Source organism: Leopardus geoffroyi, chromosome X (genome assembly GCF_018350155.1).
Source record: "Leopardus geoffroyi isolate Oge1 chromosome X, O.geoffroyi_Oge1_pat1.0, whole genome shotgun sequence".
Classification (NCBI taxonomy): domain Eukaryota; kingdom Metazoa; phylum Chordata; class Mammalia; order Carnivora; family Felidae; genus Leopardus; species Leopardus geoffroyi.
This window is the reverse complement of record NC_059343.1, coordinates 1,980,908-2,125,086: the sequence shown is the minus strand read 5'-3', so window position 1 is coordinate 2,125,086 and position 144,179 is coordinate 1,980,908. Positions and strand designations below refer to the sequence as shown.

The 144,179-nt window shown below is 49.5% G+C and overlaps 1 protein-coding gene, 1 long non-coding RNA gene and 1 other non-coding gene across 4 annotated transcripts; 1 reads left to right on the top strand and 2 right to left on the bottom strand.

The window, feature by feature from the left end:
* Nucleotides 1-17,099: 17,099 nt before the first annotated feature.
* On the bottom strand, nucleotides 17,100-18,938 carry LOC123595153. The gene is made up of 2 exons (XR_006711053.1): nucleotides 18,744-18,938; nucleotides 17,100-18,592 (listed from the first exon to the last, which is right to left on the bottom strand). It is a non-coding gene; the product is annotated as an uncharacterized LOC123595153 (long non-coding RNA).
* A 44,522-nt stretch (nucleotides 18,939-63,460) lies between these two features.
* PRKX (protein kinase X-linked) lies at nucleotides 63,461-134,282 on the top strand. Of its 2 annotated transcripts, none has more exons than XM_045472503.1 (9): nucleotides 63,461-63,887; nucleotides 89,624-89,792; nucleotides 103,542-103,805; nucleotides 111,442-111,561; nucleotides 117,537-117,632; nucleotides 120,089-120,146; nucleotides 125,587-125,664; nucleotides 127,944-128,092; nucleotides 129,877-134,282. In XM_045472503.1, the coding sequence occupies exons 1-8, from the start codon at nucleotides 63,710-63,712 to the stop codon at nucleotides 128,067-128,069; spliced, it is 1,089 nt and encodes a 362-aa protein (XP_045328459.1). In that variant the 5' UTR covers nucleotides 63,461-63,709; the 3' UTR covers nucleotides 128,070-128,092; nucleotides 129,877-134,282. The 2 variants fall into 2 exon arrangements, with proteins under 2 accessions (XP_045328459.1, XP_045328458.1); XM_045472502.1 differs by having other exon boundaries at nucleotides 63,462-63,887; nucleotides 129,883-134,282.
* TRNAR-UCG lies at nucleotides 117,163-117,247 on the bottom strand. Its single transcript has one exon. It is a non-coding gene; the product is annotated as a tRNA-Arg (tRNA).
* Nucleotides 134,283-144,179: the final 9,897 nt, after the last annotated feature.

Here is a 144,179-nt window from a genome sequence, read left to right as displayed (position 1 = left end):
TGTTGAGGCAGAACCCACAGTGCCTCTCTTATGTTTCCACTTATACGAAGTTTAAGAACCAGCAAAACGAATCCAAGGCTGTAGTTTATTTTTGAGAGACAGAGAAAGACAGAGCACGAGCATGGGAAGGGGCAGAGAGAGGGGGAGACACAGAATCCGAAGCAGGCTCCAGGCTCCCAGCTGTCAGCACAGAGCCCCACGCGGGGCTCGAACTCACGAACCGTGAGATCATGACCTGAACCGGAGTTGGAGGCTTAACCGACGAGCCATCCAGGCGTCCCATCAATCAATAAGTTTTTTAAATGGAAACAAACAAACAAACAAACAAACAAACAAAAAACAGAAAAAATAGCGTTCCAAATTCTGAAAGAGAGAGGTGAGGGTGAATACTTCTGAGGACTCTGAAACCCATTCTATATTCAGTGGGAGCAAGTAATACCCAGTCATTCTATTCATAATACATATTATTAGTAAATGTGCAAATTACTAATGAATGTAGACACACATTGGCTAATTCTTAAAATCTGTCCCGTACGGTAATGATTAACTTCACGTCTCAATTTGACTAGGTCATGGGGTGCCCAAATAATTGGTCACACATTATTCTGGTTGCTTCTGTGAGAGTGTTTTCGGATGACATTAACATTTAAGTTGGTACACTGAGTCAATTTCTATCCCTACAGTGGGTGGGCCTTGTCTAATCAGTTGCAGGACTGGATAAAACAAGTAAAGGGAAATTCCGCCCCTCTTTGGAAACAGCTGCTCCTTCTGCTTGTGAGTCTTTTGACAAGTTTCACTTGTGAAATTCCAGGAGAATGAGAAACTCCCGGAACAGGATGAGAAACACACCCGGCCCCACACTTGGATGTGTTGACTGCATTTCCAAGACGAGTGTCCCTTTGGAAAGCTGGTTACATGACAACGAGAGATCCACACCACACAAGGCCTGCACGGCCCTTCACTGTGGGGGGAGCCGGGAGAAGCTGGGCGGGATGGTCAGAGCCAGAATGGGAACGTAACTATTTTCCTAACGACACGTTGTTCCGAAACCCTACATGCGTGTGTGGTTCACGGATCCACAGTGACCTCCGAGGGTCGCTTGTGGGTCGTGTAACCCATCTGGGGACAGAGTGTCTTGAAACGGACTTGCTCACGGTCCACGTAAACCCTGAGTGGGCGGGCCACCACCACGAATGGCTTTCCTTTCACAGAGCGCGAGGCTCGACTTCCCTACCGTTCCCGGGAGAACAGAGCAGGAAGGCAGTGTGAATGAGCCACACGGCACCAAATGAATTCTGCAGAATTAACCCCGTCTGGATGAAATTCCCTTCCCTTCCCTCAAGCGGACGGACCCTTCCCTCCTACACACACGCACAAATTTAAAGAAAAAAATCTATTTGCCTCCTTCTGTCGGGAAGCGGTGGCTTTTATGCTCATTATGCGTCACTGGTTGGGATGTTGTCTGCGAGGTGGTCCTGCGTGGGGGGAGCCACGGGCTTTTGTCCCACTGCAAACCCCGGCTGCCGAGACAGAAGCTGGCTAGGCACTGTGTGTGTTTTCTTGCCGTCTGATGACTTACTTCTCCATGAAAACCCTCACTGTTTCCTCGGAGAAGGAGGAAAGTGACCAACGTTTGAGATCTGACGATGAAGCGTTTTTCCGGGCAACCCAGACAACTGGGCAGGTGCCCACCATCCCCGTGACCATCGTCATCACCAACAGCAGCTCAGGATTAATGGTCTCCTGGCGATTTTTCCATGCTACTCACGAAGCAGCACAGAAACCGTCTCGAACAAGTCCGTTCAGCACCACAATCTCCAAGAGCAGTTCCAAGCAGACGATGCCTTGACAAAAACATTCCCTTTCTCCCCCTGAAATGAAGTCCTTTTGTGTTTCAAAGAGAATACTGCTTTTTGGATTTTTTTTTGGTTTGTTTTCTTGGTGTTTTTATTTTTGTGGGGCTCGTGGTGGCTCAGTGCCTTTCTGGGTGGGGGGCGGGTGCGGGTGAAGGATGTACCCAATAAACGGGCTTTTGTGTTTCCCGGCTCATCAGCCTTAATAAAGTAGCTTAGTCTGAAAAATGTAATGTTTCACCTTATTCGGATGAATAGTGTTGGACAAGCCACCTTCCTTTTTTTTTTTTTTTTTAATTTTTTTTTTCAACGTTTATTTTTTTGGGGACAGAGAGAGACAGAGCATGAACGGGGGAGGGGCAGAGAGAGAGGGAGACACAGAATCAGAAACAGGCTCCAGGCTCTGAGCCATCAGCCCAGAGCCCGACGCGGGGCTCGAACTCACGGACCGCGAGATCGTGACCTGGCTGAAGTCAGACGCTTAACCGACTGCGCCACCCAGGCGCCCCATCCACCTTCCTTCTTGAACCACATTCTAGGGCATGATTTACGGATTCTGAAACTATTGGAATAATACCATTGGTTATATCACTATAACTATTATACATATATGTATATTAACCATTATCAATGGTATAATCATAAGCATTGTCAATAACAGAGACTCAACAGATTTTTGCTTCTATGGGCTTTGGGTCTCTCTCCTTCCTTCTGCTGGTCGTACAACACACGCCATCCCTCTTGCTTCGTACGGTCCTCTCCAAGACCAACCTGTGGGTGACCGTGACTCATGGGGTTGGACTCCGGATCCGAGACTCTACTGGAACGAAGGCATCTGGGAAGTTGGTCCCACTTCAGATGCAAACGCCCACCAGCAGCTGAACGCTGTCCTGGAAGAACGATGCTGGTCTCACGGTGGGACCGTGTCCCAGGCCAGGTCGTAGGTGCTGTGGACCATGACGACGTCAGGGATCTCAGAGCAGCGGTGAGATCTTCCAGAAGCTTCTCCACTGCAAACCTCCACCCTCACCACATTCCCAAGCTTTGTGATGAATAGTAATAATAATAATAATCTACAAAGTCCCCTAGAAGAAGAAGAAGGAGAAGGAACTACTCACGAAATCTTCTCTCCCCCTTCCCGCAGGGGTACGGACGGCTAGCGTGTTCTTTCTATTGGGTCACGGGCTTGTAGCCTCAGCCAACCTCCGAAAGCAACTTCAAGGACCCGTGACATGCATGGTCCCAGGTGGCGAGTTTCAAACTTAACTCATTTGAGCGTATTGAAAGGATAAGTTTGCCAACCACGGATGGACACACACACACACACACACACACACACACACGAAGGGTGGAAGAAAACCCAACACCTTGGGCAATGCCCTCGGAGGCTCCTGGGGGAGGAGTCACATTTATGGAGGCAGAAAGTAGAAGGCGGGGCCAAGGGCTGGGATCCACGATCAATACTTAGCATCTCATGGGGACAGACCTGCCACTGGGGAAGATGGAAAGTTCTGGCGATGGACGTCTAACTCTAGCCTAACTCTAGTCTAGCCTCCCGCCCCTGCCCCCCACCTCCCTGGCCCCACTCCCCCATCGCTGTCAGCACAGCTCCCGCCTCTCCCGGGAATCCTTCCAGGATTGCACCTCTAACACGGTGCGGGTTTCTGACTTGTGTCAAGCACCCCTTCTCGTTAACCGTGAAGGAGTGTCCTGGGTGGCTCAGTCAGTTAAGCGTCTGACTCTTGATTTCGGCTCAGGTCATGATCTCCCGGTCCGTGGGTTCGAGCCCCCCGTGGGGCTCTGTGCTCACAGCGTGGAACCTGCTTGGGATTCTGTCTCCCTCTCTCTCTGCCCCTTCTCCACTCTCTCTCTCTCTCTTTCTGTCTCACCAATCAATAAATAAACGTTAAAAAAAAAATAAAAGAATGGATGGAAACATTTAAAAAAAAAAACACCCAAAACACAGCACTCCAACACTTCAAAGGTGACTGGAAAATTTCCCGTGCAGAGATCTTTAAACCGTGATCTACTCCTGTGCCCTGAGAGCCCATCACCCCCGTGATTAAGGGCACACAGGGTCGCCTGGGTGGCTCGGTCCGTTGAGCGCCCGACTCCAGCCCAGGTCATGATCTCACGGTTCCTGAGTTCGAGCCCCGTGTCGGGCTCAGAACCTGGACCCTCCTTCGGGGTTCTGGGTCTCCCTCTCTCTCTCCACCTATCTTCTACTCACATTCTGTGTCTCTCTGTCTCTCTCTAAAATAAATAAAGGGTTTTAAAGCTTTTTTTAAAAGGGCACTCACGATACAGAAGCCGAATTGCAGGGCGATGTGGAATTAGCAGAAAACCCCCAGGTGAACCTCCGTCTTCATCCATGACACCGTGGCACTGGTCTAAGCCCGGAGGAAAGTGCTGGCCGGGGCCACACCCCTCCTGTCCCTGCAGAACCAGTCAAGGGCTCTTGAGGAGGTGGGGATCCCCGGAGAGATGTCTTAGGTGACCCAGGGGAATCGGAAAAAGGAAAAGACCAGAACTTTTTTTAAACTTAGTTGTTTATTTGGGGGGGAAGGGCAAGGAAGCGTAGAGGAGGGGCAGAGGGAGCAGGGAAGAACCAGGAAGAGAGAGACAGAGAATCCCCCGACGTGGGGCTCGAACTCACAAACCATGAGATCCTAACCTGAGCTGAAATCAAGAGTCAGACGCTTAACCTTGGTCACCCAAGAATTTTCTCCGGGGATCGCCGCCTCCCCAAGCCACGTCCCATCCCACTCAACCCTGGGACTCTGACTGCCTTCCTTCAGGCCCCACAGGTGACCTTCCAGGAATTCAGTCCCTGTCCCAGGACAGGTGCACGGCGTTTCCCGTCTGTGAAACAACCCAGTCCGTCCGGCAGCTGGTAACCCGCCATTTTTGCGCCATCCACGCACGTGGGGGAGATCCGTGAGTTCATGTTCCAGGGGGTCTGGGAAAACACAAGACGTGAACAGCACAGCCGGTGTGGGGTCCGGGACCCCGAGAAAGGTGGGGAGCCAGCAGAGTCCCTGGGGAGCTAATGCCCCGGCCGCACTGTCCCCCCCCCCACGCCCACGCATGCATGAAGGGATGACGGTGTGGTCCACGCACGAGGGGAGTCTGAGTCCATCATGAAAAGGCCCAGAGCTCTGACGCCCGCTGCCCCGTGACGCCCAGGGCACAGGCGAGACACCCATAGCCCCCTTACGTGTGACCCCATGGAGGGGAAATGTGCAAAGCAGCTGAACCCCCAGAGAGGGAGCACAGAACCCCCAGAGAGGGGTCACCGGGGGCTGGGGGAGTCATGAGGACTGCGTGTGGGGCTTCTTCATGGCGGGATGGCGATGCCCTAACATCCACAGGAGTGGGGCGCCTGGGGTCTGAGTCGGTGAAGCGTCCGACTTGGGCTCAGGTCGTGATCTCATGGTTTGTGGGTTCAAGCCCTGCGTCGGGCTCTGGGCTGACAGCTCAGACCCTGGAGCTGCTTCCCATTCTGTGACTCCTTCTCTCTCTGCCCCTCCCCTGTTCATGCTCTGTCCCCCCCCCCCCCCCTCTCAAAAATAAGTAAACATCAAAAACCTGGGAGGTGAGGCCGGGTTCAGCCTGTCCTGCAGCCACCGAGAGCGGCGGGGTGGGGAGGGGTCCTGTTCAGCCTGTGGCCCCACCATCCACCGCCTGCCCGTGGGCGGACCGCCTCCCCACATCCAGGCCAAGAGCCAAGAGCAAACAGGAACCGCGCGCCCGCCCGCGGGGTTGAGCCTGTCCGGGCGCGCAGCACCTGCCCCGACTCACCTCCCTGTGCGACCCCGTGAGCCCCAGACCCTGCGCTCAGGCCAGCCACGCGCGTGTCCTCGCGTCACCCGAGACGCCCAGGGAGCGGGGCGAGGACGGCGGCCGGCTGAGCCCAGGGAGACGACGGGAGGAAGGACGCACCGCGCCTCCGGGACCTCACGCTGCGTCCGCGTGCGCCCAGGTGGATGCCCCAGGCCCGTCCCGCGGAGCCCACAAAACCCCCGTGCTGACCCCCAGTCTGTGCCCTGGATGAAACCCAAGACGCCGCCCCAAAAACAAGGCTGCGCAGCCTGGGATCCGCGACCTGCCTCTCAGGGCAGGGGTGCTGTGGGAGGGACCTCGGCCACCCCCGTCACCTGCAGCGTCTGTTTCCTTCCAAGGCTTGGGGGCGGGGGGCCCACCTGTGCGCACAGAACAACGGGCTCTGTGTCTGGGGCGAGGCTTCCGAGGACGGATCCGCAGGCGGCAGGTGTTCAAAGGGGGCTCTTGAAAGAGGGGGGCACGGGGTCTGCCCTTTCCCAAAGCCCCCTGCCCCTCCGGGACCCCCGTGGGAGGGACCGGGGAGATCGGATTCCCCCGCAGGGTGCTCCCGCTTTGTCTGGAAACCTCCCAGGGGAACCCCCGAGGAGCCAGGCCCCTCCTCCTCGTCCCGTCTCACCTTTCGGGCCTGGGGCCGCCGTGACCTCAATTCAGGCCCAGTAACAGGAGCTCCTGAAACGCTGTCCCCCGGGTTTTCCACGGCCCAGCGGGGACGGACACGCACAGCGCCTGCCCAGAAACGAGCGCTCGGGCCGGAGCGTAGGGCCCCCGCGTCCCGGGGCGCCAGGAAAAACCCGGCAAATTAAGCGCTTCTGTTCTCTCTCTCCCCCCAAAATACATAAATAAACATTAAGGGTCAGATGCTTCACCGACTGAGCCACCCAGGAGCCCCTGTTGGGCACTCTTCAAATGACGCCACTGCAAGAAGGCACAGCAGACCAGTGTTGCTCAAGGGCTCAGCAAGGGGAGGGTCTGATTATAAAAGGCAGGGGGAGGGAGTACCTTTTGCCAGACCCTGACTCTGGAGATGCTTGACACAATTCACACAGGTGATCGAATTCCACAGTAGGACACACAGACCTTCACGCAAAAACCCAGTGAAAACAACCTAACCTCATTTAGCCAATACTCCCCTACCAACATCGGTTGCTGGTTTGCACCATCTTTCGCGGCCCAGATGCTACAGTAGCAGGTAAGCTTGAGGGAGGGGCAAGCCGGGAGCCCTGCATTATTTTGCAAAACCCGCGAGTCTCTGATTCTTTCAAAACCACAACCTGAAAGCATTCACTGAGCCCGATTGCTAGTCTGTCCTCACGGGACTGAATCGTATGGAGCAGAAAATACCAGTTCACCGGCCTAGTCCGCATAAGCATCACTGAAAACAACCCCCCGGCGACACATTCTCAGGATGCAGTGGGTCCCCCGATCCCTTCTTTCAGGTCCGGGTGCAAATCGAAAGCTTAGTGGGTGTTGCTGGCGAACTGTTACCGCGGGTTCTCGTTATTCACGGTAGTGACGGTAGTTAGGCTTCATTAAGTCCCCGCGAATGCCGAATTCGCGGAAACCGAGGCGTCCCCCTGAGCCGACGCGCGGGGTTAGGTCCCTGCGGCTTCCGGTCACATTTCGTCAGCTTCGGCGCTCTCGGCGGCCACGGAGAGCAGCGAAATCACCCACGGAACGCACAAAAACGCTAAAAAAAAAAAAAAAAAAAAACAGGGCACCAAGTAGGGATGTGAAACGTGCGTTGTTGCGGGTGAGAGCCCAAACAGGCAGGCAGAGGGTCCCGTTGTGCCCCCTCAGCTGGGAACAGCAACTGACGTGTCGTGCCGCTGGGCGCGTGCCCGCGAACGTGCCTCGAGCAGGTTCGACCCACAAAGGACCTGTATGTAGCAGGTGTCCAGATGCGCAAATACAGAGTCCACTAGTAATGAGGACCTCCTGCGCTTTGGTGACCCCGGATGAAGCCTGGCCTGTGGCATTCCTATCCCTGTCTCTGCCCCTCCCCGGGACCTAGGGTGGCCCCAGGACGCAATCCGTCCGGGTCTGAGCAGGGCTGGGGGCTTCCGTTTTGGGGTCAGCCTCCGTGCCGTGAGATCCAAGCACCTTGAGATGCCCCGGCCGTGAGGAAGCTGCATCAGAAGGAGACCCCCACCCCCTCGATGAGCCACCAGACTCCACGCAGACCCCACTGGCTCTCCCATCGCGCGCCCCGTGGCGGGGACCGAGCTGGGGGCACCTCGCCCCGCACGATCTCCAGCACACGGCCAGGCTGCCCAAAGCAAGGCAACTCAAAGTAGGTCAGAGACGGTAATTCTTCCGGAAGGGACACAAAGACCCAGAATTAGCTCAAAGGGAGGCACAGTTTGCCCGCGTATACGTCGCGAGACATGGTCAGCTCAGAGGACACGTGGGCGTCTCAGGGCCTGGCACTACCAGGACCTTCAACGCACAGGCCCAGGCACGCGAGCCCCAAACCTGTTAAACAAGACCCAAAGCTCCCCGTAATGACACGGGCCCCATCCCCATGAGAAACCACGTCCACACCCTCCCCTGGGCTCCAGTTCCAGAAATATATACTGGGAAACGCAACAGCCACGGGTCCCAATGAAGTCCCGGGCGCGTTACTTAGGCGGCACGTTCCAGAAAAGTCGTGGTGCACATCCTGAGGCTGTCTAGGGACCTTCGGGACAGCTCAGCTTTCCAAATAAGACCAGCAATGACGTCAAAGCCGCGTTGCTAAGGGAAGCCTGTACGTTGCTAAGGGAAGGGATGCTTTTGGAAGTAAGGCGCCAGAATGATGCAGGCTTGCTAAGGAAATGAAGGAAAGACACCCGTGCACATCAGTGTGGACCAAATGCGTTAGGAGTAACGCTTGGTCACTGAAACTCGTAAGCAGGCAAATGTCCCGTGGCCCACACGCACCGACCGCAGAGAGTGTCCAACTTCGGCTCAGGTCATGATCTCGCGGTCCGTGGGTTCGAGCCCTGCGTTGGGCTCCGTGATGACAGCTCAGAACCTGGAGCCTGCGTCAGATTCTATGTCTCCCTCTTCCTCTGACCCTCCCCTGTTCATGCTCTCTCTCTCTCTCTCTCTCTCTCTGTCTCAAAAATAAATAAATGTTAAAAAAAAAAATTTAAAAAAATGGTACATCAGGATTCCTTCCATCCCCTTGCAACTGATCTCGGGGTTCTCTGAAACGTCGCCGGGGAGGAGAAAATCAACATCAGACACATGTGTCTCTCTGAACACGGTGAGAGAGGAAAATTGAATAATTGGAAATCAATAACGGATCAATACTGACTGTGAGAATAGCTTTATTCTCTACCTCCTGGTGTGAGTAGAAGGTGATTCCAATCACCTTTGGGCACTTCCAGGGTCAGAACTACTCACGTAGATCACGGTGAACGATAGTTCAGTGCTCCCGACCGCAAACCAGATTCGGGGAAAGGTCAGGCAACTGCTTAGCGATTTCAAGAAGAAAAGTAGGGGCGCCTGGGTGGCGCAGTCGGTTAAGCGTCCGACTTCAGCCAGGTCACGATCTCGCGGTCCGTGAGTTCGAGCCCCGCGTCGGGCTCTGGGCTGATAGCTCAGAGCCTGGAGCCTGTTTCAGATTCTGTGTCTCCCTCTCTCTCTGCCCCTCCCCCGTTCATGCTCTGTCTCTCTCTGTCCCCAAAATAAATAAACGTTGAAAAAAAAAATTTTTAAAAAAAAAAAAAAAAAGAAGAAAAGTAAACAGTTGGCAGAGCTGGGTTGTGGGAACTTGTAACCCAGGGCGTCCCTTCTGACAGTCTTGTCACCTTCCAATCACCTTGGGGGCACAGGGCACACAGAATGGATGCTGTGTCATTGAGTCGCGTCTTCACAGATACACCCAAAATCCCCACTATACGCGCAGTGCGAGGGCCGTGCAAGAGGAGGTAGGCATTGCACACGCTTGTCCACACAGCCAGCTGGGTTCTCCACGTAGGCATTCTGCTCTGTAATATTCCATTAAGTCAGAGAGAATGTCTCTGTCGCCTCAAATGCCACTTCTCCCATTGTCAACATGCACACAGTCTTGCAAAGGCTTCACCTGATTAGGTCAGGCCCGCCCTCCTTGTTGATCAACAGAAAGTCACCCGATTTGAAAGCTGTCATTCCACACCTTTTGGGATGAGCACTGGGCGTTGTATGGAAACCAATCTGACAATAAATTTCATATATTGAAAAAAAAAAAAGAAAGCTGTCGTTCCACCTGCAAAGTCTTTTCGCCTGGTATATGCACCAAGGGGTGAGAATCTTAGGGACCATCTTAGAATGGGCCCAGCACACCACAGTTGTAACCTAGTCCTTACTGAGCACGTATTAACAAAAGAACGCCCAAGGCCGAGCATTTTCACATACCCCAAAACAAATTAACAAAAGGAGAAAAACTTAAGACATCACCTGAATCACCACATCCACATCTTCTAGAAGTTTTTTTCCTTCCCGTTCCCTCCCTCCCCCCACCCCCGTTAGCTAGGTAAGCCTCTAACTGGGCGGAGGAAGGAGCCCTGAGCCCATCTGGCAGTTTTCTCTCCCTGACCTCACTGCAGGTGCATTGACACCAGCCTTCTTGACTGTAGTTGGCCCGTAAGTTAAAAGCACCCCTCCCCTTGTGGTTCCAAGCTCGTTCTGTGTCCCAAAGAAGCCCTGTTCTCTGTTCTCCAGTTCTTTTTTGAGAATGGAGAGAAACCCAACCTCAGTCAAGTGCCCAGAGTTGAAGCCTCTGCCTTGCTGAAACTTGCTGAAGTTTCTTTTATATTCGGGTGAATCTACTCTTTAAAAAAAAAAATAATTCGTGTTCATTTTTTAGAGAGACAGAGAGAGAGGCAGGGGAGGGGCAGAGAGCGAGAGGGAAACACAGAATCCGAAGCAGGCTCCAGGCTCCGAGCTGTCAGCACAGAACCCGCTGCGGGACTCGAACTCGTCAACTGCGAGATCATGACCTGAGCCAAAGTCAGAAGCTTTACCAACTGAGCCACCCAGGTGCCCCCGTCAGGGGAATCTCCTCTTAACTGACACCCCATCTGAGTTGGAGAAATGGAGATCCCATCCCTGGGTCCCTGTGTTGACCTCTTAAGGGCAGAGAAAGGAGATTTGGAAAACAACGATAATTCATCTCGGTCAGGAACCCACGTACAACAGATCGATGGTTTAAAATTTCATTGAAAATGCGTCTCCACGTTATACTCTCTGGTTCCCACCAACACCACTCTATTTTTCAGCGGAACAAGGAAACCGAAATCATTACTTACTCAGGACGCATAATTGTAAAGACAGCTCTCTGTCAGCAATTACAGAGATGCACTCCGTTGAAGGCCGTTTTGATCTATCACGGCTTCTTCCTGGGAGAAATTTAATTTCCTCTCCATCGAAAAGGAAAGTGCACGTCAAAAGAAATGATTTTTCATCCATTTAGCCGAGTCCAGCCACCCTCAACACCAGGGAGAGATTGTAGAGATAAAGAAGGTCTTCAAAAAGCAAGTGGATAATAGATAAAGTCTCCTTCACAGGAGCACTTTATTGATTTTTATATGTATTGTGCTGTCGGTAAATATTCTCCGAGCTTAATGGAAAAGGAGTTGTGGCAGATACATTTCACGTATGCTCCCTGGGTGAGTCTCAGAGAGGACCCAGTTCTCCCGTCCTTTTTGCACTAAGGACCCCAGCTCTGGAGAATCCACAGGGGCCCTCTTTCCAGACGGGGTGTGTTGGGGCCACAGAAAGCATCCATGTGGACTTCCTGAGGCCCCAGCCATTGATCGTCACGCTCACCGCGGACGTGGAGAAATGAAAACATGCCCTACTGTCCGCCATGGCTCTGTGTTTTCCCCCATTCCTGTTCATCTCTTCAAGACAAGTCATCGATGGTCCCGGCAAACGTTCAGCTTCTCGTTACAGGCATTTCTCCAAAGACCCGTCCAGTCTTTGATGGAAAGGATGCATGGACCATTGGTGCACTAAGATCCTTCGGACTCCTCCCATTAAAACCCTCCCCTTCCTGTTCCCAGCAATCCTAGACCCTCTGACCTCCTTTCCTCGCTATTTAAACCCCCTTGTCTTGACCCCATTTCCCGACTATCACTTTACGGTGCATTCCACTAGCGTTGAGGTTCGCCTCTATGGATTCACCCCACTTTCCACCATTGCTTTCCGCGGGACTTTCGCCAAGCCCTCTGTCTCCTCCAGCTGATCTGTGCATTTCTTCCACGATGTCTCTCACGTACTTCTCTCCATTGATTCTACAAGGTGCAAGCTCCAGCCTCAACCCCTTAAAATGGCCTGTTCTTTGGTTTGCATATTTGGTGTAGTCTAATTGCTTTTTCGTTGAGTTTAGTTATTTATTTTGAGACAGAGAGAGACAGTGCACGCAGAGGAGGGGCGGGAGGGGGGGGAGGGAGAGGGAGAATCTTAAGCTGACTCCATGCTGTCAGCATGGAGCCCAATGTGGGGCTCGAACCCAGGAGCCATGACATCATGACCATAGCTGAAATCAAGGGTGGGACACCTAACTGACTGGCCCAGCCAGGCGCCCCATCGGTCCAATTACTTCTTAAAGAAGGACTCATGTACAAATGAGTACATCTTACTTTTGGGATGCACCATGAGCTCTCTGTTCCATCCATGACACCTGCCATGATTCTATCATTCAGAGCACAGGACTCCCCACCCCTTATCTGTGGAGAATACATTCCAAGATGCCCCAGCAAATGCCTGAAACCAGACGGTACCAAAGCCTCTACAGGCTATGTATTTATACACACGTATATATGATAAACACTAATTTGTAAATTAGGCTCAGTTAAGATACTACCCACAATAACTGATGGTAAAATACAATAATTATGACAATATACTTCAATAAAAGTTACATATGCACATGTGGTTTCTGTCTCTCTTTCGCTCGCTCAAAATATCTTACTGTCCTGTACTCGCCCTTCTCCCTGGGAAGATGTGAGTTGGCAAGATGCCCATGTGATGATGGGACGAAGGGAGGGGAATGACGTAGGCGTTGTGACACAGGCTTAACCAACTACTGACCATCTGATGATCCGTCAGGAGGATTATCTGCTTCCGGACCACGCTTGGCCGTGGGTAACTGAAACCACAGAGCGCAAAACCACAGACAAGGGTGAATTACTGTACATTCAGTAGATTCAGGTCAAATACTTGATATTCTCAGATTTCAACATAACTTCATCTAAAGAAATAGAAAATAGTATCTGTCGTGGATCGAATTTGGCTCCCCCAAAATATAGGTAGAAGGCTTACTCTCTGGCCATTCCAAATGTGACCCCATTTAGAAATAGGGTCTTTGGGCTCCTGGTGGCTCCGTCGGTTGAGCGTCCGACTTCGGCTCAGGTCATGATCTCACGGTTTGTGAGTTCAAGCCCCACGTGAGGCTCTGTGCTGACAGCTCAGATTCTGTATTTCTCTCTCTCTCTCTCTCTCTCTCTCTGCCCTTGCCTTGTTCAAGCTCTGTCTCTTGCTCTAAAATAAATAAACATTTAAAAATTAAAAAAAAAAAAAAAGAAATAGGTTCTTTGCAGATGTAATTGAATTACAATGAGGTTATTCTGGGCCAGATGGACCTGTGGACCCCATGAGTGGTGCCCTCGTAGAAGGGGAAGAGAGATTCACACAGAGCAAAGTCAGTGCGCACAGAGGCAGACGTTGGAGTGATGTCTCCACAATCAAAGAACACCACGCAACGCCAGCAACGCCACAAGTGGGAAGAGGAGAGAAGGACCCTCCCCTAAAGCCTTCTGAAGCCAACGTGGCCCTGTGACAACTTAATTTCAGACTTCTGCTCCCCAGAACTCTGAGAGAATATTTTTTTTTGTTATGGTAGTTTTAAGCCGTCCAAATGTGTGTTAATTTGCTATGACGGTCCTAGGAAACTAGCACAGTACCCAATAAACTTGAAAACCGTACTATATGAAAACGCAAAATACTTTGCCCTGAAGATTGAAAAAAAAAAAAAAAGATGTTTCTCAAGGAGTTTGGAGAATTGGTCACTTGAGACGCACTCAACTTTATAGCATTTTCAATAATTCAGAAGCAAGAGGCAAGAGTGATTACATGGAGTTTTTGAACTTGCAAATAAAACATTAAATCAAATTATAGAACTAAATACTTCATCACACAAAGACAAAACGCCCTCATCTATAAATATATGCTCTCCGGGGTGGGCCCGTGTTTGCAACATCACAACATCGTATTAATAAATATTTCATAGAAACACGCCTTTGGACTTAGGCAGAAGCGTTATTCCCGGTAGTGGCTGAAAATGGTGTGTTTTTTTTCCCCTCCCGTAAAGCACCACCCCGACATCACTCCTAGTGGCTAGAAGTGGGCATGGAAAGCCATTCTCAAAGCAAAGCAAGGCACCGACGTACCGGGAGCAGGAAAGAAAGGAGGCGACCAGGCGATGGGTTTGGGATGAAGAGATGCATTTCAGGTCCCAGTACCGGAAGATTCTATTCCCCAAGCAACTCCGGGACTGTCTCCTCCCCAGGCACAATCGGTCCAGATGCTGAGCTCCTTTCCTTCACACCCACAATTCTGCCCGTGCTGTCCTTGCCCTGCACTTTCACAAGCTGAGTCTCCCAATAACCCGCATTGCACGGAACGCATGGCTGAGTCAGCCCCGGGGAGCCTCCCTTTGCCCCTTCCTGGGAGGTCCCCGCCTTCTCTTCTCCCAAGAACGGTGCCCCACTTTCTTCCGTTTCTTCCTCGCCCGCCTCATTTGACAAGACAACCATTGCCTTCACAGCACCGTCCTCACAACGAGCAGTCTCCCGTTAACCTCACTCCCCTTCACCTGCAACGACACCTTTCTCAAGAAAGCATCCCATTCTTCAGACTTGCGCACCCTCCCTCCAGCCTTGCTTAGTTAGCACCCACCCTCCTGCCTTCTGGATTCCCTCCAGCCCGATGGGGAGGCCCTCCCCCAAATCTGAGAGAATCGCTCCAGATTCCACTCGAGGGCGTTTCTGCATCGTTGACCTTCCTGGAACAGCCCACGGGAAGGCTTCGGTGCGTGCAACCAAGGGCACGCCATGTTTTGTCACGCTCGAGGTCTACACAGCAGCGTGAGATGCAGAGAAACCTTATTTACCCAAGCATCCAAAGGGACGTATTGAATCGCACACGCTCCCACAAGGAGCAAACTTTAATTCCCAAGTCAGGATGCCCTTCGCATGAAGAGGAGGACCATATAGTTTTCATGGCCGAGCTCCTCTGGGAAAAGCCAACGCTCAAACAGTGCTTGGGGATCGGGGCTTTTATTTCCTCTCGTTCCCTGCCTCTGTCCGTTGCTTCCCTTCTAACCTCCAGGAAACAGGTGGCCTTCCGAGCCTCGTATTCCAAACGGGCTCCACTCGCTCAAATCTATCTCCGTTCCTTCAGATAAACACAGGGGAAGCTTCCATTTTGTCCCTCCAAGGACGCTCTTAAGTTGCCAGAGGAAGACGACCCCTCAGGCTCAGACTGGGGACTTATCCTTCTCTCAGTCGGACACGTAACAGGGCGAAACTCTCCTTTGCAGCCCCAGCCGCTCAGATGCGAAATCCTTGAGCACTTGTGGCACTCGACAGGACAACGAAAGACTGCTGTTCGGAAAACCTGTCTACCTCAGTAGAATATGTTTTCGGTTTGGGCTGAGAAAATATACCCACTCGTTAGCTCATTTTATACCACGATCGCAGTGGTTAAAAAAAAGAATCACGAGACCTTCTAAGGCAGTGGTTTTCCAAGGGGGTCGTTGGGCCAGCAGCATCAACGCCCCTGGGAACTTGTTCCAGACACAAACCCTCAGGACAGAAGCCAATCTCTGGACCATAGAATCAAAGCCTGTATTTTCACAAGCCCCCTGGGCGTTTCAGGCACACAGTAAAGCCTGAGAACCACGCTTTAAGGGTGCTTTTCTCCTAAGTAGGCTAATATCCTATTTGGTGTCTGGCTTCTGGAATCACCGTCGTGTTCAAACCAACCACAATGAGCAGCAGCCACTGTCCAGATAATGACTCCGCCGTCCGTGTGTCTGGTGAGATAGACCGAAACAGACCGCCCGGAGGGAACAAATTCTCAGGGAAAGGATACGTGACCTCTTTTAGAATACCGAGGCACATCAAATTGCTTTTCCCGTATGAAGTGTCATCTTGAGCATGATGGATTTGCCTTGGGCTTGTCTGCGAGGACATTTGGGATGACACATCAAGAACGGTCACCAGTACGGCCCCCTGAGCACACTCACTCCCCCGGTGAGCCGACGGAGTCTGCAGACTGGGTTAGTCTCCCTTGGCATGTTTCCCCTAACTTCAGCCCCTCCTTTTAAATGAAGAATGCCGGGTGTATACCCAACAGAAGTGAAATATGGACCTCAGAGGGATATCTGCACCCCTAAGCTCGCTGCCCCATTATTCACCACTGGCCACGATACGAAAGCAACGTGTCTACTGACAGGTGAATGGATCAAGAAATTGTGGTCTAAATACACAGCGGACGATTGCTATTCAGCCTCAGAACAAGAAGGAAGTCCTGCCATTTCCAACAACAGGGATGAACCTAGAAGGTGTTATGTTAAGAGGAATAAGCCACACACAGGTGCCGCTTCCACGTGGAATCTAAAAACGTTGGACACACAGAAGCAGAGGGCAGCATGGCAGTTGTCAGGAGCTGAGGCTACGGGAAACGGGCGACGTTGGTAAAGGATACGATGTTTCGCCCGCGTAGGACGCATAAGGTCCGAAGATTTAATGGACAGCATGGTGCCCATAATTAATTAAACTGCACTGAATATTGGAAATCTGCCAGGGGAATAGATCTGAGGGGCGCTCATCACACACACAAAAATGATAACTACGTGGGTAGATGGGCGTGTGAATTTCTTGACCGTAATCATTTCACGACGTATAGGCCTATGAAAACATGTGGAACGCCTTAAATATATACAATTTTATTTTAACAAGAGGAACAAAAACATTTAAAACCTAAAAAAATATATATATATATAATGACTACAGAGATATCATTTGCATTTGGATTGGACTTAAAACACCACATCAACTTAGTATTTTGCATTTACCCCAAGATGATGGTTCCATTGGAGAACCTTCTCTCACCAACATTGCACGAAGACCCGTCACTTTGGCCCCGGACCACTTTGAAGAAACGATCCCATTGTCACCTCTTCCAAACCCTCATCTTGACTCCACTCTCAAAGGGCATTGAGGAAAGCTAACCTTCCACCAAATGGTGCTTTTCAGAGAGCTAAATTATTCCTTCAGTTCTGATTAAAACACCCTCGAGTAGAAGCCATTAAGAGATATGTATCTTTGGAGACTTTAGCCCACAGAAACAAATGTTCAAATACACATTGGGTGACACATTCATATATTTTGTTTTATTACCTAGAAAACTTTCGCCAAAATGTATGTCGCGGGAGAGACACTTGAAATTTTAAAATTCTAAGAACATTTTCCCTGGAGCTGGAGTCAAGGTTAACATATGACTTAATAAGAAAAGAAAAGAATCCTACCATTCTGTTTCTACAAAAAGTAGCTTATGGTGAGGAATTGGTGAACATTTGTAGACCCGGGCAGAGTCTATGCTTAGTCCTACATTCACTAATTACCGGATACGTACTAACATCCCATGCAACGCTAGACAATGATTTTTGTCCCCGAAATAATCAAGGAGCTGAGATCCTTGCTTACCATCTTTCTGTTTCATTCAGTGTAAAGGGAATACTACTCAGAAACACTACATGGTTAGCACAATGATGGACACTGATGTGTTTACACTCAACACAACAGTGTTTCTCTCTCTTTTTTCTACTCCTGAAATTAACACACAGAGGATCCCAAGTGGACGCTGACATCCTGAGCGGCCTGGCTTCACATGACTTACAGCCCTGAAATATCCACATCTTATCCCCATTCTGCAAGTGGGAAAGACGGTGTTTTCTATGTGACTTCCAAAAGCGTCCACCTTACGTATATCGTTTCCCTCGATAATAAACCGCCTGAGGGGGTTGGGGCTCTCCAAGAGGGAAGTGCAACAGACCGGCTCCCCAAACCGCTAGAGCACACAGCACTTTGTCAGGGGATGGGGTAACATTTTCACGAAATGTACATTCTCAGAGTCCGGCTGTCATAATATTGAAGGATGCCTCCATCTCTAAAGTGTTGTCTCTTTCCACTCAGCTACAAAAAAGTGCATCCTGCCAGCCTTTAAAATGATTCGAGGTACTTCCTCATTGCCATAACTATTGAGATCGGAAATCTCAGTGTGAAATTGCATCATTAAGGGATGTAGTTGTTATTAAAAACATTGGCTGTCTTCCATTGATCTGTGATTGGCTTCAGATAATAGCATCATGAAAGTTCGTCTTTCAAGGGATGGCATGTATTATTCTATGAGAGAAAAAGGAAATCTAGTCTAGGAAATAAATTGATATTTCTTTAAATCGGCAACACGGACAAAATGACCCACCTGTGAATGGCCTCTCACTGGATACCTGTGCATGAGAAGATCCTTCTCCAAATGAAAAAGCCGTCCGTATCCAACACGAGGTGGATTCAAAGACATGTTTTAAGTCGTTCTATACAGAGTGACAGGTAAAACACCAAGTGTGACAAGTGGTGAATCTCTGCAGAATTGAAGAAAAGAATAATAACATCACGTGATATTGTAGTTAACGGGTTTCATCCAAGTTAACCATAGTCATCGAATCCATTGATGCTATTAACCCTTTCCACAATGGTGCATACAATTTGGACTCCTGAGCAGTGTCTGGCTGGCTCCGTCAGTAGAGCGTGTGCCTCTTCATCTGGGGGTCGTGCGTTCGAGCCCCATGCTGAGCACAGAGATTACTTTAAAAAATAATTCAAAAAATAAATCAATAATTGTTTTGACTTCTGAGCACTCGCTCAACGATGAGATTGCTCTGACACACACAAGCGAAAACGAGTGAAGGCACAAACAAATGAAAATCAAACATCTATGTGAAAGAAAAGGTCTAACCATCTTTGCTGGGTGTCTCCCGCGTGCCCTCATGATGCATGGGGACTCAGTTCGTCTGTCTCCACTCTGCTCCAAGCTCCCGGACAGGCCCTTGGACCAAAGTGTTCCCTTAGCTCTTGTTTCCAGTCGGCCAGAAGGCTGGGAGACACCAGCAGAAGGCAGGAGCGAGAAAGAAGGGGGAAATTAGTCCCATCCCTCCCGGTCGAGTGTCCTTTCCCACCCACCCCACCCAAGCCTCAAGATTGTGGTCAGTCTTCTTCCCCCCTGCTCCTTTGTGACTCACTTTCCTGCACTCTTGCCTCGGGGTTCCCTACATCCTTCCCACACCCTTGCAACTGGTTCTTTTTATTTTATTTTTATTTTTTATTTTTTAACGTTTATTTATTTTTGAGACAGAGAGAGACAGAGCATGAACCGGGGAGGGGCAGAGAGAGAGGGAGACACAGAATCTGAAGCAGGCTCCAGGCTCTGAGCCGTCAGCACAGAGCCCGACGCGGGGCTCGAACTCACGGACCGCGAGATGGTGACCTGAGCTGAAGTCGGACGCTTAACCGACTGAGCCACCCAGGCGCCCCGCAACCGGTCCCTTTTAAAACCCATCCTCAAATCACAAAACTGGAGCATGTCATGTGTTCCTGACCAGGACCCAGTCTGAACTCTACGGCTCTTTTGGAAGGAAATGTGGAAGTCGATTCAACTTTGCAGACCCAGGCTCCTACTGTTACTTTCTTTGGTTCTTAAGACCAACAGGTCAAAGGTAGGGATGTGGAACTTTTGACCAGGTGCAAGAACACTTAGGAAGACCATCGCTGTGAGTAGGAGGAAACCTATAGCACTGGACAAATTTGAACAAAGTTAAGGAACACAAGTATTTTCATGCTCTATTGTCAGAGAAGGAGAGTTGCTACTTAAAGAAGCTTATTTAAGAAAATAAGCTTACGCGGTGATGAAATAAATAGTTTCTCATTCCCTCATGCAATGAACACTAGCAGGACCCAGCCTTTAGTTGATGTCACAGCCGCCATCACTCCTCGCGTTGGCCCATGGCATTATGAAGGCATCTCATTGCAGGTGTAAAGACGTGGGTGGAAGCTTTTGGAAAAAAAAGGTGCATTTGAGGAAAAAATTCCTCCTACAATATGAATGTAGCATAAGCAAAATGTGACGTGGTGGTGTGATACGACCAATTTCATGTTATGTAGAAAATGTATCGTTGAGTATTGTCAACATGGCTTGGGAATTTCCCAAATGGCCCAGATGTCGACTTAAAATACACATGAAATAATTGCCCTTCGGGTCCAGGATCACAATTTGAATTGAGGTAGGAAAAAAGAAATGAAAAAGCCTGCTCTACGACGTGTTTCTGAAACTCAGCCTTACGCTTTTCCTGACACGCAGCCGAACATTCTTATCTGAGGTCCTCACTTCTCTTCCAACATCCCAACATCAGCTGATTCAGGGCTGCTAACCTAAAGTCACCAACGGGAAAGGGAGACATAGCGGGGTTCAGAGACAACATTCTTCTGATGCTAGATGAAGCTAAAACTTACAGAAACCATCATGTTATTGGTTATTTTCAGACTCAGACTCGTTGCCTAACCAGGTTACTCAATCACTTCGTGAACCATCGGGATGTAATAAATCCCAATAAGAATTAGTAAAGGACTTTATTACAGTGGATGGACACATACGATCCTCTCCCTCCAGGTCCTCAGCTCTTGGCTTTCAAATTTCTCTTCCACCCCTTGGCGACTAAACCAGAGGGAATGTGGATGACTCGGCACCTGCTGGTGTGGGAGTTCAGGAGTCTCGGGGCATCTCCGCTGCCCACTGAGCTCTGGGAAACCAAGCGTGGGCCAGAGGGTACTAGAAATAAGGTGAGTACAACAACTGCAGGCCAGGGACGCGAAACGCAGTGGGATGTACGTGAATGCCGAATTTCATATAGACGGTGGTAGGAATCCCAGGTCAAAATGCAAACAGCAGAAGGAGCAAAGTGAACGTCAGAATGGGCAGATGGTAGAGAAAAACCTTGACCCAGTAGGCAAGGGTCAGCATCGGAAGCCAGGCACCTGCTGGCAAAGAGGTGAGGAGGCCAGAAGTGCAGGACACACAGACAGACCATGGCCAGGGATCTTTCCAGAAAAATGGAATCTACTGGCTAATCAAAAATGAATTATTATTTTCAAAATATGTGACGATGACACATACAATTCTAGGCGAAGTGTTCAGCCAGGCTTTCTTAGAAAAAAACACCAATTTAGGTGGAGTAAACCTGAAATCAGCCAGAGAAACCAAAACACGTGGGCTCCCCAACATTTAAGTGACCTCTTGTTTTGTTTGTCTTTGTCACTTCAAAAACAATAATGATACATTCCAAGGAAAAATGAACAGTAGGAAGAAAACAAGTTTCAAGCTTTCCACATTAAAAGTGAAATTTTCCCAAGTGATGATTTTAAAGCTCTGAAGCCACGGGCACACGAAGAGTCTGTCGAAAAGGCCGCCAAATTCACCGGATAGAGACAGTTTTGGCAAATGTCTTTTGAAAGGTCCAAAAAGTTCAATGCTTTGGGCTCCGTGAGCCACAGGATCTCGTTTGAAAATACTGAACTCTCGAAAAGAACAGGAAAGACTGAATTCTGTCATTGTAGCAGGAAAACACCATGGACAGTACCAACATGCAAATGAATGCATACGGCTGTGTACCAATAAAAGTTTATTTATAAAAGCAGACCGTGGGCAAGATGTAGCCCTCGGTCCGTGAATGACTGACACCCGAAACAGAGCGATGCAGCCATTTCTAGAAGTCTATGTGGCAGTGCAATCTCATTTGAATCATCCCTTCCCCAAATTCTCGAAGCAGGTGTCTCTGCGTGCATGCCACACCTTCACCATAAATCTACTTAAATTTTTAATGAGGAAGGTTCTGGAGACCCTCCCAGATGAGCTTTGGTGGCCTCCTTTGTTTCTGCATTAGTGACCACAGTTTTTCCAATAGTCTTCTGGGACAACGCCCTGCTCATTACCAGAGATTGAAATGTCAGCTCTAAGTGTTTCCTATTGAGCAATTAAAGTATGCCCCATCAAGGAAAACGCAGGCCTCTGCTTGTGCCCTGCTCATTCTCTGTCTCTGTCTCTCTCAAGTAAATAAATAAACAAACATTGGGGCACCTGGGTGGCTCAGTCGGTTGAGCGTCTGACTTCGGCTCAGGTCATGATCTCACAGTCCGTGAGTTCGAGCCCTGCGTTGGGCTCTGTGCTGACAGCTCGGAGCCTGGAGCCTGCTTCAGATTCTGTGTCTCCCTCTCTCTCTGCCCCTCACCTGCTCGCATTCTCTCTCTCTCTCTCTCTCTCAAACAATAAATAAACATTAAAAAAATTAAGAAAAAAAATTTTTGGATTCCCGACAAGACTTCAATGTCGCCAGAGGACAACCTGTTTTAACCCTGTTAAAAGGACCATCCGTGACAGAAGTCTCCCCGGCTTGTGCTGAAGCCAAGTCTGCCAGGCCAGCCCCCGTTTCCAGCCCTGGCAGCTGGTCCCCACCCTCGGGATGGAAGGACACCACCACGGACGGATGCGTGCTCCTCTCTCTGAGCCTCGCCCATCAGCAAATGGATGGCTCCCATCAGCATGGGTCTCGAGCTCTCGTTACATTTCCTCCTTTCTAGAACCTTGGATCTTAAGCACCCAGGTTATCGGTGCCAAAGACACCACTTGACTGGTCCCCTTTGTATGACTATCGCCCCACATCGATGATCTTCCTCAAAGACTGTGTGACATCCCACAACCACACCACATTCACAGCAACGACAGGGCAGACCAGAGTCGGCAGAAAACCGTCCATAACAGGACCCGTGGATAGTAGTCTACACCACCCCCCACTGCCAAATCCCCTTTAGAGAAATAGTAGACACCCTGCATTTGTTAATTTTCTCATGCCAACAGCAATTATTGGAGTTGGGGCTCAGTGTCTAGGACTGCACCTGAGGCGAGGAAATATAACAGAAACAGCTCGGTACTCCAGGAACAAAGTTCAGATAAAGAACTGACTTTTGTCCACTGCTTTTGTCTCTATCTGTGGTGTTTGTCATCTTCTTCATAAACAAGAAACTGGACACTATTTTCATATGAACTCGAAGGACCAGCTATGCACAAATACATACAAACACACACACATTGAGATATACATGAGATGTGTGTATATGTAACTTTTATTCTTTTTTTTTTTTGAAGGCTTTGCGGACCATTCTTTTTTTTTTTTAACGTTTATTTATTTTTTCAGAGACAGAGAGCCTGAGTGGAGGAGGGGCAGAAAGAGAGGCAGACACAGAAGCCAAAGCAGGCTTCAGGCTCTGAGCTATCAGCACAGAGCCTGACGCGGGGCTGGAACCCACGAACCGCGAGATCATGACCTGAGCTGAAGTTGGATGCTTAACCGACTAAGCCACCCAGGCACAACAATATGTTCTTGTGCGCACATTCTTTTATCTGTATATGTGTGTGATATATATGTGTAACTTGCATCCATGTGAAATACATACATATGGACAAAAAAGCGAGTGTTTGGGGACACCTGTGTGGCTCAGTCACTAGAGCATGTGGCTCTTGATCTCTTGGTTGTGAGTTCAAGTTGAGTGTAGAGCTTATGAAAAAAAACATTGATTCAGATATAGATATAGATATATAGATATGTAGATATATATACACATTCATAATATATATATAGTACATATAAACATATAAAAGAATAGGTTTATATACATGTACATATGCACACATTCTTTTATATATTTATAAATATTATACATACACATAAAGTATTTATAAATGAATATATCAAATAAAAATAACATACATAAAAAGAAAGATGGTAGATACATAGATAGATATGATGGATGGATCGATGGATGGATAGACAGACATGACGTATGGGTAGATGGATGGATGGAAGGATGGATGGAAGAATGGAAAGATGATAGATAGATAGATAGACAGATAGACAGATAGACATGACATGGGTGGATGGATGGATGGATGGATGATGGATAGACAGACATAACGTATGGGTAGATGGATGGATGGAAGGATGACAGATAGATATATAGATAGATAGATATGATAGATGGATAGACAGATATGATGGATGGATGGAGAGATAGATAGATAGATAGATAGATAGATAGATAGATATGATGGATGGATGGATGCATGGATGGATGGATGTATAGGCAGACATGACATATGGGTAGATGGATGGATGGAAGGATGATAGATAGATAGATAGATAGACAGATAGACATGACATATGGGTGGATGGATGGATGGATGGATGGATGGAAAAATAGATAGATAGATAGATAGATAGATAGATAGATAGATATGATGGATGGATGGATGGATGGAAGGATGATGGATAGACAGACATAACGTATGGGTAGATGGATGGATGGAAGGATGACAGATAGATATATAGATAGATAGATATGATAGATGGATAGACAGATATGATGGATGGATGGAGAGATAGATAGATAGATAGGTAGATGGATGGATGGATGGAAAGATAGATAGATAGATAGATAGATAGATAGATAGATATGATGGATGGATGGATGGATGGATGGATGGATGTATAGGCAGACATGACATATGGGTAGATGGATGGATGGAAGGATGATAGATAGATAGATAGATAGATAGATAGACAGATAGACATGACATATGGGTGGATGGATGGATGGATGGATGGATGGATGGATGGAAAAATAGATAGATAGATAGATAGATAGATAGATAGATAGGTAGATAGATAGATATGATGGATGGATGGATGGATGGATGGATGGATGGATGGATAGACAGACATGACATATGGGTAGATGGATGGATGGAAGGATGATAGATAGATACATAGATAGATAGATAGATAGATAGATAGATAGATAGATAGACATGACATATGGGTGGATGGATGGATGGATGGATGGATGGAAAGATAGATAGATAGATAGATAGATAGATAGTCAGCTAGATAGAACCCCTCGTTCTAGGTGAGGCATTCTCAGCCTGAGCTGAGAGCTGGATGACAATGCCACGTGGGGCCTGCTGACCACTGTGGCATGTTTTGCAGCATCCCATGATATCTCCCCACCCCATGCTGGGAACACACATCCAGATTTTGCTCTCAAACCAAGGAGTCTCTGGAACCCGCCCTGGTGTGTTCATGTTCTTCAGTGCCCAGCATCCACCCTGCCATCAGCCATCAGTGCGTTAACAACCACTGTCATCTCTGTGACAGTGACATCAGCACCCCGCTTTGCAGAGACAAGGAAACAGCGGCAGAAGGGGGCTAGGGTGCCTTCCAGGGGAACCTAAACTAGCCAGGATTGCTGTACAAATTCATTTGGTCTCGCTGCTTTGCTATTTTTTTTCCTCCAGGGTGAGATGTCATTCGCTCAGAGCTGCTCAGGCTCCTGTCGAGGCTGGCTCTGCAAAAGGGGAACAAGTGTCCCAAGTGGTGAGCACCCTTGAAAGTGGCCATCGTTCCTCGGCTCCTGAGCAGAAACGCTGAGCTCTGAGCTCACTCTCAGCTCCCATCTGCCCTTGAACCACCAGGCTTCTTCGGCAGACAGGACACAGCTGTCCTGCCCCCGTCCCAGCCTCACTTTGGTCCTTCATGGTGCAGGGGGACGGGGGAGGGGGCAAACTGAAGGAAGAAGGTCGGGCCGGATGAGCCCAGAGCCAGCTCACGGGAGTGGACAGACCACGCCAGGGCAGGGGACAAGATACCACAGCGACTCACCAGCAGGGCCATCTGCCCTCGGCCAGACCAGATCGCTTGCCAGCTGCTGACATCAGCCACGAGAGCAGCGGCTGCCTGCAAGTCCTGGAACACCGACAGGCAGAGCTGAGGTGGCCGCAGACAGCACCCGGCAAGCTGCCCTCCTTGCCCCATTCTAGAAGCCACCAAAGTCCCCTAGCAGAGCCCAGATGTCACTCGGGGACGGCGGGTTCCCTGACGGGATTGTGTCAACGCATAGACTGGACTAAAGTAACCTCATTAGTGAAATTCTAATTCCCTTGTGCATCTAGGATGGGTCACCCAGAGACACACATGTGTGCATGCATATACATGCACACCACACACTGCACACATGTGCGTGCACACACATGCACACCATACAATGTGTGATGATGTGTGGATAAACAGGTACACATATAGATGATAGATAGTAGAGAGAGAGAGAGATGGTAGATAGATACGATGGATAGATGGGTAGATGGATAGATAGAGGTAGATAGAGACAGAGACAGAGACAGAGACAGAGATAGAGATAGAGAGAGATAGAGACAGAGATAGAGATAGAGATAGAAATAGATGGATGCATGGATGGATAGATAGATAGATAATAGATGGATGGATAGATACATACATACATACATAGATACGTTGATAGACATGATGGATGGATGGGTAGATAGATATGATGGATGGATGGATGGATGCAGGGATGGAAAGATGGATGGATGCATGGATGGATGGATGGATGGATGGATAGATGATGGATAGATAAATATAGATACTTACATACATACATAGACACAATGCGTGGATGGATAGATATGATGGATGGATGGATGGGTAGATAGATATGATGGATGGATGGATGGATGGATGGATGGATGGATGGATGCAGGGATGGAAAGATGGATGGATGCATGGACGGATGGATAGATGATAGATAGATAGATAGATAGATACATACATACATACATAGATACGTAGACAGACATGATGGATGGATGGGTAGATAGATATGATGGATGGATGGATGCAGGGATGGAAAGATGGATGGATGCATGGATGAATGGATGGATACATGATAGATAGATAGGTAGATAGATAGATAGATACATAGACACGATGCGTGGATGGATAGATATGATGGATGGATGGATGGATGGATGGATGGGTAGATAGATATGATGGATGGATGGATGGATGGATGGATGGATGGATGCAGGGATGGAAAGATGGATGGATACATGGATGGATGGATGGATGGATGGATAGATGATAGATAGATACATACATACATAGACATGATGCGTGGATGGATAGATATGATGGATGGATGGACAGATTGCATCCACACACTACACGTGTGTGTACATGAACACGCATGCAGGCACACATACATACCACACACTGTACACACATACGTGCACACATGCGCACCACAATGCATCCAGACATCACATGTGCATGCACACGTACACGGTAATCCACGCTGCCCATGTATGCACAAGCACGGCACATATGTTTGCATGCATGTTTGCATGCGAGCTGTGCATGTACCACATGTGTGCATACCAATGCACACACCACAAATGCAGGCAGACGCCACAACACACATGTACCCACCACAGATGCATGCACGCACACACGATCATGACACACCACTTGCACACACACCCCACACAGGCACATGAGCGCATGAAAACACATGTGCCACGCACACGTACAGAAATGCACACACATACACTGGCTCACCGCTTGTCCCTGGGAGGATCACATGATCTCATCTTGCCTACACATCTGAACACTCCTGAGCAAACACAATGACGGGGGATCTGTGAGTAATGCAGCCTGAGTCTTCCTTCCTCATGACACAGAGGATGCTCTTCTGAGACACTTCCCTCCTTGTGAAAATCGATAACCACGCTGCTATGCCTGCAGTTGTGAAGACATGACTATACCAACTAATGTCAAGCAGTCTTGAGTCTCATGTTAGCTTTTCTTTCTTCTATGTAATCCAAACAGAAGATTTCACGGAACGATCCACATTACCCATCAAAAATCATCTTTGTGACTATGCTCAATCCTAGAACCCTCGAAAGCACATCCTAGAACCTTGAAAGCACATCCTAGAACCTTGAAAGCACATCCGAGAACCTCAAAAGCACAGCCTAGAACCCTCAAAAGCACATCCAAGAACCTTGAAAGCACATCCTAGAACACTTGAAAACACAGCCTAGAACCTCGAAAGCACATCTTAGAACCCTTGAAAGCACATCCTACAACCTAGAACCTCGAAAGCACATCCTAGAACCTTGAAAGCATAGCCTAGAACCCTCGAAACCACATCCAAGAACCTTGAAAGCGCATCCTAGAACCTAGAACCTCGAAAGTACATCCTAGAACCTCAAAAGCACATCCTAGAACCTAGAGCCTCAAAAGCACATCCTAGAACCCTCGAAAGCACATCTTAGAACCCTCAAAAGCACATCCTAGAACCTCAAAATCACATCCTAGAACCCTCAAAATCACATCCTAGAACCTTGAAATCACATCCTAGAACCTCAAAGGCACAGCCTAGAACCTCGAAAGCACATCCTAGAACCTCAAAGGCACAGCCTAGAACCTCGAAATCACATCCTAGAACCTCAAAGGCACAGTCTAGAACCTCGAAAGCACATCCTAGAACTTCAAAGGCACAGCCTAGAACCTTGAAAGCACATCCTAGAACCCTTGAAAGCACGCATTCAATACACACACAAGAACCATCATTCACTAATACGTTACCTGTCCTCAAGGCTGTTTCTCCTGCTTGGCAAATAAAACACCTCTAAATGCAAGTTCTATATTTTTCCATACCCACATAACTCATCTCGTGTTGCGGGTGCAACATACAAATACATACAAAACCGTGAGTTACTTATTGTAAGGATGTCACCTGAATTAAAGCACACACACGCACACAACACACACACAGCATTTGAAAGTGCTGTCTCGTCCGGAGCTACAATGACAGCAAGCAGCCAGACACACAAAACCACGCACGTTTCGTTTGGGCATATTTATCCTGCCTGCGTTGGGGACTCAGGCCTGATCTCCATCTGCCACAAGCACCCGGCAGACCCAACAACAGACCCCCGCCCAGCAGGGCTGGTGCAAAGGCTCGCATTTCCATCTGCCGCGTGGGCACCAGTGTCAACAATGGGCAGAGAGCCCAAGGCCCGCCTCAGTGACAAGGCAGCGTCCCATCCCAACCAAGGCAGCGAAAGGCAGGGACACAGGCTGTGGCAGAGTCTGTGTGTTTTGTGTTTTCCCTCCTCGGGCGTTGGGACGACACCCATTTACCGTGATGGATCCAGATCACTCCATTCAACATCCCGATAACACACTTCAACCTCATGGGCGATTTGGTATAGATTTAATTTGTTTAAAACCAAAGACAGTAAAAAATCTGTGCTTGCCAGGGATCCTGGGGACCGAAGGACGAATTAAAAAAAAAAAAATACAGAGCAGGTGTTACCTGGTTGGCTCAGTCTGCGAAGCGTCCGACTCCTGCTTTCCACTCAGGTCATGATCTCGCGGTTCATGAGTTTGAGCCCCACGTCAGGCTCTGCACTAAAGTGTCACTTTCCCCCATCGTGCGCTCTCTGTCAAGAATAAACATTAAAAAATAATTTTAATAAATGGAGCACAGGAGAATTTTAGCACATTGGAACTATTCTGTATGTACAATCATGGCGGACAGATATCAGCATCCATTGTTTGGAGCCCATAGGGTATCGAAGACACAAGCGAGGGACCCTGGTTAATAATAGTGTAGCAATTGTACCACATGCACCACACCGATGCAGATGTTAGAAACAGATAAAATTGGGCGTGTTTAGGAAGAAGCAGGGCATATGTAAACTCTCCATACTTTCTACTCAGTGTTTCTGTAAATCCGAGCTCTGTCAATAAATAATACCTATTATTTTAAAAGTCGAATAAAGCTTAAAGTAAAAATAAGTAAGTCATCCTCTCAATCTCTTTATTTGCCCTCACAAAGCTTTGATGTGGAAAGGAACATATTAGATCAACACAAGAGAGAAGAAATTGGAACTCTGGGTGATGATGGACGTTCTCCAGATTAACCGTGGTGATCCTTTCTCAAAATATACAAATATTGAGGGGCGCCTGGGTGGCGCAGTCGGTTGAGCATCCGACTTCAGCTGAGGTCCTGATCTCACAGTTTGCGGGTTCAAGCCCCGCGTCGGGCTCTGTGCTGACAGCTCAGAGCCTGGAACCTGCTTCGGATTCTGTGTCTCCCTCTGTCTCTGCCCCTCCCCTGCTCACACTCTGTCTCGCTCTGTCTCTCAGAATTGAACAAACGTTAAAAAAATTTTTTTAAATATATAAATATTGAATCATCATGTTATACAAACGTAACTCATACAGTGTTATAGGTCTATTACAGCTTGATAAAGGGGCATCTATTAGTTAGCAAATACATGAATTCTCTGCAAATGCTGCTATTTCTAAATACTATCCACTTATTTGTTACATTCAAGTCTCCATGAACTTTAAAAGAAAATGTGCTCAGCACACTACATCGTTAAATTTCCTAAATGGTGTTCCTCGTACTTAAAAAAAAAAAAAAAAAATCTATTTTTTAAATTATCTTTTTCTATCCAGGAATGACAAAATGCTTAAAAAAGGAAAAACCTAAAGGATAGTGATCCAAAATGATTACGCCCGCCCCCCACCCCCCAACCAGTCTCCTTTATTTCCACACATAAGTAGAATGTGGGTTTCAGGGACATTGAAGGGGCTCAGATATTGGGAAAACAAAGTACAGCTTAATGAGGAATAACGTTTGTAGTTCTGTAACGCAAAGTAATTTACCTACGCAGGTGTTAACGTTTCTTAAGAAACAGGAAGGTTCCAAGCAGCTCACAGTTGATCTGATCATATTTGGTATAATTAAAAAAATTGTTTTTAATGTTTATTTATCTTTGAGAGAGACGGAGTGCAAGCAGGGGAGGGGCAGAGAGAGAAAGGGAGACACAGAATCCGGGGCAGGCTCCAGGCTCCCAGTTGTCAGCACACAGCCCGACGCGGGGCTCGAACTCACGAACCGGGAGATCATGACCTGAGCCGGATGCTTAACCAACTGAGCCCCCCAGGAGCTGCGGATCCTCACTTCTACATAACAAACAAACAAACAAAAACAGACCACATTGCAGGAAGTTAGCAAGGCAAGGCGTAGAAAGAGAGGCAGAGTCATGCCTGCCTAAATGACTGGCCCCAGGGGACTCAGGGTCAGGGTTGCACAGGCTTGTTCCAAAGTTGCTATCGGACGCGGATCTGTCTCTTAGGGCCACACGCCCCACACAGGCTCAGCTACAACCTTCATTGCATTGAAGAAAGCAATGTTTGTGTCCACCAGTGGCACAGGTCACGTCTTCAGGAGAAAGAACCCAGAGGAAACACTGCGGGGGGTCCCCGTGGGCTGGACTCCTATGTTACACGTGACTTATTATCATGCCGCAAGTCCCTTCTGAGCTCACAGGTACATCAGGACTCATCCACCCCAACTCACAAGTACATGAGGTTTTTTAAACACAGCCTCCCGGGACGCTCCAACCTCCTGCTCTATCTGGCTTTGTGCTTTTTAAGATGCCCCACAGCTGTCTTCTTGGAACTTGCAACTTCTAAGTGCCTGGGTCTGGGTCCGGATGCCCCTTGGAAGACCTTGAACACACGACAGTCTCTCCATGACTCGTTTCCTCTGGCTGGAAAATGGGCATCTACTAATACGTTATGGAACGACATTATTTGGCATTGTGTTGTGTGATCTATTATACTCCACGGGTCCGTGCCTTGCATGTGATCCCCTACTTTCCGAGCACCGGGACTCAGTTTTGCCGTCCCGAGAACCCCTCCCCCCACCCCACCCCAGAAGCTTCTCACCGCTCTCGCCGGGCGGCCATCCTGCTCCCTGCATCCCTTGTCTCCCTCATGCGCCCTCTCTCTGTCTTCTCAGACTGCATCTTCCAGTATATTCCAAGCAATGGCGCAGGTGCAGGGGAGGTTCCACCCTGAGGCAGGCATCCTGCACCCGAGAGACCAGCCGCCTCTGTCTCCTGGGGAGCCCCTCCGGTGGCATCACCGGGCTGAGTGTGCCGTCCCGGTGTTTGCCCTGCAAAACGGTCACAGCATTGACTGTGGACTTCAGGTTTCCAGCGCCTCTGTCCCACAGTGCGATCCCCTGTTTCCTTCTGGACTCTTTGCACGAGTCTTTGTCTCTCACTGCCTATCATGCCAGGTTTCCTTCGGGCCCTGAAATGCCCTTCGCGCCTCCTGGCGATGCAGACCCCCGGGGGGTTCTCCTCCATTGCAAGACTTTCCAGACATTCTCCTGGGAATCATCTGCTTCCACTTCCATCACAGGTACAGGCAACCTCGTTGTAGTTTGTCTAATCTTCTGGGCAGCAGGGCCAAGGGTAGGGGCCACAGTTGGACCTCTGCATGCTAATTAGGTCTGACGTTGACGGATGGCGCCCATCCATCTAGGGAACACGTTCTGATGACAGAGGTTGTGAGGCTCCGGGGGGACAGGGCGCGTGGAACCTTGCAGGTGCCCTTGTCCCCCTCTTCGTCTGTGAGAAATTATGGGAAACGCAGGTTTGTAACCAGAAAAATGGGGAGCTGCTGTATTAAATGCGGCTGCTTAATATTTATTCCCTCTCTCTCCGTCTTGCAAAACGTACATACGTTGGCATTAAAGAGGAAACTGAGGACAGACAGAAAGAATGTGTGAGGAGGTAGCAGATAATAGATGATCCCAGGAAAGCTATGGCACGAATTGGACCCAGGGCGGTTGTCAAGGTGCCGACCGAGGCTGGGCTGAGAACAAGGGAACTTGCTTGAACCTCCCCCCACCCACGCTCCTTGCAGCCAGGCGAACACGTCTTTCCAACTTTGGCAAACTACATACGACGTGTTCTTTGGAATCGAGGACAGATAGGCAAGGATATGGACAAGGAAAGAAAGCCCGCCCCTCCTCGGTAGATGCGTCCACAGCACTGAAAACAGGGTCTCAAGCAAGCACGCACATACACGCATGTTCGGAGCAGTGGTACTTGTGAGACGCACAAGGTTGAACCAAGCCAAGTGCCCATCCATGGATGAACGGAAAAACTCAGTGTGGTCCATCCGAGCTGTGGAATATGACTCAGCCATGAAAAAAGGAGAAAAGCCCTCACACCTGCTACCGCACACACAGACGGACCTTGTGGACATGGTGCTCCGTGAGAGACACGGGACACACGAGACAGCACGGTGCATGACTCCATTTATATGAAACATCCAGAAAATTCGCACAGTGAGAAAGATTAATGGGTGGGCAGTGTCTGGGAAACAGGGCACAATTGCCTAACAGATTCCTGGTTTGGGGTAGCGATACGCATTTTCTGGAACTAGATCAGGATGGTAGGTGCCCACCACTGGGATTGTACCAAATTCCACACAATTGCTCACTTTGTAACGCTTACTTGTATGTTATGAATTTCAACTAATGAAAGGAAGACAGAAAGGCTGCAGATTGCACGTCGAAATACCCTGTCTCCTTGTCCTCCTGGGCATTCAGAAAGCATTTCTGCTATGAGTTCCTGCTCGAGGAAGTGACTGACCTGTAGTGTTCACTACGAATTGGAAAGCAGTAAAAGAAAAAAAAAAAAAGGAGTGTAAGAAAGAGCTCTTGGAATTTATAACGCATGGCAAAAACAAGTATTCGTACCATGTCTGCATGATAACAAATAAGCAAATCATCTAGAATAAAAGGAAAGAAATAACACACAGAGACACAGAAAGTCAGAAAGAAGAGAAATTGAGTTGGCCTCACATCTGAAAGACGGGAGTTTCAGGGAAAAAAATAACAAAAAGAAAGAGGCAACAGAGGACTGGAATGATGAATTCGACAGTCCAATAAAATATTCCAGAATGGAAGGATTTGAGTGTGGACTCAAGGGGCCCATCGTGACAGAAATGAAGTTATAGGTGCGACCCGGAGCAGGTGGTAAAGAGAGGTCCAGGTGGCCCCCACCCAAGGCAGAGAGCCCGCATCACCTGCTCCGCTGGGACAGAATCCCATTCGAATGCTTAGAAATTTGGTGCAGAAACAGTGTTCACTTTTTTCTGCTTCACACGAAGGCAATTCAAGGTGGAAGACAGACAGTGAATATATCCCCTTTGGTGAGATCTTTGTTTTACCCAATTCAAGATATTTCAAATAAAAACAACCAAAAAAAAAAAAAAAAAAAAAAAAGAATGAGTTACTTGGTTGCATAGGCGTCTCCATATTTTCAAAGATTAATGCCAATAGAGTCTATCCGTGCAATGTGTGAAGAAGGTTGCTTACATACAGGCCTCCGTTCCCAACAACCTGGAGGCACCAACGTGTCTGTCATCGTTCTCAGAAACGTCACAGAATCCCTTGGGGAAAAGTCTCTGCTGAAAGTTGTTTGGTGTCTCTCGTTCATCAGTAAGGTGTTGGTGTGATTTCATCAGTAATAATAATTGTGTTATCATCCAGCCGTTGCACGGGCACCGGCCTTTGTAAATGAAATGAGGGGACAGCCGCTCTATAGAACGTGGATCCCAACACAGATGCAACCCTCCAAAATACAAGTCCCTGCCCACACGTCAACGTCTGCATGGGTTTCAGACCCAAAGACTCCATGGGGTTCCCAATCTGCCACGGGTGACTCAGCACCACCCACCCAGTGTGACCCAGCAGCGTTTGGGTCTTTGGAAAAGTACCAACCAGCCAACCAACCAACAGACCAAGTCTGTAACGACCGCCATGTCATTTTCCAGCGTGTGACTCACAAGTCTGATTGAAATGCAGACGTGTCTCCAACTCAGGACAGAGCCTGTGACCAGGGCCTGCCTGTCCTCACGGAACCAGATGCTTTTGTGGGTTGTCGCATGACCATATCCCCAAGATCTAAGAACAATAATGGTGTGAGCTATGGTCAGGGCGTGTTCCAGCCCAAGGAAAACACCAGGGGATGGTTGTGGTGAGCACAGGGGCATAAACCCAATGTCGTCCTGCCCGGAAGATTGAGGGCAGAGATAAGGAAAGAAAGGTTCAAATTTGAAAGATCTGATAAGCACAAAGTCAACAGGATGTGGTAGTAACTGTGTTCTGAAAACTAGAAGACAGAGATCACTTTTGAGTTAGGACCCGAGAGGTTTAAACAGAAATGTGTGTTTTTTATTTGTTGTTCTGCTTTTTAATAATTGAGAAAGGGAACCAGATTGGTCAGGGGAAGATGGGAAGAAATGAATTCATTTTTTATTATTTTCTTACTCTATAAAATCAATTTTAGACCCTGAGCACGTGGAAAGAAATAATAAGAAGAAAGAAAATCTTGGAAGCACATTCTTCTTGCTGTAATGTTCAAGAGTCAGGTTCCACCACGACCACATAATATGCTCCGTTTTGGGTATTTGCTGAATTTTAGGTTATCTTATTAACAGGTGGAAATAATGCAAACGTGCACTTATCAAATGAACAGTGAATTGTTTTCACTTTGACAAAGCCAAAATGCTTCTAGAAGAGCTCGTGACATGAGGTCGGCTTGACTTCTTGCCTAGAGAAAGATCAAAGTCAACACACTTGACGGATGTCCAGTCGCATGTGGGATATGTTGAAAGATTTAGTCAGATTCCATTAATTTCATTTTTTTAATTTGTTGTTTAAGTTTCTTTCTCTCTCTCTTTTTTTTTTTTTTTTTTAGAGAGAGAGAAAGAGAGAGAGAGAGACAGTGCCAGGAAGGGGCAGAGAGAGAGACAAAAAGAGAGAATCCCAAGCAGGCTCCACGTTCTCAGCATAGAACCCAATGTGGGACTTGATCTCATGAACCATGAGATCATAACCTGAGCCTAAATCAGACCCTTAACCGACTTTGCCAGCCAGGCGCCTCTTAATTTGTTCTTAATTTTGCGAATTGTCTTTACTATCTATTACTCTGTTGTGTGGGTATTACTCAATGACCATTTGGATGGTCTTTGATCTTTTGCTACTACGAACGTCGAGGCCATGAGCGTATTCCTATATGCTTCTTGGCACACCTTTTAAGAGTTGTTAGGGATAAGTCATCAGCAGAATGGCTCGTCCTCACTAACGAATGCCACATGGTTTCCCCAAAGCGCCGTACCAACTGGCACATCTATAGGCAGATTCTGTGAGTTCCCTGTCTCCACGTGTGTGCCCTGCTTTGCTCCTCTCCAAATTGGCACTTGGGGTTTCACTTTTGTATCCACTGCCTACCACCACTCAGTGAGGCACGTCCATCTACTGGTGATTTCGACTTTCTCTTCTTTGAAATGCCAATTGGAGGCTCTCATCTTTCTGCAACTGGGCGGTCTTTTCACATCGACCTGGAGGAGTTCTTTATGTACGAGGAATACTAGCCTCCTACTAATTCTTTACAGCAAATATGTGCTCCCAGTCCATTCCGTGGTTTCACTCTTTTACTGGAGTCTTGAGGCCAACAAATTCTTAACTGTCATGTAGTCAACCATATCACTCTTTCCAGTGGCTTCTCCTTGTTGGCCCTTGGTTGAAGAAAGCCTGCCTTAATGCAAGGTCAGAAATGTATTTGCCTGTCTTCTCTACAAGGGTTTGACTTTAGCCTCTCATACCTAACTGCTCAACCTTGATAGCTGAGAACTTTAAAGCTTGGTCCTGGTCCCTCTGGATAACCCATTGTCCAAACGCCATGCTGAACAGCCATCGTCTTCCCACCAAAACACCAAAATGCCTTCCAGTAATGGTCTTTAATCCCAGCCACCCATGCTACATCACAGTCAAACGATGGCTTCTTGAATGGAAACGATACCGGCCGTGATAGTCTCCACCTGATTTTTTACGTATTTTAGCAGTGTTGGCTATTTTATTTAATTTATTTTATTTTATTTTATTTTATTTATTTTTTAAGAACTTTAACTACTCTCTACACTCAACATAGGGCTCGTACTCACTACCCAGAGACCAACAGTCGCACCCTCCACCCACGGAGCCAGCCAGGCTCCCCTGCATATAAATTTCAAGGTCAGATTCTCAAGCTTTGCAAAACAATACTGATGTAACTAGGATTAAAATGACAGAAAGAGACAGAGAGAGGGTGTCCCCATCTTTATGTGTCTTCATGCTACTCAATTTGTCAAACTTTGAATATGATATGTTTCAGCACATTAAGTAAAGAGGTTTGTAGTTTTCTTCATTTGTTCTTACATTTCTTTAGGTAGAATAATCCCATTATAGTTATTATACATTGCTTATTTTCTATTATAAAATATAATAATTATTATCATTTATATTACGTACTATAATATATCATATATAAAATAACATATAATTATATGTATTATATAGTAACATAATTATGTTATAATTATATATAGTATATATCATATATTGTATATAATTCTAATTATGTTATATATTATTGTATATTATATATTGCAATATATAATATAGCATGTATAATATTACACTACATATTGTAGTATACGATTATATATTATATAATATATTATATGTCGTATAATATATTATGTATTTTAATTATATTGTATAATATATTATATATTACAGTATAATTATATATAATCTAATATTATCTTATACTAAGTATTCTTGTGTGGCTATATTAAACGGAAATTCACTTTTTGATGATTTTGTAAATGACAGTTTGCTAAACTCTGATTAATTCTATGTTTTATCTAGAAGTTGATTTGGGGGGGTAATGGTTTATACACATATAGAAAATCCCTTGTGTAAACAGGTATTTTCCAACTGGTGATTTCCTTCTTTCCAACGCTTGTATTTATTGTTTCTTGTTCGGTCTGACTGTAGCATCTACAGCCCCCAGGACAGCGTCAGGTTGATATGATGACAAGGGCTATCCTTGAACTGTTCCTTACTTTTAAGCAGGTCACTTCCAAAATTTCACTACTTAGTATATGTTGCACAATAAGTTCACTGGTAGAAAGCGTTTCCCCAAGTTTTTTGGGTTTTTGTGTGTGTGTGTGTGTGTGTGTGTGTGTGTTTTACTGGGCTTTGGTGTAAAAGTATTTCCAGCCTCATAAAATACCGTGGAGATGTTATTTCTTTTTCTCTCGCCTGGAGGGGTTCCGGTAATACTGGAATTTTCAGCAACCTGATGAAATCACCCAGGGCTAGCATTTTCTTGATGGGCAGCCTTTTACCCACTGATTCAATTTATGAAAATGCCATGATACTATTCTGGTCTTATATATCTCCTTGAGTCAGTTTTGGTTGGGTCAAGTTTTTAAACGTACCGGGACACTTACCCTAACATTATCTCATTTTCCTTGTAAACACGGCTGCCTCTCAAGTTATGTCCCCTTTTTATTCCAGGTATTATTCATTGGCACATTCTGTTTTCTTTTTATTTTCAATATTGCCAGAATTCTGAATGAATGAATGAATATTTCATTCATGTGAAAATAAAACCAATCTGTTAAAAGTAAAATGTAAAAAAAAAAAAGAAATTTAAAAAAACTTTTAAAAATGTTTTTATTATTTATGTTTGAGAGAGAGAGAGGGAGAGAGAGCATGTGAGCAGGGGAGGGGCAGAGAGAGAGGAAAACACAGAATCGGAAGCAGGCTCCAGGCTCTGAGCCGTCAGCACAGGGCCCAACGCGGGGCTCGAACCCACGAACCGTGAGATCATGACCTGAGCAGAAGTCAGATGCTTCACCGACTGAGCCCCCCAGGCGCCCCTATGTTATTAAAATTTTGTTTAATTATTTTAAGTATCTTCTTGGGAAACCAAGCTTGTGTGCGTAAATATGGGGCATATGGGGTCTAAATGGTAAACATTCGCCAGGTGCCACGGCCACTCCGTTCCACCTTCTCCGTGGTGCCTTTGGAAAGAAGGCACGCTTTCTCAGGCTTTCAGGAAAACATGCGGGCACGGTGGCTGGAGGCAGGGACAGGATGCCCTGAGTCCCTTAACTCACGGGCACTCCTGTCACTCAGCGAGAAACCAGCAGACAGATGGATCTCGGCGCCTTTGGCTTTGTGCTAAAAGTATCTGTCACCGTGTGGCTGAGGGACCCAAAATAGCACCAGCAAGACCCAAGTGGGAGAACGCTCCAGAAGAGAATTAGCCTCCCTTCCTGTGGGTTCCAGCGCTCGGGGGAGATGCTCCGTGCCCCCAGCTTCCTCCGGGTGGAGGACAGGGGTCCCTGCTGGCTTCCAAGGGGGACCGTGGGGGCAGAGTGCTGCAGGAAGGGGTCTGGGCACAGACCACTGCAGGGAAGCTGGGCTCAGTGTCCCCGGGAAGGTCCTGTCCATCTTTGGACTGCTGCAGCACCCCCCACCTGTGCTTCCCCAGCAGCACGAAGGCACAGAAGGAACCAGCCTGGCTCAGCATCCCGTGTGGGTACCGATCCTGACTTTGGATCCCCACGCTGGCTGGGGGCTCCTTCTGCATGGACTCATTGCTTTGCTGGCATCCATTCTGATTCTTTGTAAAAAACATCGCATTAAATACAACCTGCAGGGGGGCGCAAATCCTGGGGGGACGGGCAGGTGCACCTTCGGTGGGGAAAGACATTGCGCCCGCGATGCTCATGCCCCTTGAGCCCAGCTTTGTGACGACACTCGGCACGCGGTCCAAACAGCGGAATAAAGGACACGGAAACCAACCAATAAAACCAAAACCAAACAGGCAAAGAAAAACAAAAACACAAAAACAAACCCCTCTCTTCCCCCCTGCCCCCCACCCCAGAAACCATCCTCACAACACTGTGATTGCTTTGTGAATGCCGGGGGCACAGCTCGACTTCCTTTCCTCGCAGAGAACGTGCTCCCTTTATCTGGAAAACTTCTGATTATATACTCATTAGATTCGTAATGGCACTTGCATTATGCGCTAGATTAGATGGTGCGCGTAATTATAGCAACCGTTGAAATCTGTATTAAAACCATGTAATTGCTTGGGAAGGGCCACGCGGGACCACAGCCGATTCTCTGGAAAACGTAGATACTGAAGGAAACCCTCCCCCACCCTCCAGGACGCCCGTCCCTGACACGATCCTTTCGACAACAGAGGAGGGGTCTCAGCAGTGACACGGGGCCCAGAGGAGCCTTTCCCAGTAAAACATGAAGCAGGAAGAAAAAAAAAAATTGGCGGACGGCAGAGTTCTGTGTGAGCGTTTCGAGTGTTTGGGTGGTCGCACAGAGTCAAGCAGGAGGCTGGGCTCTGAGTCTGTTTGAAGAAAGCATCCGTGTATTTTAGGCGTTCGTGGAAATGCACGCTGCAGAAACACGTCTCTGCTTCCTTGTGAGCAGCCACACCGAAGGCAGAGGGTGCGGCCAGGGGAACCGTTAGAGGGCCCTATGTGGAGGGTTGAGTGCGTGGCCCCCCAAATGTATGTCCACCCGGAACCTGGGAACGGAACCTTATTTGGAAACAGGGTCTTTGCAGATGGGAGTAAGTGAAGGATCTGGGATGAGCCCATCCTGGATCAGGGGAGCCCTAAATCCAATAGCAGGCGCCTTAAGAGACAGAAGGGGAGAGACAGAGACAAAGAAGTCACGTGAAGAGGGAGGCAAAGACCGGAGGGAGGCGGCCACAAGCCCAGGGACGCCTGGAGCCCCAGAAGAGGGAGAGGCAGGAAGGACCCTCCCCTGGAGCCTCAGCAGGGAGCACAGCCCTGACTGGACCTCAGGGGTCCTGCCCCTCCTAGGTCTCAGTGGTCCTGCCCCTCCTGGATCTCAGCAGCCCTGTCCTGCCTGGATCTCAGCGGCCCTGTCCCTCCTGGATCTCAAGGGTCTTGCCCTGCCTGGATCTCAGGGGTCCTGCCCTTCCTTGATCTCAGGGGTCCTGCCCCTCCTGGATCTCAGTGGCCCTTCCCTGCCTGGATCACAGTGGTCCTGCGCCCCCTGGGTCTCCGTGGCCCTTCCCTGCCTGGATCTCAGTGGCCCTGCCCCTCCTGGATCTCAGCAGTCCTGCCCTGCCTGGATCTCAGTGGCCCTGTCCTGCCTGGGTCTCAGGGGCCCTCCCTGGATCTCAGTGGTCCTGCCCCCCCTGGATCTCAGTGGTCCTGCCCCCCTTGGATCTCAGTGGCCCTGCCCCTCCTGGATCTCAGCGGTCCTGCCCTGCCTGGATCTCAGTGGCCCTGTCCTGCCTGGATCTCAGTGGCCTGCCTGGATCTCAGCAGCCCTGCCTTGCCTGGATCTCTGCGGCCCTGTCTGGATCTCAGTGGTCCTGCCCTGCCTGGATCTCAGTGGCCCTCCCCTGCCTGGGTCTCAGCAGCCCTGTCCTGCCTGGATCTCAAGGGTCTTGCCCTGCCTGGATCTCAGGGGTCCTGCCCTTCCTTGATCTCAGGGGTCCTGCCCCTCCTGGATCTCAGTGGCCCTCCCCTGCCTGGGTCTCAGTAGCCTGGCCCTGCCTGGATCTCAGGGGTCCTGCCCCTCCTGGATCTCAGTGGCCCTGCCCTGCCTGGGTCTCAGTGGCCCTGCCCCTCCTGGATTTCAGTGGCCCTGCCCTGCCTGGATCTCAGTGGTCCTGCCCCCCTTGGATCTCAGTGGCCCTGCCCCTCCTGGATCTCAGTGGCCTGCCTGGATCTCAGCAGCCCTGCCTTGCCTGGATCTCTGCGGCCCTGTCTGGATCTCAGTGGTCCTGCCCTGCCTGGATCTCAGTGGCCCTCCCCTGCCTGGGTCTCAGCAGCCCTGTCCTGCCTGGATCTCAGCGGCCCTGTCCCTCCTGGATCTCAAGGGTCTTGCCCTGCCTGGATCTCAGGGGTCCTGCCCTTCCTTGATCTCAGGGGTCCTGCCCCTCCTGGATCTCAGTGGCCCTCCCCTGCCTGGGTCTCAGTAGCCTGGCCCTGCCTGGATCTCAGGGGTCCTGCCCCTCCTGGATCTCAGTGGCCCTGCCCTGCCTGGGTCTCAGTGGCCCTGCCCCTCCTGGATTTCAGTGGCCCTGCCCTGCCTGGATCTCAGTGGTCCTGCCCCCCTTGGATCTCAGTGGCCCTGCCCCTCCTGGATCTCAGGGGCCCTGCCTGGATCTCAGCGGCCCTGTCGCTCCTGGATCTCAAGGGTCCTGCCCTGCCTGGATCTCAGTGGCCCTGCCCTGCCTGGGTCTCAGTGGCCCTGCCCCTCCTGGATTTCAGGGGTCCTGCCCCTCCTGGATCTCAGTGGCCCTGCCCTGCCTGGATCTCAGCGGCCCTGCCCCTCCTGGATTTCAGTGGCCCTGCCCTGCCTGGGTCTCCGTGTTCATGCCCTGCCTGGATCTCAGTGTTCCTGCCCCTCCTGGATCTCAGCGGCCCTGCCTGGATCTCAGCGGCCCTGTCCCTCCTGGATCTCAAGGGTCCTGCCCTGCGTGGATCTCAGTGACCCTGCCCCTCCTGGATCTCAGCAGCCCTGCCCTGCATGGATCTCAGTGGCCCTGCCCCCCCTGGATCTCAGCGGCCCTGCCTGCCTGGATCTCAGTGGCCCTGCCCTGCCTGGATCTCAGTGACCCTGCCCTGCCTGGATCTCAGTGGTCCTGCCTCTCCTGGTTCTCAGTGGTCCTGCCCTGCCTGGATCTCAGCAGCCCTGTCCCCCTGGATCTAAGACGTCTGGTCTCCAGAGCTGGGAGACGACCCATATGTGACCTACCCTCTTCCTTCTCTTCTCCTTCCTGTGTCCTTGTGTCTGCCTCCCAACAATGTTGTGCCTGTAGCCTCACACGCCAGATGCCCTCTGTATCTTCCGCACCTTGGGGTCTCCCAAGTGGCCTTGTGTGGAGAATGCTGTTCCCCCCGTTCGAAACCCCAACCGAAACACAAATAATTTCTTTTCCTCTGTTGGGGATAAAACCCCCACAGACTGAGTGGTCTCAACACAGAAATTGACCGCCTCCGGGTAGAAATCCCAAATCAAGATGTCGCTTGCACGGCTCGTTCCTGCTGGAGGTTTTAGGACACAATCTGTGCCAAGCCTGTCCCCAGCTTGTGCTGGTTTGCAGACAATGCCTGGCGATTTTCGGCTTGGATGTGCCTCCCCCCACAGACCACCCCCCATCTCCTCCTGGGTCCTCACACGGGCCTCGCCCTGTGTGTGTGCGCGTCCCTGCATCCAGGGCCCCCTGTTTATAAGGACACCAGTCCCGTTGCATTAGGGGGGTGCCCTGATGAACTCACTGGAACTTATCATACCTGCAACAGTAACTACAGGTAGGGGCTTCAACATACAAACATGTGGGGAAGCTGGGGGGCAGGGGGGAGACGCAATTAAGCTTATAACATACCCTTTGACAAAGAAACCCCTGACGTTGACATAAGCAGGCTGTCAGCGACCCAGGAGCGAACCCTCTTCCGGAAGCTCCTGCCACAGGGAAATATCCCCAAACCGAAAGCCAGAGCAAGGCAGCAGATGGCCTCCTTTGGCCGTTTCTTCCAGCTTGTACATTCCAATCGCCCCGGGGAGCTTGTTAAACACAGCAGCCTGGGCCTCACCCCTACTTCTTTGGAATTGGAAGGCCCTGGGGCGTGGCTATTTTAAACAAGCCCCCGGTGTTTGCCTGTGGCAGGGACTTTGGAAGGCCTGAGCCACCCCAGCCCTGTGCTGTGAGCACCCAGGTCTGAGCAGCAGCCCCCTCTCCCACCCCCGGGTGGAGCGCCATTAGGTTGGATGAATGATCCAGGCCTGGAGACACCCGCGTCATTGCAGGAAGTGGGACACATAACGAGACGGACAGACCAGACGTGCCTCTTACCTGGGGCCTCCGGGTTGAATTAGCGGCTGCTTGATAGACAAGAAACAAACACCGTTGCCACAGAAATCCAAATTTTCAATCGGCGAGGATTAAAAAGGCCTCATTTGCAGGATGCGGTGTTAGAAGCTGTTTCTGTTCATTTCCTATCGTTTGGAAGTCGGAAAGAGGTGACCCAGGCCGTCCACTGGGTCTGAGGTGGACGGGTGCTCTCGGCGTCCGATTCCCTGCTTGTCGATCACGTGAGAACCACAGTCCCTGGTTCAAGGGCTGGTGAGCCCACGGAAGAAGAAAATGCCTGTAATGTGCTCGGGGCCGAGTCAACAGGGGTTTCCTCCTCAATCGTCGGCTTTTTCCTCAGTGGACCCTGCATCCCTTCTCCGTCTAAGAGAATCCCAGACAGAAAGAAGCCCACATCCGTTCCAACGGCAGCCTTTTTGTCCAGACAATCTGTTCTAGGCCATAATCACAAGGAAATGCAGAGTTGCCCTATGATGGATACCCACGTGCAGAAATGGAAACTCAGGGATATTGAAAGTTTGCCCAAATGGACAGCTTGTTGGTTTCTCAGCAAATGCATTGGCAAATGGCTTTGCCCGATGTCACTGAACCCACCCCTAGAAACCACACCTGGACCCACGCCTGGAACCACATCTAGAACCCACACCTAGAACTCACACTTGGATCCACTCCTAGAACCACATCTAGAACCCACCCCTAGAACTCACACTTGGATCCACTCCTAGAACCACATCTAGAACCCACACCTAGAACTCACACTTGGACCCACACCTGGAACCACATCTAGAACCCACCCCTAGAACTCACACTTGGATCCACTCCTAGAACCACATCTAGAACCCACCCCTAGAACTCACACTTGGATCCACTCCTAGAACCACATCTAGAACCCACACCTAGAACTCACACTTGGACCCACACCTGGAACCACATCTAGAACCCACCCCTAGAAACCACACCTGGACCCACGCCTAGACCACATCTAGAACCCACACCTAGAACTCACACTTGGAACCACATCTGGAACCCACCCCTAGACACCACACCTGGACCCACGCCTAGAACCACATCTAGAACCCACACCTAGAACTCACACTTGGACCCACGCCTGGAACCACATCTAGAACCCACCCCTAGAACTCACACTTGGACCCACACCTGGAATCACACCTAGAACCCACCCCTAGACACCACACCTGGACCCACGCCTAGAACCACATCTAGAACCCACCCCTAGACACCACGCCTGGAACCACATCTGGAACCCACCCCTAGACACCACACTGGACCCACGCCTGGAACCACATCTGGAACCCACCCCTAGAAACCACACCTGGACCCACACCTAGAACCACATCTAGAACCCACCCCTAGAAACCACACCTGAACCCACGCCTAGAACCACATCTAGAACCCACCCCTAGAAACCACACTTGGACCCACACCTAGAACCACATCTGGAACCCACACCTAGAACTTACACTTGGACCCACACCTAGAACCACATCTAGAACCCACCCCTAGAAACCACACTTGGACCCACACCTAGAACCACATCTGGAACCCACACCTAGAACTCACACTTGGACCCACGCCTAGAACCACATCTAGAACCCACACCTGGAACCAGGTTCTCCAGCACATCTCCCTCAGAAAGTGTCATGCCCAACCCCCCACCTTAGGCCTAAGAGCAGGTAAGAACACACTCCTTCCTGACTTAGAGTCAAGCTCTGTTGAGGGGCTGGTGCCCCGGCCTATTTCCTTTCACGCGGTTCTTTGTACTTTGTCCTCATAGATGGTGCAGGTTCGCCCATGGCCCTGGTCCAGCTCTGCGTGCCTAATCTTCTAGACCCCGAGTGCCCTTCCTGCACGGCCTGTCTTATACCTTCTTTCCAGATCTCAGTGTCCACAAACTCAACACCTGCTTTTTTGTTCGTCCTCCCCCGATACACTGCCCGACACAAAAATGAAAGGAACCAGACATTTGATTAAAATGCCCCCAAGAACACCACCTCTCCCAGACGGGCGGCATTGGTTCCCTCCCTACAAAAGCTGTGGCTCAAAGCTGACAATCCCCAGTTGCCACGGAGATATATTTTACCCACATCACTTCTTGACATATACCTCTTCCAATTCTGCAAGCAACAAAGGGTCATAGAAACCCTCTGAGAACATCGTAGACAAGATTCCCAATCTACCAAAACCTGTGTGTTCAAGCAATTCTATGCAACAGAAATGGAAACACAGGTTCATGCACAAATTCATCCATGCATGTCCATAGCAGTACGGTGCTTAAGAGCCAAAGTGTGGAAACCACCCTAGGGTCCATCAACGGACGCATGGATAAGCAACACGTGCCCCATCCGTACCCCGGAATATCATTCAGCCATAAGAAGGAATAAAGTTCTGTCACCTGCTACAATACGGATGAACCTGGAAACCACGATGGCCAGCGAAAAAAAAGCAAGTTCCAAAAATACCCCGTGATAGGTGTCTACTAATACAAAAGCCTGGAATAGGAGAATCTGGAAAAGCAGAACCCAGAGTGACGGTGGCTTTGGGCTCGTGGGGATGGGAAGGTGGTAGCTGAAGGGCAGCATCGGTTCCGCGCAATAAAAATGTCCCATATTGACGTTTATTTATTTTTGAGACAGAGAGAGACAGAGCATGAACGGGGGAGGGGCAGAGAGAGGGAGACACAGAATCCGAAACAGGCTCCAGGCTCTGAGCACAGAGCCCGACGCGGGGCTCGAACTCACGGACCGCGAGATCATGACCCGAGCCAAAGTCGGCCGCCCAACCGACTGAGCCACCCAGGTGCCCCCAAAATGTCCCATTTTGGACTGTAGTGATGATTGCTCATATCTGTGAAAGTCCTAAACACCAACCAGTTGTGCACTCTGAACAGGTGCATTGTATGGAATGTGAAATATAGCTCCTTAAAGCTGTGTTTTAAAGAAAGCTTTAGGGGTGCCTAAAGTTGGCTCAGTCAGTTGAGCCTCCGACTTCGGCTCAGGTCGCGATCTCACGGTTCGTGGGTTCGAGGCCCGCGTCGGGCTCTGTGCTGACGGCTCGGAGCCTGAAGCCTGTTTCTGCTTCTGTGTCTCCCTCTCTCTCTCTGCCCCTCCCCCACTCACACTGTTTCTGTCTCTCTCTCTCTCTCTCTCTCTCTCTCAAAAAGTGAATAAACACTGAAGAAAGAAAGAAAGAAAGAAAGAAAGCAAGCTTTAAAAAAAGCTTAAAAGAAATATATACATTTTGGTGTTCATTTCTCCCCCCACCCTCCTCTGGCACAGAGCTCCTAAAACGCTTGGAATTTCTAAGCGATAAGATCGGAAGGTGTCTTTTGTTATGTGAATAAGGTGACTTTTGGAAAGGCCCCAGGGCTGGGGGCTGGTTGCCAGGGGAACCAATTCTAGGATTAAAGGCATGGAACTTTCTGTCCCGCCTGGTGGGAGGGAGGGGCTGGAGGTTGAATCAATTACCTGAGGCCCATGATTTAATCAATTCTACCTACACTGGATGAAGCCTCCAGAAAAATCCCAGAAGGACGGGGTTCGGAATCCTTCAGGCTGGGGAGCCAGAATGCTTCCACTCGTCTCTGTGACCGACCCCAAGCTCCATGAAGACAGAAGCCGCTTTGTTCTGGACCTCAGCCTGCGGGTCTCTGCATGGGGCAGCTGACTGTTACCCTAATAGCCTCTGTCCCTTTGTATTAAGCCAGTAGATGACCTACTGGGTAAATGAGCTTCCCTGAGTCACTACAGAATTAATGCAACCCACAGAGGGGGTCTTGGGAAAGTCCCATCTAGAGCTCCAGGTAGACTGGGTCACATCTGAGGTGCATTGAAGATCCCCAGCCGGTGTCTGAGAGCCGGTCATCTGGGGAAGCCGTCACCCCACACGGAGGAAACGGCAAGGATTCTTGTGACAGGTGTAGTTGATGATGGGGTTTTGGGGTGATGGTTGGCGGGGGGGGGGGTTCAGAGCCAAAGGCCAAGAAAGAATTCTTGAAGATGACTTTGGTGCAAAATGTGATTTTATTGAAGCACGGGGACAGGACCTTGGTGCAAAATGTGATTGTATTAAAGCACGGGACAGGACCTTGGTGCACAATGTGATTTTATTAAAGCACCGGGACAGGACCTTGGTGCAAAATGTGATTTTATTAAAGCACGGGGACAGGACCTTGGTGCACATGTGATTTTATTGAAGCACGGGGACAGGACCTCGGTGCAAAATATGATTTTATTAAAGCACGAGGACAGGACCTCGGTGCAAATTGTGATTTTATTAAAGCACGGGGACAGGACCTTGGTGCAAAATGTGATTTTATTAAAGCACAGGGACAGGACCTTGGTGCAAAATGTGATTTTATTAAAGCGTGGGGACAGGACCTCGGTGCAAAATGTGATTTTATTGAAGCACGGGGACAGGACCTCGGTGCAAAATGTGATTTTATTAAAGCACCGGGACAGGACCTTGCTGCAAAATGTGATTTTATTGAAGCACGGGGACAGGACCTTGGTGCACAATGTGATTTTATTAAAGCGCAGGGACAGGACCTCCGTGCAAAATGTGATTGTATTAAAGCGTGGGGACAGGACCTCGGTGCAAAATGTGATTGTATTAAAGCACCGGGACAGGACCTTGGTGCACAATGTGATTTTATTAAAGCACCGGGACAGGACCTTGCTGCAAAATGTGATTTTATTAAAGCACGGGGACAGGACCTGGGTGCAAAATGTGATTTTATTGAAGCACGGGGACAGGACCTCGGTGCAAAATGTGATTTTATTAAAGCACGGGGACAGGACCTTGGTGCAAAATGTGATTTTATTAAAGCATGGGGACAGGACCTCGGTGCAAAATGTGATTTTATTAAAGCACGGGGACAGGACCTCGGTGCAAAATGTGATTTTATTGAGGTTCTTGTAGGAACGAGGGTGGGGCGGGGGCGTCATTAGCAAAAGGAAAGAAAGGCTTGTTCCGGACAAGGTCAACTTCTCCCAGGGGACGGCCAGGGGTTTTATTACCTGGATCACCTCACCTCTCTTTGGAGGGGAGCAGGACGGGGAGGGCCCAGGGGACAGATGCCCCCTTTGCTGTTTGATCAGAGAACGCATTCCCAACGGACCAGTCAAGACTTCATTTCCAAGGGAGGTTGGAACCTGCATCCGGACAGGTATTGAGCCCCAGTTTGGTGACTTGGCTGAAATGGCTCCATGTGGGGCTTTAACAGAAGCGTGCCCCAAATATCAGCTGCCCCGTGGCCACGGCCCCAGCAAGAAGACACAGGCGAGAGACAGGAACCCGACCAGAGACCCGGAAACCCGCCCCCACAACCCAGGTAGCTCAGCTAGGATCAGAGGTGATGATTTTCAGATACTCTGAACATAGGGCTCACCTCGCCAGAGCAGTTATTCCCAACCGAGGCTCATTTTGCTCCCAGGGACACTGGCGAGGTCTGCAGGTATTTCCGTTGTCACAACTATGGGGGAAGGGCGTGTTCCTGGCTTATGGTGGGTGGAGACCAGGGATGCTGCTCAGCACCCTGGGATACACAGGATGTCCTACAGCAGAGAGCAACCCCCCCCCAATCTTCACAGCGCTGAGGTTAGCACTGACTCACATGCTGTGCTCACCTCCTTCTGCCAAGTGCAGTGTTTTAGACCTTCCTGTCCAGAGATAAAATGTCTGTGCAACTTTGTCTACCGCTCGCTACAGAACAAAGACAACCCTGGGGTCATAAGGCGCCTTCCACAAGGACCATACAAAAATACTTGAAATGTGTGACGCTTAAGCATGCACAATTTAGACTTTTTTTTTTTTTTTTTTTGTCCGTGCTCGATTTGTGGGAAACATTTGATTCCACTCGAACATCCAAACTGTGTTTTCGGAAATGCATTTGGGTTTGCAAACGAATTTTCGTAATAAGGAGAAGCGTGTCTGAGTAGAGCTCACGAATGTATTTCTCTATGCAAAAATAGGCAGTCAAGCCACTTGGTGAGATCACACAATTTTTCCCTCACTAGTGTCGCGGCTATTAAATAATTTGGATGAGCTTTTGAAATTCCCAGAAATAAAACATTAGCTCCAGACAGTTTTGTAAACAACACCAAACACACTCTCGAGAAAAACAGACCGTTTCAATAGGTGCAGAATATTTTCACAAAAGCCAAAATTATTTTATGAATATCATTCTTAGCAACCTCAGAGTGGGAAGGACCCTCTTCATCCAATAATCTACTTTTCTTTTTTTAATTTTTGTTTATTTTTTAATTTTTTTTAACGTTTATTTATTTTTGAGACAGAGAGAGACAGAGCATGAACAGGGGAGGGTCAGAGAGAGGGAGACACAGAATCTGAAGCAGGCTCCAGGCCATGAGCTGTCAGCACAGAGCCCGATGCGGGGCTCGAACTTACAGACCGCGAGATCATGACCTGAGCCGAAGTTGGCCGCTCAACCGACTGAGCCACCCAGGCGCCCCTAAAAAAAAATTTTTTTTAAATATTTATTCATTTTTGAGAGTGAGAGAGACAGAGCATGAGCAGGGGAGGGTCAGAGAGAGGGAGACACAGAATCCGAAACAGGCTCCAGGCTCCGAGCCGTCAGCACAGAGCCCGACGCGGGGCTCGAACTCACGGACCGCGAGATCATGACCTGAGCCGAAGTCGGACGCTCAACCGACTGAGCCACCCAGGCGCCCCGTGCACAGTCTCCACAGCGCAGTTGAGGTTTCTTCAAGTTAACGAAAAAAGAGAGAGTGTTTTAAGAACATTTGAATGAATCCTGGAGTCCCACCAATCTCAGACCATTTGAGAGGATAAAGCCTCAAATCCGGGTTACAATCCCAGTAGGTCTCAATTCTGCCTTCTTCACTCAAGGAACGAGTATTAATTGTAGCAGGGAATTCCATACTTACCACACCATGTGCCTCAGTTACCCCCATCGTAACTAAAGTCCACTTAAATAGCAGAGTCCAATCACCATTGTTCTATGAGTAGAAGTGCTTTATTGCAACCATCGGCATAATAACCACTATTGAACACAGAACTAGTAAGCCTAGTGTTTCTTCCTCTAAAAAAAGCACCTTTCGGGGCGCCTGGGTGGCTCAGTCGGTTAAGCGTCCGACTTCGGCTCAGGTCACGATCTCGTGGTCCGCGAGTTCGAGCCTCGCGTCGGGCTCTGGGCTGATGGCTCAGAGCCTGGAGCTTGCTTCCGACTCTGTGTCTCCCTCTCTCTCTATCCCTCCCCCGTTCATGCTGTGTCTCTCTCTGTCTCAAAAATAAATAAACGTTAAAAAAAAATTAAAAAAAAATTAAAAAAGCGCGTTTCAACAAATATTAAATTATTGTAGGTAGCCCACTGTAGGTAGCAATGTCGCTTTGCACATAGAATTTGGGACTGCTTATTCAATTTGTGGCATGTGCACGTGTGGCAAGGATTTCCAGGTCAATAAAAGGCAGATGAATGAGAATGAATAAATGTTTCCACCTGCATCACGTTGGGACAAGTAATCCTGTTAGTAACTGTCAAGGCTGTGCACAAAACCATCATGATGCCCAGGATGTGGCCACTGGACACACGATCCCACTGGAATCTCGTTCTACAGACCAGATCAGAATTCCATGGGATGAACTTGACTTTGCCTTTCAATGAAGTCGCTCTACCCATCCACCCATCTGTGTGTGCATCCATCCATCTGTGCATCCACCCATCTGTGCATCCATCCATTCTTCCACCCATCCACCCATCCATCCATTCTTCCACCCATCCACCCATCCACCCATTCACCCATCCATCCATTCATCATATCTATCACCTCTCGTCTCCATTCATCCATCCATCCATCCCCATCCATCCATCCATCCATCCATCATATCTATCACCTCTCATCTCCATCCATCCATCCATCCATCCATCCATCCATCCATCCATCATACCTATCAACTCTTGTCTCCCATCCATCCATCCACCCATCCATCCATCATATCTATCATCTATCATCTCCATCCATCATCCATCCATGATATCTCTAACCATCTATCTATCTATCTATCTATCTATCTATCTATCTATCTATCATCTATCTCAGCCTCAAAGTCTAAACACCTAAAGTATATTCATTATCTTGCTTCCACTTAATGTTAAGGTGTTCATTCATACAAAGGCAGCATATATTTGCAGCAAATTGTTACTTTGGAAAGAGCACTTTCAAGGTTTTCCACCTGCTGTTCCTGGAGAAAAGCTGCATTTGGGGATTCCTTTCCAAGACATGTTCTTAGTTTCTGCATTAGTCTGCTGATGTTTTAAGAAACTGTTGCTATGAGCTTGAGAAAGCTGTCAAGGAACAAACCTCATAAGTTTCTCCAGCTTCTCTAAGAAACCAGACCAAGGCAAGGCATTCCCATATATGCAACGTTGTAATCATGCTACTCACATGGTTACAAATGAAAATAAGTTAAAGTCAAAACGACTCCTCACGCCTACAGAGCTTTTACGACTTAATACAAATGTGCCACAGTTTTTAATTTTTGTGTTTTTGTGTTTTTTTTTTTCTGTATTGGATTACTCACTATCCTATTTTCTGTACAAAGATAGCCTCATCTTCCTGGAATGGAGTTTCTTTCATGGAATCACAAGGCAAAGGAGAGTTTCACAACTCATGGCCGGTCTGCATTGTCAACTATACACTGGAAAAATTGCTTCATTGGGTTTTTGTGTCACAGGACACGTATGTGGCTATTTGCTCACTTTGTAAGATTATTATTTAAGATTAAATGGAAACCAACCCACATTAGGATGTGTTTTCTTCAAATGGAAATTGTAGCCAGATTCAAAAAGGTAAATTTGACCCTAAGAAAATATGTCTGATATATAATCAGATTAGAATTTTCTATCTATCCATATCTATCTATCTATCTATCTATCTATCTATCTATCTATCTATCATCTCTATCCATCCATCCATCTACCCACCCACCCATCATATCTATCTATCATCTATCATATCTATCTATCTATCTATCTATCTATCATCTATCATCTCTATCGATCCATCCATCTACCCACCCACCTATCATATCTATCTGTCTATCTATCTATCTATCTATCTATCTATCTATCTATCTATGATATTTATGTATCTATCTATCCTCTCATCCATCAATGCATCATCTATCACTTATCTATGTGCGTATGTATGTATGTATCTATCTATCCATCCATCATCTATCCAAACACATATATACACACCCACACATATAAATTAGGTCTATGATCGGTGTTGGATGTAAATTATACATTGTGCTAAGACAGTAGTTCTCCACCAGGGACAACATCCTTTCCCTCCAGGGGCCATTTGGAAATGTTGGGAGGCATTTGCTTGTCACAACTGGGGGTGGGAAGATGCTACCAGCATCTACTGAGTGGACACCAGGCATTCTGCTCGACACCCCACAATGCACCGAACAGCCCCCTGCAGCCAATATTTATCTGTTCCCAAATGTCAATAGTGTCAAGGTTCAGGGACCCTGGGCTAAAGAGTAGGGAGGAAGCATTCAGCATGATGCATTAAACACACGTGGAAACATAACCCCATCTACTCCCTATCCTACATGAGAAATAACAGACCGTCCCTAAACAATTTTTAATGAATTTCTAAATAAATGAATGTTTTCTTTAAAACCATGTTTTAATGCCTAAAAACAATGAAACCCATCCTGAACCCCCAAAACCTCAAACCACACCTTGTTTACACATCAAGAGATGGGTTTGTCTGCACACAGCAGCAGGAAGTGCTTGGGGTGGGGTTGGCTGTAGGTGGAAAAAGTCCCAGTGAGTGTGGCTTTGACAAGTCTAGGAGGTGACGTTCTGGAAGGTGGACGAGGGGAAGACTCTTCTGGCTTCACTCGTGCAGACTTCACTCGTCTTCACTGATCGAATGCATTTTGACGTAGTCTGAGTACTTCACGCAAAGTATGACTTGCCACTGTCCCCTGGAAAAGAGACATGTGGAAGACAGCATCCCTGACTGTCTTTCCCAGAGAGGACCTGACATGTCCCATGACACACGTTCTTTTCCTGCCTTCCCCAATTAAGAAGTGGGGTCAACGTCCTTCCCCCCACGTTGAGACGGCCTCACCCTGGCCCCCATGGATGATCTCATTTCAAGATCCCTATTGACATCTACAAAGACCCGTTTTCCAACTAAGGTCCTATTACCAGGTTCCAGATAGGCACATCTTTTTTTTTTTGGGGGGGGGTGGTGCGGGGTGGGCTAACCTATCCAGGTTCAGCCCAGAACATGGTCTATTAAACACAAGATTCAGAGCCCATGTCCATTGACCTTGCAGCAACATGGCAGAAGGCCTACGTTTTGACGAAGGATGGGTGAGTCCCGTAGTGGGGATTCACATTTATGCAGAAGCCTTCGGATTCCTTAATGACGACACCGTAGGCATTGTAGACCCCTCAGAAGCGCTTTCAAACCCGATCTATACCCACCCCGCAGTCGAGATGGCTTCCTGGCCTGCATTAAAATGCCCCCTGTCCTCTCATAGAAGGCTGGGTCCATTGACAGACCAGTTTCCCCCAAAGTGTGCGACTCCGTGCACTCAACACTGTTTTCAGTCTTGAGGAAATCTGAGTCTCTTTTCACGGTCTCTGGACAAACCCACAGATACCCTTCCCGTTTCATAGCTAAAGCCCTGCAGTACAGAGTTTCGTGAACTCCGGCCCACAGAGCAGATAAATCCACTCCTAAACCTGTGTTTTTGTCCGTATTCCTCAGGGATGTGACAGCACGGAAATTCCTTATCCCATGAAGGTCTGTTCTCTTCATATTTACCCAAGCTTCTCTGCAAAGCTTACAGCATCTTTCCTCCAACGCCTTTGGCAAAATCCCAAGCAAGATACACAGCACGCCCCAGCACTCGTTTGTATAATGAGCTGCTGTTTGTTATGTAAATGCATCCTGCCCTTGGTGGAGCTGGTGGCCCCGATATATACACATGAGGCACCAACTTTGTTGTCCCATATCTGGGTTCGATTCCAGCCGTGAGCTACGGGCTAAGGCGGGATCTCTCTCTCTGTTCTTGCGAATGATGGGGTGGGATGTTTTCAGGGCACGTGTTGGAAAGTCCCAGTATTATCTGCATTTATTGAGGACTATGCCCCTGTTGCCTAAGGCTGTCCTGAACTGGACTTCTCGGGGGTCATACCGACTGCCTAACTGTGGTACACAGGGACGCCTCCAAAGGAAAAGAAAGCAAATCCGTTCTGTATCTTCCTCCCAAGGACATTCTGCCCCCTTCTGCAGAGAACACTATTTCAGACACAGGGACGTCTTCCAAGATGCAGTGAGGGTCAGCCTTCCGTGGGGGTGCAGGGTGGGGGGGCTGAGTCTGGACCCTTGTGGTAACAGTGACCCCCAGAAGCGACCTCATCCCAAACAGGCTGTGTGCCGTCGGCAGGGTCTGTGTGCTGAGAATGCACGAGCGTCTCGCGGCCCTCGGCTGCTGGACCACGTCCTTCATCTTGGACACTGGGACTCTCCCCACGGTGCTGTTGACTCAGGAATACGTTCAAGGTGCTTCTTCCCTTCCCTCTTCCCAGACCCGTTTCTTGTGGGAACTTGACCCCGGACGGGGAGGGCTCCAGAGTTTCATTTCTGCAGTCCTGAGGAAGCTTGACGTTTCCGCAGCTCTATCGTATACCAACAAACCCTCCCTGCATCCCAACACGCGGCTGAGCTCCGTGGGTCCCTGGCCTCGGCCCCCAGGTCCCACCTGGGACACACAGAGTTGATGTCTTTCGCACTCTTGCGCAAGAGCTCCCTTGGGCATCATCTCTGACCCCAGCCTGGTGCGTTCCTGAGGAATACATTTCTCAATATCTTTTCAGCTGCAATACCAAACTATTTTTAATTTTTTTTAATGTTTTTTTTATTTATTTATTTATTTTTGAGACAGAGACAGAGCATGAACGCGGGAGGGTCAGAGAGAGGGAGACACAGAATCCGAAACAGGCTCCAGGCTCCGAGCTGTCAGCACAGAGCCCGACGCGGGGCTCGAACTCCCCACCGTGAGATCATGACCTGAGCCGAAGTCGGACGCTCAACCGACTGAGACACCCAGGCGCCCTACCAAACTATTTTTAAAGTCCCGGCTTTATCAGGACAAAACCTCATGCCCACGTCATGACAGTTCTCCGTTTCTCAGAAACCGAGAATCCTGGCTCTCACGCGGGATCTTGCTCATAAACATTAACCTCTGTTTGCGGGTTGTGATGCACGCTTTGGGAGGACGATGCTGGCCCATTCCGGAGGCATGACACTACCAAATCTTTTTCCTCCAAGGCCCGGGACACGTGTTTCTCTCTACTCACACCTCTGGCATGGCCATCACCCCACTTTCCAAGTTTTCGTCCTTATGAGTTTTGCCCTGATAACTGAGTGAAACCATCCGGTTTGCAGATAAGCCCTGATGGCCCTCCTGGAAATGGTGATTAACGGTCAAACCACAGCTCCTCGCCAAGGCCGGGGCACATCTATCACTTTGCAAAAACTGGTTTCCAAACCTCTCCAATTTCTTCTCTTAGTCCGCTTCCTCATTACAAGGAAATTTGGGAAACATTGAAAAAAATTATAGAGAAATTATAATCCAGACACAACCTTTTTGACATTTTCCTACCTTTCTTTTTTTTTTTTTTTCAGGTCATTTTGTTTTATGATGAAGATCGGAGTATGTGATAGCATTTAGATTACCACCTAGATTACTTAAAATTACTTTTTTTTTTCTATTTATCAAGGGTGTGCTATTTTTCTCTATCGTTAAAAAACTGCCTTAAATAATGGATGTGTTAGATTGCCATAACAGAACACCACAGCCCGGGATTAGCACAACACACGTTGTCTCGGGGTCCTGGAGGCTGGGAGTCTGAGATCCAGGCAGGGCTGAGGCTGGGAGTCTGAGATCCAGGTAGGGCTGGAGGCTGGAAGGTTGAGATCCAGGCAGGGCCGAGGCTGGGAGTCTGAGATCCAGGCAGGGCTGAGGCTGGGTGTCTGAGGTCCAGGCAGGGCCGAGGCTGGGGGGTCTAAGATCCAGGCAGGGCTGAGGGTGGGGGTCTGAGATCCAGGCAGGGCCTGGCGGGGAGGCTGAGATTCAGGCAGGACTGGAGTCTGGGAGTCTGAGATCCAGGCAGGGCCGAGTCTGGGGGTCTGAGATCCAGGCAGGGCCGAGTCTGGGTGTCTGAGGTCCAGGCAGGGCCGAGGCTGGGAGACTGAGGTCCAGGAGGGCCTGAGTCTGGGACTCTGATGTCCAGGAGAGACTGAGCTTGGGGTCTGAGATCCGGGCAGGGCTGAGCCTGGGAGTCTGACATCCATGCAGGGGTGAGGCTGGGGGGTCTGAAATCCAGGCAGGGACGTGGCTGGGAGTCTGAGATCCAGGCAGGATTGAGGCTGGGACTCTGACGTCCAGGAGGGGACGAGCCTGGGGGTCTGATATCCAGGCAGGATCGAGGCTGGGGGTTGGAGATCCAGGCAGGACTGAGGCCGGGGGTCTGAGGTCCAGGAGGGGTTGGAGGCTGAGGGTCTGAGATGCAGGCAGGGCTGAGGCTGGGAGTCTGAGTTCCAGGTGGGGCTGGAGGCTGAGGGTCTGAGATGCAGGCAGGGCTGAGGCTGGGAGTCTGAGTTCCAGGTGGGGCTGGAGGCTGAGGGTCTGAGATGCAGGCAGGGCTGAGGCTGGGGGTCTGAGACCCAGGCAGGGCTGAGGCTGGGGGTCCGAGATCCAGGCAGGGCCGAGGCTGGGAGTCTGAGATCCAGGCAGGGCCGAGGCTGGGGGTCCGAGATCCAGGCAGGGCCGAGGCTGGGGGTCGAGATCCAGGCAGGGCCGAGGCTGGGAGTCTGAGATCCAGGCAGGGCCGAGGCTGGGGGTCCGAGATCCAGGCAGGGCCGAGGCTGGGGGTCGAGATCCAGGCAGGGCCGAGGCTGGGAGGCTGAGATCCAGGCAGGGCCGAGGCTGGGGGTCTGAGATCCAGGCAGGGCCGAGGCTGGGGGTCTGAGACCCAGGCAGGGCTGAGGCTGGGAGTCTGAGTTCCAGGTGGGGCTGGAGGCTGAGGGTCTGAGATGCAGGCAGGGCTGAGGCTGGGGGTCTGAGACCCAGGCAGGGCTGAGGCTGGGAGTCTGAGATCCAGGCAGGGCTGAGGCTGGGGGTCTGAGATCCAGGCAGGGCCGAGGCTGGGGGTCGAGATCCAGGCAGGGCCGAGGCTGGGAGGCTGAGATCCAGGCAGGGCTGAGGCTGGTTCCTACTGAGGCCCTCTAGGAGTGTATGTCTGTGTCCTAATGTTCTAAGGACCCCAGTCCTATGGGATCAGGACCCCCCCACCTGACCTCATTTTACCTCAGTCCCCTCTTTAAAGACCCCACCCCAAATAGAACCACATCCTGAGGTGGCTTCCACGTGTGAATTTTGGGGGACGCTATTCAGCCCATAGCCACGGGTATCTTTGATCACAAAGCTTTTGACGTTCCCCAAAATTTAATTTTAAACATAGATTTGTAGACATAACATGACCGGGCCAAAATGTATGGTCATTTCTAATACAGTACATCCTTCTGCTAATGGACATTACAGCTAAAAGTGTGTGAGAATTCTCTTGTGGGCAGGGAGTAACCCATGCTTCTAGTATTAGATGGATTTTCAAAATCAGCCGCCATGTTTGTTCTTTGATACATTTCTTCCATACCTTTCTTTTTCTCCCTATGTGAATGCCCCTTATCTATGCACTTCTTGGGGGTTAATTGTGCGTTAATACCCTTTGACCACGTATCAGTCGGCTTACGTCGCGTATACGTTTTTAATTTCATTTATATTTCCATAACTTTCTTAGGTGTTTGGGTGGTCATATCTTTTTTTTTTTAATTAAAAATTTTTTTTTTTTTTTGATTTTTGTTTTAAATGTTTCTATTTAGTTTTGAGTCAGAGAGAGACAGAGCATGTGCAGGGGAGGGGCAGAGAGAGAGGGAGGCACAGAATTCAAAGAATGGCTGGTTGAAAAGCGGGCTGTGTTTTGCAGGGGGCAGCAGGGCGGGCCGGGAACGCGGGCCAGTGCGGTGACCCCCGGGGGTATGTCGACGGTATTTTCAAGTTCACAGTTCTTCTCAGGTTGCTTTGTCAGACTCTCGAGTTGCTTCAAAGCTTCAGCGACTAGCCCGGGAGCAAGGCGTCCAGGCAGAGCTATGTGACCCAAGTGATCAGGGCAGGCTGTTGGTTTGCATTTTGCCAAGCGTTATGCAGCTCTGTGCGCTCCACAGCACGGCTTAGATTTTTCCAGAAGCGTCCCCAGCATCTGAGGACCGAAACCTCTCACGCACATCTCGGGCGAAGAGTGAACTCAGCAAAGTCTAATTCCAGGCTGGTGCGGCCCAGACAGCGTTCCCCCTCTCTGTGCTTCCTCTACGGTTTCCTTTGAAATCACTTTCTAGAAGCCTCGGACTAAATAGGCACGTTCAGAAGCATTATTTTTAGAAGTGTGCGCTCCATGCAAGAATAAGCCTGTCTGCTCAGATTTTTAACTTTACTTTGGAGAGACGGTGCCTTAGGGTTTGGCTTGACTTTAGCGATTGATGATTCATTGATATTACTTAAATGCCCAATTATCGGATTGCTCATGTTTCTACCCAGTGAGTTAATTGCTGTGAGCCCATTTGGAATTCGCGACCTTCCTGCCCAGGGAAGGGTTTGTGAGGTCTCCAGGGTGAAAGCTTCATTTCCATCACCAGCCTGGGTATTTATTTCTTTTTTCTTTTTTTTGTTTTTCATTTATCATTAAAAAAAAAAAATTTTTTTTTTTTAACGTGTATTCACTTTTGAGAGAGAGAGGGCAGGGGCACAGAGAGGGAGACACAGAATCCGAAGCAGGCTCCAGGCTCCGAGCTGTCGGCACAGAGCCCGACATGGGGCTCGAACCCACGAACCGTGAGATCGTGACCTGAGCCGAAGCTGAACGCTTAAGTCACTGAGCCACCCAGGCTCCCCGGGAGTGGGCGCTTCCAGATCATTTGGTTTCAAGACATATGTTGGGCCAGGGCGGCATTTCTGGTACAAGTGAGGGTGTAACATGGGGTCCCCCGACCCCCAGAGAGCCAGCTACCGAAATACAGCCCTGGGGTGTTTATGCAGGCTGCTTGCGGAAGACGGTGACTCAGCGGGGCTCACACTGAAGCAAGCCTCCATGACTGTGGCCACACATACAATTATAAAGCAAGTTTCATCATCTCTGATTAGTCACCAAGGGTCCGCCTCCACGCACACAGGCCCAGGTCCCCGGGATGGTAACAGAACACGGCCCACGAACTATGAATTCCCATGAATTCCCAACGCATTCAACCAACACAGACCCACCAGGGGCCGTCCAGTGACCGGGAAGAAACCAGAAGCAGAAGATTGCAAAGCTAAGAGCAGTAAATGCTGGCCAGTCCTGGAAACCCTCCTTGCTGGCCAAAGGGTCATCGGTGATCAGCGAAAACTCGCAAACCCCGATACATGGCTTTGCCACAGCTCATCTGAGAAAGTGGGGAGCAACGTACTGACGATGGAAAATGACCCTGTTATATTCTGAGTAAACACAGGACACCTGGTACAGGGCTTCACCTGAATTACAGGAAAATCTAGCTGCTGAAATCTGAAACCCTAATCCCGTAGCTAAACATCCATCAGAATTTTCTGCCTGCCCGCAAAGAGCAAAGCCTAAGTGGGCATATTTCCAGGCATCCAGCGATAGAAATATTTTCATCCCTGGCTGCGTCCACATTCAAAGCATTCCTACGTTGTTGAAAGGATTGCTTTCCAGAAGTCCTGGGAAGGCTTCTTCCAACCATGTATTGAAACCCACCTGTATACTTCCAAAATATGAGTTTACCTGAGTGAGAGACGCTATACAGACACGTATTGAACTATTGAACTCAAAAGTATATATATGTATTTTTTGCATATATTATGCTTATGAATATAGACTGCCATTTCTGTAAAGGCAGCTGAATGCTTGTTGTTTAGAACATATGGATTAGAATTTACAGTAAAATACATTAGAATATATATTTTACAATATTAGAATACAATGTATAATACATATCTAACATTATATATAACTTGTAACGTCTGAAGGCAGCTGAACGTGTTTTTTTACTTGTTTAACTAATCAATTTATTTTTCAAAGTTTACTTATTTTCGAGAGCGAGTGGGAGAGGGACACAGAGAGAGAGAGAGAGAGATAGAATCTCAAGCCGGTTCCAAGATGTCAGCACAGATCTCAATGCAGGGCTTGGACTCACGAACCATGAGATTATGACCTGAGTGGAAATCAAGAGTCAGATGGTTAATTGACTGAGGCACCCCAATGCCCCTGAATATGTTTCTTAGAATAGAAATGTTAGAATGTATAATAAAATATATTAAAATATACATAATACAATACATTAGAATATATTACAGAATGTTAGAATGTATATAATACCCAATATTATATATATATATACGTATATATATAATGTATATGTATGTACATACAAGTTGTAAAGTCTTTGAAGGGCCATAAGCATGTCTTTTAGAATATACATAGTAGACGGGGCGCCTGGGTGGCTCAGTTGGTTGAGCATCTGAGTTTGGCTCAGGTCATGTTCTTATGGTTCATGAGTTCGAGCCCCGTGTCGGGCTCTGTGCTGACAGCTCAGGGCCTGGAGCCTGTGTTGGATTCTGTGTCTCCTTCTCTCTCTGTCCCTTCCCCATTCATGTTCTGTCTCCCTCTCTCTCAAATATAAAATAAACACAAAAACATTTAGAATATATATAGAATACACGTCATAAAACACATTAGAATACATATTATAGAATATATCCAAATATAACATACACAGTATGTAATATAATAAGTATAAAGCCTGCAAAGGTAACAATATACCTTTTAATTAAAAAAAAAATTTTTTTTTAAGTTTGTGTATTATCTTTTGAGAGAGAAAGACAGTGAGAGCAGGGGAGGCACAGAGAGACAGGGGGAGAGAGAATCCCAAGCAGGTTCTGTGTTGTCAGTGCAGAGCCTGATGCAGGGATCAAACCCACAAACCACGAGATCACGACCTGAGCTGAAACCAAGAGTCGGACGCTTAACCGACTGAGCCACCCAGGCGCCCCTGTACTTTTTAATTTTAACTCACTATCTCTACAGGCATACACACACACATCACACATACGTATACACACACATATGTACAAGTATATACCTAACTCTTCCAAAAGAACGACACGTATCTATACTCCCGCTGGCTTAGAAAACTACACATTTATTCCTCTTGTATTGAACACCTGGACGGGTTGCTGCGTTAACCTCACGGTCCACGGGACTAGAGACAGGACCTCCATGTTTGCACACGGCAGAGTTCAGTGTGCCCTCCCCGCACCCAAACGTCATGTCGCAGCCCAGAGGCTGTACTGACCCCTTAACGCCTAGCTTACAGGGTTTTGTTTTTTTCTTTCGTCTTTCCGAGTCATATGCTGTGGTTTCTGAAGAACTTTTATGATCGTCCCGGATGAAAGCTGCTTTTGTGCAGCAAGGTGTTGCCGAAGCTGTCCAGGATATTTATAGGAAGACGTAGGTATGTGGTCAGGCTCAGGGGTGGGAGAGGACCGAATCACGTCAACTGGGCCACCTGGCCTTATAATGATCCTGAAAGTTTTTCTGGAACCCTTGCTGCCTGGGTGCAATCGGAAAGGAAAAAAAGCATGTCCCTGATTGACCCAGACTTGACCACCAAGCTTAGTCCCCTAGCACCATCGCAGGGGCAAGTCCCCCGGGGACCATCCTGAACCCCCCAACCCCTCCGCAGGGCAGGGCCAGGCAGGATCTGGTGCCCAGAGCCCCTCCTAGTTCCAGCCCGGTGCCCTCGGCCAGCTCAGGGCGCGCGTTTTTTGTTTTTTGTTTTTTTTTTCCACCTCTCTGGCAATAAGCGACCAGACCCAGCGCTCTGCCTAATGCCCTGGGGAAAATGCCACCCACAAAGTGTAGACGAAGGGTGGGGCGAAGCTGGCAGCCCGGGGCCAGAACACCACACCCAGAGCCGGGTTCTGGTTTCCTGTCGCCCCTCCCACTTGGCCAAGCCCGGCAGGCATGGCCTAGTCTCGGTGAAACGCTTCGCTTCTGACTTAGACGTGGCCTTGCCTTCTGGACCGGCCGCCCCTGCCCGCCCCGAGCGGACAGGGTGGCCAGACACAAAACAGGACGCTCCGTGACATTCCAAGTTCACATACACACTAGTCGTTTCCTCTGGAAGTGTGCCCACATGGGATCTCGGACACGCTTAAACGGGGGCGGGTGGGTGGGAGACGGAGCTGTAAATGCAAATGGCCTGGGGCGCCCTGCCTTCCTTCTCCACATTGTGCGCGGTGTCCTGAACGCAGGGAGCCATCAGAGTTGGGGGCACTGCCTTCGGGCGTCCTAGCTCTCAAGTCTGCCTCTGGTTGCTTTTGTTTGGGAAATAATCATGGATTGTTAGCAAAGCTTGCGGGAAACTCACCGGGGGGGGGGGGGGGGGGTCCTGCGCGCTCGCCCCCGCCCCTGCCCACCCCTTCCCCTCCACTCCCGCCAGCATCTTGTACCTGATTCTGGCGCACTCGGCTCCGGCTACAGTTGGATCTTTTAAGTTTACTTTAGTGCCAGCCACGCCCTCCCGGTGCCCAGCCCGCCCCGCCTGCCAGCCTTCCGGGCGAGCTCGGCGGGGACCCCAGCCTCCGGGGGCGCGCGAGGGGGCGCGGCCACCGACCCCAGCGCCGCCCGCCCGCGCGCCCCGGCCTGGCGGGGGCGGGTCCGGGGCGCGGCGGGGGCGGAGCGCGGCGGCGGCGGCGGCGGCGGCGGCGGGGACGCCCCAGTCCCCGGGCCGGGCGCGGGCGGGCGGGAGAGCGCGCGGCCCCGCCCAGGCCGCTTCCGCCCGGCCCCCCCTCCCTCGGCGCGCACGCTGCGCCCGCGCGGGTGGCCGCGGACTCGGGCGGCGAGGAATGAACCGGGACCCCGCGTCGCCCCCGCCGGCCCGGGCCGCGCCCCCCGCCTCGGCCGCGCCGCCCCCGCCCCCGCCGCCGCCCGGGCCCCCGGGCCCGCCCTCCGAGGCCGCCGGCTACTCCCACCAGCTGCTGCTGCTGCTGCTGCTTCAGTGAGCGCCGCCCCGCGCCCCGCCATTGTCCCCGCCGCTCCGCCGGGCCGCGGGGGACGCGCATGGGTGGACGCCGCTGATGCCGCCGCCGCCGCCGCGCCGCCCTCCGAGGCTGCGTCCCGCCGAGCCCGGCCCCGCGCGCTCCCCGGACTGGAGCGCGCCCCCATGGAGGCGCCCGGGCTGGCCAAGGCGGCCAAGGCGGCCAAGGCGACCGAGCCCGAGGCCCCGGGGGGCCGTGCCGACGCCCCCGACGGCGCGCCCGCGCTCTGCCCCAGCCCCGAGGCGCCCTCGCCGGAGCCCCCCGCCTACCGCCTGCAGGACTTCGACACGCTGGCCACCGTGGGTGAGTAGGGCGCGCGGGCCACCCGGCCCGGGGGGACGCTGCCGTCAGACAAAGGGCGCGCGTGTGCCGTCGCCCGGCCGCCCCCCTGACCGGCCCTGGCCGCTCGCGTCTGCGCGGGGGGGTCCCGGCCGTGCGCCCCTGGCCCCTGTGGGCGCCCCGAGACCCGGAGCCAGCCCCCTTCCAGCCCCCCGCGAGCCTCCCCGCCTGCGGGGCGCCCGGGTCCCGCGCCCCAGAAACCCCTTTAGATAGGACTCCCGTCCTCCCCGGCCGCCCCAGGTGTCCGTGGCACCCGACGTCACGAAAGTTCCTGGGGTGGGGGGGGGGTCACCTCACGTTCACGTTGGGGTCGTCGCCCGCCCGCCCTCCCAGCCAGGGGCCCCGAGCGACCGAGGCGGCGGCCACACGCACCTGCACAACTCTTTCTGGGCAGCGTCCCTGTGCCCAGCGTCAGGATGCTTCCGCGTAGACCTCACCGGGGGCTTGGCGGGGACAGGTGTCCCGGGGCGCCCGTCACGGGGCGGGCGGGGGGCGGCGAGGGACACGGGCGCCTTGAGCGCCTGAAAGTTGGGGCTCCTTCCCGGACACTGATTTCCCTTTGTCCCGTCCTTTTGACTTGCATGTAATTTCCAGCGAGTTCCCTGGGCGCGCGGATCCCCAGACGCGGCCGCCCCGAGTGGGGTCAGAAAACCCCGACCGCACGGCGGTGCCAGGTTCAGGTTGTGGGCACCCACCCGCTGCCTGTGGCTACTTAGCACGTCTTTGCTGCCCACAGGGTTCGGGGGACGTGCGCTTTGTCAGAAAGCGCGTGGGGAAAGGGCCGTGTCACCCTGGGACAGGGGTGTTCGGGGACTTTCCTGGGTCCCCTAAGCCTGTTTTGGAAAGGAGGAAGCTGGAAGGGGAATCAGGAAGCCCTGAACTCGAGGTCGTGGCCTAGGGTCAGTCACGCCGGCAGACGCAGCCAGACCTTGTCTTTTCCCTCCGGGGTCTCCCCCTGCCCTGTGCACTCGGCTGTGAGGAAGGGTCTCCAGGAAACCCGGTTTCGGGAGGACGGCCCGGGTCGCACGCCCTCTGCCTCTCCTTGCTTGCCTGTCGCTGCTTCCCTCATCCTTCCGTCCGTCTGTCTGTCTCCCTGTGCCCATCTCCTTCCCTCCCTCCCGGAAACCGGCTGGTGGAAAAGCGGGCTGTGTTTTGCAGGGGGCAGCAGGGCGGGCCGGGCACGCGGGCCAGTGCGGTGACCCCGGGGGTATGTGGAAATCCGAGTGAACAATGGAAAGTTGCTGGGGGACCCGCGGAGCCTTGGCACGCAGAACCACCCATTGTATTGCTTCTGGGCACAGGCATGGCTCTATTGTCAGACGGGCCCGGGCCACGGGCCAGGACCCGCGGCAGGGTGTGGGCGGGCTGTGGACCTGACCTCTCCTGCCGCCTGCAGTCACGCGGGGCCCCGTGGGCATAGGTGCCCAGCTGGTCGTCTTGTCTGTAAAAATAGAAGGTCGCCGCCTTTGGGGATGGAGAGGGGCGGCTGTGGGAGGGTGACTGCTTCCGTCCAGCTGCCTCTTGGCCTCTCCTACTGGGGACGAGGCTCCTTCCTCAAGGATAACTTCCTGCGGGCTCCAGGGGTGTGGACGGAGAGCTGGGGGCACGTGTTCAGCTGTTAGGTTACAGAGCGTGGTCAGGGGCCCAGGGGTGTGTGTGTGTGAGAGAGAGAGACAGACAGGCAGACCCAAGTATGTGTATGTGAGAGACCCAGGGGGGTGTGAGTGACGGAGGTGTGTGTGCAGTTTCTGTGGTGTGGTATCTAACCTTGTGCTTCAATACTGAGGAACGTGAACCTGAGCCCTCTCGGCCCCGGAGACTAAGCCTGGAGGGATCCCCGGCCGTCCTGTCCCGCCCCGGCCGTCCAGCCCCGCAGCCCGTGCGTGTCCCCTCCAGGTCCCGACGTAAGGTGCAGTGGGTCCCGGGGGACGAGCAGCCGGGCGACCTCACGGGGCCCCAGGCCACACGGGGGCCCGTAGACCATCTCTATGCGCTTTTCCTCGTGAGTGTGCAGTCCTCCGTGACGGGAACCCACCCGACACCCTACACGCGGAGGGAGCGCTCCCCAGACGCCCCCAAGCCCTCCGCACCTCTGTTTTCCACCACCGTGCCCACGCCCCAGAACCTTCTGTGCAGGATGATTCGGGACGGGAGGGCACAGCCTGGCTCCGCCCCGGAGGACGTTTCCCTTCGTGGTTGTGGCACACAGTGTGGGTTCCCGTTGCCCGTCTCCCCTTGGGTGTGTGACTCACTCTTGTCCTCCCCCCGACCCTGCCGTGTTTTTACCCGTCACTTGTGCCTGCGAGCTGGGCGCTCCGGGGGGCAGGGGCACCCGCGGTATAGGACTGCCGAGTCCCCATCCCCCATCGCACGTCTGACTTCGACTCAGGTCGTGATCTCGCAGTTCATGAGCTCGAGCCCCGCATCTGTCTCCGTGGTGACAGCTCGGAGCCTGGAGCCTGATTTGGATTCTGGGTCTCCTTCCCTCTCTGTCTGTGTCCCGCTTGTCCTCTGCCTCTCTCGCTTGCTCAGAAATAAATAAAACAATAAAAAAGTAAAAAATATACATACATGTTTTGAAATAATTATACACTCGCAGGGAATCCCCAAATCCGTCCCATGCACCCTTGGCAAAGCTCCCGTGCGTCCTGATTCCTTCTTGGCCCAAGATCCCAGCCAGGATGTTGCCTTTGGTTCAGTCGGAGAGACCGTGGACCCTGTGCAAGGCGTCCCAGATTCTGCGGTGGATGCATTTCTCTCCAGTTTTACCCTGTGCATTTATTCCCCTATTTACTTATTCATTAAAAAAATTTTAGTGCTATTTCTGAGAGAGAGCGAGAGCAGAGGAGGGGCAGAGAGAGAAGGAGACACAGAATCCGAAGCAGCTCCAGGCTCTGAGCCATCAGCACAGAGCCCGATGTGGGGCTCGAACCCACGAACTGGGAGATCGTGACCTGAGCCGAAGTCGGGAGCTTAACCGACTGAGCCCCCCAGGCGCCCCCATCCTGTGCATTTCTATGGCGGCCAACACCCCCAAGTCGAGGCCAGAGCGAATTCCCTTCACACAGCCTGGGAGCTCATGGTCACCACCTGCTATTTGCTTAGTTCACACGAGGCACAATCACAAAGTTGTATTTCCGCAAGATCGAGGAGACCTTTGTCTGTGAATCACTGACTGTAGGCGGATCTGCCTAAAGTCCTGGCAATCATTTTGCTTCCCCACCGATGGGACTTTCTCCCGCGCTCTCGCTTCCCCCAATTTGGCCCTAATCCCGCTCCCGCTGCCCTGAGCTGTGTGTGTCCTATAAGGGAGCTCATCACAGCCCCGGGGGCGGGGGGGGGGGGGGGGGGGGGACGGACCGCAGCGTCACAACCTCACCTAATCTTAAACAAGTCCCGAAGGCCCAACAGCAAATGTGAATGCCATGATGCTGGGGGGCACGGCGGGGACACAAACATTCATCTGCGTCAGTGCGTAACTCCCTCCATCCCCCTCCCCCAGCCCCTGCCTCCGGACGTGGGAGGTCATAGACGACTCAGCTCGACTTTACGCTGCGCTGAGACGGGTGCGCAGTGGGTACCATTGGCGGGAGGAGAGAGCAGCGTCGTGGGATCGGGGCCACTGCGTGTGAATGCGGGGGCGGGCCGTGCTGGCACATGGAGGGCACCGTGGGGTCTGCCGTTCCCAGGAGGAGATGTTTGATCGAATCCTGGAAGGTGAGGCAGGGGCTCCCTTGCGGACAAGACCGTGGGCACCGTGGCTGGTCCTCAGGCTTGGGCCGCGTCACGATCCCCTGCAGGGCTGAGGCCAGCCCCGCCCTGGAGATTTTTCCTGGGTCCCCTCCCTTGAGCTGGAGCCTGTGACTCTGCCTTCCTCACAAGTCCCCAGCAATGCTGCCGGCCCAGAATGTGCTCTGGAACCCCAGGGCCACCTCGGGGCCCCGTGGACGTGTTCCAGAAGCTCTCAGGAGGCCACTGTGGCCGGTGTGGGGCCGGGCAAGCCGGGACCGGAAGGCACAGAGCAGGGCTGGCCGGGTGTGAGCACTGGGGGAGGGGCTGCAGGATCTTGAGCTGTGACCGCATCTCCCGTGGGTTCAGACGTTCTTGTTGGGGCTTGTTGAGGGCAGAGGCTTGGGAGCATGCACCCTTGAGGATGTGGTGGATGGTGGTGTTTAGAATCGGGGACATCTTACCGGGTGCTCGACTTCTGGGACCACTTGGAGGTTGAACCCAGACGATTTGCTGTGTGAAAGTGACCCTATTAGCCCAGTAGAGCCGCTGGGAGACATTGCCACAGAGTGGGCAGCTTAAACCGCAGACCTCGGTCTCTGGCAATTCTGGAGGCTGAAGGTCTGAGGTCAGGATGCGGGCTGATTGGGTTTCTGGTGAGACTTTGCTTCCTGTTTCGCAGATGGCCATTTTCTCATCGTGTCCTCACATGGGCTTCACGTGCAAGCAGAACGGGTAGGGGTGGGGACAGGGTGCGTCCCGTCCTGTCTCTTCCTACAGGGACACTTACAAGGGGTTCTGTTGGATGAGGACCTCACCGTTAGGACCTCATTTCACGTTTGTTTCTTCCTTAGAAACTTCGTCTCCAAATACAGTCACACTGGGATTTAGGTCTCAAAGACGTGAATTTTGCAGGGGGGGAGGGGACGCAGACATTCCGTCTGCAACAGTGACTTAGAGAACTAAGTCATGAGTAACTTCAACTCCAAGGTTTTTGGGTTAAATAATGGGAAAGCTGGTGCTGCATCAGGCAACGCAGGGTGGGCTGTGGATACATCCGTGTTTGAGAGAGAAGATCACCACGTCGTCACCATTCACGTCACCATCACCTCTGTCTATGCTTGTCCCTGATACCTGCCCACATTCTACCTCCTCTATCATGTTTATCATCTTAACCACCACCATCATCACCAACACCATCATCATCATGGCCATGGTGACCACCACCACCAACCCTATCGTCATCATGACCATCATCATCATGGCCGTGGTGACCACCAACACCAACCCTATCGTCATCATGACCATCATCATCATGGCCATGGTGACCACCACCACCAACCCGATCATCATCACCAACACCATCATCCCCACCATCGTCACCAACACCATCATCATCATGGCCATGGTGACCACCACCACCAACCCTATCGTCATCATGACCATCATCATCATGGCCGTGGTGACCACCAACACCAACCCTATCGTCATCATGACCATCATCATCATGGCCATGGTGACCACCACCACCAACCCGATTATCATCACCAACACCATCATCCCCACCATCGTCACCAACACCATCATCATCATGGCGATGGTGACCACCAACACCAACCCTATCGTCATCATGACCATGTCACCATGACTCACAACCACCACCACCAACCCGATCATCATGACCAACACCATCATCCCCACCATTGTCACCAACACCATCATCATCATGGCCATGGTGACCACCAACACCAACCTTATCGTCATCATGACCATGTCACCATGACTCACGACCACCACCACCAACCCGATCATCATCACCAACACCATCATCCCCACCGTCGTCACCAACGCCATCATCATCATGGCCATGGTGACCACCAACACCAACCCTATCGTCATCATGACCATGTCACCATGACTCACGACCACCACCACCAACCCTATCGTCATCACCAACACCATCATCCCCACCATCGTCACCAACACCATCATCATCATGGCCATGGTGACCACCAACACCAACCTTATCGTCATCATGACCATGTCACCATGACTCACGACCACCACCACCAACCCTATCGTCATCACCAACACCATCATCCCCACCATCGTCACCAACACCATCATCCCCACCATCGTCACCAACACCATCATCCCCACCTTCCCTTCAACACCTGCCTGCATCCTCCCTCTTTGTACCTTCTTTGTCATGATCACCGTGGTCCTTGTCACTTCCGACACTCAAGAAACTCTTTTTAATTGAAATTCATGTGACATAAGATAATTTTGCAGTGAACAAACCCGAGAGCATTCGGCACATTCCCAATATGCAACCCTCCCTTCTGTCTTGTTCTTAAACAGTTCCGTTGCCCCAGAAGGACACCTTCTATGCATTCAGCAATCACTCTTTGCTCCCCTTCCCCCTGCCCTTGGCAACCACCCGTCTACTTTCTGTCTTGATGGGTTTGTCTATTCTGGACGTTTCATGTAAATGGAATCATACAGGATGGGGCCTTTCTTAATTTGTTTCTTTCACTTGCATGATGTTTTTGAGTTTCGTATGTATAGGTAGTATATTTCAGTATTTCATTCTTGTTTATGATCAAGTAATATTTCATGGAATGGATAGACTACATTTTATTTTTTTTTTTACCCTGTCCTTTGAGTTTGCCTAGAGAAACAGCACTGCAGACGGGCAGCTTCAGCAACAGACATTTATTGCTTCACAGTCCCAGAGGTCCCGGAAGTCCAAGATCCAGGTGTGGGCGGGACCGGTTTGTTTTGAGGCCTCTCTCTTGGGCGTGTAGACACCATCTTCTCTCTGTGCCCTTACATGGCCTTCCCTCTGTGTGTGTCTACGTCCCAATGTTTTCGTATGAGGACACCTGTCCTATGAGGTCAGGGCCCGCAATACTGACCTCCTTTTACCTGAATCCCCTGTTTTAAGACCCCATCTCCAAATACAGCCACCACAACCCATCAACCCTCAAGGTGCCTTGTGCATTCAGGTAACACCTCTAGCAAAACTCTGCATGGGGTGTGGACGTTCTTTCGTCCTTGGGAAGGGATGGCTGGTGAGAGGTGTTACTGGTTCCCGGGGACCCTGCGTGCCGCTCGTGGATCTGGGATGCTGCGCGTTCCAGGGGCTTTCCTGGGGCGCTCTGTGTGTCTCCTTCACGCTCCACTGAGAAGGGCGAACGTCCACCCCATCTGGTGGGATGTCTGTGGGACCTGGTGTATAAATCTGGGTCCCTCCACGTCTTGGGAAGTCACCCTCTGTGACTTCCACGCCGTGTGGTCGGGCAGCCCAACTTTCTCATTCTTTTTTTTTTGTTTTGGAAAACGTTAAATTTTTTTTTTTAATTTCTTTTTAATTAAAAAAAATTTCTTTTTAATGTTTATTTATTTTTGAGACAGAGAGACAGAGCATGAACAGGGGAGGGTCAGAGAGAGAGGGAGACACAGAATCTGAAACAGGCTCTGGGCTCCGAGCTGTCAGCACAGAGCCCAATGCGGGGCTCGAACCCACGGACCGCGAGATCATGACCTGGGCCTAAGTCGGACACTCAACCGACTGAGCCACCCAGGCGCCCCTTTTTTTTTTATTTTTGAGAGAGAGAGACACAGAGAGAGGGAGACACAGAATCAGAAGCAGGCTCCAGGCTCCCAGCCGTCAGCGCAGAGCCCGACGCGGGGCTCGAACTCAAACCGTGAGATCATGACCTGAGGCCAAGTTGGACGCTCAACCGACTGAGCCACCCGGGCGCCCCTCTAATTCTTTTTTTTTGAAAGAATTTTTTTATTATAGTGATCTAACATAAAATTCACCATTTTAACCAATTTTAAGCGTACAACTCAGTGGCATTAAATTATTCACAGTAGTATGCAACCATCACCACCCCCTACTTCCAACGCTCCCGTCGCCCCCAAGTGAAACCCCACACCCATTAAGAAGTCACGCCCTCTTGTCTCCCTTCTTGAGACCCTGCTAACCTCTTCGTCGTTTTCTGTCCCTATGAAACCCCTGTTCCAGGACCTTCCTATCAGTGGAGTCCTACGGGGTTAATCCTCATGTGGCTGGCTTCTTTCTCTCAGTGTAACGCCTTCAGGGGTCATCCACGTTGTAGCCCGTGGTAGTGCCTCATCCATGCTTTCGCCCTGCCTTTCTTCTTCTTTCACTACTGGGGAGTGGTCAGTGCGCTTACGAACCAACAGTGTGTTAGGGTTGGCGCTCAGGGTCCTGGGCTGAGTGACGGGGACAGAAACCATGCCTCCCCAGCACCGTATTCCCAGCTCCGTATTCACTAAATGGGGTATAGTTTCCTGATGCCTGTGGACCTGGCTCTTCATCCCCACATTTTGCCCACATGGTCCTCGAGCAGGGGTCAGCGAAGGGCTGGGACGCTCCGTGGTCGAGGCGGTCACTCGCCAGATTCACTTTTTCACGTAGTGCGGTGGGTGTGTGTTGTGTTTTATTGTGTCCTCTGAGGAGGGCTGCGGAGCTTCAGCCATGAATGAGCACGAGTGTCTGCTGTCCTTTGGCATCAACTAGGAAGTAGGCACGCCTCACCAAGGCGAGCATCGCCATCATCATCGTGGCCATCATCATCCTCATCGTCGCTTCCCAAACGTGGTGCAGGCTCGTCATTTCAGGGACGGATGGTGGTGGTATTTGTTTGGATTTGGAGCTTGTGCCATTCAGCAGATCTTGAATCTTCCGCATATGCTTGTCTTGAGGCCGCTGAAGAGTCTTCACCACCCCCCCCCCCCCGCCCCGCCTCTTTGTTCCATCTCCTGGTTTGGGAGTTGGGGTGCGGGGAGGGGTCCCAGAAAGCCCACCGCAAGGTCATCTCTGCTTACTCTCCCATTGTGATCACTCTCGGAAGGCCGGTGCCCCTGGGTTCACATCAAGGGTGAGCGGGGCTGCGTTCCCTTCCGGAGGCTCCAGGGGAGAATCCGGTTCCTTGCTTTCTACAGCTTCTAGATGCTGCCCGCCTTCTTTGGCTCATGACGCCTTCGTCATCTTCTAGCGCAGCGTAGTTGGGTCAGGTCTCATGGTTCCATGTCTCCGGTTGTTGCTTCCCTGCCTCCCTCTCCCACTTGTAAGGACTCACCCACCGCACCGACGATCATCTCCCTATTTCGAGTCAACGACTTAGCGTGTGTAATTAGCACCGGGAAACTCGGTTTACCCTGTGCCATGTAAACTATCATTCACACGTTCTGGGGATTTGGGGGACAGGTAGCACGTTGGTGGTGAAGGCATTACTCTGTCTCCAGCACCCGCTTAAGTCGCACCGCTTAGAGAGCGGAGTGGGGTGGGGCGGCTGTGCTCCTGCCTGGCCTTCCCCCTTGTCCAGCCGCACCGACTTCCCTAAATGGACAAACCGCATTAACAATAAAAACTCTTCCATTAGGAGGAGAAATGCTAGGTCTGATTAGCTATGCATGAAGTTCTAAGTGGGGTGTGTGTGAGTGAGAGACGGGGGCGGGGGGAGGGTGGAGAGACAAGGGATTCATTGAGTTAATTGACCATCTTACCTCTGTGCCCTCCTCTGCCTGGACTAATTGCCACCTCTGTGGGACCCGTCCCCTGCGCTGGGCAAGCAAAACCAGTTCTCCTGTTACAAGGGAGCCTTGGTGGTGGCGTTGCTCAAAGCGGAGGTGACACCACCTTCCCTTCTAGAAGCTTCAGTCCGGCCCCGGATGCACAGTCAGACACGCAGCTCTGAACCGGACGGAAGGCTCGCCACATGGCATCCCAGAAGCAGAGCTGGCGTCCACCTGGAGGAGTGAGATCAGGAGGACAGACACGATTGTTGGCGAGGAGTCTGGAGCTGCTTGACCGATTTGATAACACGGGCACTTCTTTTGGCTTAACTGGCCAGGCTCTGTTCTCCGAGTTAGCTCGTGAGACAGTAACACCACGAACACAAGGAAAGCCTGTAAGGAGCTAATTCCGGGAGCCTTTTCCCCTGCTTCCTGTGGGTAGGGGTCTCCGCGTCTATGCCGGGTGGGATGGACCCCATGGGCCATTTCTGCCTCAGCGTTAGGGCACTTACATGGGAGTCCAGTTGGCATTCGGATTCCATTTGAAGAGGAGACAACGCGGTCCGTAGCCGCCCGATGCATTCGAAGTTGGCCAGCGATATGTCCTTTCAAGCCTCCCGAGCTCCCGAGACGCGCCCCAGCAGGGCACCTGTATCAGGGCTGTAAATGGTGCACCTTCCGGGGTGCAGATGCCTCCCTGCTCCTCCTGCCCAGACGAGGCCAAGCAGAGACGTTCTTCAGGGTGGGGGGCTGCCTCCAGCCCCACGGGTCAACCCTGTCCGGGTGTAGGAGTTTCCTGTAGGACCCCTCTGGGCGATCCTTCCAGCTCAGGTGTCCCGTGGGCTCCCCAAGACCTGCTTGGAGCTTCCCATGCCGCTCAGAGCAGGAAGCCTGCTGAGGCTGGACCTGGGGCGTCCCAGGACGCCTCCCACCTGGGTGGTTCTATGCTTGAGACAGACATCCACCTTGGGTACAGCGTGTTCTGTGCCACAGTGCGTGGAACTTCAGGGACATGTGGAAATTCATACTGGCCTTTCTGCCAGTAGCCGAGGAAGGGCACCGTCCTCCAAGATCCCTGCCGAAATGGACGAGTTGCTGCCCGCCCGTCGCACCCGCTGCCCCATGGTCTTGCGCGGCTCTCGTGTGCGGAAATTACAGTCCTTGTCTTGAGGTGGTTCGTTTGGACGTATTCTTGACGAGGCAGCTCATCAAAGAGGTTCGGAGGGCAACCCCCAGAGAGTTCTTTTAAAGTGGCTGACGATTAATTTGGCGGATGATTTCATCCCGCTGCATCATTATCTCGGGAGCCACTCCACGGAACAAAGGGCCGCGCACATGTGGGGCCGGGTGTGGCCGGCAAGGGCTGGGGCTCCGAGAAAGAGGGCCTTTGTCATGCTCGGGGCCCCCGGGATGGGACTGCGGAGGGCGGACAGAGGCAGGACTGTGTGTGTGCCCGGGCGTGCCTGCTGGGGGGCGTGGAGCTGGGCCGTCGGCCGGAGAATTCTGGGCCAGCTTATGTTTGGGGACAACCTCAAAGGAAATCATTCTGCAGAGTCGGAAAATCCAGCTGGGAGTGATTACTCCCAACCGAAAGGGCGTTAAAATGGTAACGTTTCCAGAATTTCCCCTTCCTGGGCCCCGGATCCCGTTATCCTTACACTTTCAAGAAAAAGCAAGGGTATGTACAAAAATAAAATTGGTAATGAATGGGGTGCCCGGGTGGAGGCGTTGGATAAGCATCTGACACTTGATTTCGGCTCAGGTCGTGCTCCCGCGGTTCATGGGTCGAGCCCCGCCCGCGTCGGGCTCTGCTCTGACAGCTCAGAGCCTGGAGCCTGCTTCGGATTCTGTGTCTCCTCTCTCTGCACCTCCCATGCTCATGCTCTGTCTCTCTCTGTCTCTCAATAATAAATAAACTTAAAAAAAAAAAAACCCTAAAATCAGTAATGACTCCCCAGTCCCCGAATAGTCGAGTTATATTGTCAGGTGATTTTACTTATGAAGGCTTTTCTGTCTTTGGTCAGTATCTTTTTTTTTTTTTTTTTTTTAATTTATGATTCTACTTATTTATTTATTATTTTTTTAAATTTTATTTTTTTGGTTTACATCCAAGTTAGTTAGCATGTAGTGCAACATTGATTTCAGGAGTAGATTCCTTAATGCCCCTTCCCCATTTAGCCCATCCCCCTTGCCACAACCCCTCCGGCAGCCCTCTGTTCTCTATATTTAAGAGTTTCTTATGTTTGGTCCCCCTCCCTGTTTTTATATGATTTTGGCTTCCCTTCCCTTGTGTTCATCTCTTCTGTGTCTTAAAGTCTTCCTATCGTGAAGTCATATGACGTTTGTCTTTCTCTGACTAATTTCACGTCGCATAATACCCTCCAGTTCCCTCCACGCGGTTGCCAACGGCCTTTGATCGATATCCTTAAACAGTTCAGTCTTTTATTTTGGGAACAGAGCCCAATGTGTCCATTGTATTGATCTTTTCCAAGAACCAGCTTGTTTTTTCGATTCCCCCCCCCCCCCCCCCAGTCGACTTCCTGCTTTTAATTTCATGGATTTCTACTTTCTTCTTGTTACTTCTTTTGTTTGCTTGTCTTGTCTTTCCTTTTCTATCTGTTGTGTTCTTTCTTCCTTCCAGCTTCCTTGATGGCTCTCATTTTTCTGGCAGCTCTGAGTTCATGTTCTCTCTGCTCACCCGAAGTGTCTTCTTTTGATCAAGATTCTGGGCTGGAAGAAGATTGCTGGGAAGATTGCTCAGAAATGCCCAGCCCTTCCTGGATTCACACCGCCTTCCGGGCAGCCCCTTGGTGCCCCGCCTCCTGTGGGGGGCTCAGAGTCTGCTTCTTTGGAAGCTCCTGGCCCGTTGGTTCTTTGAACGGGGCCGTGCATTCTCGTGGGGCTCAGGGTGTCCCTCCCAGCTGGGGCTGGCGTAGGCCTGGCTTCCTGCCACCACACAATAAACCACCCTCTGCTGCTTCCCCGTCGCACAAGCCGCGAAAGGGAGTGTGAGGAAAACAAGTCAGCGGCCACCTGCTCCAGAAACGTGTCCCCAAATGCGCTGCATCTCAGGACAGCTGCTCTGAGTCCCGGGGGGCTTATCTTCCTTCACAAGGAAAATTAGAGGGGCGCCTGGGGGGGGGGCTCACAGTCAGTTAAGCGTCTGATTTTGGCTCAGGTCAGGATCTCACGGTTTGTGGGTTCGAGCCCCACGTCGGGCTCTGCGTGGACAGCTCGGAGCCTGGAGCCTGCTTCGGATTCTGTGTCTCCCTCTCTCTCTGCCCCTCCTGCACTCACACTCTCCCTCTCTCTCTCTCTCTCTCTCTCTCTCTCAAAAATACATAAACATTAAAAAATTAAAAAAACCAAAGAGGAAACAGTTGAGTAACACTGCCATCCGGCTGGAGTGAGTCTAGGCGTGAATTTGAGAACACTGTGCAGAGCTTGCGATGTTCTTAGCAAAGCCATCAATGGGAAGCTTTGACAGGTGGCTCTGTGGTCTGGATTCTTTACCTCTTGTATCAGCAGGTGGGGGTTCCCTACCTTTAAAGGTGAAAACCTACCGTTTTTTGTTAAGTTGGGTTAGGTATTTTGTGGCGTGTTTTTCTTCTCACGTTCGTTAGCGCACGGGACGTGTGCACACGGTCTTGAGTGGAGGATACGCAGCTGGAAGGGGTTTGGCTGATTGGGTGACATCCCTTCGGGCACTCGGACATACTGTCCTTCTTCGGATTTTGGCGTACAGGCGGCTCCACCGAGACCGGCTGCCACATTATGTGGGGAAGCAGCGTCCGGCTTCAAAGCTGGGTGCCCGGGGTTCTTCCTCAGCAGAACAGGTGGTCCCCTGCTCCACCCCAAAAGGTGGCTTGGAAATTGTGCCTTTGGACGGTCCTTGTTCCCGAAGCGGTGTCCCATACCGCGGCTGGGCATCCGGGCTTCTTCACTGAACATCACACGCTGGTAGGAAAACATACAGCAGGAGTTTGATAAAATTCACCGTTCGGCGAAGGAATGAATAACTCCGTAGTGCAGAGAGCAGTCCTGTCCGATGCGTTTGCTTGACAGATGGCGCATGTCACGGGAGGGGGGGAGGCGATAAGACAAGGTGAGGGGGCATATCAAAACTCTTGAGGGAATTGGGATATTGTCTCTGAGAGACGGTTGTGAGGGGGACGTATTTGCATCACATTCTCCAGGGGCACCTTTGGTCCTGGAGGAAAGGTTGTGCTTTGACGCGGGAAGCCTTGGGAGCACTCTCCGTGGAAGGCATCCTGCATCCGGCTGTGATACGTCAGGGTGCGTGCCGTTTGCTTGAGACTTTCTGAATGCCCGGATTTCGTGCGTGGGGCCCTTTAACGATCGCCACGGACGTGTTACCGCAGGGTGACAAGGGCGCATCGTAAAACCTTACAAACAAAACGTTTGTGTCCTTTGCAGAGCAGAAACTAACCGACATCGAACATACACCTTCGTTGTGTTCGCAGAATGGTGCCGTGTGCAGAATACTCCCATTTAACGCCCCTTGGAGGACCTTGGCGGTTGCATGATGGGTCGCCATGGGGAGCCCAAGATAGTTTTCCAAGTGGGGCCCAGGGACCCGCGGGGCTCCCCTGAGAACGTCTCAGGGAAGTGCATGGGGTCACGCCTCCGTTCATCATAGCACGAAAATATCCTTTGACCTTTTCTCTCTCCCTCTTGCCGGGGAGTGTCTGGTGGTTTCCGGAGGCTTCCTGAAGGGCGCTGATGTCATCTCTGGCCGCCAGTGGGGTGCACTAGCTCTCTCTTGTGTTTTCTATATTTGTTTTCCTCGCTGATATGGTTACGCTCTCCAGATAGTGACACCCACAGGCCAACAATGCAAGCATCGTTTAGAGTCCTTGATGTGTTGCCAGGGTGCCGAAGAATCCCGAGGTCAGGGCGTTTGACGACTGCTGTTCCAAGCCAACGACCGGGTCTCAGAGGATCTTGAGTGGGCACCGGATGCAATGACCGATTCATGGCGATTTGCGTATCTGGCGACTCTTCAGAACATGAAACGTCTCCTTGTGTCCAAAGAACGTGTGTTGACTTTGCGGGTTACATGTTCCGCCAACCAGCCGACGCAGTCACTGGTGCTCACGATTGGATCCTAGCCGACTGCGTTGCTTCCTTCCGGCTCTGGATGTCCCCAACGCATCGTAGGTTTGGAGTTCGCTTCACAGAGGCGTTACTTAGAGAAAGCGGTTGTTAGCACGTCCTGCGTGCAAGGAACCGTAACCTTTCATTGGGGGACGCGAAAACACAGGATTTCAAGAATCGCACGAACGCAAATAGCTCTAAGAAAAGGTCAGTGTTGGAAGGATTATAATCAAGGTGCCAGGAAGGAGCTAGCGATTTGATAACACATGTTCAGTGCCGAGTAGGATCTGGGTAAACACGACCGCGGGGGGGACGCAGGGCTTCTGGGCGCTCCAAGATGATGCTTTCGCTCTGAGAGCCACCCCCGCTCCCCATGCGCACTCCCTTGCGGAAACTTTGAGAGTCACTCTCTCTGGTGTCGTATCATTCTTAAATGGGGGGGGGGGGGGACCGCAGACCTGATGTTTATCAGCAGGTTGCACTGTGCGAGGCATTAAGATAAGAAAAGACATGTGATCCCAGCAGAAGCCGATCATTCAGGGAACCCAGGAGAAGCTTGATTAAAACAAAAAGAGGAACACGGGAGACGTTTGACACATGAGACTTATGTGGAGTCCCCCTTTTAGAGAAGTTGAAGATACTGTTCCCATCAGCGAAAATAGGATGTGACCGTAAAAGAGAAGCAGCTTTATTTATTTATTTTTTTTTTAAATTTTTTTTTTTCAACGTTTATTTATTTTTGGGACAGAGAGAGATGGAGCATGAACGGGGGAGGGGCAGAGAGACAGGGAGACACAGAATCGGAAACAGGCTCCAGGCTCTGAGCCATCAGCCCAGAGCCTGACGCGGGGCTCGAACTCCCGGACCGTGAGATCGTGACCTGGCTGAAGTCGGACGCTTAACCGACTGCGCCACCCAGGCGCCCCGAGAAGCAGCTTTAAATAGGATTGCTGAAAATTTAAATGATTAAAGAAGAAAAGTCTCAAAGATCGAAGGGTGATCTTGGCCATGCTTGTGACTTCGGTCGGTGGGAGCCGTGGGCTCCCAGATGCACACCTGTAACCTAGATCTTTCTCTTGAGTGAGCCCTGGACTGGAGAGCGTGTGTCCAAAGCAACGCCCATTGAGGGGTCCTTGTCTCCCCGACATCCAGGAGTGTCTTCCTGTGGCTCTCCTAGCAAATCACTGCCAACACACAAATTTGTGTTCCCACGGTTGTGGAGACCAGAAGCCTGAGATCCAGGCGGGATAGGGTTGCGGTGATCCAGGCAGGGGGGCGGGGGTGGGGGGCAGAGCTGCTGAGGTCCAGGTGGGACAGGGCTGTGCTCCCTCCAGAGGCTGCAGGGGAGGGTCCTCCCTGTCTCTCCCAGCTTCTGGGGCTCCAGGCGTCCCTGGGCTTGTGGCCGCGTCCTTCCCGTCTCTGCCTCCCTCTTCCCGTGGCTTCTCCTCTGTGTCTGTGTCTCTCGTCTTCTATCTTTTATGAGGACACAAATATTGGATAAGTGCCCACCCTCCTGGCGTCCTTTGATTCCATCCAGTCCTTCCCTTCGTCCCCTGCCTCCTTCCCTGCCTTCCCTCACTTGCTCCCCCACCTCCTTCACTTCTTCCCTGTCCCCCTGCGAAGCAGCCTCCAGCCTGAGCCACCCTCCTCTTTCCATTTTGAAACTTGACTTCCTCCAGAGGGAATGTCTTTCCTGACCCCTGACCCCAAGGTAAGTTCCATCCGTTTCTTCCTCCCACACCTGTCTGACAAAGTCACAGAGCCTCCACAAGCTCAGGAAACCCCAGGAAGCTCATCAAGGTTCTTACTGCTGTTATAACGAATGTTTGCTGCCTGCCCGCCCGGCCTGGTTGTCACTAAACTAAGTGAATGCAGGAACCGCCTTTATATTGTGCCTTCCTGCATCAGGGGCGTGTGAGCGTCTGACACACAGTGAAATACGAACCGCGGTGGAAACAACAGCTGGCCTCCTTGTATTGACTCTGTCTTTGTTCAGAGACCTAGGTTGTATTCATAACACGGGTGAGCTGAATGGTAGAACTTTATTATTCTTAAATATTTATTTATTTTTGATACAGAAAGACAGAGTGTGAGCAGCGGAGGGGCAGAGAGGGAGGGAGACACGGAATCTGTGCTGATAGCTCAGAGCCTGACGTGGGGCTTGATCTCATGAACCACGAGATCATGACCTGAGCTGAAGTCAGATGCTTAACCCACTGAGCCACCCGGGCGTCCGTGAAGGGTGGAACTTTAAGGCAGTCCAATATGGTAGCCACTAGCCACCTGCAATGCAACACTAGCATGGTCTCATTAGCTAGTCTCAGTAGCCACATTGCAGATCCCCAGTAGCCCCTGTGAGCTTGTGCCTTCTGTGGTGGACGGCGGGTTGTGGAAGGTTCCTGCCCCACAGAAAGTCCTACCCGCCAGTGGTTACTCCATGGCATGGGTTCGTAACTAGGGCACTTCCGTTCCCAGTGGACACTTGGCAATGTCCGACCACTATTGGTTGTTACGACTGGAGTTTGGAGGGGGTGTGGCACAAGCATCTGGTGGGTGCAAAAAAAGGGATGCTTTTCAACATTCTACAGTACTCAGGACTCCGCAGATGTCATTTATGCCAAGGTGGAGGAAACTGTGGCTTAGCGTGACAGATTCTCTCTCTCATTTGTCTGCCTATGTATGTATGTATATATGTATCTATCCATCCATCCTATCTGTCCGTCCTATCTATATCTATCTACCTATTTATCTATCTATCCTATCTATCCATCCCTCCTATCTATATCTATCTATCTATCTATCCATCCATCCCTATTTTGATCTATCTATCTATCTATCTATCTATCTATCTATCTATCATCTATCTATCCATCATATCTATCTATCTATCTATCTATCTATCTACGTATTTATCTATCTATCCATCCTACCCATCATCCCTCCATGCTGTCTATATCTATCTACCTATCTATTCTATCTATCCATCTTATCTGTCTATCCATCCATCCCTATTTTGATCGATCTATCTATCATCTATCCATCATATCTATTTATGTATCTACCTACCTATCATCTATCCATCCATCCATGTATCTGTCCTCTATCATCGCAATCATGTATCATGTGTCTGTCTATCATCTATCAATCACTGGTGGTTGTTTTCAACCATTGATGCTGTTTCTTCACACACACTTGACAATGTCTGGGGACATTTCTGGTTGTCATCCCTGGGTATAAGGGTTGCTCCTGGCATCTGTTGGGTGGAGACCAGAGACGCTGGTCAGCACCAAACGGAGCACAGGACGCCCCACCCCAGAGAGTCGCCCAGCCCCAAATGCCGATAGTCCTGAGGCTGAGGAACCATGATCTATAGGGCTGTACATTTGGGGGCATTTGAGGGGTTTCTCTGACACACGCCCATCCCGTCCTGGATACAGGTGACGGCTGCGCCTTTAACCTGGCCAGCTTGTATTGTGAACGTGTGAAGACCGAGCTTTGTTCATCTCGGTGCAGACTCAGCCGAGTGACATTAAAAGCTGCAGATCTCCTGCTTATAGGAGCACTGAAGCCGAGCCAGGAATTCAAAGCATTTCCCTTGTGGGACATTTGCTCCGGCTGGGGGCGCGCGGGAACTTCCTGTGTTTCTCCTTTCATTCGTGATTACCTATTTTGTGTCTTTGATGGGGGAGAGGATAATTTAGTAAACAATTTGTAAGGAGGAGAATTGTGGTTCTAAAATGTCTGTTCTATTTTAATCTTTTAAAATAGAACAATGTGAAATTGAACGTGGCTTCACTCAGCAAAGTTTTGAGGGAGTTACTTGTTTAAAAACACAAAAAGCTGTCTAGACAAGCGATCTCGCAAAACAACCCCCTCCAGCTCAGTCCTGAGCTGAATTGGTCCAGTTTTGTTTTGTTTTTTTTTCCAGCTGACCTTTGAAGTAAATATTCCAAGTTAAAACAAAGAACCTTCATGAGATTGTCCAAAGCACACCTTTTCTGTAAGTTTTGCATACTGAGAGATAGATAATTCACAGACCATAAGAGATAATTCACAGACCATAAGAGTCACCCTTTCAGAGTGTGCAGTTCTGTCTTTTTAAGTTAAATCTCAGAATTAGCAGACATTTTTTTAAGGGCTTTCTTCCCCCCATAGAACAAAAGTCTGGCTGTACTTGTCTGCAACAGTAATTTTCAGGATTGCCTTTTGAAAGGAGAATTGCATGCGTTAGACATTTATTATTTCATACATTGTAGCTTATCATGTTTTCTGATATTACCAAGAGGGGGAAAATGCAAAAAGGAAAGGAAATCGGTTTTGTGATGATAAGTTCATATATTATGATGTAGTAATTATAGTTGACTCTCGAATAACATGGGTTTGAACTGCATGGGGCGTCTTATATGTGATATATATATATATATACATATATATGGATATATATATATTTACAGTAAATTGAGTACAGTACTGTAAATGTGTTTTCCTTAGCATTTTCTTTTTAAAAATTAAAAAAAATATATTTATATATTTCTGAGAGAGAGAGAGAGAGAGAGACAGAGTGTGAGCAGGGGAGGGGCAGAGAGGGACGGAGACACAGAATCCAAAGCAGGCTCCAGGTTCTGAGCCATCAGCCCAGAGCCCGACGCGGGGCTCGAACTCACGGACCGCGAGATCGTGACCTGGCTGAAGTCGGACGCTTAACCGACTGCGCCACCCAGGCGCCCCGTACGTGGATTTTCAACTGCATGGGGGTGGTCCAGTACCCCTAGCCCCCGGGGTTATTCAAGGGTCAGCTGTATTTTGCAATAATTACTTAATGCATCAATTTCATGTAATTGATCCTTATGTAGATAAAACGTTTCTATACTTTGAGAATAAAAAAAAAAAAAAAAAGCTAAGAAAATTAAACTGTGAAATGCATCTCGTTTTTGTCCCCGGTCTGTCCTCTCCCGTGACCCCCTGGTCCCCATCTTAGCGTCCTGTATCTTTTCACAGACATCCTTTCAACACATAGAAGCCACCAACACTATAAAGCAGGGACAGATATTTTAATGACCAACAGGCTGGATGCTTTTGGCCTCCTTAGCAGTTGTATGCTTTTCAGTTGCTTTACACGTTCCCAAGCTGATTTCACCAGGTCCAAATAGAGTTCATCACTTCCCGGTACAGGGGGGCGCTGCTAACTGGCTCGTGTGGTGTCCCCTGGTGGGAAGGGACCCTCCCCAGATTTCTCAGGATGTCCAGTGACTCAGCTGAGTCCGAGATCCTTCCTGCTGTGTACCAGCCTCACGTTAGGAGTCTGCCGACGTGTTCGGCCACGTCCCCGTCATGCACACTGGCTGCATCTGGGGGACACGGGGCCTTGAGGACAGGGGTGTCCGATCCTCAGGCAGTCTTGGGTGTGAAGCATAGTCCAGACCCTCCTGTAGCTGCTTATGGTGGGGTGGGGGTCACCCAAGGAGGTTTCTGGTTGCTACTCCTCAGTACATACCCCCTTGTATCATCCCATGTACCTTAATGTGCCGCGTGGACGGATGAGGAAGGAATGTGTTCCCTCCCAACCCAGTGTGTGCCATAACTGTCTGGAGTAGTTTGGACTGTCCCAGCGTTGTGTGGGCTGTTAGGAAATCAAGTTGGACGTGATGGGTTATTGCCAGGTGGGTTTTGACAAAGTTTTATTTTCTATTTGAGAAATAAGCTTACAAAGTAAATAAATGTCTAAAGTTAATTAGTGTCTATCTGTCCATCTTTCTATTTATCTACAAAGCGAGTATCTTTCTGTCCATCCATCTGTCTTATCTATCTCATTTATCTTCTCTATTCTCTATCAATGTATGTATCAGTAATCTATTTATTATTGGTCTATGTCTGTGTCTATTTATGTGCTAGCTCTCATCTATCTCATCTGTCTTATTAGATCACTCATGTGTCTACCTATCAGTCGTCTGTGTATCATCTTTGTGTCTGTTTATATCTATTTGTCCATCCATCCATCCACCCACCCATCCATCCATCCATCCATCATACCTATGTATCCATCCATCCATCCATTGATGTATGAATCCTGTCTGTCTGTCAATCTATCCATCCATTTGTCTGTCTGTCTGTCCATCCATCCATCCATCCATCCATCATACCTATCTATCCATCCATCCATACATACATCCATACATCCATCCATTGATTATGAATCATGTCTGTCTGTCAATCTGTCCATCCATTTGTCTGTCCGTCTGTCCGTCCATCCGTCCATCCATCCATCCATCCATCCATCCGTCCATCCATCCATCCTGTCTGTCTATCTATCTATCTATCTATCTACCTACCTGTCATCCTACCCACCTACCCATTCATCTATGCATCTATCTATCATCTACCCCTGGATCTGTCTACCTATCATTTACTGTGCATCTATCCATCTTTAACTCCTTTTGTGACTCTTCTTGCCTTGGGATCAGGGAACACGTGTCTGTGTTACCCAGAGTCTATTTCATGGCACAGAATAAAACCGTATTGTCATATCCAAAGTAAATAAATAAATGAAGTGGGATTTTATATTTTGGGTGTGCCTTTGGGGAGGAGGTGGGAGGCCCAGATACAGACACATTCACATCAAACCCAATGTCCAAGTCTGTCTTTGTCTTTGTTTCAAAGGAAACGCCTTCCTGCAATTATTTGTTTGAGTGTGAATACTTTTATACAATTGCAAGTGCTACTGTTTCACTCTTAACCTGTGTGGGCTGGCTTGTGGGTTTGTTAGTTCCTCTTGGGACCTATTATTACCTTCTCCTTGTTCTTTTCCACAACGTTTAAATGGTGAGGTCGTGGCTTAGGTATTTGACATTCTGTGCCAGGTCTGAATGTGCTTACGGACCTGTAGCGTTTTGTGGTTCCTGTGTGTCTGTTTGATTATGAACTCCTTAAGAACTGAGAAAACCTCCTGTTTGTAGTCAGTTGTATGTTTGTAGCAGAAAACACCATGGGGTGCCCATTAGTGAGGAAACTTTGTGTAAAGGGAGGCTGGAGAGAACACAGTTCTGTCTCCAGGAGCGTGCGTTGTGGTTGGGAATGGAATTTCATTTCCCTCTGTTTTCTTCATTTTTACGATCACCAGCAGTCAGTCAAGTTTAGTGGCACCAGCTACAACAGACCCGTCAGTTAGTGGCATTGGCTTAAAAACTTACAGGGTCAGTATCAAGGACATCGTTAAGAGTCTTTTAGAGGAAACTACAAGAAATGCCTCCTTTCAGTGCTGTCAAAAAACGGTCAAAAAACCAAAGCAGAACAAAACAAAAAACAAGTAAAGCAAAAGTTAGAAGAAATAAAGTAACCGAAAGGAAACTATCCAGGAAGGAAAGAGTCACAGCAGCTGGCCCAGTCACCTCTGACAATCACTGGATTCTAAGGAAGCAGACTGAACAGATGACTTTGGAGGAAGAGACCTTCTCACAGACGCTTTTACCAAAATATCTGCGGTCGAATCCTGAACCTGTGCATTTAGGGTATAGGCCTTCTTGAAGATGGTCACACAGGATACTCAACTTGGGTTTAAGGTAGAGATGATTTTTCCTAAAATTTCTTACAGGAAATAGTTCGACTCTCCATAACGTAAGACTCTTCAGAATTTGTGAAATAGTGGACAGGAGAGTCCCCATATGCCCTCACCCCCAGGGATAATATCTTCCATCATCAAAGGACATCCATAAAACCAGGAACTGGCTTCTCTGTGATCCCATTAACAACTGTGTGGACCTTCTTTGCGTTATTGTGGATGGACTTCCTCAATTTTTTTTTTTTTTTTGGCAAATATATGGAGGGACTTTAAATATTCCTTGTTGCGTTCCCTGTGGAATCGGAGCTATTTAGGGCCAAAGGTGTTAGTACCATACACAGGCCTGAGATGCCACCCTGGGTTGTCACCTTCTCCCCATTCCTGCTTCTCAGTCTGGGCAGGCTTCTCTCACTTTGTCCACATTTATCAAAGGACCTTCTAGTCTTCTGTCTTCCTGTAGCAATAGATGTGTTCCCAGTTCCCATGCCCTGTGTGGGATCCTTTCCCCACGAGATATATTCTACCTTTCAATTGAGGGTTGACGGATGTCTGTATCCAGGGCTCCAAAGAATAATGGGTGGAAACAAATTCCATCTCTGTTTCATGGAGCTTCCTTAAAAAAAAAAATCTGTCTCAGCCCAAATTTTTTGGTGTGGGGGTCAGTGTTCTTGAGGTATAATTTACAACAAAATTCACCCATTTTAAGTGTTTGCATTGATGAAGCACTCTCTCTGTCTCTCTCTTTTTTTACACAGATGGAAAATTCATTTATTACATTGGTTGAGATGCTGTGTCGTGTGTCCTGTGTGTGTTATTTTAGTTAAACCCTGTTGGGGTAGAGTTTTGTTTTTGGTTTTTTTTTTTTTTTTTTCAGTTTTATTGAGGTGTTATTCACAAGACTGTATTAGTTTAAGGTGTATAGCATTATGACTTGAGAAATACGTACATGTCGAAATAATTACCACTCACTAGTTAACGTGCGTCTTCTCATACAGTTAACCAAAATTATTTTTCTTGTTACGAGAGCTCTTGGGATTTACTCTCTTAGCAACTGGTACCCTGCAATTGTTACGTTGACCGCCTTCAATGCACAGAGCACAACGGCAACGTGAGTGGCGTTGGCTATAACTCATAAGGCCGTCCTTGTGTACAATAAAGCTGAAAACTGGAAGTGTTACTTTCTTTTTAAAAATTTTGTTCTTGTTTAACATTTATTTATTTATTTTTGAGAGAGGGAGACAGAGCAGGAGCGAGGGCAGGGGCGGGGAGAGAGGGAGAGAATCTGAAGTAGGCTCCAGGCCCTGAGCTGTCAGCACAGAGCCCCACGCGGGGCTCGAACTCACAGCCTGTGAGATCATGCATGACCTGAGCTGAAGTCGGACGCTCCAGGGACTGAGCCAGCCAGGCGCCCCTGGACTTTTGTGTTTCCTACAGGCAGACACTGAGAGCTGGCGGTGTATGTTGGTGAGCTTCCCAGCACCAAGTGGGAAAAGCCCTGTGTGCCCATTTCTTCCCACCACCTTGATGAGTTACAGCCAACACCACTCACATGGTCGTGTGTTCTGTGCATTGAAGCCGGTCAAGGAAACAATTGCACCGTAGTGGTCTCGTCCCCCTCGAACAAGACTGTTTACTTGTGTGGTCCTGGAATCTGATGGCGTCCGGGGACTGCCCGCGTCCAACAGGGTGGCCCGGGCTTTGGCTGTCACGCAGAAGTCCTCCGTTTTGAGTTCTGTGCGTTTACGGCTGACACCGCTCAGAGGGAGCTTAACGCAAGTGGCCGGGAGAGACACAGAAAAATCTGGGTCATAGCTGGTGTGTTTCACGTACGTGCGTAGGCACAGACGATGTTCAGGTGCAGATCCGACTCAGGTGCTGAGAAGCCAAAGTGTCATCGAGTAAATGCAGTCCAGGGACGAGTAGGGTTCTTCTTGGGGGCAGTGGAGAAGCATGGGCAGAAATCATGGCAGCAGAGTGTAAGATCTAGGCACGCAGCCTTCTTTCCGTCATGGGCATCTACCCAGTGGTGTGGCTGTCCTTTTATGTTCCCCTGAGGGCTACCTGTCCTGTTGGGGAGGTGAACAACGGAGGCCAAAAAGGATTAAATGTGTTTGTGCGAGTTCACGGATCACATAGACGGCGAACCTTGCATCTGACCCAGTGGAAACATCAGCATCGTCCTAAAAACGAGTCAACGTTGCCAGTTCACTCTCTCCCCACACGCTTCGTGCTTTTGTCTTGATGGTGCAGAATTTCAGCAACACGCTCCTGCCTTAGCCTCTTTACAGTTCTGTGTTTGCTTCCAAATTCTTCTGATGAGCAAATCTACTTTGAAAGTGGATCAGCCCCTCGTCATTTCCTTCTTCTTACACAGCACTTTCTTTTCTTGGCTTTTGTTGATCACTTTCTGTTTCTCCCGTGGTCAAATATTCATGATCGGAAACTGCATCTAAAAGCCAAGGTTACTACTCACTGTGCCTTCTCCGACCCCCACGAACCCCCGCCCGGGGAGGCGAGGAGATTTATTTCACAGCTCGGCAATTCTAATGTGTAGAAAATGCTAAAACCAAATGTCTTGCCTGACCGGGACTTTGTTCTCTTTCTCACGTCACCGTGTGCGATTCCAAACTCTGTAGGACAAAAAAGGAAATCTGTGGCTGTGTGGTTATGTCGGCGGAGGGGGTCCCTTTTCTTCTCAGCTTGCCTTGAATTTCTTTCTCCCTCTTACCACATTAATTGGCATTATTCCAACCAGAGAGCCCCAACTGTTGACCTTCTTCCCCGGGAAGACCCCTTCCTCCTCATTATTGCCTAGACAGACATTGATGGAAAACACAGCCGCCATTGATAAGCTCCGTGGGCTCCAGGTACAGATTTCCATTTTTCTCTCCCGTCTTTACATCTTTTCTGGCTGTCGATAAAATTCCCTTGCATCTTTGATCTCATATTTGCATTAAGTGGTTGCCAGCCTGGGTGAGGGCTCCAAGATGGCCACCATGCCCCCCTAGGAATAGAAGGGTCTGGAAGGGCCGGTGGAGGTTGCATTTGGGTTGGGAAGGTCCTGCCAGGGTATAAAAGGTTTGATTTCCTTGCATATTAGTAGGGATTGCAATTTTTAAATTTCAACCCGCTCTCAGACTCTATTCCTTTATATCCTACCTGAATACGTATATATTCCCATATCCTATTGGTATCTGTCCCATATTCCAATCCTCTGCATATTTTAACATAAAGACCCAGCTGATGAGTGTCGCCTGCCCGATCCTTTGTCTTTATTCAGAAAGTCTTGAAGAGGAAAAAACACGTTGAAGAAATGCCTTTACTGAAACTTTCCTTTCTTTTTTTTTCTATTTCATTTTATTTTATTATGTTTTTTAACTGTGTAATATAACTTTATTTTTTAAAATTTACATCCAAAGTAGTTAGTATATTGAAACTTTCCTTTCTGTCTGTCCCGTCCGCGTGCGTGCGTGTGCGTGCGGTCTGTGGGATGACTCATCTGCAGAAACGATGGCCGGCTTCCCCACCCCCCTTCCCCACCCCACACTGTCCCCCCGAATTACAGAACATTTCAGAGGCAGGTGACTGACTATATGCACATCACATGTGCCCTCCCTTGAAGCTCCCAGAAGGCAGCTTGTCCTAGATTCTCAGCCCTCCCGCTGTATCCTCGGGTCGTGAGCTTTGAAGCTGCTGGAATTTCCTCAAGGTCCTGATGCAGCCTTGTGCGCTGTCCCCCCTCCTCCAGGCACAGGGACGTTCGGGCGGGTACAGCTGGTCAAGGAGAAGACGGCCAAGCACTTCTTTGCCCTGAAGGTCATGAGCATCCCCGACGTCATCCGGCTGAAGCAGGAACAGCACGTGCACAACGAGAAGTCGGTGCTGAAGGAAGTCAGCCACCCGTTCCTGGTCAAGCTGTGAGTCCCTCCCCACCAACCCCTGCCGGTCCCCACCCTGTCTCAGATCCCAGGTGCTGGGCGGTGAGGTCACAGCTGGCCCTCAGTCACCTGCTCAGCCTTATCCGTGCAGGCCACTCGTTGGGTTTCTAGTGGACGATTCTGTATCTCCATTTAGACGCACCACAGACCCGTCCAGTTGAGCATGCCCAGCACTGAACAAATACATCTCTCTCCTCTCATGCTCTTTGCTAGCAGAGGGTAAGACCATTCTGCACCCAGGTGTCAGAGGTGGGATGCCCAGACGTGGCCGTCTTTCCACGCGGCACCCATGGGTGTGGGTACCTTCCAACCTCTTGCTCCTTCTCATTCCCACCCCCCGCCCCTGCCTGATCCAGGCCCCCTGTCTCTTCCCTGAGTTTTGACACGGACCTCACAGCAGGTTTTGCCCTGCAAGGCCTCCTTCCCGCCAAGGCGGTCTCCATCTCACAGCTGCGGAGGTCGTCCCGAGAGACCTCTCTGGTGACCTTCATTGGCACCTGCGGATCCTCAGGGAATCCTGAGGTCCCCAGAATATGGCCCCAGTGGCTTAGTGTCCCTAAAAGGCTCCTTGTGGATGCACCTCTGGCTTTCCCTTCTGCTTGCTGTCTCTTTCCTACACCCTGTCGTCCCCTGACCGATCGCAGAGCGCCGCCTGCAGGAGAAGGGGTCCACGCCGTCGCTCCCCCGCGTCCCTCGGGCCACCCCTCCCCTGCAGTGCCTCCTTCCTGTGCATCTCCCCTCTGGACACCCCTGCACCTGACCAACTCCCGCCCTTCTCTGATGCACCTGTCTGCACACAGACACAGGAACCACTCGCCACGGCTCCGAAGCATCTCGCGTGCATCCCGACTTAGGGACGGACGCCTCTAAGCACAAGGCCGCCAGGGCCCCATCCTCCAAGGCCAAAGTGGCACCTTACCCAGAACAGGGCCATGTTGCGTGTTTAACGAGGAGGAGAATGGAACCGGTTGATTTTTTTGTTTTTTTTTTTGGTTTTACTTTCCTTTTCTGGAGGTGCAGGTGATTCTGTGCCGATGCGGAGGGCTCAACTACCATCTCGTGGCTCCAAGTCACAAAAGTTGCCAGTGATTCAGGGCACTCAGTGCTGCCCATTCAGTCAGTGGTGAGCCTCCCGTTTGGTCCTCGGGGCCAGAGCGGTTAGAAACACGAACGCACGTCGATCTTCCTCTGGGATTAAGGGAAGCTTCTAGTTCTGTCCCTTGCATAAATGAAAATAGCGATTCCCGGCAAGAAAGTTTATTTATTTATTTTTGAGAGAGAGAGAGAGAGAGAACACAAGCAAGGGAGGGGCAGAGAGCGAGAAAGGGAGAAAGAGAGAGCATCCCAAACAGACTCTGCGCTGACAGTCCAGCCGAAATCAAGAGCCCGATGCTTCACCGACGGAGCCACCCAGACACCCTGAAACAAATATTAGGCAGACCTGCACTCCTTTATCTTATTCCCGGGCTGTTCTCCCGTGTCTTGGGCTTCTTTCCAAAGGTAGGGAGTTTCCAACCAATCTTGTGGTTCACGGGATGCAGGGACCATGTGGGGACGCGGGGAGCAGCAGGGAGCAGCCTAGATACTCTGGGGTCTGGACTGGCTTTGCGATTCGAGAATCTAGGTCAGGGGACTTCCCAAGATGGAATCCTCGAACTTGCGGAAATTGAACACGCACGCGGAAAGACGGGAGCTCGCACGACATAGCTGTCTTGAGTTCTTTCTGCCTCCTTCTTTCACCCCTGACTTGTTTCCATCACACATTCTAGAAGCCTAGATTTCGGCGCAATACAGGCTGATCCTGGGTTATCCGAATAGGCTTCTTTTGCTTTTTATGGAGTGTGATTTCTCAACAGCACAGGAACGGGTCACACAGGCAAATGTCGTCTTTTTATTTTTATTTATTTGTCTTTAAACATTTTATTTTTTAAGTAATTTCTACACCCATTAGGGGGCTTGAACTCACAACCCCAAGATCAAGAGTCGAATGCTCTACGCACTGAGCCAGCCGGGCGCCCCCAAGTGTAGTCTTTATATGTCTAGTTCAATGTCGGGTGTGGCTGAGAAGAAGGGAGTTTTTCCTCATCTTTAAATCTACGTGGAAGTTTAGGAGCATTTAGATATTCGTCTCGGAGGGCTTAAACTCACAGGTTTGGGGAAAAGGTGGCAGGGCCTCATTTAAAAATCTCTGTACTGGTTTCAGTCAGTTTTGGGGTTTTCCCCACAGTCCTGAGATGCACAAGACGACGCCCGTTGTCATGTGGGCTCTCCTGGAATGCTCAGGATCTAGAGAAACGATCATTAGCAGTGGATCCCCTCGACACGTCATAGCGATCCAGATTTGCAGGTGACCCTTATCAAGAATTGTAGAGAATAAGTGTGTGCATTTCGGCTGCCATGACGTTATCACAGATGGGGTGGCTTCATCAAGGGACGTTTATTCCCTCCCGGACCTGGAGGCTGGGAGTCTGACGTCCAGGTAGGGTTGAGGCTGGGAGACCGAGATCCGGGTTGGGCTTAGGCTGGTTCCTCCCGAGTCCTGTCTCCTTGGTGTGTAGATGCCACGTTATCCCTGTGTCCTCACGTGGCCGTCCCTCTGTGTGTGTCTGTGTCCTCATGTTCTAAGGACCCTAGTCCTGTGGGATCAGGACCCATCCTTCTGACCCCATTTTACCTTAATCCCCTCTTTAAAGACCCATCTCCAAATACAGTCCCATTCTGAAGTCCTGGGTGAAGGCTTCAACATGTGAATTTTATGGGGACATCATTCAGCTGTCACAGCTACTTAGTGAGTTGCTAAGAGTAGGTCTTGAAGAGCATAGCACAGAGGGCACGCTGTCTCTGGATGGGAGCCACAGGGTGTCCGAGGGCCACGTGATGAAGGACGTATCTTCCTGGGACAGACCATTAGTGAAGAACGCATTGAAGCCCTCCAGCTGGGCACTTTCTCTTGTGAATGAGTGTCACGCGTCACCCAACATCTGCTTCCCATACTGTCCGGAAACACGGAGGGGGTTTTGCTTGCATGTCTGGAGGCCGCGTGGAACACCGCTGGCTCCAGATATCAGGCTGCACAGCGACTGTTTGGAGTCTGACGTTCCAGCCGAGTGGTTTGGCAGCTTTGCCCGTGGCATTGTCCAAGTTCAGTATGTGAACTGCTCCTTCGGTATGTTTGAGAAGAGGCCAGGGCGTTCATTAAATGCACATTAGCGAACACGTTCTATTTGGGGATACAGCCCTTCTGAAGGCCAGCTCAGCCCGTGGAGATAATTCTACAAGAGCAGAGTAGCTCACTGTCCGGGGTGCAAAGTCAAGATTTCCCTGGGACCAAGGCTGGGGGTGTGCCCAAACACCAGCGTCCCGTGTCTGCTTCCCATCCTTTTGGCCATATAGAAGTCACTGGTGTCCTAGAGTTGTTTGACCCCAGAACATGGGTCCTCGGTCTCGGCACTGTTGACATTGGGGAACCAGATCATGCTGTGTGGTGGGGCTGCTGGTGTGTGTGGTGTCGCATCCCTGTCATCCTTCCTCTCACTGCCCCTAGTACCCTGTCCCCAGTGGTGACAACCAAAAATGTCCCGAGACATTGACAGAAAACCTCCTATGGGGTGAAATAGTCCTCCATTGCAGACCACCGCCATAGAGCTATAGACAGATACTAGATAGCGATACATAGATTGGATGGATGGATGGATGGGGGAAGGAAGGAAGGAACGGAGGAAGGAAGGCAGACAGGATGGATATATAGGATAAATGATAGATGAATGATGTGTACGTAGATAGGTATTTGATATAGAAAGATTCATGATATAGATAAATATATGGACAGATAAACAGATGATAGATAGGTGATAGATACATAGGTGTGTAGGTAGGTAGATGATAGATGGATAGATAGATGATAGGTAGATAGATGATAGATAGGAATTTGATAGGTAGGTGATTGATAGGTAGATCAATCAATAGAATGATAGATAGGTAGATACATAGATAGATAGATACATGATAGATGATAGATAGGTATTTGATAGGTAGGTGATAGATAGGTAGATGGCAGGTAGATAGATGGATAGGTAGATAGATCAAAGAATGATAGATAGATGATAGGTAGATCAATCGATAGAATGATAGAAGGATAGAAAAATGATAGATGATAGATAGGTATTTGATAGGCGATCAATCTGTAGATCATAGGTAGGTAGGTAGATCAATTGATAGAATGATAGATTATACAGAGATACATCATAGGGACATAGGTGGGGAGGGAGGGAGGGAGGTAGATAGAGAATGTCCCATGCTAAGGAAGACTTCTCAGCTTCAGCACTGCTGACATTTGGGGCCAGTTGACTCTCTCACGTGGGGTGTCCTGCATGCTCTAGGGTCACGAGCGGCGTCCCTGGTCTCTCCACCCTCCACATGCCAGTAGAACTCATTGTGACACCCAAAAACGTCTCCACGTTGCTGAGCGTCCCCTGTGGAGAACCTCTGCCCTTGGGAGATTGACTGCTACAAACCCGGTCACCGCAAGGCGATGGGTTAACCGGAAGGCCGCTTGGTCAGGGTCCAGGAAGACAGAAATCTGGGGAGGGTTGACTTCCCTGCACAATGTGGGTGCCAGCAGATTAAGGAGGGCTCTACTTGCCTGTGGTGACCGGCTCGGTGAGACAGGACTCGGGGACATCGTCGTGACGCCAACCGGCTGAAGCTGCCGTGTCTGCTCTGGGAGACACCTCGTGAGGGACGCCCAGTGAGGCCAAGCTGGCCTGAGGCTGCCCCCCCGGTCATGCACCTGCAGGGGACGTGAGTTGTCCACTCCTGCACTGAATCCCCGAGGCCCCCCGGGTGTCCCTCCTCCCCCCTGGTTCAGGATGTACCTCATCCTGCGGTTGAAGTCGATCAGCTTGAGGTTGGTCAACTCGCTTCCTATATGGAGTCTCTAAGTTCTCTTTCGGAAGTGCTGTGCAACAGATCCAAAATTAAGACATGGTGGCATGTCATAGCCAGAAGCTCTTCCCTGACACCTGTTGACCAGCTGAAGCAGGCCGGGGACCACAGGACACTTGTCTCCTGCCAGCTGCCTGCCCCTTTCTCTGGCCGATGCTGGTGCTAGCTCCTAGGTTCTCAAGTCTACTGCGTCCCAGGACAGGGTCCTCCCTTCCTTCTGGCTCAGATGCTTGCTCTGCAAAGAAGCTTCCAGCCAGACCGGGCCTGGGATGACCCCACTGGATGCCTCCCATGTCCCTATTGTGTGCCACCTCCAGTGATCTCCACAATCTGCTTAAGTACTTGTATGTCAGATACAATTCCAGTGAAGGCACTAATTCCGAGAAATCAAGTCAAACCAAGGAGTAGCTGGCTTTTTAAGATCATTGACTTGATGGAAGTCAGTGAACATATAAGAAATTCAGGACAAGGGTACCTGTGGGCTCAGTCAGTTGACCGTCTGGCTCCTGGTTTCGGCTCAGGTCATGAACTCACAGCTTCGTGAGTTTGAGTCCCACATCAGGGTCTGTATTGGCAGCATGGACATTGGGATTCTCTCTCTCTCTCTCTCACTCTCTCTCTCTCTTTCTCTCTGTCTCTGTCTCCCCCCCTCCCCCACTGGCACTGCCTCTGTTTCTGTCAAAATAAATAAATTAAAAAAAAAGGGAGGCCCCTGGATGGCTCAGTTGGTTAAGCATCCAACTTTGGGTCAGGTCATCATCTCCTGGTTCGTGGGTTCGAGCCCCACATCAGGCTCTGTGCTGACAGCTCGGAGCCTGGAGCCCGCTTGGGATCCTGTGTCTCCCTCCCTCTCTCTGTCCCTACCCCGCTCACGCTCTGTCTCTCTCAAAAATGCATAAACATTTAAAAAAGTTTTTTTTAAAAAGTCCGGGGGAAATCGCATGTTACCTTTGGGTGCCGAGCAGTCTCTCTTTATACACATGTGATCGCGCAGAGAATTCAGCATCATTAAGTAGTTGGCGGAAAGGTACCTACCTCCCGCCAGCCTGCATCTTGCTGGGATGTGATGCTGCTAAGGTCTGGCCCTCCTAAAGCTATGTGGGGAGCAGATGTCCATGCCAACTGAAGTAAGTAATGTAGCTCCCACAAGGGGCAGCGTCTAGGGGCTCTGGAGGGAGACTTGGTCACGCTCCTCCCAAGGGACCCCGAGAGACACCGCAGGCAGACGCGGGGAAGGGAGCCTTCCCTGGACCCTCACTGTCCATCTCTCCTGCCTGCCTGTCTCCTGCTAGCTCACCGACCCTCAGATGTAGGAGCTCACTCTCTCTGCACCTAGAAAGGTGTGCGGCCCATGGCAGGTGTTCAGACTCCAGGATGTTGAGTACGAGGACGGAGTTGGTGGTGGGGGGCGGCATCCTGGGTACGTGAGACATCACGATCCCGACGACCAGAACAGAGAGGCAGATTTGAAGGGATCGACTCTCTCAACTGTCCGACTGCAAGCTGGCGACTCAGGCAGGGTTTTTATATGGTAGTCAAGTCCACAGGCAAAAATTCCCTCTTCCTTGGAAACCTCATGTTTTTTTTTGGGGGGGGGGTGGCTCCTAAGGCCATCGACTGATTAGATGAGGCCCACCCATATAAGAGAGAGTCACGTGCTTCTTCTAAAGTCAATTGACACTAGATGTTAATCACGTCAAAAAAAAAAAAAAAAAAAAAGAATCTTCATAGCAATATCGAGGCTCGTGCTTGGTCAAATGCAGTTTCGTCCTGGTCTGTTCCCCGCCTCGGCTGGTCCTCCCGTGTTCCCTCCCCAGCCAGCGTCTTTCAGGCTGTGTTCTATCCACGCCTGAGCCACAAGGGCTCATTCTCTCGCTGCCTTCTCTCGGACGCCTCGTGCTCACGCACGTGGTTCGGATCTGCTTACGCCTCTTCGTGGGGCAACGTGGGGAACCGTGGGACAACGGTGAGCGGTCAGCGAGCAGGGATATTTGGGACGGTCACGGGGGGCTGATTCCGCCCGTTAGGGGCATTATTCCGGAAGTCTCCTTCTGATGTTTGCATCCTGTCTGCCAGAATGGGAAAGAGCTCATGGCACGGCTCGAGGGCTCCGTCCGTCTTTACCTCTTCTTTTTAAATGTTCGCTTATTTTAGAGAGAGAGAGAGAGTGAGCAGAGTAGGGGCTGAGCGAAAGGGACAGAGAGAATTCCAAGCAGGCTTCGTGCTGTAGAGCACAGAGCCCGACGCGGGGCTCGAACTCATGAACCGTGAGATCACGACCTGCCCCGAAATCAACAATGGATGCTTCACCGACTGAGCCCCCCAGGCACCCTGTCTTTAGCTCTTCTTCCTAGTGGTCCCGGGGCTCGGGCTTTGTCCCCATGACGTTGCTGCTTCTGGATTGCCCTGCCTGGGCCCTGCTCACATCCGGGGGCGGATGGCCGTCTGACCTGGGGCTTCTTGTGCCCTGTGGGTGCTGACCGACATCCCCGGTCTGCACCCACTGATGGCAGTGTCCCCTCCTTTCCCAGTCGTGAGCATCACAGTAGCCCTGGGCGTTTGCAGGGGATGCTGTGGGCCCCCTGTGCAGTTGCCGGGGACTGGTTTCCAGGCAGCCCCAGGAGGCGGTCACCCCGTCTCCGGCTGGCAGAGTGGAGTATTTGGGGTGGGCACACGCCGAGCAGGGTGGGCGGGTGATGCTGTAGATGCCGCTTTGCCGACGAACAGGACGCAGCTGTGTCTGCACGGAGGAGGCGCTCAGCCCCCTTCAAGGTGCCGTCAGACCGAGCCACCGAGGGCGGGTAGGGGGCCCTTGGGGAACAGAGCTGGAGGACACCCTAGGCTGCGGGATGAAGCAAGGTAAGGGTGCCTCGGGGCAGGGCTGGTTGCCATGGAGCCTGGGTGGAAAGTGGAAGGAACTTTCCAGAGCCTCAGGTTGCACAGAGACATGAGTCCAAAGGGCTAGGGTGACGCCCAGGGATGGTGTCTGCTTTTCTTGTTTTCATGGCAGAAGCCCAGCTTTATACCTCGGCATCGGGAGACAGGACGACAGCCGTTGTTAAGTGAAGGAGGCTGACTTTCGAATCGGCTACAACGGCCACACGCTTTGCAAGGGAAAGACGGCAGGGTGGCCGGTGTCAGAGGTCGAAGGTGTTGCTGGGGGTTGTGGTCAGGGTCAAGCTGCGTTTGCTTTTCGTAGATTCCCACGTTCTCTGGAATGCATTTCAAAACGATCATTTCTTCATTGTGCTAAAATGCACCTGAACCGAAAATTGGCCATTTTACCTATTTTTCAGTGCACAGCTCAGTGGCATCGAGCACATTCACGCTGTTGTGCAAGCATCCCCACCAGCATCTCCAGAACTTTCCATGTCCCCAAACTGAGACTCTGCCCTCTTAAACACTGGCTCCCTTCCTGATCCCCAGCCCCTGGTCCTACCATCTACTCTCATCTCTGTGGATGTGATGCCTTCAGAGACCCCGTATACGTGGAATCAGGCAGAATTTGTCCTTCTGTGTCTGGCTTATGTCGCTGAGCATCGATTCCTCAACATCCTTTTTCAAGACTAAGTCATATTCTACTGTGTGCATGAACCACATGGTGTTTATGCATCTGTCCACCCATCCATCCATCCACCCATTTTCTTTCTTTTTTTTTTTTTTAACATTTATTTATTTTTTGAGACAGAGAGAGTCCGAGCATGAACAGGGGAGGGTCAGAGAGAGAGGGAGACACAGAACCCGAAACAGGCTCGAGGCTCTGAGCCATCAGCACAGAGCCCGATGCAGGGCTTGAACTCACGGACTGCGAGATCATGGCCTGAGCTGAAGTCGGACGCTTAACCAACTGAGCCACCCAGCCGCCCCCATCCACCCATTTTCTATCCATCCATCCATCCATCCACGCACCCATCATCCATCTGTCCACCCACCATCCATCCACCATCCATCCATCCATCCATCCATTGAAACTTGTGCTGTTTCCACGTTCTGGCTCTCGTACTTCGTGTTAATGCCAAGTATCTGTTCGTGTACCTGCTTTGACTGCTTGGCTGCATTTTCCGTGTCGAATTATATCTCCTTCCTGTTTGTGGAGGAGCTGAAGCATTTTCTCTTGTTGGTTTTCTTTTCTTTTTCTGCTCCCCTTGTGTAGGGCTTTCCTTTGTCTCTTCTTCCCACCCTCCTTCAGTGCCAGGTAATCACATGAACAGTCTGATACAGGTCTTTGTGTCCTTAAAGCGCGCACGCACGCACGCACGCGCGCACACACACACACACACACACACACACACACACACGACTCAGGCTCTGTGCTGTCAGGGCAGAGCCCCACGCGGGGCTTGAATTCAGGAGCCATGAGATCGTGACCTGAGCCGAGGTCAAGAATTGGACCCTCAACCGACTGAGCCACGCAGATGCCCCTACATACTGAATTTTCGACCCAGGAATGCCTCCTTTTCTCATCCCACTCGTGATAAACCCACTTACTTCTTTTTGCCCTTGCATTTTCATTGTTTTTTAGCCTCTACGCGAGGGGCGGAGCCCCGCAATGAACTGGTATTAACAAGCGGATTGGCCGACATGATTCATCCTGTTTCTCCTTTTCTAGGCTCAGATTTTAAGTCGTTTGTGGCCACCTGGACCCCTCGTCTCTGCCCGCAAGCCCCAAGGGATGACTAAATGCTTGTACATTGTTTTGGAATAGCTAGTGTCAGCGTGTCTTTGAATATTGTGGCTCTTGTGAGTAACCCCCACGCGTTGCACCTTCTCTCCATACGAGAAAAGCGTTAGTAATGGAGATTTGAAGGAAAGATGAACCAGGGGCACCAGGGCCCTCAGGAATTTTTTTTTTTTTCCGTAGCCTTGTTTTTCGACTCCTTGGGGAGTACTCCACAGCACACTTGATATATAGTGACTTTCGTAGGATTGTTATTGATGCTTTGTTGGATCTTATTGAGAGATTTGTGGGACAGACGTGTCTCCATATATCCATACACACCACTGTCCTGTGCCCCACTCAGTCGTTAGTGTGTGACATTTGTCCCTGTGATGTTGGGATTTTTGGCAAGAAATAGATGTTTGCTCTTTGTCCCTGGCACCGAGGCCCGAAAACCCTTGGAATTTCCTAAGTGAGCAGAGTGACAAAGGTGGCTTTTGTTATGTGAATGAGGTGACTTTTGGAGAACCTCCCTCCGCTTCCCCTCAGGGCAGAGGGCTGGTTGCCGGGGAAACTAATCCTGTAATTGGAGGTTTGGGCTGCTCAGACCCACCCCACCTCTCTGGGGAGGGGAGAGGGGCCGGAGTTTGCGTTAATCCCCAAAGGCCAATGATTTCATCAACCTCGCCTACTGGATGAAGCCTCTACGAAATCCCAGAAAGACGGGGTTTGGGAGTTTCCGAGTTGGCTGGTGAATTTGGGGAGATTTGGAAGAGACTGCTCACCTGGAGAGAGCACGGACGGTTCCCCACACCTGACCCCCCGCTTCTCTTCCATCCCGGCCGTTCCTGGCTTCTATCTCTTTATCTTAAGCCGGCGATTTACCTAGTTACGTGTTTCCCCTGAGCTCTGTGAACCGCTCTAGCAGATTAATGGAACCCAAGGAGGGGTCTTGGGAACCTCTCGTCTCTAGCGGGTCAGTCACAAGCACAGGTGACAAGCCGGACTTGGAATTGGCGTCTGAAGTGTGTGTGCTGGGCCATTGGTTTAGGACTGCTCCCTTCTCCTGTGGGACCTCTGTGGTCTCCAGGTCGACCGTGTCAGAACTGGGTTGAATCGTAGGATGCCGGGTTGGTGTCCCAGAATCGCTTCATGGTGTGGGGGAAAGAATAGCGATGCGTGTTCAAATTGGGAGCAGAAGGGTAGACACTGAGTCCTATCTTTGCCCAGATATGTCTGTATCTCAACCTACTCGAGCCCCAAATTGCAGTTCAGCTGGAACGCAGGTGACAGACTGCTATCGTTGACCCACTCCTTCTGTCTGGATCTCCTGGTCTCCACCCATGCAGTCCTTGGGTCAATGCACCTTCCACTTGGCTGATTAATCCCAAAAGCTCCCTTTCATTCCTTACCACTGGCTGTCTCCTGGCCCTGTTCTAATCTCCCCCATTGTGAATGCTCTCCTGTGCCTTTGAAGGGTGAAATCAGGTTGCATGAAAACATGGTGATGCATTGTTCTCTAGAGCTGAAAAAGGCTCTGCGTGGATTATGATCCTGGCTGTGACTCAGTAGGAGCGACAATAGGATGTATCCACAGAATGGGTGCATCCTAATTGATGAAGAGACTATGTGCGCGTGTGCGTGCAGATGCGTGCACGTACTTACGCATTTGCGAGGTGGGAGGGTAGGGTTCTGCGTATTTTTTCAGCTTTTCAACCAAATCCACAGCTGTAGAACACGGTAGAGCCGTGACCTGCGTAGTTTCGGCCACTTGGGGTCTTTTCAAGGGCCGAGCGCCATGCCCAAACTCCGGAACACCATGCTTTTTCCGATGGGTTCTAGCCAACTTTACCACCCGTCCTGTTCCAGAGAAATCCAGAACGTCAGGGGCTTACATACAGGTTTCATTCTACACGTGTGCCACCCAGGTGCTATCTGGAGCCCAGACCATATTTGCCCACCAGAACGGTGGATTCATTGTTGGATCCCCACGACAGCAGAGTGTGCCCGCCATATGCATTTGTGACACCGAGCCTTGGTAGTGAAGCCTCCCCAGAAGGAATGTTCTTGCTGTACTAATCAAGATGTCAGTCGGTGGCCCAGTCGGTTAAGGGTCCGACGTCGTCTGGGGTCACGGTCTTGAGCCCCGCGTCGGGCTCTGTGGTGACAGCTCGGACCCTGGATCCTGTTTCAGATTCTGGGTCTCTCCATCTCTCTGCCCCTCCCCTGCTCATGCTCTGTGTCTCTCTGTCTCTCAATAATAAATAAACCTTAAAAAAAAAAAATAAAAAAGAAGAAGTCAAGGGCGTGTGGCCGCAAGGAAATACTCCTCTGGACTTTCAATGCTAGAAAGAACGTGGCCGTCTGGTCAATCTGTGTCACTGCAAAAAGATTTCTCCAGAAAGTCTGAAGAGCAGCAGAACAGGACCCCCTGCCCCCGCCAACACCGTTCATGCTCCCCATATGCCTTCATGCCTCAATCCCGCACATCATGGGCCCTCCCAGCGGCAGGAAGCGAGAAGGGGAAGCAGGAGACCCGGGCTCGGCTCTCAATAAGTGAAACAGGGACTTCCTGCACGTCCTCACGTCCGCACTCCCTGTACCAGCTTGGAGAGAACACGGCATCCGTGCAGAGGCCGCGAGCAAACAGGTGCCGTCCCGAAAGGCATCCTCACCCCGAAGGCGCTGTGCGTTTGCACACGCATTTCACGGACGCCTTTTGTGTATACGGCCGTGGCTTGGTAACACGTGTACCCGTCAATGGTCGGCAAAACGAACATGCATTTTAATTTCGATTTCATTTCTTATTTTTCTAACGTTCGTTTATTGTTGAGAGAGACAGAGCATGAGCAGGGGAGGGGCAGAGAGGGGGAGACACAATCCGAAGCAGGCTCCGGGCTCTGAGCTGTCAGCACAGAGCCCGACGCGGGGCTCAAACTCAGGAGCTGCGAGATGGTGACCTGAGCTGAAATCGGACGCTTAAACGACTGAGCCCCCCGGGCGCCCCTAAACATGTGTTTTAAATGCTTCCCTTCGGCACAGCAGGGCTTCCCCTTTCCGGGATGGGGAAGGTTTCCTCCCTTCTGCCTCGGGTTTGTGTTTATCTGCGTGACCTCCTCTCCCGACCCCTGCGCATGCTTCTTCCTTTATGATTTTCCCTTGAGTGCATCTTTCCGGTCCTGGCGAGCTGTCCCCCCGCGTGTGGCTTCATCTTTATCTTGTTGGCATGGCCCGTCCCAGCAGGCAGGACCGTCTGCTGGAGGCAGATGCCCTGAGCCCGCTTCTCCAATCAGGGCGGGTTCTCAGTGCATAATTGCAGTCTTTCTCATTTGGTCATGAGGCTGCTTCCTCCTGTCACCTGTTACAAGGGTCCCCAGTCCTGTGGGATCAGAGCCCACCCTGGTGAGCTCATTTTACCTTAATCTCCTCTTTAAGGACCTTATCCCCTAATACGATCACATCTTGAGGTCCTGGGCATACGGCTTCTGCGTATAATTTTGGGTGACAGAATTCAGCCTGTGGGACACTTTGTTATCACAACATGCTCTTGGGGCTCAGTTGGTGAAGTGGCTGACTTCAGCTCAGGTCGTGATCTCACAGTTTGTGAGTCCGAGCCCCTCATTGGACTCTCCGCTTAGCACAGAACCCGCTTCGGATTCTGTGTATCCCTCTGCCTCTGTCCCTCCCCTGTGCGCGCGCTCTCTGTCTCAAAAGTAAAATAAACAGTAAAAAACAAACAAAAAACATGGTACCAGATTACATCTACGTACGCATATTCAAGCATCTGTTCCCCTATATGAATATCTCAATATCTAAGTATACGGCACCGTTCTTTTTTTTAAGTTTATTTATTTATTTACAGAGAGAGAGTGGGGAAGGGGCAGAGAGCAAGAGAGAGAGAGAAAGAATCTGAAACAGGCTGTTGACTGCCAGTGCAGAGCCTGATGCAGGGATCAAACCCATGAACCATGAGATTGTGAGTTGAGCCGAAATCAAGAGCTAGATCCTTAACCGACTGAGCCCGCCCCGCGCTCCTGTCCATATGGCATCTTACTGTCTGTTCACGCCCGCGCCCTGACGTCTGTGTGTCCCTGGCACACCTCTGACTCCCATGTGCCGTTCCGCAGGTTCTGGACGTGCCACGATGAGCGTTTCCTGTACATGCTCATGGAGTTCGTGCCCGGCGGCGAGCTTTTCAGCTACCTGCGGAAGCGAGGGCGCTTCTCCAGCAGCACCGGGCTGTTCTACTCCGCGGAGATCGTCTGCGCCATTGAGTACCTGCACTCAAAGGAGATCGTCTACAGGGACTTGAAGCCAGAAAACATACTGCTGGACAGGGATGGCCACATCAAGCTCACCGACTTTGGGTTCGCCAAGAAACTGGTAGACAAGTAAGTGACCGTTTTCACCCATTTCAGCCCACTCGCCCGGTGCCGCGTCCGGAGGCCAGCGTGGTGTGCTCCGTGGCCGCGAGTGTGTAAGTGATGTCCTGCTCTCTTTGTCTTCTGTGCCGGACTTCCCTTCCTTGCATAGCGGCCTCAAGTCCATCCGTGGGGTTGCAAATGGCGGGACCTGCTTTTTCGGGGCTGAATAATACTCCCCCGTGCACCAGGGTTCCCCTTTCTCCGCATCCTCGACAACACCTGTCCTGTCTTGCCTTTTTGATTCCAGCCCTTGACAGGTGTGCGGGGGTGTATGTCGAATTAGTGATTCTTTTTATCACAATTATACAGGTGCTCTCTCCCCTCCCCCACCCGCCCATTTCTTTTTTTTTTTTTTTTAATTTTTTTGAATGCTTATGATTTTTTTTTTTTTAATTTTTTTTTTTCAACGTTTATTTATTTTTGGGACAGAGAGAGAGCATGAACGGGGGAGGGGCAGAGAGAGAGGGAGACACAGAATCGGAAACAGGCTCCAGGCTCTGAGCCATCAGCCCAGAGCCCCACGCGGGGCTCGAACTCACGGACCGCGAGATCGTGACCTGGCTGAAGTCGGACGCTTAACCGACTGCGCCACCCAGGCGCCCCCTGAATGCTTATGATTTTTGAGCGACCGTGAGAGTGAGAGGACAGATGCTGGATCGGGGGTGAGTTGAGTTCCAGGAGCAAACAATAATTCTATAAGGTGAAATCTTAGGCAGTTGGGCATACGATGTCTTTTTTTGTGTGCGCTTCGCCCCATGAGCCGCAGTGCTCCATTTAGCTGAGGACATGTTCGGACCTAGTGTGTACGATTATAGAATATACAACGTATAAACGTCCAGCCTTTAGCGTAAGTGAGGCTAATGCACTTGTAACGCCCGTGTGTGTTGATTTCCACGGGTCTTTAAGTGCCGCCAATCACAGAGACCATATTCTCTCTCCGTGAGGAGTAATTCATCCTTTATAGATACAATTCAGGGCAGACAGTACCGTAAATCCCATGCATTTAAGCCTGGCGCATTCGTGGCATATTTCGTCAAAAATATCTCATCAGATATTTCATCAAAAATATTTCATCCAAATAACCTGAAAACAAAAGAAACAAAAAAACCTACAAAACCGATGTGCGATGTGATGGGAGTGTCTACACAGCGTGAAAGAAAATTTTCCACACCCGTCTCTGTATCCTTCCACCTTACGTGCCTCTTTGGACTCAGAATCTAAAATTCTATCCAAAACCAAACCTTTAGACCCTGACAAGCCCCACACACTGAGTCACCCAGGTGCCCCAAGAAGCCTTGTTTTAAAAAGTAAAATTTTAATAAGATAGCATACTTAACCCACTGCATCTCAAATATGATTATTCCAACACATAACCCGTGCAAACAGTTGCGCGCATTTACGTGAATTTTTGGTGCATCTCAGGGTACTACGTTTTCATCAGAAACACTTGCTCTGTGCTTTAACCCATAAAATTTACAGTTGGGGAGATAGACGCACATGGCCAGGCTTTCCAAAACTACTGGAAACTTTCTCAGCAACTGTAGTGAGTATTGGGTTTTAAATTTAAGTGTAGGGGCGCCTGGGTGGCTCAGTCAGCTGGGCGTCCGACTTCGGTTCAGGTCATGATCTCGCAGTTCGTGAGTTCGAGCCCTGCGTCCCGCTCTGTGCTGACAGCTCAGAGCCTGGAGCCTGCTTTGGATTCTGTGTCTCCCTCTCTGTCTACCCCCTCCCCGGCTCGCACTCTCTCTCAAAAATGAATAAACATTAAACAGGTTTTAAGTTTAAATTCATTAAAAGTGGATTAAAATTTCAATTCCATAGTCATTCCAGGTCATGATCTCAGGGTTGTGAGTTTGAGCCCCATGTTGGGTGTAGAGATTACTTACAAATAAAATCTTAAAAAAAAAAAAGAAAGAAAAAAATCTCCCCGTATTTTTCCATTTCTTGATGACGTGGGGATGGCTAAGGTGATAATTCTATTCCTCATGTTATGGAAACGTCTGCATTTATGAGAACGTTGATTTTGGTCGGGAGCAGTTTTGCACGGTGTGATGCGGTTAACTTCCACCTGATTATCCCCTGTGGAATTTCCCGTATTCCCTTTGTAAGAATAAGGCCCATAAAAGCCAACTGGTCTTCCATACCCCTGTGAACGGAGACCCTATTAACACATCGTAGCTGGTTTAGAATATTGGGGCCGTCCCCCGTTGGCATCACGTCGTAGAAAGTCCTTACACCCCCTTCTCCGCTTTTCTTTTTCGTTAAGTCCTTTTATTTGGAAGTCTGATTCCAACCATCCCGCCTTAAAATGTTTCACGCATTCGCTTGCTTCTAAGTTTGGCGAGCGGTGTTCCTCTGCAGTTAACCCATCGTGTCCATTTGAGACTGAATGGATGACGGTGGTGTTGTAGGTAACGTCACGCACTTAATTTACTTAAGACGTTGAGTTTGGGGAAAGAAGGCCTCCTTACCATCTCGATCTATTGCTTTTACAAACAACTTCATTTTTTTTTATTTTAATTTTTTTTAACGTTTATTTATTTTTGAGACAGAGAGAGACAGAGCATGAACGGGGAGGGTCAGAGAGAGAGGGAGAGACAGAATCGGAAACAGGATCCAGGCTCTGAGCTGTCAGCACAGAGCCTGACGCGGGGCTCGAACTCAGGATCTGTGAGATCATGACCTGAGCCGAATTTGGACACTCAACCGACTGAGCCACCCAGGTGCCCCAAAACAACTTCATTTTTCAGGCATGGGCCGTGTAGACCGCAAAACACTCCCCTCCCCACCCCCCCTTCTTCCTAATTGTTCTTCTTGATTTGCTTGGTGAAGTCTCTCCCTTCTGGGCCAGCTCTGGACCCGTGGTGCCCGTGGACACATAGTCATGTCCTCTCTTCTGGTTCAGGATTCGACCACAGACCTGATTTTTGCATAAAGGTGGAAGGAAACGTCCACAGGGATCAGCCCAGAAGACGTGGAACCAACCACAGACTCATCTGCAGTAATGTTTTTTGGTTTTTATTAAAGTTTTTTAATGTTCTTATTTATTTTTGAGAGAGAGAGAGACAGAGTGTGCGTGTAAGAGACCCAGAGAGAGAGGGAGACACAGAATCCGAAGCAGGCTCCAGGCTCCGAGCTGTCAGCGCAGAGCCCGATGCGGGGCTAGAACCCACGAGCCGCGAGATCACGGCCTGAGCTGAAGTCGGACGCTTAACCGACTGAGCCACCCAGGCGCTCTTGCAAGAATGGTTTTGAACACATAATGTGGAAAAGTGTGTTTCTCCTGTCTTTTTAATAACATCGCGTGCAGTGTGGTTGAGCACGTAATTCGGTGGTCCATCTGCTTCTTTCATAGTGACTTAATTTTTTAAGCTTTCCCTCGGTTCTCAATAGCAGGTGTATTTTTTCCCTCCTGTGTCTTAATTTTACAGAACTCTTATTTTCTTAGGGTGAGTTCTTTTTACACTGGTGTTTCTTATTGTTGCGTGAAACTATCACACACTTTCTATTATGCACGTAGCCTTCCTAGCAGATGAAGGGGCATGCTAGAATTATTTTCCAGTTTCTGAAGTGATCAAAAGAAAATACTGACACATTTACTTCAGTTATTCTGTTGTAGTTTAAAAAAAATTTTTTTTATGTTTATTTTTGAGAGACATTGAGAGAGAGAGTGAGTGAGGGAGGGGCAGACAGAGAGGGAGACACTGAGCCTGAAGCGGGCTCCAGGCTCTGAGGTGTCAGCACAGAGCCTGATGCGGAGCTCGAACTCATGAACCGCGAGATCACGACCTGAGCCGAAGTCGGACGCCTAACCGACTGAGCTACCCAGGCGCCTCTGTAGTTTTTAAAATTCACATGTTTCATTGAGTGCCATCCTTTGGATTTTCGTGCCTGACATCTTGCTAGTAATAAGTAACGTTGTTCCCAGTCTTTTACAATAGTTCCTTAACGTTCTCAAACACCCACCTGAGGAGAGAGAATTGTTGACCTTGAATCCTGTATGCCTCTCACCCAGATTCAGTGGGCATCAAACCTTTGCCACCTGATTTGAGGGGTTTTGTGGGGTTTTTTTGGCTTTATTTATTTATTTATTTTTATTATGAAATTTATTGTCAAATTGGTTTCCATACAGCACCCAGTGCTCAACCTGATTTGAGTTTTTACCTCTCCCACATTTTTGTTTCTTACATTATTTATTTTTTATTTTTTCAAACTTTTTTTTAAGTTTATTTATTTTGAGACAGAGCAAGTGGGGGAGGAGTAGAGAGAAGGAGAGAGAGAATCCCAAGCAGGCTCTGCTCTGTCAGCACAGAGCTTGACTTGGGGCTTGATCTCATGAACTGTGAAATCCTGATCTGAGCCAAAACCAAGAGTCAGACGCTCAACTGACTGAGCCACCCAGGTGCCACTGTTTGTTACATTATTTTAAAGTAATTACTCACCATGCTATCTCTAATGGAGAGTGATTTAAAAAAATAACATCAATACTTTATCACATTTTTTTTGATGTTTGTTTATTTTTGAGAGAGAGAGATAGAGAGAGAGCAGGTGAGGGGCAGAGGGAGAGGGAGACACAGAATCCGAAGCAGGCTTCAGGCTCCGAGCTGTCAGCACAGAGCCCGATGCAGGGCTGAAACCCATGAGCTGTGAGATCATGACCTGAGCCGAAGTCCCACGCTCCACCGACTGAACCTCCCAGGCACCCCAATGCCCTGAGGATATTTGCCATCCATTGCTTTGCTCATCGGTGAAGTGAAAATTATTCCTACTCCTTAGGATTGTTGCTAAGAATGGATGGATCTAATTGGAAAGTACATACTTAGGACAGTTCCAGGCACATAGTAAGCACTGAGCATACATATGTTGCTTCTGACTTTATCATCCCTGCCATCAGTATCACCATCATTATCACTATAACCATCCATTGTCATCACCTTCATCACCATCACCATCATCACCATTATCATCATCACCATGACCATCATGACTACCATGATCACCAAGATCACCATCATCATCATTGTCCCCATCACCACCTTGACCATCACCACCATGACCATCATCAGTATGACTGTCATCATCACCATGACCATCATGACCACCATGATCAGCAAGATCACCATCACCACCATGCCCATCACTGCCATGACCATCATCACCTTGACGGTCATCATCACCTTGACCATCATCACCTTGACCATCATCATCACCTTGACCATCATCATCACCATGAACATCATCATCACCTTGACCATCATCACTATGACCGTCATCATCACCTTGACCATCATGATTACCAAGATCACCATTGTCCCCATCACCACCATGTCCATCACCACCATGCCCATCATCACTATGACTGTCATCATCACCATGACCATCATGAGCACCATGATCACCAAGATCACCATCACCACCATGCCCATCACTGCCATGACCATCATCACCTTGACGGTCATCATCACCTTGACGGTCATCATCACCTTGACGGTCATCATCACCTTGACCATCATCATCACCATGAACATCATCACCTTGACCATCATCACTATGACCACCATGATCGCCGAGATCACCACCACGACCATCACTGCCATGACCATCACCACCATGCCCATCATCACTATGACAGTCATCATCACCATCACCATCATCATCAATATCATCACCATCATCATCACTGTCATCACCATCACAACCATCTCCATCACCACCATTACTGTGGACTGAATTATGTCTCTCCAAAATTCATATATCGAAACTTTAACCCCCCGAAGTGACTGCGTTTGGATATACTGCTTTTAGGAGGTACTTAAGGTTAAATGACGTCAGGAGAGTGAGATCCTAGTATGATAGGATTGATGGCTGCCCCCTCACCGTGTCCTCACACGGTACAAAGAGATGTCTCTGTCTGTCCCCCTCCTTATAAGGACACCAGTTACCGAGTTAGTCTATCTTCATCCAATACGACCTCGTCTTAACTTGATTCCATCAGCAAGATCCTATTTCCAAATAAGATCACATCCACGGGCTCTGGGGTTTAGGACTTTTGGGGGGAGACCGTTCACCTCCGTACAGGTGCCATGACGAGCGATTCGAGGTGCGCTTCGCAGAGTCGTGTTTTTCTTCCGTTAACGCGCCCACGGCAGTGGAAGTGATAGCCGTGCGCAAACTGAGAACCTCGGGTGTCCCCTTGCCTTCTCTCCAAGAGCCGAGTGAGCTGAGAGACATGAGACCAGGTGCATAGACAATTCACAGCCTGCACCGGCGGTGTCTGCATAACATCCAGGGCTGTCTGTCTGTCTGTCTTTACCTACTTACTGAGGTCCGAAGCTCTCTGTTGCAATTTACGCCTCTCTGTGCAGCCAAGAAGCACCAGACGCTTTTGCCGGAGGCTCTTCCTCTAGAGAGGCATCCGCCTACCCCAGGCCACTTAGAAATTCCCTCTGTGCCCCTTACGCTAGGACAGAGCCAGAAAGATATTCCTCTTTCCAAGTGGAAGTGGAGACGCTGTACCTAATGTATATATAATGCGGCCACCTGTGCATTTAGGAGCTCAGAGCCCGATTGCCAGCTGGCCTCAGGCAGCCTTGGGAGCCCGTAAGTTGGCAAGGTGGGCAGAGGTGTTCTGGAGATGGGCTCAGGGTCTCATGTGTCAGAGTTTAGTGGGCGAGGGGTCATCAGCCATCCAGCGAGACCGCGTGGGAGTCAGTATGACCGTCTTTGGACCTCCAGACTTGGGTTTTCAGAGGTTTTCTGTTCCCTGCCATCAGTTGGCTTATGTTCCCTTAGACGACACACCGTGTTATGTAAAACGTGCGGGTCCAGCCCGCAGGTGCTTCAGAAGGAAGGTTCTGCATGTGAGTGGTCAGTGTGGGGAGTGCGTGCCTTTCCCACGGCTGCCGTAACAAAGCACCGCGACCGGGGGGCCTCAGATGACGACATTCTGCGGTTCCCTCACTTCCAGCCCACGGTCCTCTGCGCGGGGCTAGAAGCTAAATTTTTGGCAAGTCTCACCTCCTCTGTGGAGAAAATCCTTCCCAAAGCCCCCTCCTTGCTCCACTTCAACCCCAAATATCCCAGGGTCCCTTAACCTCAGGATTTCTAGAAGCCACTGGGGAGAGTAAAATGACCTTGAACCCACAGACACCTTGAAAACGCGTCAGATCTTTTCAGGAGCAGGTGGAAAGTTCACAGCATTTCCTCCCCGAGGACAGAAGTACTTTGTTGCTGGGGGCTCTTGATGGGACCCCCAAGAGAGGAGGTTATGAACGAATTCTTGGATTTGTTTTCTGTATCATTTCCTAGGAAAACCGGTACTGTGGCTTTTTTGCGTTTCGAGTAATAATGGTGAAGCAACGGCCAACGGCGGGTGGTGGTCAAACCGAGCGTGTATTTTTGCTTGTATCGGGATAGATGAGTGTTGGTAAGGGAACGAATCCTGGTCCACAATGCCAGTATCTCTGTCCAGCGTGGTGTGTCTGCAGGATGGGGAGGGGCATGGCTGTGATGGCCGAAGCCATTGTCACGCGTGGTCCTCCTGAGACGCACGCATTCGCCGAGCCCAGCTAACTCTTCCGTGCGTGCTGTTCTCTGTCCCCAGGACGTGGACGCTTTGTGGCACGCCCGAGTACCTGGCCCCCGAAGTCATCCAGAGCAAGGGCCACGGGAGAGCTGTGGACTGGTGGGCGCTTGGCATCCTGATATTTGAGATGCACTCGGGGTGAGTAGGGCTCCCATGGAGAAAAAGGAAGTCCACTTGCTGACGGGGTACCTCCCTTTCCTGCTTCTAGAACCGTGCTTTCCGCTGGCAAATGCCTGTGCCAGTTTCCCAGTCGGTGCCAGCCTGACCACGGGGACCCACAGGTAAGTGCGCTTTCGTAAGAGCAAAAGCGCCCACCAGAAGCACCGGCCGTTGGGACCTCTACCCTGTGTCTAAGTGTTCCTGCCTCCCGTGAATACAATATTAAATCTTGTGCTTGGACCCTTTTGGAGCAGTGGACAGAGCTAAGCAATTAGAGCACGTTTCGGATGAAAGTAAATAAATCCGCATGGAGTTTAGGACGTTATGAAGGAGCAGCGAGCCAGTAAGCAGAGAGCGTGCCCATGGTCGCTTTGCGTGAGGTTTGCAAAGTCACCCTGTCCCGTCGTCCGGATGCCAGAGGTGTTTCACATGTTATCAAGGCATCGTCATGGTGAAAAACTCCAGTCTGGCTTAGGCGTGACGTGGGTGTGATACTCTTTTACCAGAAGCATAAAGCAAGCATCCCACGCTTAGCAAGTGTGGACGTGGGGATTCCTCCTGGTCCCATGGAAGAAAGCTCTTCTCTGATGGTGTGGACGACGGGCATCCGGTGTGTCAGGTGCCAGGAGACTGGCCGGGGGCTCCTGGATGTGCGGGCCTCGCTCCCTGTCCTTTGTCCTCTGTCTTTAGCTTGCCTGTTTCCTGCTGGGGAGATCAGCAGACACTCGGCCAAACCTGGACCCCATTCCACACCTGATACCCCTGTAGGGCAAGACCAGAGATTTTTGCCTGGAAACCTTCCCCTTCGGTTTGAAAAACAATGATGGAAACAGGTGTATTTCTGTACGGAGGGTGTGGCCAGCGTGGAATCTGTGAAAGCCTGAATTTCTTTGTGTGTCTATTGATTATCTCAGTATTTATCAACTGTTCACCCATATATTTATCATGTTTTAGCTATCATGTGTCTGTCGTCTATGATCACCTCTCTATCTACCAGTCTGTCTATCCATTCTGTGTATCTATCCTGTTTGTGTATCTAATCCACTTGTCTCTATATACCTACCTGTCTGTCTGTCTGTCTATCCATCCATCCATCCATCTATCCAGCTCTCCATCTATATTTATCTATCTCTGTATCTATCTATCATCTATCAACATGTCTATCTGCCTATCTGTCTTTCTGCCTATCTATCTATCTATCTATCTACCTACCTACCTGTCTATGTATCTATCCGACCTTTCTGTCCATCTGTCTGTTTACCTGTCTGTCATCTGTGTATGTATCTATCTATCCATCTATCTCTCCCATCTCTCCATCCATCCATCCACCCATCCATCCATCCATTACCCATCACCTGTCTGTCATTTATCTGGTCTTCTGTATTTTCCATTAACTCTTCGCTCAGATGTCTCTAGCAAATCACACAGAAACAAATTTCTTAATAGGCACCCAGCCCGTGAAGTGCCAGGCAGACCAGAAGGTTAATATGAATCACACACAGGGATCATCCATCAAGAAGATAAAACGGTTGTGAATATTTATACGTCCAAATTCATCAGATGCCCCTCAGATGGCCTGCAGCATATATCCCTTCCTTCATATTATTGACCGCTAGAGGTCACCATTGCTTAACAATAAATGAACCTTGGCGTCCAGGGCTTTAATAGATGAGGTTACGAGCAAGGTTTTCTTTGTATTACTAGGCACGTTCTATTAGGATACATTCTACATACAGAATATAATAATGGGAAATATTGTTAGTAAGTACAGTTTTTGAACATATTGTTAGACTATAAGGAAATTATTGGAGTTAAATAGAATAAAATAAAATTAGATTATAATAGGACATATTTGAATGAATATATTAGGATAATTATGTAAATAATTATTGGGATGATTAAAATACTATTAGGATACATATAATCCATTCAAATATTAGAAAACACTGTATAGAATATTAGAAAATAGAATGTTTCTCTTTTTAATGGAATATCATCGATTTCTAATATATTTCTAATATAATATTAGGAGTAGAATAGAAAACAGTGCAGGTGCCTATGCATTTACACTAACGTATTTCTGTTTTACACATCTCCAGTTGGAGTGAGTCTGGGTTTTCTGGAGGGATTTCTTTTCTTTTTTTTTAATATTTATTTATTTATTTATTTATTTATTTATTTATTTATTTTGCTTATTTAGTTTTGAGAGACAGAGAGAGACAGAGCATGAGCATGGGAGGGGCAGAGAGAGAGGGAGACACAGAATCCAAAGCAGGCTCCAGGCTCTGAGCTGTCAGCACAGAGCCACACGCGGGGCTCGAACTCACAAACCGCGAGATCGTGACCTGAGCCAAAGTGGGACGCTGAACCCACTGAGCCCCCCCAGGCGCCCCTGGAGGGATTTCTTGACAGTGATGACTGTGCCACAAGCCTGGCTGATCCCTCCTGGGCATTCCTTGGTCCCTGCAGTTGTACGAGACTCCGCCCTCACCTGGACCCGTTCTGAATTTCCTCCTTGCCCCCTGCAGCTGCTCCTTGTGTTGGCCAGGGGACATTTCCCTGGCAGGAGCTGGAGTTGTCCCCCCCCCCACACCAACCAGGGCCCCATTGCTGGAGTTGTATGGGGAAAACAAAAACAAAAACGTATGCACATTCAGCTCTGCCGTCAGAAAAAAAAGGCCATAGCAACACTCCTCAAAGACGCTTAAGGAACCCTAGGGTTCCCTGGGACCCCATATTGAGAATCGTGGCCAGCCGGCTTCACCGAGTGCCCCTCAGACTCTTTCTTACCCTACACTCGGCCCCTCACCCCCTCGCACAGCCCAGCTCGTTGTCTTTGCCCCTTTTTCTACAGGACACATGTTTTACGTTTTCTACGCAAGTCCCAGGTCTTTGAGGAAAAGCAGCGAAAAGAATGGTGAACGGGTCGCACCTGCCCTTTCTGTTTTCTCTCCAGAAAAGTTCTTTCTTCTTTTTTTTTTTTTTAATTTTTTTTTTTCAATGTTTATTTATTTTTGGGACAGAGAGAGACCGAGCATGAACAGGGGAGGGGCAGAGAGAGAGGGAGACACAGAATCGGAAACAGGCTCCAGGCTCTGAGCCATCAGCCCAGAGCCCGACGCGGGGCTCGAACTCACGGACCGTGATATCGTGACCCGGCTGAAGTCGGACGCTTAACCGACTGCGCCACCCAGGCGCCCCGAAAAGTTCTTTCTTCTTGACAAACTCTTCCCTCGAACCCATGTCCCCCAGGCTCGCCCCCAGTGTGGTTTTCTAAGAGGGTGATGGGGAACGTGACGTTGGCACGATGTGGTGCCTCTTTCTGGACGATCCATTCTACTGGAAGGTGTAGGTGGCTGGGTCGGATCTGGAAAAGGCATCATGCAGCGATGATCTTCTTTTTCCGCTTGTTAAACTCCTGCTGACATAGCTTCCCGGTGATGCGGTCCTGTAACGCCTGCTTCCTGAGAACACTTTGTTTCATGCCGTCCTTAAACGTCGTTAGGTACGTATGACACATTTTCTCCTGGTGTCGGACGAGCGCGTTTCCCCGATGAAATCATACGGCCCGGTGTCCTCAGATGGGCTCGCCACCCAAGAACGGACGACGACGACTCTCCCAACCCTGGTTACACAAAGCATCTGGCAGACGAGGGAAGATTGACTCGGGAGCTGTTAACTTGATAGGCGTAGTCGGATGGTGAGGACTGGCTGAGAATCTGCGCGCGTGTAGACCTTTCCTCCCGAGCCTGGTCTGGCCGGGTTCTCAGTACGAGGCAGCTCGTAACTCTGGAAGCAACGGTGGTCGGAGGAGTTGGAATCACGAAACCCTAATCACCGGCCGCTCCGAGACACGGCGCTTGTCTGCACGACGCTGAGTCTCTGTTTATGGATCTGGAACGTCACTTCAGAAAAAAACGCGATTTCATGCCTGCATCACCCACGGCCACACGTTCACCTTTATGCAGCGTTTTCCACGTCTCCTTCTCACCTGCCTCCTCTCCCTCGACGTGCCCATTCATTTCCTTTTTTTGTACCTTCTGTTCTTTGTTTTTTCCATTTTCCACTTCTCTGTAATATACGTGCAGAGGTAATGGGTCTATTCTGTGCATCAGTAGCTGGCAAGACAGATGGCTAAAACCATGGTGGCTTGGGATAGGAATTTATCGTTTTTCCGTTCTGGAGACCTGAAGGTTGAGATCCAGGCACGCGCAGGGCTGCTGAGATCCAGCAGGCTCCAGGGGACGGTCCTTCCTGCCTCTTCCAGCTTCTGGAGCTCCAGGCGTCCCTGGGCTCGTGGCCGCGTCCCTCCCGTCTCTGCCTCCCCCTTCACGCGGCTTCTCCTCTGTGTCTGTGTCTCCTCTTCTGTCTCTTACGGACATCTGCCATTGGATTCAGGGCCACCCTCAACCAGGATCGGCTCCTCTCCGACCCTTCACTTACCCACATTTTCAAAGAGTGTCCAAATAAGCTCCTATTCACAGATTGGCAGGGTAAGAAGGTGAAAAAAATTGAAAAAAATAAAAACAACTGTACTCTTTTGTTTTCTGTCATTTGTTTTTATTTTTTTCAATTTTTTGTTTATTTTTTTAAATGTTTATTTTTTTATTTTATTTTTTTTTTTTTTTTAATTTTTTTTTTTTCAACGTTTATTTATTTTTGGGACAGACAGAGACAGAGCATGAACGGGGGAGGGGCAGAGAGAGAGGGAGACACAGAATCGGAAGCAGGCCCCAGGCTCCGAGCCATCAGCCCAGAGCCTGACGCGGGGCTCGAACTCACGGACCGCGAGATCGTGACCTGGCTGAAGTCGGACGCCCAACCAACTGCGCCACCCAGGCGCCCCTTTAAATGTTTATTTTTGACAGAGAGAGAGAGAGAGAGAGAGAAACCGTGAGTGAGGGAGGGGTAGAGAGAGGGAGACACAGAATCAGAAGCAGGCTCCAGGCTCTGAGCTGTCAGCACAGAGCCTCACGCGGGGGCTCGAACCCACGAACCGCGAGATCATGACTTGAGCCAAAGTTGGACGCCCAGCCAACTGAGCCACCCAGGCACCTCTCTGTTGTTTTTTTTTTAATGTCAGAAATTAATTTGGAGTATTGAAGGTTGCCGTCTTCCATCAGGATACCATTTGCAAGTTGCATTTTATAAGTTATTTTCACTGCTTGTTTCGCTTAATTAGAAGTTCCACTTCTAAAGAATCCAATTAACGGTTATACTTTTGAGTTGAGGGTCTTAGCCTTGGGAAGGAACTATGAGCCCATATCCAAAGTACAGCCTGTGCCTCGGGGCATGTAGGTAGGGATCTGGGATTTATTTCTGGATTAACTTCTGGATTTTCTTGGATTTTTTTTCCTCCTTGCAGTTTTAACTATATTTCTTACTTGTTTCAGATTTTTTTTCTATTTCAAGATATTAGAGAAGATACATATGTTGCTTTTTTTTTTTTTTTTATAAATTAAAGAAGGTTTTTTATGTTTATTTTTGAGAGAGAGACAGAGAGATAGAGTGTGAGCAGAGGAGGGGCAGAGAGAGAGAGAGAATCCGAACCAGGCTCCAGGCTCCGAGCTTTCAGCACAGAGCCCGACGTGGGGCTCGAACCCACGAACCATGAGCTCGTGACCTGAGCCGAAGTCAGATGCTCAACCAACTGAGCCACCCAGGCACCCCGTGAAGGGGTGACATTTTTAATGCCAGAGACCGACCCCTACCGTTGATCACGTGCTCTAATGGTCATTGCCTTGTCTACGCTGGCCATTCCTCTGCTGCGTTCTTTTCCTCCTGGAACCAGCCGTGCTCCGTGGGTCCCAAGATTCCGGCGTCCCCAGCGTGCAAGGAAGGAGTCCATGTGCAACAAATTGTGCCCTGCATGTGTGTCGAGTGGAAATCGTTAGGAAGCAGCATTTTTTCCGTGCTTACTCTCCGCTAAAAATAGATGTTTATTTTTCTTACAGGTTTCCTCCGTTTTTTGATGACAACCCATTTGGCATTTATCAAAAAATTCTCGCGGGCAAAATAGATTTCCCCAGACATTTGGATTTCAGCGTGAAGTACGTAAACCGTTTTCCCTCCTCCTGGTGGGGGTGGTGGGGGCGTGTTACTTGGGATAGGACATCAGATTTCCCAGACACGGCATCTGCCCAGCAGGATAGCATCTTGCATTATGAATGTGTCGTGACACAACTCTTTGGGTCATTCTCTTTTCCCCTGGAAGGGAAGACGTTGTCATTATTCTCGTATAATGATGCTTCCCCTTTTCACGACTCTTGGCCGGGTTTTATGCCTTTTGAAAGAAATGACATTTGCAAGTAGCCAGTGAAGGCATTTGTTAATTGCATTTACTAAGAGAGCCCTTCGGGTATTTGATGAGAAGGGTCCCCCCTCCCCATCTGCCCCCCCCCCCCCGCATCCTCCTTTAGCTAGTTTAACGGTTGGCAGAAACATGGATGGCTTTAGCAAAGTTTGTCTTTTTTTCTCCTGCTTGAATTATTTTCCTTCCTAAATTCTTTCTTTCACGCTGAAATTTAGACTGATGAACATCTGCTGCAAGAACTTTTCTGTGGGTTCAGTGTTAGTAACTTTGGGAATGCATTTCATGAAATTTGTGTTTTAAAAACACAAGAATGGTTTCTTTTTAAATTTATTTTTCACGTTTATTTATTTTTGAGAGACACAGACAGACAGAGCGTGAGCAGGGGAGGGGCAGAGAGAGGGAGAGACACGGAACCCGAAGGAGGTTCCAGGCTCCGAGCTGTCAGCACAGAGCCCGACGTGGGGCTCGAACCCATGAACCGTGAGATCGTGACCTGAGCCGAAGTCGGACGCTCAATCAACTGAGCCTCCCAGGCGCCCCTCCAGGCAGGCTTTAAAAGACTAGCAAGAAGAGGAGTTTCCGTTTAAAAATAACCATCCAGAAGGGGGACGCCCTGTGCCGTGAGTACGAAGACACGGAGATGCCAAGACAGATACAGCACGCAAAAAGGTTTCTTTTCTCTCGAAAGAAATGAAAAATATTGTATAGAATTTCCATCCCTGGTCCAACCAGGGACCCTGGGACCCTGGACCATTACATAGATCACCACGGGTCTTGGGATCTCAGCCGTCCCAGCTGGTCATGGAGCCCGGGTCGCGGTGTGAGTCTGGCTATGTGCTCCTGAGCCGGGGACATCAGGCACATCAGGAAAGCTTAGTCACCGAAAGCTGCATCATGGAGTTTTTGAATCTGGGCTGTGGGTCTTTCGATTGGCCTGGGGGGTTTCGATATCTATTGTTTTGCATGTTACATTAAAAGGCTCATTTTCTGCACAACGATTTTTTTAATGTTTTTAATGTTTTCTTTATTTTTTTTCATAATTTAAATCCAAGCTAGTTAACATAGCGTAATAGTGATTTCAGGAATAGAATTTAGCGATTCATCACTTAACGACACTCAGTGCTCGCCCCAGTAAGCGTCCTCCTTAAGGCCCATCATCCATTTGGCCCATCCCCCACCTACCTCCCCTCCAGCAGCCCTCAGTTTGTTCTCTGTATTTAAGAGTCTCTTATGGTTTGCCTCCCTCTCTCTTTTTATCTTAATTTTCCTTCCCTTCCCCATGTTCATCTGTTGAGTTTCTCAAATTCCACATATAAGTGAAATCTTACGATACTTGTCTTTCTCTGACTAATTTCGCTTAGCATAATACTCGCCAGTTCCATCCACGTGGTGGCAAATGGCAAGATTTCCTTCTTTTTGATTGCCGAGGAATACTCCATTGTGTGTGTGTGTGTGTGTGTGTGTGTGTGTGTATACACCACATCTTTTTTTTTTTTTTTTAATTTTTTTAATGTTTATTTATTTTTGAGAGAGACAGAGACAGAATGCGAGTGGGTTGGGGCAGAGAGAAAGGGAGGTACTGAATCCGAAGCAGGCTTCAGGCTCCGAGCTGTCAGCACCGAGCCCGACGCGGGGCTCGAACTCACGAGCGATGAGATCACGACCTGAGCCGAAGTCGGACGCTCAACCGACTGAGCCACCCAGGCGCCCCCCACATCTTCTTTATCCATTCATCCATCGATGGACATTTAGGCTCTTTCCATACTCTGGCTATTGTCGATAGTGCTGCTATAAACATTGGGGGGCATGTGTCCCTTCGAAACAGCATGCCTGTATCCCTTGGATAAATGCCTAGTAGTGCAATTGCTGGGTGGTAGGGTCATTCTATTTTTAGTTTTTTGAGGAACCTCCATTCTGCTTTCCAGAGCGGCTGCACCAGTTTGCATTCTCACCAGCAGCCTGCACGATGATTTCATGCACGTTTCCTCAGCCCTGTGATCTCTGCGTAGCCCACCCACTTTGCATACGTTACTTAGAAACTGATAATCGGTTAAGAAACAAGGGCTACAAAAGGTTGAGGCCAAAGGGAAATTGATCCTCTCTCCAAATGCCAACCGTGTGCCTGCGGCCATCCTGTGCTTGCCCGGTTCCATATCAAGATGTGTATACTTTCTGTCTCTTTCCCCCCAATAGGGACCTCATTAAGAAACTGCTGGTCGTTGACAGAACGAGACGGCTCGGAAACATGAAGGTCAGTGTTTGTTTCCGTACGTATCACCACTCTTTGCCCCTGTCACTTCTTACCATACATCCCTATGTATGGAAACAAAGGCACGGTATTGTTGTTTGATGATTGGACAGATTTCAAATCTGGGTGTCTGGATGTGCCCCGTCCGACTGGGTCTACACCCCATCCCATTTCTCTCCCAACAAGTAAATGACTCAACCGTGATCTCGCAGCTCTCGGTATTTTGCTGGTTTGTTTCTGCTTTTCGAATAGCGTTAACTGACCTACACGTCACATACCGTATGCAGCCATCACCACAGTCAATGTTACAGAAATTTCCTTCATCTCAGAAAGAAACCCCATACCCTTCTGCTGTCGTTACGCTATCCTTCTGTCCCTCCTGCCCTGAGTAACCACTAATCTACTTTTTGTCTCTGTGGGTTTCCCCATTCTGGGCTTTCCTGTAAAAGAATCACACCATCAGTGACCTTTTGTGTCTGGCTTCTCTCCCTGAGCGTCATGTTCTCAGGGCCCATCCGTGGGGTAGCAGGTGTTCGTGCTTTATTCCGTTTTATGACTGAGTCATACCCTGATCATGGATGGACCCCGTTGTGTTTCCCTATTCGCCTATTGACGGACACTTGTGTTGTTCCACCTTTGGGCTGTTGTGAATGGCGAGATAAACTTGGGTGTGCACATTTGCGTGCGAATTAATCATTTGAGGTGGACGTCGTGTATGATTTCCACACGCTTTTCATGTGGAGGGCAACATACTTAAGGGATTGTTGCATAAAGGGTATGGTATCTTCTATGCATGTTGTGGTTGTGTTATGGGATCTCCGAGCCTAAGAGAGGGCGTGAACATCTTCTTAGCTATTTCTAGTTCTGGACGTCCATGGAGGAGCTTAAACTTGGGCCAGTGCATTGGCCTTGTCTGCTCTAATCTTGGAGGACACAGACCCGTGTGTGAGGCTTGGTCTCCAGCGAGCTCTCGGGATGCTCTGTGTATGTGGGTGTATTTGTGTCACTGTGCCTGCTGCAACAAAGGACCAGAAGTTTGAGATCCAGACGGGGCAGGACCACTCAGATCGGGCAGAGCAGGGCCGGGCGCCCTCCTGAGGCTCCAAGGAAGGGTCCTTCCTGCCTCTTCCAGCTTCTGGGGCTCCAGGCGTCCCTGGGCTTCTGGCCACGCCCCTCCCATCTCTGCCTCTGCCTTCACTTGGCTTTTCCTCTGTGTCTGTGTCTCTCCTCTTCTGTCTCTTATAAGGACACCTGTCACCAGATTTAGGGCCACCCTGATGGCCTCGTCTTAACTTGTTTACATCTGCAAAGACCCTATTTCCACACAATTACACTGACAGGTACCAGGGCTAGGACTTCGATGTATCTCTTTTGTGTAGGGCACAATTCAACCCATGACAGTGGTCTCATTTGTCCTTCACATTATTCACGGACACTGGCTCCTATGTCCACGTCTCCAAGGAGGGTCTTAAATGTTAATTTATGGGATGTTACTGGTGCAGGGAACACATCCACGAAACAGATGAGTTCTCCGCTCGATCTTACTGCCGTTTTATGACGAGTCGTATGAAAATTGTCTGATGGATTCACAGCTAAGCTCCAAGGCCATGCCTTGCTCGAATTGCTTGCCATGTGATTTCTTTACGTGGCCCGATTAGAAATGGTGTGATGGGCTTGCGGGGGGTGTTATCCGTAAGAGGCGAGCGCCTAGGACTCTAACTTGAACAACCAAGAACCCGGCCACTGCACGTGGTTGTCAGATGCCACAGCCACGGAGTAGTAGTGAGGGGAACCCTCCAGGATCAGAAGCTCTCCCGACTCTTCCTCAACCTGATGTTTTAAAAATAAATGTGGCTTTTTCAGAAGAGTTTTAGATGTGGAGAAAAACTAAAAAGATAGTACAGAGAGCTCCCGAATACTCACACTCTGTTCGATGTTGTTCAGTTTCCCCCAGTGTCTTCTTCGTGTTCAGGAATCACATCGGTGCCCCATAGTGCATTTCGTCATCGTGTCTCCTTTGGTTTTTTTCTGTCTTTTTTTTTTTTTTTTAATGTTTGTTTATTTTTGAGAGAGAGAAACAGAGCCTTGGTGGGGGAGGGGCAGAGAGAGAGGGAGACACAGAATCCGACACGGGCTCCAGGCTCCGAACTGTCAGCCCAGAGCCCAACGCGGGGCTCGAACCCACGAACCGTGAGATCGTGATGGGAGCTGAAGTCAGTTGCCCAACTGGCTGAGCCACCCAGGCGCCCCTCCTTTGGTTTTTCTTGGCCGTGGCACCTTCTCAGGCTTTCTGTGTTTCTGAGGATCTTGAGAGTTTGAAGACTTACCAGTTATTTTGTAGAATTCAGCTCTACTGGGATTTGTCACATGTTCCTGTCAGGATTAGCCTGGGATTATGGGATTTGGGGAAGATTTCCCCCACCCAACTAAAGACCCCCAAACCCACAGAGATAAATTGGATTTTCTCTGTTCCTTTCAGTTCCTGTAATTTCATGTCATCACTTTGGTCTGTCACATGCATTTTGGAGGCGGCCTGGGGGGGAGGGGGGCGGAATATTGCCTGTGTTTGTGTTTTCAAGGAGGCTCCTCCCATGTGAGGTGTAATTGACATAACATTGTGTTGGTTTCAGGCGTGCGTCATAACGACATGATATTTGTGTTTGTTTCCTATAAGGAGCAAAGATAATTCTTTCACGTGGACATCTCGCTAAAAACGTAGGGGCGGCGTGTTGTGTGTCCCAGAAAGTCTTCGGGACCTGCTTCTGTGTGTTGACTTCCAATCAAACACAGCTCTGGTGACGGTTACAATGTATAATGCATGTGTCACTCGCGTCCCTGGTGCGCCGCATCCAAATAGAGGTAGAGGAGGCTGGCCTGCTATGCTTCTCTAGGTACCTTGGCCCTTGGGGAGGTGAGCTGGCCCGCCTGGAGCAGTTTGGGTTTGCAGAGGAGACACAGAGCTAGGCCATGGGTGCTCCGGGCTTTCATCTGAGCCCCTCCGTCCAGGAGTGCGGTCTGGACGTGTCCTCGCAGCAGCCTCTTCTTACGAGTGGACACGTGCCGTGGTAATGCCACAAACATGCAGCCAGGAGCAGGGTCCTTGGCCACGACTTCGAGGATGACGCAGATGCCCCATCGGTAGAACGTGACGGGAGGAGCTCAGTGACCACGCCAAGCCTCCTGGGATGTTCCGACCTAGGGAATCTGGAAAAAGCACACACAGACATCCAAGCTAGGACTTACGGTCTGGGTGGGGTTTCGCCATGTGGACACTGGCTGGAAGAGGCTACAGAGACTGCCTCATCAAAATGAAAATATGTTCCCGAGTAGTAAGCGGCCTAGTGCAGGTTGCGTGTAGATGGACGTGTGTGCTTTTGCCAGGCTGACCGTCTCTCCATTCTGTGTGGTGTTGTTGTCCTTGTCAGGGTGTGTCCCTGCCTTCCGGGATGGTGGTTGTAGCTTCCCGCTGCACGTGAGCCCGTTGTAGGCTTTCTCCATCCACGCACTCATTTGTCTATGGAAAAGGGCGTGTGTTCCCAGTGTAGAGCCCAAGGGCCTTAGCTTGGCATTCACCGGCCTCCTGGTTCCTCCCCAGCTCAGCTTAGGGTGCACTGATCTTCATGGTGCAGCCTCGCGCCAGCCGTGGTGGGCTAATCACCCCTCCACACACCTTTCTCCGTGTTCACTGCCCACCTTGCTGGTTTTCTCCTGTTAATGCCCTTTATCTGCACTCTTTCTTCCTTGTGTTCTACCTGTCTCCCTGTCTGCCTATTTGTCTGTCATCCACCTATCCATCTATCCACCCTGTATATCTATCTATCAATCTCTTATCTGTCCATCCATCCATCCATCCATCCATCGTCTATCAATCAATCATCTATTTATCGATCCATCATCTATCCTTCCATCTGTCCATCCATCCATCCATCCATCCATGCATCCATCCATCCATCATCTATCAATCATCTATTGATCTATCATCCATCTATCCATCCATCCATCCATCCATCCATCCATCTATCGTCTATCAATCATCTATTTATCTATCCATCATCTATCCTTCCATCTGTCTATCCATCCATCCATCCATCCAACATATCTTTCTTCCTTATATCCATCCATCCATCCATCCATCCATCCATCCATCCAATATATCTGTCCACTCATCCATCCTCCCATCCATCCATCCATCCATCCATCCTACGTATCTATCATCTATGTATCTATGTATCCATCCATCCATCATTATCTATCATCTATCTATCCATTCTACCATTCATCCTATCTATCTATCTATCTATCTATTCATCCTATCTAACTACCTACCTCTTTACTTATCTCTATCTATATAGTATAATCCGTTACCACCCATAGTAGAGTTTCACTTACTTGAGAGTAAACTTCCAGTCTTACTTGCCTTCTCTCCACATCACTCACAGTAACACTCAACAGGTATTTGCCATTTGACTTAGAAGTGAAGGGAGAGTATTTTTTTCCCAATAGGGAAAGAGGAATGGTTGTCAAAATAATACGATTAGGAAAAAAGTGGAAACAATTCACATCACCATGTCTTTCTTTTTGTAGATACAGTAATTGAGAGCTTTGTTGTTTGAGGATGAAAAATTGAAAAGGTTAAAAATATGAGCTTTACACTGTAAAACATTTCACAAACGAAATGTTACATTCAGATCCACTGGCTTCTTCCCATGTCACAGAATTCGTGTATTTCTCTCTCCGCAGTTTCCAACATTTAATCGATTAAAAAAGGTGCTCCGAGGACCATAAAAAGGGAGAATAAAGGGAGGGTCGAAGGCCGGACACTTGGGAGGGGTTTTCAGAGGCCATGCTGCCGTCGGTGTCTGCAACATGGCCATCGGATCACACTTGAGAAACACACAGGCGTTAGCACACCATTACTAGTCCACAAACACACTAAGACTCTAATTGGAAGGTACTGCTGAGTGGGTGACTGTTCAAGATCTCTGAAGTTGGACATCGTGGGTTTGAGTCCTAGTCATGTGACTTAATAGCTTCCCAATACCGAGCCAATTACATCCTTCAGTGAACCTTGGTTCCTATGTCTGTATGATGAGGATACTAAATACCAAAGAAAATCATCAAGATGAACACAGGTGACAGATTCAGAAATGACTCTGTGTCTCTCTCTTTATCTCGGGAGCCTGAGCTGGCATCACACGTTCATGTGTGGTCCAGAAGTTTCTGCTATGAAGGAAAGTGAACAAAACACAAAGGGCTTCATTGACGGGTGTTCCCCTCATAGCGTATGGTTCAGGGACAGTTACTCAAAACATAGCAAACTTTGTGTGTGCGTGCATGTGTGTGCCCGCACGCACTAACCTAAGTACAGTAGACTCTCTCTGGAATATTTTCTTTCCTGTCCTGTCAAAATTCTGTCTGCTGATGGTGCCTGTTTCTTCTGAAGAACGGAGCGGAGGACGTGAAAAGACACCGGTGGTTCCGAACTGTGGATTGGGAGGCGGTCCCACAAAGGAAACTGAAGGTACAACATACGTAAGCGGGTGGGTCTCAGCTTGGCGTCTTTTACTTGTCTTCAACAAGGGGCACAGAGTGACCCTGTGACTCGTTTGTTTGTGGCTGACACCTTGTTAATTTGTGTAACAGAGCAGAGCATCTCAAATCATTAATACAACAACATCCCAGTTCGGTGTTAAGTCTTAGCGATAAAGAGACACCTGGAGGTAACGGGTTGAGACCTCTGGCAGTAGATTAGATGAGGAATATTCTCTAGATCATTCTTTGAACTGAATATATATATATATATATGTATATATATATATATATATATGTATATGTATATATGCATATAAAAAAATATATGTAATTATAAATATTTAAATAAAATGAAAATAAATAATAATAATAAATAAAGTTAAGTAATTACTTATGTTTTTAATGTTTATTTCCGAGAGAGAGGGAGAGAGCAAGACAGGGAAGGGCAGAGAAGGAGGGGGGCAGACAACCTGAAGGAGGCTCTGAGCCGACAGCAGAAAACCTGATGCAGCCCTTGAACTCATGAACTGTGAGATCATGAACTGTGAGTTCAATGCCTTGAACTCATGAACTGTGCAGCCCATGAACTCATGAACCGAAGTCAGATGCTTAACTGACTGAACCACTCAAGTGTCCCTAAACTGAATGTAGTTTTGAAAAAAATTTTTTAAGTTTATTTATTTATTTTTGAGGGAGAGACAGAGAAAGTGACTGGGGAAGGGGCAGAGAGCAAGGGAGAGAGAGAGTCCCAAGGAGGCTCTACGCTGTCAGCATGGAGCCCGATGTGGGGTTCGAACCCACAAACTGCGAGATCATGACCTGAGCCGAAACCAAGAGTCGGACGCTTTACCCACTGAACCACCCAGGAGCCTCCCTAAACTGAATGTACTTTTGACACGACTCCTTAACTGGGTGACATTCTCAACCTTATGCTTCTTGGACTCGATGGAGAGACGTAAAAAATGCTAATGCTTGGCCCCCCAACCCAAAAGCTAACTAACATTCAGCCCAGACCACCAATGTCTCAATGAGCTGCTTTTAACTTTTAAGTATTTTATTGTCTTAACTGACTTACTTTTTCCAATTCAATAAGTAACATATTTTCATTGTTCAAAAACCAAATAGAGGGGTGCCTGGGTGGCTCAGTCAGTTGGGCGTTCCGACTTCGCTCAGGTCATGATCTCGTGGTTTGCGATTTCGAGCCCCACGTCAGGCTCTGTGCTGACAGCTCGGAGCCTGGAACCTGCTTCCGATTCTGTGTCTCCTTCTCTTTCTGCCCCTCCTCCACTCATGTTGTCTCTGTCTCAAAAATAAACACTAAAAAAAAAAAAATGAAAAAAAAAACCCAAACCAAATAGATATTAGAAGGTATGCATTGCCACGGCTGAGTGTTAGTCTCTTACTCTATTTCCTCTTAAGCCCCTTGCTTATTTTTTTAAATTCTCATGATTATTTATGTATTTTGATAGAGAGACAGAGACAAAAAGAGAGCTCACGTGCGCGCACATGGGGGAGGGGCAGAGGGAAAGAAACAGAAAATCCCAAGCAGGCTCCACCCTGTCAGCTCAGAGCCCTGCATGGGGCTTGAACCCACGAACTGTGAGATCGTGACTTCAGCTGAAATCAGGAGTCAGCCACTTAACCTACTGAGCCACCCAGGCACCCTTGCCCCTTGCTTATTTTTATAAATAAAGTTTTATTAGTGCACGGCCACATCCCTTCATTCACATTTTGTCTGAGGCTGCCTGACCCTGGGGTGCCAGAGCTGAGCGGTCACAAGAGAAATTCTACAGCCGGCAAAACCAAAAATATTTACTCAGTGGCCCTCTACGGGAGACCTTGGCCGACCTCTTATCCAATGCCGATCACCTCATTTTACCAACGCAGGACTGAGGCTTGACATCTTTCTGGGATTTTCCCAAACTCTGGCCACTGGACCAGCTACCTCAGAATCCCTGAGACCGCGGCTGGCCTGGGAATCTGCATTTAACAAGCGATCTGGGTGGTTCTCTTTCTCGACTTCAAGGAGCAACTGCCGGGTAGCGTGTTTCCTCTCTTCGTGCCTCAAACCGGCACCGTTTCAGATTCGAAACTTCCCACGTTCGTAAGCAAAGGAGAGACGGCTTGGGTTTTCTGTGCTTTTTATTCTTTTTTTTCAATTCCTCTCCATTTTTACGTAAAGCCGTAGACACGCTGTGACGCACGTCCCTTCCCGGTGCGCTGTGTTCCTTCCTAACCGTGCCTTTGTGTCTTGCCCGGGCCCCACAGCCACCCATCGTGCCCAAGCTGTGTGGCGAGGGCGATACCTCCAACTTCGAAGCGTATCCCGACAATGACTGGAACGCGGCCCCTCCCGTCTCGCCGAAGGATTTGGAAGTCTTCAAGAATTTCTGAGGACGCGAATCCACACGTGGAAGGTATATCTTCTTCTCCGTAATTGCACTCCAGTGAGGTTGACACGTCCCCTCATCAAGGGGATGTTGCGTCGACCAAGACGGGGGCTTCCCTCATCCAGTGGGACACGAGCAGGGGAGCAGAACGTGACCTGGTCCTTCCAAGCATCAGCTCGTTTAAGAAGCATTCCCCCACCCCCGGCCCCCCGGGGCATGTTACTCAAGGTTACTCAAGGTGTCACTCAAGGTGGCCCAGAGACAGTATTGCGTCCCACACCCTCCTCCCCAGACAGACCCGAGGGGCACAATCCGTACGTCTGAGTAAGAGCCCTGCAAGGTGTGTGCGTGCCCGAATGTAGAGACGCATGCCTCCTTCGTAAAACTCCCTGCGTTCTCGACTTTTCTGGAAGCCCTGAGCTCCACACCACTTTCCCCGTAACACTTACCACGTATTTCCAAAAAGGTATTTTTTTTTAGGTCCCTTTTCACCAAAAAGTGATCATACCAGCTTACCCCTCGTATGAAATTGGCTAAACTCAGTGTGACATTTAGAAGGATGGGTTTTGAGTCTGTCATGTCTTGGAACCTGCGAAGGTCTCTGACTCTGTGTCTGTGGAATGTCTGAGTTTATGGCTTTGCTTCTCACGTCAAGGCAAGAAAAACGATGTGAGGGAAGAGAGGCGACATTGCCAGCGATATGCCTACGTGTTGACTTTCCTTGATTTTCGTATTTTTTTTAAAGTTTATTTATTCTGAGACAGAGAGAGAGAGAGAGAGAGAACATAAGCAGAGGCAGAGGCAGAGAGCAGGCGAATCCCAGGTAGGGTGCGAGCTGACAGTGTAGAGTCCGACGTGGGGCTTGATCCCTGAGATCGTGACCTGAGCCGAAATCAACAGTCAGACACTTGACTGACTGAGCCATTCGAGCACCCCAACATTTTAATCTGTCTCCGTCATTTTGCACACGGGGCGGAATAGAGATCCGGCATTTTCCACGCTCAGTCATCAGGGGTGAGTCTCCGTGCGGGAAGGTATTTCTTCGGGAGACGAAATGGTCTGCCACGGATGAGAGGCAGGCTCAGGGTGAATACTGCCCTCCAGAGCTGACTGATAACTGTATGTCTTAACTGTTCATCTTTGCGAGTGCCTTCTCCATGTTTTTTAGCCCAAGGAAGACGATGTTAGGACAGCTGGAAGGGAGATACCTCACACTTGAGCTTTTATTTGACCTCAGAATAAAATGTGTTCTGTCTAACTGGAAGGTTCTATGGTGAAGCCCATCGAGACAGGATCGAGATTTGCTTGCGAAATCCATGTCATCTATATGTATGACACCATCATATCACATTTGAGACCCACCTTTAAAAGAATGCTTAGTTTGGGGGTGCCCGGGGGGCTCAGTCGGTTCAGCGTCTGACTTTAGCTCAGGTCATGATCTCACCGCTTGTAGGTTCAAGCCCCGCGTCAGGCTCTATGCTGACAGCTCGGAGCCTGGAGCCTGCTTCGGATTCTGGCTCTCTCTCTCTCTCTCTGTCCCTCCTTCTCTCTCGCTCTCTCTCTCTCTCTCAAAATAAATAGTAAAATTTTTTTTTGTAAAAAGACTGCTTAGTTTTGTTGTGTTTTGTTTTATTAAGCATCTCACACCCCTTACGATCCCTGCTTGTGGATGTTTGGAATAAGAATTTCATTGAAAAAGTTTCCTCCTGTGTGTGCGTATCGTTGAGTTCCTTTTGAGTTATTGCTGTTATTACAAAATTGACCCCGTTATTTTGCAAACTAACCAAATCCTTTATCTTGTCTCCTGGGAGAAACAGGACGATTTGAACCTGCCGGGGACACTGATTGCTCAGAAGAAGGGTCGTCTACGCGGGATAAGGACGTTTCCATATTTCTATATATCTGGATGTATATAAAGAGCCTGGAGACCCGTAGAAAGTCATGGACCTGGCCTTATTTAAACAACTGGAAATCTACTGCACAGTAGGAACTTTTGGAAAATTGGTTGTAGATTTTGTCTTCTCTCTTAGTGCGATGAACCTACTGTGATATCTCAGTTTTCCTCCCAGACTTCACTTTATAAGTTTGAACTCAACGTGTTCCGCCGTCACCACAGATGGCGTGCGTGTGCGTGTGTGCGCGTGTGTAAAAAGACTGTATGAGTGGCGTGCAAATCGTGCGTTGATGTCCATGTTCGTACTTGGCACAGCCTGTGATTTTTATTTTTCGAGTCGCTCTTTCAAGAATCTGTTTCCTTGGGGACAAAGCCTAAAACGGATACAGTGTGTGCATTTTGTGTCGTCTTCTGTGCATTTCGTAGGTTGTGAAGAAAATTTCGTGTGGTGGGTCCGCGTCTCTTGTCTTTAGTGTGTCATACCTGGTGACGTTAGCTCTTGAAACCAGAAGGGCAGAGACACATCTAGCAACACGGTGAAAAGGCAGATGTGGAGTGGTCCACACTGAGCGTGTTGCTAGATGTGGTTCTTCCCAGGACACGGGATGCAAAGACGTCCTTGGGGTCCATGCTGTCTGTGATCCATGACCTTCTGCCCTGTGTTTCCGCTTCCTGATTCTGAACTTTGCTGTACGGACCTCACGGGATTGCCCATTCCCCCCTGGCTGTGAGTGCTCTGGAAACGCAGAGCTCCTCACCTCTGTCCGTGTGACTGGTCATAGGGCTCAACCAGGACCTTCTGCTGCAGGGATGTCTGTGCACTTAACTAGTAGGTTCCAGAGCCTAGGGTGATGCCAGGAGGACACCTCCACAGACGTCCAAGACCCCTCTGTACCCTTCCTTTCTTCCCATGCTCGCCTGGAAACATCCGTGTCCTCGGGCAGCCAGGAGGGGAGCTGCGCATACCCTGGGAGGTGTGTTGGAGAACGTGGGTGTGGGGCGAGGGTCGCCTGAGGACCCTCTCAAGGTTTCTGCAGCTCACGTGTCCTTGAGTCAGCTGCTGGGTCTGCACCATCGGAGACACTTTTCCAGTGCTGCGCTTGCGAAAGCCTTTTCTGTGCATGGAACCAGTCTTCTCATTTTTTTTTAATGTTTATTTATTTTTGAGAGATCAAGTGTGAGCGGGGTAGGGGCAGAGAAGAGGGGGAGACAGAATCCGAAGGAGGCTCCAGGCTCTGAGCTGTCAGCACAGAGCCCGAGGTGGGGCTCGAACCCACGAACCGTGGGATCCTGACCTGAACCGAATTGGGACGCTTAGCCGACTGAGCCCCCCAGGCGCCCTCTCCGACCCCTTCTGCAGCTACATCTACGGGTGTAACGACCTGCCCTGTGGGGAAGTCAGGCATTTTTCTGAAGCAGCAAAGTATCAGAGGCCATGCAGTGGTCTCTCCGGTCCGGCCAGATGCCACTCACACGCCCAGGAGGCCGGGGCTGTTGGTACTTGAGTGTACAGTGAACAGCCCATAAAAAAGCTTTCAAAAGACCGTGAAATTCAAGGCGTTCAGCGTGTCCCCCTTTCCCATAAATGACCTGCTCTTCAGGTAGACCTCCGATGAGAAGGTCTGAGTACAAGATTTAGCAAAATAAACTCTTTATAATGTCGAACTCAACAATTCTTTTCAAATGGTGTTTCAAAGTGGTGCTTTCAGTCTGTGCTGAGCGATCCCCGTCCTCTTTGGACAAAGGAGAGGGTCCAGAACGGGCCACACATCCAGCAGATTCTAAACTGTTTCACCATGGAATGTTCCAAAACGGAATCAACAAAGTCACTTTGTACGTTCCGATATAAACCCACAAGGGAGAGCAGAGATCTCGCCTTCTCTGACGTATAAAAATAAATTATTATTATTATTATTATTACTATTTTGGAGCTTTGTGCTTAAGAAAAATAAAAATTAATGAAACACCTTTCTTGAACACGATGAAACATTGTGCGTAGATCCATGGATCCATACGCCTATTTTTGGGTTTCGTGCTCACCGTCCCGGATTTAATATCTGGCGTGAAAATTGCATCAAGATAGCACGGAACGCATTGCCTTAATTTTGGACAGATACGCACACACACAAAAACAACCCAACGTTGGAACGCTTGGATCACACGGTTCTTTAAAAACATTGTCATCCGCCATCAGCCATGCAAAACAAATTAAAAATTAAAAGGAATTCCAAGAATACCAGATGGTGTTAAGCTCAGTCTTGCCATTTCAATATTCCAAGTGGCACAAGCCATGTGTTAACTGCCCGTGGCTGGGCTGTAAATGAAGCAAGGTGATGTCATACAAACACTGGCTTAATCAAAATGAGTCCCAAACCCCCGGGACCGTCACTATATATAACTGAAAAATAGTTTACTTGGTGGGGGGCACTCTCAAATCTTCAGGGATCAGATCAAATATCCGTGTGCAAAAAAAAAAAAAAAAAAAAAAAAAAAAAAAAAGCCGTGAAAAAACGTCATGGAAATGTTCGCAAAATTCGCACCAGAAACAAAACTGTGTAGTCCTTTTGTCCTATGCAATTTTATGACTTGGCAATATTTTCTGAAATACAAACACCGTTAAAAAAGCATCCTCAGGAAATGAATGTTTCGCAAAGAAGTACGTAGGGGTGGGTGTCGTTTTTTTTCTTTGTTTTTTCCTAAGGGGATGGGCACCAGCCCGCCTGGATACACGTCTTCAAAACTGAGAAGGTGATAAAGTCACAACTGACCGTAACCGCATATCCTACGTTTTGTTGGACGACATCCAGCCCCTTCTTGCAGAACACAGGTGGGAACCCTCTGTGTCGTGCACAGATCTGTTGAGGCAAGGGCCACATCGTGGTTTCTGAGGCTGGAGTCAAGACGCGTCGAAAGAGAGACCAACTCAACGTGTCAGCCGCGTGCCCCGCTCACACCATCGTGAGGCTCTCACATCGCTCTCCCCACCCCTGCCCAGCCACCTGTGAGTAAGCATCTGCTGCCCTGCTGTGTTTCACTCTCTCCGCTCTACTCGAAGGCTCCCGTGGGGGTTCCCACCCCCAGAATCCCCAGTACCCCAGTCACGTCATGTGGGATGCATTGGCCCTTTCTCCGTATGACCTGAGTTGCCTCCGGATTTTGGACCACTTTAACTGTGAAAATATGAATCCGTGCCCTCACCTAAAGACCCCAGCGCCCCACCCCGTGGGTCCCCAGGGCTGCCCCCGCCCCGGGAGCACGTCACACCGAGTCCCGTCCCACAGTGACCTCAAAATTGTCATTCCACCTACGTGGTTATCATAGTGTGGGAGAAATACTCGGTTGGATTTTGTTTTTCCAGCCAGTTGATTTTACATCCGGAAACACGTAGGTTCACAGAAGCCCCTGATGGCTCCCACGGCTGGGATTCCGGCATGGGAGGCTTGAGTTGTTCCTTTCCCGGAGGTCCGTCCACCGAGTGTGGGTTTCGTCCTGTGTCCCATTTTCTCACGGAGGTGAGAAGATCCTTGTCATGATGCCGCCTTCAGGGGGCGACATCCACCTACCAAAACCAAGAAGACAAGCCCACGACCGCTGGTGTTAATGATGCGTTTGGGCAGTTTGGTGTGTGTGTGTGTGCGTGTCTGTGTGTGTGCATGTCTCAGTGGCGGTGGAGGGCAGGACATGAGTTTTCAGCGAGCGTTGCGTGTTCCTATGGAGTCTGCTTTTCGCATCCCAGGGAACAGACCTTCAGAGTAGAAGGCAAGTCCTGTGTCACAGTTCCCTATAAATTACTGTGTTGTAACCCGTTCTGTTGCACTACCATGGGATCTTCCGTGGTCGGCCCCTGTGTTTAGAGTAACGGAGAGAAAGTGTCGTTCCGTGGGTGCTTTAGCGGGTGGGAGCTGTGGCCTTCTGACGCTCAGCGCGCCTTGCGCTCTGAGATGGGTTTTCAGCTCTGGGTGACGACTGTAGCTTCCTTCTCTCTTGCGCTGCGCTTAACGGGGCCACCTGGCTGGGTCGCCCGCGCATCGCGGGGTCCCCGTGGCGGTCCAGTGGGGTGGCCGCAGACACGAGACGGAGTGCCTTTGCGGGTGCGGTGCGCCCCGGCGAGCCAGCATGGGGATTCCTGGGTGGGGGTGGGGAGGGTCATTGCAGCTTCCCACGTGGAGAAAGAAAATAGCCTGTCGCTAATCCTTTCAAATCTTGCACAATGAAAATCACTGTGATTTGTATATATACCCTAGGAAAATTTCACTGCTGCCTAATTTATGTAATAATACTATTCATTCCAGGATTGTTTAATAAAACTTTGTATCTTTTAAGAAGTCTGCTTCTGGTCTGCTTTTTCCAGTTACAGAATAAGCTTTTCTATATTCGTCTAGTTCAGGGATCAGCCCTGGCTCTTTTTCAATTCAACTTTTAATTTTTTTACTGAGGTAAAATTGACATACGACACTATTTAGTTTCGGGTATACGACATAAAGATTGGGTGCCCACATATATTGCGGAAATGATCACCACAGTAGGTGTAGCCAACATCCATCACCACACATAGTTACAAATTTATTTTTCCTGTGAGGACAACTTTTAAATTCTGTTTTCTTAGCAACTTGCAAATACACGATGCAGTATTATTGTATCATTTTTTTGCAAAGGACCAGATGCTAAATGTTTTCAGCATTACAGGGCACACTGTGTCTGTCCGAGAGCGCAAAAGCTTCCCTAGACAATATGTGTTCCAATAAAGTTTTATTAAAACAAAGCACTGTTCAGGGGCCAGATCTGTTGTTCAGGCCACGCTTTGCCAGATTCTTACCTGGTGCCTGAGAGTGACCGTGCACATTGCCTTTGCCGCTTGTTAAAAATGCGCCTCCGTCATCGTTATCAACAAATACGTTACTTGATTGCATGTTCCCTCTACTCACGTGGCTTGACCCTTGCTGCTTGGTAAAAACATCCTGCCTTCACCACTGAAGCCCACTCGTGTATAGTTGATAATACTGATGTCACTTGCAGCCGGGGAGCAGAATGTCGCAACCAACTGAGGGTCACACAGAAGCCTGTTTACCGGGTGACCAAGCTTGTGCACCCCTCTCGTGGAGACCCCTTGGAAGAGGGACTCTTTCAGGGACAGGCAGGCCAACGTAGGCTCTGGTTCCACATCTTCTGGGCAGGGACTGTTCCAGAATTTCTGTAGAGTCACTGCATACTGTGTTCATGCAAGTCTCTTACCGTCCTTTTGCATTTTTGTGAGAAGGATCCGATAACCTTGTCCCCAGAACGTTAAGGAAAACTTAGGCGCTTCTGTGTCACATCTCTTTTATCCATTCATTCATCGTTTCTGTATCTTGGTTCTTGTGAATAAATAGTGCAGCAGTGAACAGAGCTGTGCACGCATTTCTTTGAGATGCCGATCGAAACTACAGTGAGCTATCACCTCCCCTTGTTAGAATGGCTCATCAAAAAGACAAGACGTAACCAGCGTTGGCGAGGGTATCGAGAAGTTGGAACCCTTGTGCGCTGCGGGTCGGAATGCCAACTGGTGTAGCCGCTCTGGAAAATGGTAGGAAGGCTCCTTTAAACGTTAAAGCATAGCCAGCAATCCCACTTCCGGGCACACATTATCATCTGGGACTTAAATACTGTGAACGATAGGATATGTGTCCACTTGAAAGGTAGCAGAATTGAGCCTGAGAAAGACTAAGTCATTTGTTTGAGATCTCGCAGTTAATACATCACGAAGTTCAGATTTAGGCTACATCTGGTTCCGGCTCATTCCAGTGAGCCATGTGACCCTTCCATAATAAAACTAACGAGACGTTCATCAAAGAGGCTAAGAACCAGATTCTCTGTGTTCCTTCTCCCGAAAACACTGGATGCTGGATAAAACTGTCAAATGCTCAAGACCTACAGTGACTGTGTTTATGCGAGAATTTGGCATTTGATGCTTTGTTTTGTTTTACACAGAAAACTACCATTTCCTTAAACCCCCACTCAGTCTGCCGGTCCCAGGGGTTATTTGAACAGGCACGTTTCCTTCCAGAAGTGCATGCGAGAAACGGTCTTGTAAACCCTGTGAACTTGGAAGCTGAGATAAGCTTTTTTTTTTCCGATGGTAAAAAACACATAATAGGAGATCGACCGTTAACAAAATGTTCAGTCCACTTTCCAGGGTTGCTAGGTCTATGCATGGTGTGGGACAGTACATCTCCGAAAAATGTTCATCTTGCGTAACCCTGACCTCATACCCACCAAACAGCGACTCCCCATTTCCCTGTCCCTTCCCCAGCCAAAGACCAGCCGAGGCGGAGACCTGCCGGCCTTGAGTTTCATCCGAAACGATCTTCATTCTCAAGGACATCACGGAGAAAAGACTCGGGCTTTCGTATCTCGTTATACACGTCTGGCTTCCAGCCCGGTGCAGACTCAGCTCTTAACAGTCCCCTTGGGAGCAATGTCTCAGAAAGCCACTGGCCAAAGAACGAGTCTTAATAATGAATCAGAATTTGTGTGCAGGACGCTTAAAACCAGCGCCTTGGGAAAAGGGGGAACCCCACAACGGGCAAGGTTTACAAAGTGGCATCAGTCCAGTAAGTGGGAAATGAACAAAGGTCAGAGATCTGAGCTCTTGGCGTTATAATGCCCTGGAAATACCCGTTTTGCTGTGGACAGAGTTCGGCACGTGACAAGAGTTTCTACACGTGACGCTGTGCTCATCACATGTGTAGCCACCAGGGGCCATCATACTGCCACTTTGTTCTCTGCATTTATGGGTCTGTTTCTGCTTTTTGGTTGCTTGTTTATTCATACGTGTGGCTTTTCAGATTCCACGTATGAGTGAAATCATAGGGTTTGTCCTCCTAAGCCTGACTTACTTCACTTAACGTGATACCTTCTAGATCCACATCTCAAATGGCAAGGTTTCATCCTTTTCGATGGCCAAGTAATGCTCCATTGTATATAGAGACCACATCTTCTTTATCCGTTCTACCATCGATGGACATTTGGGTTGCTTCTGTATCTTGGCTGTTGTAAATAGTATGCGGCTGTAAACGTAGGCGTGCGTGTGTGTCTTTTTGAGTTCGCGCTTTTCTTTTCTTTCTTGAATTAACGCTTTGGTTTTCTTTGGTTAAGTACTCAGTAGGGGAACTACTGGATCGTAGTGTAGTTCTATTTCTAACTTTCTGAGGAACCTCCATACTGTTTTCCACAGGGACTGCACCAGTTTGCGTTCCCACCAACAGTGCACGAGGGGTCCTTTTTCTACACATCCTTGCCAACACTGGGTATTTCTTGTCTTTTTTTTTTTAATTTTAGCTACGGAATATAATCTTACACAGCCTTGGGGCTTAAGAGGAGATCCCATAAGCTGTGATTTTTCAGACCCTCACTGTGGCGTCTTTGGCAGAACTGTCTGGAACTCACACACACACACAAACCCAAAGCTGAAACCAAAGGTGAGCAAGAAATACTGACTTGTGCTAATAATGTAGAAATGGTGTTCTCAAATGTGGCTTTATTAATGTGTAAATAGAACACTCTTTCATTTCAAATGTATTGTTATTTATTTTTATTATTGTAATTATTATTTATTTTGAGAGAGTGAGAAAGACAGACAGAGAGAGAAAGAGAGAGAGAGAGAGAGAGAGAGAGAGAGAATGCAAATAGGGGAGAGGGGCGTTGTGGGAAAGAGACAGAATCCCAAGCAGGCTCTACGTTCAGCATGGAGCCCGACCTCAGGGCTCAATCCCATGACCCTGGGATCGTGACCTGAGCCGAAAACATAACTCGGACGCTCAGTGGACCGAACCACCCAGGCGCCCCTTTTTAGTACGAGTGGGGACCCAGCGGATTGAATGCCTGACCCACGCTTCCGTCTTGGTCCGTGTTACAAAAAACACTGACTCTCTTTACTTTTTCGTGTTAAATCACAGCTCGGTATTGGCGACTGAAGGCAGGGTCGAAAGCCAGCTGGGGTCGAGAAGAAACCTGTTGCTGTCTTTCCCATGACATCTGTGAATCAAGAACTGACATCCATTTTTTTCCCATTCCCATGATCCCACACGGCACACACCCACCTTCTGGCCGATATAGGAGCATTTTACAAGGCAGTTATTAATGGTCCGTCATTATGTAATATTTTCTTTTCCACAGCTCTGATTCTCAATCTCTATAAATTTATACTTTGACAGAAAACGGGTCCAACTTTTGGTTTTTTTTTTTTTCCTTTTTGGTTGTTTCTGTTTTACAACTTTGGGTCAAAATTCCCATGGTCATTGGATATTGCCTTTACATTTTACAGTCTGCTTTGGGAATCCAGTTGGATGGGCCTCCCTTCCTAATGGAGGTGGAATATCTTTGTCAGCTCTTGGCAGCTGGCGACGAGGCAGCCGGACCCTGCACGAACCTTTCCTAATTCTTGTGCACAATCTGCACAGGCGTTGGGAGTTCTCGATACACTGGAGTGTTCTCTTTTCCAAGGAGAAGGAGGTACTGGGGATTTCCAGGCATTTCTCTTGACTATTTCAGATCAGAGGTGTGGCTTCTGAGCCTTAAGAATCCAGCTTGTGGTGGGCGCCTGGGGGGCTCAGTCAGTTAAGCATCTGACTTTGGCTCGGGTCACGATCTCACGGTTCATGAGTTCGAGCCCCATGTTGGGCTCTGTGCTCACAGCTCGGAGCCTGGAGCCTGCTTCGGATTCTACGTCTCCCTCTGTCTTTGTCCCTTCCCCTGCTCATGCTGTCTCTCTCAAAAATAAATAATCATTACAAGCATTAAAAAAAAAAAAAAAAAAAAAAAGAATCCAGCTTGTCCTTGCCAGCAATGGAAGCCCCTCGAATACTTAACCATGTACCCTCTCTCAACCCCAGACTTTTATTTTCTCTGCTTGATCTATTTTCATTATTCCTGTTTTCTGTGCATGGGTCTTCTGAAAGTCTGCTTCTGCACTTTGAAGAACATTCTGTAAGTAATAATGAAGCACACTCATTGTAGGGTTTTGGTACAGTAGCAGATTTTGTGGATAACCCACTTTTAAAAGTGGATAACCCACTTTTAAAAATCTTTGTTTTTTTGAGGTGTGCGTTGGCCCCCTCACCTTTGTAATATTGAATATTTAAAATTAATTGCGGTAAAACCTTGGTTTGTGAGCGTAATTCGTTCCAGAAACATGCTTGTAATCCAAAGTGCTTGTAGATCAAAGCGAATTTCTTCATAATGGTGGAAACTCAGATGATTCGTTCCACAACCCAAAAATAGTCGTATAAAAATGATTACAATACTGTAATGTAAATACCAAATAATAAAGAAAATACAAAATGAAAACAATAAGTTAACCTGCACTTTCCTTTGAACACCTTCGGGGCTGGTGTGAGGGAGACGAGAGAGGAGGGTTATTGGGTAGGACCACTTTCACTATCACTAATGGAATCACTTGTATCTATTGGCTCAATGGAATGTTTTTCTTTATGTGCAACTTTAACAAGGAACCTATCCAGTGACACTTACCTTTGCGTCTTTTTGAGGATTTCTCAAAAATGTGACACTGCATTGACGATCGCCCACAATCCTGCAGTGACAGGGAGAGAGAGAGAGAGAGAGAGAGAGAACACCCATTGGCTCAGTTCTGATCATGTGCCATTCCGCATCAGGTACCGCTTGTATTGTGAGACGTAACTCGGTTTATCAGGCGAAAATTTATTAGAAAGTTTTGCTTGTCTTGCGGAACACTCACTGAACAAGTTACTCGCAATCCAAGATTTTACCATCTTGGAACATTTTTAAGTATACTAATATGTAGATAGCGTGATATTTAGTTAATGTGGTAAATATCCTATGTCTTAAACATAGCACAGGAATAAAACCTACTTAGCCATGCATAAATTCACACGACTGTCAATGTCTACTTTGGTCATGGTTACGTCGACTTTATAGTCGTATTAAACTATATAAAAGTATAAGTGCCCTTTCTCTATTGTTTTTACTCAGACTCTCTATTTATAAAATATTCTTGGCTAATGAGACAGGCTATGGTATTCTCATAAAGAAACCCTGGGGCTTCCTGATTTTAGTCTTACCTTTTCCTAGTTTTACCTCCAGATCTACCAACAACACCCCTTGTAACGTCGGCCGCTGACTACACGGTTCATTCTTGGGCTTTTGGGGCCAGATCACTCTCTGGGGTGGGGCGTCCTATACACCATAAGGTGTTGAGCGGTGTCCCTAAGTTTCCACCCACCACATGCCAGTAGCATCCCCCTCCTTTCCACTAGTGACCACCCAAAATGTCCTCAGATGTTGTCAAATGTCTCCTGGAGGTAAAATCACCCTGGGTTCGAAACCACAGTCTTAAAGAGTATTTTGATGTCAGGGACCATTGAAGGGTTGCTAACAAAGAAAGCAAAGAGGAAAACAAGACCTCAGTGACCAGCTTCATTTAAACGCTTACAACATGATTGATCCTGGTGCCCAAGCAAGAGCCTGAATCACCACACTTGGAAAGCTCGGATGCGTCTCACCAACGCATCAAACCAGGAGTGTGAGCTCGCCTTGTGCAGTCTTCCAGTTGGATCCAAACCAGTTCACGCAACCAGAGGTCCGCCCGCCGAGACAGACAGAAAGAACCTAACAAAGGGAGGAAGGAACTGTTGAAGATGCCCGTGTGGGGTGTGCGTTTTGCTGTGGGCGTGCAAAGGCATTTTTTCATGGATTCTATTTCCTACTTCTGACTCTGTCTTGGAGTTTCTCCTGAACGTCACCAACGTTTGATCCCCTGCAAAGACAAAAATATTTAAACGAGCAGTGTGGGGAATCGTAAGCAGACGGAGACGTGCTGGGTGGTTGGAGGAACCCTGGACGCTGATTCAGAGACCTGGGTTCGAGGCCAGGTTATGTGTTTACCTGGAGCCAAGATGGCGGCCAACCTAGATGCACCGTGCTCCCGTTTACTCACTATGCTTGCTCGTCTCCTGCACCTCTGTCTGCATAACACCACGCAGTGGCTCCCCGTGGCACCGCGAGCAAAGACAGCATCCTCACAATGTGTGCAAAGCCGCCCGCACTCTGCCGTCCGGCACGTATGACTCTGTGTCTTCTCTGCTCACTCGGTTCCGGATGCCCTGGCCCCTTTGCTGATTTAGAACATCCCTACAGCAACGCCTGCCACAGGACTTTTGCCTGGCCCCATTTCTGTCTTTCCCGAGTCTGTCTTCTCCCTGTGTATACAAGAGTCCCCTTGTTGGACATTCCTGCTTCCCAGGATACCCGAGTCTGACTCAAGACTCTGTGTTTGCTTCCGTGAGTCTGTCTGTCAACCCGATAGATAGCTTCTCCTTTCCAGCACGACGTGCTCTCCCGTGGAGTCACGATGTGGAACACACGTTATAAAGAAATCATTACACATCACTCGACACCATCCATTCACCTTGTGAACTTAGCCCCTGATCCCCTAGGGAAGGTCTGGCCTCTTATTTTAGGTTATGAATGCCAAATAAAACTTCCATTAATTTCATGTTTCACTGGCGGCCACTTTATATTTTGAGTACGGTGTGTGTGTTAACGTTGGGAGGTGTGGTAGCCAATGTGGGCCCACCGTATTTCTAGAATATTTGAACATACACGAGCACATCTTCTAAAGGACGTTATTGTCCACTTGCTGTGAGCAGCCAGGAGGTTACGGTGGACGGTAATTCTTGGGTCCAAGTAGGAGCTGATGGTAACATATTAATTTATTGTAGTAGTTTATTAATTTATTATAATCATGATAGTATCTTAATTTATGACATATAGCATTATAATGCTGATAGTATATTAATTTGTTTACGAGGTCTTGGGCAGTGGTGTCACCTGAGTCACTTCTCCCGGGGAAAATAATGCTGACAGGGGCCTGGGTGGCTCAGTCCGTGAAGCATCTGACTTCAGCTCAGGTCATCATCTCGTGGTTCCGTGGGTTCGAGCCCCGCATTGGGCTCTGTGCTGACAGCACGGATCCTGCGTGGGATTTAAAACAATTTTTTTTGCCAGTTTTGTAGGCAAAAAGTACGATTTCACCTTGATGTGTGACTTTTTAAAAACTTTCCGGGATTTTAATTTATTTTCATTAAAAGTTTTTTTCAACATTTATTTTTGAGAGAGAGAGAGAGACAGAGCAGGGGAGGGGCAGAGAGAGGGGGAAACACAGAATCTGAAGCAGGCTCCAGGCTCTGAGCTGTCAGCACAGAGCCCGACATGGAGCTCAAACTCACAAACCGTGAGATCATGACCTAAGCCAGCTCAGTTGTGGCATTTTTTAAGTGAACCATACTGACCGTCTCTTCTATGTTACTTTCTACATGCTGCTTTTCAGTGGGTGAGATATTTATTTATGTTTTCTGTCCCTTCTGTTACGTTTTCTTAATGATTTACGTCTGCGAGACACGTATGAACAAGGTACGACATCGGTACTCTTGAATTTTCTTGCCGGGGACGCACCTCGCTTACCGAACAAAGGGCAACAAAAATTTCTCTGCAGTGGGATTATCAGACCGTTTGTTTCGTTTTGAGTGTTCTCAATGCAAAGGACTAAGAAACTAACCAAAATAAGAGAAAAGTGGCTTCGGACATAACCATCAACTAAATCTTGAAAGGGAGAAAAAGCTCAAAAGATAAAGAAACAAAATGGATAAACGTCTCTTTTGTGTCAGGAGAAGATTTCTAAGACCTACCGATGTGTAAAAAGCGATTTGCCAAATTCGGAGTACAGTGTGACTGCTTCTGGGGTAAAAAGGACGCCCCCCTGGGGGAACTATATACATCTGTCAGTGTGCGTTTGTGGGACCCACATCCAAAAGAAAGTTCTGGAAGCCTAGCCAGGAAGCACGTGGCAGTGGTGGGAAAAGGAAGCAGATTGTCCAGAACAACTTGGAATGGGTCCTCCACCGTTGCCCTGTAGTTTGGGTTTCGACAACAAAGCTCATGTTTAAAATTTTTTTTTTTTCAACGTTTATCTACCTTTGGGACAGAGAGAGACAGAGCATGAACGGGGGAGGGGCAGAGAGAGAGGGAGACACAGAATCGGAAACAGGCTCCAGGCTCTGAGCCATCAGCCCAGAGCCCGACGCGGGGCTCGAACTCCTGGACCGCGAGATCGTGACCTGGCTGAAGTCGGACGCTTAACCGACTGCGCCACCCAGGTGCCCCACAAAGCTCATGTTTAAATACCGCCACTGTGTTGTGGGCGAGTGCGGCCCCCTGGACAGACAGACCCCTTCTCTCTGGGGCATTTCCAGAGGCAGCCTCGGTGGGCCGTGTCACAGCAGAGGCACAGACTCGTGTTAGGCATGACAGGCACGCACAAGAAAGCAAATCCTCAGGAGACCATACGCCACAGTTCTTAGAAATAGATGGGGCGCCTGGGTGGCGCAGTCGGTTAAGCGTCCGACTTCAGCCAGGTCACGATCTCGCGGTCCGTGAGTTCGAGCCCCGCGTCGGGCTCTGGGCTGATGGCTCAGAGCCTGGAACCTGTTTCCGATTCTGTGTCTCCCTCTCTCTCTGCCCCTCCCCCGTTCATGCTCTGTCTCTCTCTGTCCCAAAAATAAATAAACGTTGAAAAAAAAAATTAAAAAAAAAAAAAAAGAAATAGGTAAAGGATGCCCTTTCAGAGTAATTGGAAAATTACCGTTATGCAAACGTTCAGTCTAAATAATGAGGCATTGCCAGTATGTACTGCACAGTATCCCCCTTCCCCCATCAGCTAGGTAACTACAGGTTATCAGGAACAATGTACTTTTTAATTTTTGGCTCATTAGAGGGAGAATGGTGATTATTTTTGTACGTTTTCATGGTTTCTTTCTTTTTTTTTTTTTTTTTTTTAATTTTTTTTTTTCAACGTTTATTTATTTTTGGGACAGAGAGAGACAGAGCATGAACGGGGGAGGGGCAGAGAGAGAGGGAGACACAGAATCAGAAGCAGGCTCCAGGCTCTGAGCCATCAGCCCAGAGCCCGACGCGGGGCTCGAACTCACGGACCGCGAGATCGTGACCTGTCTGAAGTCAGACGCTTAACCGACTGCGCCACCCAGGCGCCCCGGTTTCTTTCTTTTTTTAACAAAATAGGGGTAGCCCATCTAACGCCTGCTCGTTAGTTTCATACAAGCCTCAAGCCAGATCATTTCAGAGTCTATTTTGGGGTTATAGTGTGGTGCCTGCGGCATCGGAAAAACGCAGATGTTTTAATGTATTGCA

What these genes read in the sequence shown, in the direction of transcription:
- PRKX (XM_045472503.1), top strand. Translation starts at nt 63,710, where the DNA reads ATGGAGGCGCCCGGGCTGGCCAAGGCGGCCAAGGCGGCCAAGGCGACC. An exon ending in CGACACGCTGGCCACCGTGG is followed by an intron (nt 63,888 to 89,623) that starts GTGAGTAGGGCG and finishes CCCCTCCTCCAG; the next exon opens with GCACAGGGACGTTCGGGCGG. An exon ending in GACGGCTCGGAAACATGAAG is followed by an intron (nt 120,147 to 125,586) that starts GTCAGTGTTTGT and finishes TTTCTTCTGAAG; the next exon opens with AACGGAGCGGAGGACGTGAA.